The 144,179-nt window shown below is 37.4% G+C and overlaps 1 protein-coding gene across 1 annotated transcript in view; it reads right to left on the bottom strand.

Moving 5' to 3' along the window:
- The window catches only part of LOC124234316 (glutamate receptor ionotropic, kainate 1), a 358,033-nt gene extending 352,545 nt beyond the window's left edge, over window positions 1-5,488 (bottom strand). Inside the window, exon 1 of the mRNA XM_046651630.1 lies at window positions 5,371-5,488. Within this exon, the coding sequence (XP_046507586.1) occupies window positions 5,371-5,488 (118 nt within the window). The remainder of the gene's footprint in view (window positions 1-5,370) is intronic.
- Window positions 5,489-144,179: the final 138,691 nt, after the last annotated feature.

Here is a 144,179-nt window from a genome sequence, read left to right as displayed (position 1 = left end):
AAAACACACACACACACAATTAATTCTCTCAAGGTCAGTCAATTAGAAAAAGGCAGTTAGAAACGTAAATCCCTTTCTACTGGAATTCTCCATCATTCTTTCTTCTAGTCGAAATAACTTCTGGAAAATTTTAGGACATAGATGATACTTTCTATATTATACGAATAGTTATTAGTGAATCAACAAAAAAGGATTGAGAGGCTATGGGAATTCTCCACCAACACTACCATCTCCATCAACCCTCCCTTAAAACCATTCCTATTAAGTGCACAATCTAATTAAAAACTGTGTTTCCTAGGCGTTAGGTAGCAAAGCTTCCCCTGCAACTGGATCACCTTCCTTAAACTCTTCTTAAAGAGAAATTCTGGAAAGTCCAATGATAATACCAACTTTCCTCTTTGATAGTTATCTGAAATACATTCAAATATAAATCACAGTAACTTTAATTTATGTAGTTATCCCTGAGTAACTAAGAGCAACACATCATTTCTCTTACATTTGATTTCAGCTTTGTTTAAATACTCATGGAACTGCATACACAAGTCACACACAATACAGCATAATTAAATGCAAAAAGCTTGAAACTTGAGATTGGAATAGCTAGCTTCAACTTCCAGCATTTCTACTAACACTTGAACTTAGGCAAAGCCATGTCTTCTCAACGAAAACTGGAGATCACAAATCACATAGGAAAGGAAGCTGTACAGGTCAGGTCTACGTAGTCTAAACTTTATGCCTGTAAAATCAATACTAAAGAGAAAGGCACATTACGCAGATAAAATAATAAGGCAACAGATCTGCTTATTTGCAGAAATATGTCAATGTTAGCCAGACCTTCTTTTTTCATCATCCTATCCGATAGGTTCTCTCCCAGATTTTTCAAGGGCCAGTTGGAGTTCTCAAGTTAATGTTAGGACCAACATGCTCTTTCAGAGTAAATCTTCCTTAGGTCAAACAGATCTTCCAAAACAAAGGCAGCAGCTTCTGATTCAGGTTTGGCAGCATGAACCTACTCTCTCCTCTAAGGATTTGGGGGCTTGAACCTATTCCATGTTGACTATGTCATTAATATAACAAATTGATTCCAGAAGATTAACTGAAAACTCTTTATGAATAATATTTGGAATCAAAAAATAAAAAGTGTCTGCATTGAAGGCCTGTGAAAAACTTCAGTGGTAACACATATTGTAAATCAACAGAATATAAGCTGTAAGGGGGCAGATGTGCTTGTCCATTCTGTTCACTGTTGTACGTTGTGCACCTGGAAGTGTGTCTGGCTCAAGGTAGGGCAGTAAGCACTTACATATTTGTCGGGTGAAGAACAAATATTAAAATGATGAAAGAATTTAGTGACAAAAGAATAAAGTTGTGAGTTTTTGTACACCCAAGCAGAAATATAAACAAATATGTGGTAAACATTGCTTGGAATTTCGGGGATCCTTAGGGTATATATATTAAAAAATGATGCTACAGCCAACCTGATGATTGACATAAAATATGTTTGGATCTCTCTTAAGGAAATGAAAGCATTTGTACAATTATATTGTCATTTAACTTTTGACACTATTCATATAAATTTCCATAATATTTCTGTTTATATGCTATATTTAATTACATAATAGTAATATAGTATATTTATTTGGTGGTTTTTGTGAATTACAAAATTTAGTTTATTTGATCCTCCCTTGTGAAACAGGAAAGGCAGATATCATTACTGCTAGTTCACAAATGAGGGGATTTGAGCTCAGAAATATTAAATGTTTTATAAAAATAAACTAAATCAATTAGTACGCCTCTGTTCAGGAAGAAAATGTCAATAATTTTTTTTAAAAGTGAAAATAACAAAACAATTATAATGGGACTAATTTATCCTTGTACTGCCCAAAGCCCTTTCATATCTATTATGTCCTATTACCAAGGACATTGTGAGGTTGTAACAGTTTTAATTCAATTTTTCAGATGTAAATCAAAGGCCCGGTGAGACTGAATAACTCTCACTGAGGCACATATCTAGTAAGTCTTGGAGGTGGGACCCAAACTTGTGCTTTCTGACAACAAATCATGTGTTAGAAAGCTTGGCGGCCCACCTCTTAACTCTTAAGCTTATGCTTTTACCATCACCTCTATGACTGTGTATGTTGAGATGATGCATAAAAATACACTATGTGAATATATCCCTTTATTAGTATTATTCCCAGAAATATGATACATCTGTCCCGGAAATTGCATATGCACATGGAATTATTTTTCCTTTTTTTCCACTAATGGTGGTTGGCCACCATCTACTCAGGTTACCTAGACCCTTCAGTCTTAGGTGGAGGTTGGCTGGCCATGTGAGGAGGATGTCTGACTGTGAAGCTCAATTGTGTGTGTGTGTGCACACACACGCGTGTGTATGTGTGAGTGACTTTAACTGGTTGTTAACATATACTGGGGTATACAGAGAGGCAGGAATGACTCCAGAATCCCTTAGAGAATTCCCAGCAGCTGGCCATATTTCTCTTCTGTGTAGGCTACTAGGAAACCTCTGGAATGCAGAGTAATGTTTAGGGAACCTCCATCTTAGAGGACCCCCTTCATGTCTCTAAACTGTGTTGTAAGATTGTAAACTTTTCAACAGGCTTTCACAATATGTGCAAGAACCAAGCATGTGTGCATAGTCAAAGGCCTCTCCAATATTTAAGATGCATGAATTTCATCTTACATCTTACACTTTTGATTCACTTGGCCCAATAGCTGAAGTTTAAGCCAATACTCTGGCAAGAAAAGTAGACCCGCAATTTACTCATTCAAGCATTCAAGTGCCTTCTCTGTGTAAACACAGTGCAAAGTGCCTGGCATTTATGCTGTACTTTACTTCAGGATATTTTAAGTTACTGGAAAACATGCAAATTAATAATCGAGCCCCTTTTTGTTGGTTGGTTGGTTGGTTGGATGGCTGATAGTTTGTTGGAAAGAGAAAGGAGAGATAAGAGATGAAAAAGAATGCATTGTAATTCTTCTCTTTCCTTCCACACACGTACACACACAGACATTGGCTTAGTCCCCAACTCCTTTGATATTTTGTATTCAGTGTCGGACTTGACTGACATAAGAAACTCACTGTAGAGAGGCAGGTTTCCTCTGAGCTAAAGCTGGTTTCCATGGTGCTGAAATGTCCCTTTAAAAGTAAGCATGATCCTTAGGAACACATAGGGTGGTGCCCATGCCAACCACAGGTCCCTCAGAGCCAGAAGGAATAAGACATTTGTATGTCACATAAATAACACCAGGCCATGCAATTTTCCTTTATGCGTTTTGGCTCCTATTTAGAAAAAGGAAATCTCATTATCTTGTAGCATATATTTTAAGGTCAGTGAATCATGTTGGGTTGTTTTCACGTTGAAAACTACTTTTAAAAGAATGAATGTGATTGCTTGGAGCTTAGATAAATAGATCTGTGAAGAGATATGTCTTAAAACATTTTTTTTCCACCTCCTTCCTGAAATTGCTTTAGATTAGGGAGATGCAGAAGAGGAAAATGCTACCTTAAGTTTCTTGTACAAGGAAGGGGGCTATTAGCTGGCATAACCACTTCTGGTATGTCTAGATTTGTCTCTTAAAATGTGTAAGGTATAAGCAAAACACCAATTAAGGTAATAAGCATTGGAAATTGTGAGACACACTCACCACTTATTTTGTATTGTTCATGGGAATTTTGTTACTGGAGTGTGTAGAGTTGATTGCGTCCAAAAAAACCAGGATGTTAAGGTTAAAACATATCTAAGGTGAAATATATTTTAGGTACTAGTGGGTTTTTTTTCTTGTAAAAGGAATACTTCAGAATTCTTTTAATGAACAGTATATATTATTCAATAAAATGCACATTATCATTGTCTACAGTCTAAAAAATATGTCTGCAGTAAAAGTTAGTATTCGGGATCTTTTCTCCTTGAAAATTAGATCCCACATGCCTAGAGAAAATAGATTTCAAAGTGGTAAACTTCTATTTTTTTCAAAAACAATGAGCATGTTCAGTGACAAGAACTAGGTTCTGAATCTTTGCAAAGAGGTTTGCTCATTGCAGGTCAGAACTAGCAAAGTTAGTGGGAAATGCCAGCCTCTCAGGAGCATCACTGTGAGAGTGCCCTGCGCTGTTCCTCGTACTTTGTCAGTTCCTGGAAAGGGTGGGAGTTAGAAACCCTCAGAGCTCAGGACTCCACTCTTGCTGCCTAAAGTGGGGGCCTCCTGGAGAGGCTGGGAGACCAGTGTGGTGTCACAGCTTCACCTGTGGCTCTCTCTGACTCTGTCTCTAAGAAGCACAGTAGTTGGGGAAGGAGGAGGACAAACTGAGACTAAGGGGAAGGGGATAGAAATAGGTTTAGTTTGAAAGAGAGAACACTGAAGAAGGCAAAGAGCCTTTCCAACCCCCAAAACAGCCCAGAAGTCGCTCAGTAACTCCACAGACCAAGTCTTGGCGGTGGGTGCTGTACATTTAGGTACATGAGTCCACCCACTAGGAACTCCCCCCACCCCACCCCCGCCCCTTCTACTATCCTTGCCTTTTACTCTTTTCAGGCTGCTCCAGGATTCCTACATTTAGCCTTCCAGGCTCTTTTGATCCCCCCTGAGAGGGAAGTCCAGAGAGTCTCCCAGGGAGTTACCTTGACTGAGGACTGGATCAGGCTCAGTGGCAGGCAGGCTGGGCAGATTGGGCAGCAAGTGGGAAACTGAGGTGCCTGCTCACGGTACTGACGGACCGGTCCTCCCCACTTCTTGACCCTTACCTAGACATCAGATCCGGACTCTGCCTCACTCTATTAGAACCCTCCAGACTTCGGAGACTCCATGCGGAAGAGACCAACTTAGGTATGAAAACTTGGAGGCTCAGGGCTAGCAGGTTCTGGGAAATCCCCGTGGTCCCCGAATTCTACTCTTGAGACCTGGGTATGCCTGCGAGTACGCAGACCCCGGGTTTGCCAGGGGCCAGGGTTACGGATCTGGACTGCCCGACGCCCCCCGAGACGCCCGGGAGAGCGCATCTCCGCGCCCAAACCAACTGGCTGCCGCCGCGCGCGACCCCAGTCCCATAATAGGGTGCCAGCCCGGGCGAGCCTGGACCCCTGAATTCTTGCCCGCGTTCCAGGAGCTCGGATTAAAAAACCCGCCAACCGCACCTCGCGGGGAAGCCCGGCACACGCCAGGAGGGAAGCAGTGACGCGGCTTCCCCTTTCCCGGAGTCTCCGTGCGCGCTGACCTCCACCGCCCCTGGCTCCTGCCCCGGCGCCGGCGCGCGCTGCCTCGCCGGGACCCGGTGCGCCCGCGCTGGCCGCGGGGAGCGACCACTTCCCCCGAGCCGGCAGCCTGGTGTGCCCCCCAGAGCTCACTCACCGATCCTGAGTACTTGCGGGGCAGTCTGGGGTAGGATGTAGCAGAGGAAATAGAGGAGTGCCCAGCTGGTGTCCCTGGTCCAGAGCCCGGGCTGGGCAAGGAGTGTGCGGCGCTCCATCTTCCTAGCTTCTTAATTCATGCCGAGACCCAGCCGCTGCCGCACGCCGGCGAGATGCAGCCCACTCGGTCCGGGTCCCCGCCTCATCCTCGCTGGGATGCTCCGCGTCTGCACCCTGCGCGCTCCCCCACGGAGAGAGATCAAGGCAATGGGCGTGGGAACGCGGAGCTGGCTCGCTACGCTGGGCTTGCTCGGGGCTTCTCGCTTCTGCCGCTAGCCCATCATTGCTTCTCCTCCTCCTCCTCCATGGGCCGCAGACCGCGGAGGATCAGCGCGCTCCTGTTCCCGGAGCCAAGAGACCAGCTGAGGAAAGTTGCTGCCCCAATTTGCAGGAACGTCTCCCTCATTCGTCCTCTGGTCAGATGCGAAAGTAGGGGGTGGGTGGAGGGGGCAGCAAGAGAAGGAGGGGAAAAGGGGGAAAGAAGACAGAGGAGGAAGGAGAGACGCTACTGGGTGAGTTGGTGCAGGGGCTCTGAGCAAGCAGGATGAGCTCCTGCAGGTTAAGTGGGATCGTAGCTGCTCTCTTGCTTCCCTCAATCCTTGCTTTCCTCCTCCCCTCGCTGGCCCCACCCTTTATTTACTGCCCGCCCCAACGCCGCCGATCCAGAGACTCACAGGCACACACGCACGCACCTTCTCCCTTTCCCTCAACTTTGCACTGTGCTGCCAGAAAGTCGATTGCGTGTTGCATCCTCAAAACAGAGAATATCTGACCAATTGGTCAAAGCAGAGGCGGCCTCTGCTGTGGGCTGTGAGTGGCAGAGGGCCTCCTTGGTAATGTCGCCGCGAGCCTGTTGGGGGTCGTAGAGATGGCCAGCTACGACTCTTCCCATCACTTGATGGAGAATCGCCGTCTCGGACGCCAATTATTTCAGAGAATAGCAGAGCTCCTGTTTTAACTCCGATGAAGAAGAGGAGAAAGAGCAAGAGGAAGAGGAATGAGAAACCTTCGGTACTCGAAGATTAGAGCGGCTTCTTTCCTATTCAGACAGGAGATAATCTCTTGTAAACTGCTTGCATTTACAGGCGCAGAACTGCGAAGGAGGCAGCTTCCAGCGCCGCTCCTTTTCTTGATTTCTTTTGACTGTCACATTTGGACGCTGGAAGATAGGCTATTTTAGCAATGTAGGTTTGGAGACTATTTCTCTGTAGAAGGACAAGGACACTTCCCTGGGGAAATCATCAGCATTTGATCATTTTGGCTTAATTTCCTTTGAGCTTTGTGGGCAATGTTCTATATAAATGTTTGCTAGCTCTGCATTAACATTCATAGAGATTTTTCCCCCCAAGTATGGATTTTGAAGAACTGACCTAAACAGTCAATCCAGTTGAAAACGTGTCCACAGACATATGAACCTAGAATAAGGAAGATTTCCAAAAGAATCTAATGTATCTTAAGAGGCATTTATTCATGCGTTTGTTCATTTAACAAATATCCAGTGAGTATCTTATGTGTGGTACCAGATACTGTACTTTTTACTGAAGACCCTATAGTGGGAAAAATGCACCATACATCTTCCAAGGTAGGTGGTAACACCACTGCTGGAAGCTAGTTAGTTCTTTCCTCTAGTAGTGTGCCTCGTTCTGGATACTTTGTGATGAGAGTTGGCAAAACAAAACATATCCACAGATAAGACGAAGGGTTGATCTTAGTTTTGGAATGCATTTAATTTATGGATTGATGCAACCAAGAAGAATTAGGGGCAAAAGCTGATTATCTTCAGAAATTTGAAGAACTTTTGTGTTAAAGAAAGTAGTCTTAGGGGCTGGCCCTTAGCCTGTTGGTTAAGTTCAGCATGCTCTGATTTGGCGGTCTGGGTTTGGGTCCTGGGCACAGACCTACACTGCTTGTTGGCAGCCATTCTGTGGTGGTCACCTACATAGAAAATAGAGGAAGATTGGCACAGATGTTAGCTCAGAGTGAATCTTCCTCAGCAAAAAAATAACAAAACAAAAAAAGAGGAAAGTAGTCTTAGTGTTCAAATGAGAAGAAATAAGAAAAATAAGAATATTGGATGGAAGTTGTAGAAGAGTAAATTTCATCTCATTTTCAGGGAGAGCATGTCAAAGTTAGGAAAGTGTCAAACAATCATATGAGTTGCTTCAGAAAAGAGTCAAACTCTCCATTCATTCATTCATTCATTGGTTTATTGAATGCAAATTTGAGTGCCTACTTTGTGGGAAGCATTGTGCCAAGCCCTGGAGACACAGGGGAAATTGGGTTGCCACCATCATGAAACTCATAAGTATTAAAGAAATGTGATGAGTTTTACAAAATGGTACTTTGAGCGTGAAGAAAAGGAGGAATTTAACCACATTTAGGAGTTTGGGAAGGACTTGATGAGGGGAGGATGCTTCCAAACTCAAAGAATGGGTACTTTATAAATGATTGGTGAGTATTTCTTAAAGCAAGAATAAATACAAAGCTTGTTAGGGGATTTATTTTTAAACCTAAATGTTTGTCATAAGCATATTCAGTCGTCTGGTTTTTTTGCTCAGTAAATCCGAGTCCATTAAATAGTAAATATTGCATGGCTAGATCATGAGAACCCAAAGTCTATAATTAATTTTTGAACAAATTGCGTTTGAATCCTGGTTTACCTAATTCTAGGTCTGTAGCCTTGGTTAAACTACTTTATCTCCCTGTCGTAGAGAGTGCTGGGACTTGCCTGTATCCAGTTCTCTTCTTCCCAGGCTCATTAAAGCTTGTACCTTTTCAATTACACGTAATCCCGTGACTAATATTTGCCAACAAAATGTGAATGGAAGTGGTATGCACTGTTTCTAGGTGAAAAGAAAGACAGCAAAAAGATCTCACATGGCCTTCCTGGACTCTCTTCTTTTGCTAGAGGAAACTGAAAGCTTTGAGTTCTAGAGATCAAGATGGAAGCAGACTGGATCCCTGAGTTACCTTTTGGAAAGGAGTTGCTCTGTATAGTTGTCAGGCCAACAATAAACTGGTAACAAGTCAGTGACAAATCAATTCTGTGTTTTAATCCATTAAGATTTTGAGATCTATTTGTTACTGCAGCATAACCTACTCCACACTGACTGATACACTCTCTAAGACTTGATATCCTCATCTGTAAAATGAGAATCATAGTCATAGAACAGGGCCATTGGAGGATTATATGAGCAAATGCATAAAAGTATTTTCCAAGGCCCTTGTAACTCAGTATATATTAGGTCATTTGTGGTAATTACTTTTTTGGTTAAATGAGTCTATACATACATTTCTAGATTAAATATGCCTCAAATGGCAGAGATGAAAATATTTTGTCTGGTGGGAAATGAGCCAACAATATTGGTTCAATTAATTGTATAGTAATAACAATTGGTCCAATATTATTTAAGGAAATTTTAGTACTTTTTCTCTGTGTTACCTTTGATCTATGAGTAAACAGTTCTTTTTGGTTGTTAGAGATAATAGAAAGATTGCATTTCCTAAAGTAGGTTTCTTAAAGGATATGTGGCACACTTAAGTTACTTTTCTGTATTGTCTGCAAAATTCTGTAGAGCTTAAAACTGAAATTTATTTCCTTGTTAAAGTGCTTCCCTCCACTGCTCGTGTACACAGGCTCATGGTGTTGAGTTACTCATCAGTGATCAGCAGCTGCTGTTAATTTGTTTTGTGCTTTTTAGAAAGACTGTATTTTTGTATATGTATGCATCTAGTTATTTTTTTACCAAAGTGACTATGTTAATCACTCTTGATTGACATTTTCATAGTGCCTGCTTAAGAATAAAAATGTCCAATTGAATGCATGCTGTCTTTTCCCATTCCCCAAATCTTAAGCTTAAATTGATACACTGTGGTTAATAATAAGGCAATACAGTAACATGCAGCATTGTGCTTTCTGTAAGAGCTGGTGACATTATTTAGATACTAATCCATTTTAAATTACTTAATTTTCGGAAGATAACTACATAGAAGAAAAATAGCTTAGAATATCCTAATGTTATAACTATGGTTTCAAAATGTGATGAGTATACTCAGGTATACTTATATTATTACCCAGGACCCTGAAAGCAAAAGATCAAGTGGCTTTTAGAGACTCCTAGGAATGTGTAGCTGATTTAGGATCAAAATTCTCATTTGTTGGCTATTTTTTATCTATACATTTTTTCTCTAGGTGGTGTCATATATTTCTAAGATGTTACATACCTTTAAGCCAAGGACCCCTAAATTTTCTCTTTTGCTCATATGTTGCCTCTGAACTCCCAATCCCTGTAGCCAATCCTGATTACTATTTCTAGCGGACTCAACATGTCAAGCTCTTGATTCTGTGCTGTATCATTGCCTCCTCCCCACATCCTCTTCCAAAGTTTCTCATTTCAATATGCATACCACCTTCCGCCCAGCTATTAAAACTAGAAACTCAGGATGTCATCTTTGATTTCTCCCTTACTTTTTCCCCCACATTCACTTTATTTTCACACACTGTTGGTTTTACCTCCAAAACATGTCTTTAATCTACTTCTCTGCAGCGCCACTGATGTCATACTAGCCTGGAGTTTCTCAACCTCAAAACTTTTGACATTTTGGGCCAGAAAATTCTTTGTTGTGGAAGTTGTCCTGTGCCTTGTAGAATGTTTCACAACTTCCCTGGACTCTATCCACTAGATGTCAGTAATACCCTCCTCCTAAGTTGAAACAACCAAAAAATGTCTGCAGACATTGCCACATGTCCTTGGAAGTACAAAATTGGCCCTGGTTGAGGACCACTGCACTTGCCCAGGTCACCGTGGTCTTCCACCTAGTCTGTTACAATAGATTCTTCATTTTCCCCCTCCCCTCATTTGCCTCTTTCTATCCATTCTGTCCATCTGATCTAAATTAGCTCCTCCCATTAATTTCCCCCACCACACACTGCTTAGTTCCCTCATGGTCATTATTAACTCTCTAATTGTTTATTGACTTTATTATAAACTCAATGATGACACACTACTCTGTTTACCTGAAACCTCAGCACTTAGCACTTACTGGAAACCTGATAAACGCTCATTAAATGAATGAATGAATGAATGAAATCTCATAAACCATACAATCTACAATTCATAAGTGCATATTTATAAGATTGAGCTGAATAATGAACCAAATGTCTCTTCTGATTTCATTCAAAGCTCCTGCATGGATCAGTTTATATTTGGTGTTATACTCTGTACATTAATATCATGCAGTGTGTCTAGCAAAACTGGAGTATAACCTTACCTGTGTTTCTTCAAATTTCAATGAAATGCTATATGGAGCAGGGATTTCTCTTAACATGTCATTTTTTAACACTGTGGATATCATTACACACACCTTCACCATTTTGTTGTAATTTTCATACTAACCCTGGTTCATTTGCTAAATACTGCAGAAAACAATTGTAGTGAAACCTTTGAAAGAAAAAACAGTGTCTTACGTATTCATACCTTTACATCTTATGATAACAACCTAAAAGGGTAAAGAAATTCACTCATAAGAAAGGTCTGAAGCAAGCTGATATTTATCTACCTCCATACATAAGGGAGGCTCCTCTAAGAGTGAAGAAGATCCAGGCTGGGCACTCAGGCTGTCAGGAGACCTGACTCCCAACCTGGCTCATTACCCATCACAGCTCGCTGCTCCTAAAGTCACATGACCTCTTTAGGCCTCAACCGTAAAGTGAATTGACTGGGCTCATGTCTAACAGGCAGTGAGTACTAATGTTCTTCATTTCTCCTTTCAGCTCTAAGAGCCGTTTTTATAAAGGAAGGGCTCGCAACTCCTCTCTCTTCTCTTTCGGTTATAAATAAGATTTTCCTTAAAATAACAAGCATTTATTTTGTGCTTATTGTTTATGCCAGGCACCATTCTTAGTGCTGTTACATGTATTAACATACTTAATACCGATAGCAAGCTTAGGAGGTGAGTACTCATTGTATGCAAATGTCACTGATGAGGAAACTGAGGCACAGAGAGGTGCAGCAACATATCAGAAATTATACAACTAAGTGACAGGGCCAGAATTTGAACTTAGAATTTGAACTGACTCTAGAGCACCTACTTTTTCAAAAAAATTGAGGTGAAAGTTACATAACATAAAATTAAGCATTTTATTTTTTTAATTTTTTGTTTTTAGTTTTTTTGTTGAGGAAGATTGTCCCTGAGCTAACATCTGTGGCCAATTTTCCACTTTTTGCTTGAAGAAGATTGTCTCTGAGCTAACCTCTGTGCCAATCTTCCTCCATTTTGTATGTAGGACGCCACCACAGGATGGCTTGATGAGCAGTGCATAGGTCCACCCTGGACCTGCAAATCCAGGGCCACCAAAGCAGAACGCGTGAACTTAACCACTATGCCACTGGGCTGGCCCCTCAAATTAACCACTTTAAAAGGGATAATTCAGTGGCATTTAGTACCTTCACAATGTTGTGCAGCCACCATCTCTATCTAGTTCCAATGTGGCTGGAAAGTTGTGAGTGAGATGGAGTGTAAGCATGAAATCAGAGAGACTATGGATCTTTCAATCAGCGAAGGACTTGTCGGCTCTTGTGAAAACTCTGGCTTTTAAGCTGCTTGAGATAGGAAGTCACTGAAGGTTTTGAGTAGAAGAGTGACATGATCAGGCTTATGTTTTGTTCTGTTCTGTTTTGTTTCAGTCACTATACTTGGTATTAGAGACACAGTGAATAGACTTGGTTCTTGCCCTCATGGAGACTATAGTCAAGTAAATAGTTCTGCAAGTAAACATAGAATTACAAATTATGTTGATGATAATAACTCACTTAAAACTTTTGAAAGTATGATGTGTGCAGATACTAGTGCAGAGCTCAAGTAGACTATATACCTTGCGTTGAAGGGTGGTTGTGAGTTACTGAAGGAAGGAGGAGAATATTGCAGGCAGAGAGAAGACTCTGTTTTGGGAAGCTGCCAACCATATAAATGTTTGAAATAAGGCCTGAGTGGCTGATGTGAGCTGGAGAGAGAGTGACAGCAGATGAGATGGGAAATGTGAGCAGAGCCCAGATTCTCCCGGATCCTTACCAGCCTTCCTGAAAATGCGAATTTATTCTAAAGATGATGTGAAAGCTTTGAGCCTGGCTCCATCTTTCCTACCTAGACTCAGTGTCGTTATTCACCTACGCACTTATGTGCTTCATCAGGCGGAGCCCTCACCACCCAGGCCACAGCAATATCAACGTCTCCTTGTGTTTGCTTCTGGTGTTGCTCCTCATTCTACCTTTCCAGCCACATCACATGGAACTTTCTTTCTTCTCACTTAGATCCTGTCATACTTCCTCTTCTGGTCCTCCATCATAACGAACTCTTCATGTCTCAGGGCATTTCCCCCAAGCTGCTCTCAGCCCCTTGAATAGTCTTTTCTTCAAGTTCTTCCTGATGAAGGATTATTTGTGCCTCATATCTCATTACTCAAAGAGGCTTTCCTTGGGACGATGAAAAATATGTCCACCAATTGCACTCTTCCGTGGCACCGTATACTTCTTCTCAGCCCTTATCCCCAACTTTAACAATTTATTCATTTGCGTAGTGTTTCTCTCCCCTTTAAGAATGCAAGCACTGGGAAGGCAGGGTCTGTGCATACAGTGTCGAGGCTTTGGAACATTCAGAATTTTTCCCAGCTCCTTATAGATAGTCAGACCTCAATTCATATTTGTAGACTGATTGGATTTGAATGCTTGGAATGTCAAGAGGTTTATAGATGTGACAAAGAAATCTCAGTTCAGGAAGGGAAGTGCAAAATGGCGTATCTTGTGCACATAACTAGTGCATTCAAAGTTTAGGTCGTTTGCATAGTGTTTTAATAATCATTATTTTCAGCAATCTTATAAGCTCAAATTATTTCTGTTTCAGAATGATTAAATAAGTACACAGAAAGCTTAAAGAACCCATGTTAGAGAGCTAGCAGTTGCCTTTAAAAGGCTGCAATTGAAGCTCAGAACCGTTACAACTTTCTAATTTTTATTCAGCCCACCCTTCCTTGTGGATTTCCAATTTAAGTCTCCTGACAACAAAACACACTAAGCTTCTTCATATTTAAATCGTATAAATTAAACTAAGTTTCTAATTATTACATCTTAGTTTAATTTCTTTCCTCATAATCTCTTCCTAGAAGTGTCCTGTATTTTTTAAATTATTTTTTATTTATCAAAGAAATACATGCACATAATTTTAAAGTTAGATAGTACTAAATGAAAACATAGTGCGGCACATCCTTCAGGTCCTCTTTTCCAATCTCTTCCACCTGTTTTGTTCAGCATTTACACATCCCATATTTCTACATGATATACATAAATAGTTCTTGTCGGCTTCGTTAGTTTGAGGTATTATCTATCCTTCTGTCACGGTATATGAAATTTTCACTCTTTAATGCCACCACCCCATTGGCTTCCCTTTTTCATCTTCTTAATATACTAAGATTTTAGGTTCAATCACTATTTAGGGTGTATATTCAACTCTGTTGGTATGATGCACAGTTGAGCACTCTGGTACACTGTGATTTCATTTTCCTCTTACTTGTTTTTCCTGAAGTTCATTTTTATCTTGTCTTTTCATTGACTTGATTTCTTTGTATCTCCTACTTTCCATAGATTCCAATAGCCTCTCTATTCAATTTTCACAAATTTGCTTGCATCACTTTATTTTCCCTTAGAGACATCCTCCATGGATACCTCCATTTTCCTACTCTAGGTACTGGGCTCTCTTGGCCTCCAATGCAGCTGTCACTTTGGCACTTCCCTTCCCTGTCTATCTAGGTTATTCCTGTCTTTCCCCTGGGATGCATTGCCTGTTTTCTGGATCTCATGTGCCTGGAGTTAGCCAAATTTTCAGGTTTAAGGGCACAGTCCCAAGACTTCCCTTACTTCTGAAACCAACCGTAGGTTTGGCGGATTCCCAAAATCACTCTTAAGCTCAATTGTTTCCTAGAAAGACTCACAGAACTTACTAAAAGCTAGTATACTCATCGTTATGCTTTATTATAGGGAAAGGATACAGCTTAAAATTAGCCAAAGATGAGACACATAGGGTGGAGTCTTGGAGGGTTCCGAGTGCAAAGCTTCTGTTGTCCTCTCCCCATGGAGTTAGGAGGTGTTACCCTCCTAGAATCAACATGTGACAATATGCATGGAATATTGCCAACAAAAGAAGCTCACCTGAGCCCCAATGTCCAGAGTTTTTACTGGGGCTTCATTACATAGTCATGAGTGATTGATTGATTGCCCACATGATGGAATTTACTCTCCAGATCAATTGATGCCATGTGACCCAAATTCCCTACCCTAAATCGTATGGTTGGTCTTTCTGCCACGGCCAGCCTCTACTCTAAGAATATCAAGTATGACCAGTCTCCACCTTAAGTAAAGACATTCTTATCAGGTATGAAATAGACTACTTCCCCCAAAACCTAGGGCAAAGGGCAGATCTCTCTTTGAGCAAGGCCAAATTTACTACATACTTGTAGTCCCAGGGTTACTCCCTTGTTATGGGAGAACAAGTGCCCAAGAAGCTCTTTTATGTTTAAAAAAAAAAAGAGCAATAGAGTATCAGAACTGATGATAGTGACAGCCCTTTACATGGCTGTCTCTTGAATTGACACTGTTTTAATCAGGACTGGTGGCCATTGATATGTAGGTCACAGTTTCCCTGCTGGAGCACTACGTTCACCGTTATCTTGGGGATTCTCTTTTCCTTTTTCCTATATTTCACATGTAGTGTTTTTTTCTTTTTGTTTTAGTTTTGAATCCTATCACTTCCCCCTCCTCATTCTCTGCTTCCTTCCCCTCTTCCTCCTCCTCCACTTCCTCCTTCTTCCTGCCCTTTTCTCTATGTCTCTCTGTCTCTGTCTCTCTGTCTCTCTCTCTTCCTTTCTCTCAACAGATACTTAGGTAACTTTCTGAGCAAAAGTGCATAAAAGATCACTTTCTGAAATTCAGTGTATTCAGATATTGTAACTGCTGCATTAGTCTCTCTCTTTGTCAATTTGTATAACTTTCCGGGACATTTTCACAACTTTATTTTTCAATCCTTCTATGATTTTTCTTCATTTCTGCTATTATGTTTTTATTTTGTGAGTTATTTTCTCATGTGAATTTTTTTAGTAACTTTGTTTCATGGATGTAATATCTTTTTTTAAACTCTCCAAGTATATTATTGGGGGATATTTTCCCCTTAAATAGTGTCTCTTGCTTTCAAGATGCTTTCTCTGTGTTTTTCAGTCTCTCTGTGTTTCATGGTGGAAACTTTCTCGAATATTCTATAACCCTTTGTTGTCTATTCATATTTAAGGAAGGAGGACTAGGATGCCAATTGCAAGCTCTGAGTACAAGAGTCAGGGCTCGTAGGTTCTAAGTTTTGCTAAAGAATAACGTGGAGTGAGATCAGGGAACCTGTGATGTCAGTATATTTAAGAGTTTTCTCTTGGGCCAATTATATTCCCAAGAGAAGACTCTTCTGGTGCCCTTAAGAATAAAAGTCTGACTGCTAGTGGAGTGGGAGGCTCATGAAAGAAGCTAGAACAGAACAGCCAGCTAGCTTCAACTTCTGTTTGCATCTGAGTTATTTAATCCCTCAACTCAGACTATTATTTATGCCTTTAGCCCAGGCTGGAATCCTTTTGTCCAGAGAGCCTGTTTTACCCTCTCCAGAGAATATGCCCAGTTTTATGTGAAGGTCATGGGGACAGGAAGTTATCCAGTGGTGTGGATGCAACTGCTTCCTAGAGAGATTTCCAGCAACCCCTTTTCCATTTGCTTTCCACTTCCCCCAAGTCCCTGCAGTGCCCCAGGCTACCAGCTCTGAGCCAGGTGACTTTTCTACTCTGAACAGTAGGCTGGCTCTTGCCCTTTGGCTGTACTAGTTTGAGATTTAGCGTTCTCCAGTTGGCTGGGAATGTTTCCACTCCCCTATGATGTATTTTCTCCCGGTCTCTGTATTGTAGTTTTAGTGAAGTTTCTGAAGGAAACGTGTTCAATCCTTCACCTTTATCCAGAAGCACTTATTTTGTAACTTTTAGTATAAATTGCAGTAGCAGATGCTTCTGATGCCCCACCCATATGCTCTCAGCAGTTACCTCTGCATGTGAACGTGGCTTCCTGCAAACAGCTGGGACTCTTCCTGAGGACTTTTTTTTTTTTTCCTTTTCTCTTTTTTTTCTTTTGGCTGTGGAAGTTTGGCTTGTGTTCAGTACCAGAGAGTCAATGCCCTTGGAAGCAGTCTTTCAATTGAGAGAACTCTGAGATGTGTTCTAACATAATCTCCCAAAGTTCCCCCAAAGGGATTCCGTTCCAGTTGCCCGCAGTGATAATTTGCTGGGTAATGCAGCTTCTATCAGCTTCCTCTCCTCCCATGTCTCATACTCACACTTCTTCACTGGGCTTTCTTGGAATCACCTCCCAGATTAGCTTATAACAATCGAAGCTTTGTCTCTGCCTACTTCTGAGGGGACCCAGAAATATATTTCCCTAGGTATTTCTCAACCTTTTTATATATTTTACTTACCCTGTTATTTTTCAGCTGGCTCATAATTATTAGATAATTACAACTTCTGAGAGCTGAGTTATTAATCTTATTCTTACTGTTCTGGTCACAGGAACGTAGACTACAGTCACATGAATCATATTTGATGGTCTATTTCTTTATGGCACGTGAGTTCTTACTTCGGGAAGGTAATGTATCTCCTTATCTAGGAAGTCATGCATGTTGTAAGACCTCACTTGATTAAGGTGTCCTGAGTTTGTCCATGGCCAGTCAATTTCAGAAGCATCCCCAAGTCTGTGTACTAATTACCTTTGAATCATCTGTAGCATAACAGCAAAGTTAGAGCAGGATAACTTCAGTCATAAAAAGCCACTATATCCCAAATGAGTGAAAACAGAAATGCATTACTTCTGTGCAACTCAGATATTTGGGGCATATGAAGTGATCTCTAAAAGCTTGCTACACAATCAGGAAGGAACAGATAAGAGCCCAGTTAGATGAATATTTATCCCAGGCAAGGTAAACAAATTTTTTTCCTACCACATTACAAATTATTGAGCTGAAAATTCACACAGGAAACCATGTCAGTATACAACTGATTCTTTGTTTGTATTTTAAAATCCTCCAAGAGAAAGCCCTTTGTAAAGTAGTATTACAAAGTGCCTGTATTCTATACAATTACTTAGACAAGCAATGAAAATCTTAGAGTAATATTGATTTTTGTCATTGACTAGTTCTACAATAATCAATAAGAACATCTTTTTTCCTCACAGCAGTAGACATTATCAATGTTTTAACTCTCTCTATGTTTTTTCTCTCTCTCTCACAACCGTAATAGGCAATTTGAAGTATTAAAGTTCTTTGCTCGCCAGTGGCCAATTCATTGTATTCCACATCCCTCTTTTTATATTCTCAACATAAAACAACTTTTTCTGTTGTATCCTCTGCACAACTGCCACAGACATTTGGAACCATATGCTCCTGTCTGGTGCACACCATGAAAAAGTGGAGAATGTCAAAATATGGCTTACAGAGTCTCCTGCAACAGCCACAGAAAATTCTCCATGACATGTTGCCATACCCCAGACAGCAGTAGAGATGGAAATCTACCCAGGGTGTTGGGGAAGGAGCATTCTGAGTGTATATTGTGGCTTCATTTTCCTCTTTTGGAGTCACCTTGATAAAGCTATTTGCATCTCTGTCCGTGCCTACAGAACTGAGTCACTTCCACTTTATAGTCTTATATAGCTACTTCAGCGGTAAGAACCAAATGATTGAAATGAGATGTAAAACCAGATACTTGTGGCTTTACCCTTCTGCCCAGCCTTACCACAGTGACATAAAATCTGTGCTGTACCACCACAAGACTTAACCATCATTTAAAACAATTTTTAAAATAGATTACATTCTTGCTAGTTGGTATGAGAGGAAATTGAGTCACTAAGAGGCTTCCATATTTTTGTTCTAAGTTGTAAAGCAGAATTACTCTGCCCATAAATTACTTCATCAGCTACACTCTGTTGCTTCTCAAAGTACCGTTTTATTTATCAATGTATTCATCATTTACCAATGTTCATTCCATTCTGAACGATGCATGATGATTCCCTTTTCTGGGGAATTGAGAAGACGTATATGATTCAAAAGTGAACCAAAAATTTAAAGTCATAAGCTACTTAGCTAAATCACATGCATACAGTATTTGCAGACAAAATAGGATTACAAATAACAATTAATTTAGTGATTATATTTGTTCATGGAGTACAATCTTGGTTTCTCTTTTCTCTCTCTGTCTTACTCCTGAAACCACATCCTGCCCTACAATTTCGGATATTTCTGCCTGTCTTATTCATGTTTGATTTTCAAGTCATCCTCATTCTACTTATATGAATGATCTTGGTTGGCATTAGGATGATATAGCATGAAAATCCCTAAAGAGAAACTGCTGTTCTTTACTTACTATTATTTTCCATTTTTCCTCATCAAAAGATAAGAGAGAGAGGTGGTGGAGATCCAAACATTCAGTAAAAGACAAATATTATTTGGAACAATGTGTGAATTTAGGCCATAAAAATATAAAATGGAGGTTTCTTATTTAGTAGCAGCAATTTGTGGGCCCTGGAGTTGGCAATGATAAAACTGTCCAAAGTCACAAATACAGTATATGGTTAGTCATGGGTGGTATTATTTGGCTCAAAATAGACTTTTATTTTGCCTTTCTTTCTTTTAACCACATTCAGAATTAGAGCAAAGAGTGACGAGAACCAGCAGGAAGACAGAACAAAAAGCTAACAGAATCATAGAAGTGTTCAAACAACCAGCTAAATTCATTGCACATATTTCTCAACCACAGAAATATTTCAGGTGACTCTGTTTTTGACAAAACGTGGGAACCACAGGATCTACAACACTTACAAGCAAAACTCAACAAGTCTAATAATAGTTACAGAAGTGAAAGCCAATTTGGATAAAATAAGACATTGACTCAAGTCCTCTGAGAGAAGATTTTTGAAAACAAAGTTTACAAAAATCTCATTTTGCCTTTTGGGAAATCACAAACCTTTTTGCACCTTGACTCTTTCTCTGGGTTTCTTTATTACTGGGAGAATTTTCTGCAGCATTTCTTCTCCATCTGACATCATGGAATGTGATACTTTCTTTTTTTCTTTTTTTATCATACAGTGATTAAAAGGCTATTGCATGATCTGTCCGTTGACTGAGCATGTACTTTGTGGCCCACCTTCCCTCAGAAGGACATGGGTGACATGAATGGTGGGGCATAAGTGATTTCTCTGTTTCATAGGGTTTACTGTCTCAGTACCTATAACCTCTCTAGTAATATACCCAAAAGGCAGCAGGTAAAAGTAGACCTTAGTGCCTATGAGCCCATTCACTAGGAAAGGGAAAGTTAGCATGCTCTGTATGGAATTAATATAAACTATTCTCTATTGCTGCCTCTTGTGTGATACTGTGGTTAAAGTCCATCAAATGGTTCACGTCCACATGTGATCAGAATCTCTGCGCGTTGTTTCCGTGTTGACACTATTTTCAGAATGTGTAAGCTGGTTCTCTTTGCGTGGTAACAACAGCCCATTTATTGGACTTAACATTTAAATCATGTTTATGCCTATTATTTTTCCCAAGTCAATTTAATGTGCCCTTTGTTAATTTGAAAATCATAATAAAATAAGCAAACAATTTTTTTCAAGGGTCAGGTAAGAAGAGTGGCAGTGAGGGCTGTGGAGTACGAAGAAGAAAGCTGAATATGGCATGAGAAACCTTTGATCTGAGCCTGGGTATTGTTGGGCAAATAGCTTTTGTTGACCCAGTGGACCTCAGGCTCCTGCTCTGTTAAATGAAGGAGCTGGGATCAATGTTCTGTGAGATTCTTCTGCTTTTCCTTTTCTAGCTATAGTCTCCAGGTTCTTCTGCCTTGCCAGCTTACTTATTCTGCTCATTGGCTACTCAAAATCTGATGATCAAACTTTATTTTAGTAAGTAAAGTCACTGGTTGCAATGTGTAAAACAGCTTGGAAGGGAGTATGTAGTTGGAGGTGATACAAGTGACAGGTAAATGTAGCAAAACTTGAATAAATTGATGGGGGTATGATCTCATGGTGTGGGGATAGATAGAGGTGAATGGAGACAGATTAGAAGATGTATATGGCGGTAAGCTGCCTGGCAGTAGCTTTACTGATTTGGGTTTGGTGAGTGAGGAGAAAGGAGATGTCAAAGATAACACTCAGGCTTCTGGTTTAGGTAATCTGTTCAGCATCAGCACCCTTCACTGAGATGGGGAACACAGCAAGAGCACCAGCTTTGGGGAACAGAGATAAAAGTTTGATTTTGACGTGGTGATTTGAAATCTCTTTGGAGCATTGTCACTTGCCTGTTACTATACACTTGAGGGCTATGCCTTTCACCCAACATATATCTAAAGACTGTCTCACCACATGTCGTGACATCTGGAAAAAAGTTCAATCCAAAAATAATTTTGAAAAGCAATGTAGATTTTTATGAAAGTTTCATTGGAAAGACATGGAGAAGGAGTTACGTTGCATATCATATATTAAACTTTCTTAAAACTTATCTTTACCTATAGCTCTTTCTCTGAATATCCTCTCCCTATAACAGTTTCTGATCATTTTCTTTCTATTAAAAAATTATCTCTTTTCCTCTAATTATCATCCTCCAACATGCCAAAACTTTGCATCCTTCATTCACTTAGACGTGAAGTTGGGGAGCCCTTCTCGGTCTTGGTTAGTTTCAAAGCATCCTGTCACGCTTACATCTCAATTTTATTACTAAGCATATCATCTTCTTATTAATTATGTATCAGTCTCCTCTATTCCTCTATTTGATATTGAGCCCCTCAGAGACATGGTTAATGCTTTTCGTGTTTTTTAATGTAATGCCAAAACTTACATTAGACTTATATTAGGTAGGAAATACATATTTATTTAGTGAAAGAAAAAACAGAATTATATTTAGGCATTAGCTAATTCTTTTTCAAACCATACTTTTTTCATGAAACTTTCCGGAATTTCCCAGGTTGAGATAACGTCTCGCAAAAGGCTCCCTACCAAAAACAAATTAATTTTACCTCTGGTTTTTAACTTCCACTTATCACATACTACATCTTATTAAGGTAATTCCATACACATTATGTCTTTATTATGCTAATCAAAGTTTATTAGTCTTTGTATTACCAACATCCACCCTATAGTTTGACAATGTCAAATGTTGGAAAAGTATTTTTTCAAGTATGCTTGAGAAGGTGTAAATGAATGAACTCATGGCCTAATGTTTAGGTTTATGTGTACTGTTGATGATTTCTCTATCTTCTCTCTCTCTGTACAACACTTCTGATTCTTACTGTGCATCTTGTGCTGTGTTCACTCAGTTTTGTTTTTCCTTTAAAACAGGGACCGTTTCCTTTCCTAGTTTGTATCCTTTCATTCCATTTCCTACTATTGTTAATTGCTCAAATATATTTGTTGAATGAAACCATGCAATCACAGTCCTACAGGATACCCAGTCCCCCATCCTCAAGGGATAGAATGTCATCCTCAAATTTGAAAAATAGGCATCCCTAAGTAATTGAACAAAATTTGTGATACCTTAGCGCGGAAGAAGGAGTAAAAGCTATTGGAAAGGCCACTGATAGAGTCCACTTCCCTAGGATGTTGCATATTCTCAAGAACATGTTTAAGATTTCCTAACTGATTACAAGGAATTTTTAAAATATCAATACTTGGTTACACTAGCCTGCGTGTTTATTTTTTAGCAAAATATGCTTCTGAGGGTTTTCTCCATTGGATGAAGTGCTGTAGCAAGTATATATGTCTTATCTTATATACCACCTGCAAGGAATTTTAAGCGTTTTATTAATCTTTCAGTAAAGAAGAACTTTATCAACTTTAAAGTGCAAAACAGCTCTGGAAGGTTATATGGAAATGGTTTAACTGCACCAAAACAGGCCTTGTGCACAGAAAATGAGAAATTTCCCTTTAATTAGAATGACAGCAGGAATTTAGGAAGGCAGAATGTAATGTAATTAAAATTGGAAAATCATTATTTAACAAGAGTCATGCTACATTTCTTGAGGAAAACACAACGAGGATCTTTTAATTTCCGATGAGTCAATAATTTTATTTTTATATCTCTCCTGAGCCTGTTCTAATTAAAAGAGTATGGAAGATAAATTTGAGGAAGCAGTCGACACATTCCTCGTCTCAATTACAGTTTTTGCTTGGGAAGTACGTTCACAATATTAAGTTGAATTTCAAAAAAATGACACTTTAAAAACTAATATGAATGTGGGGAACCAAGAATATTGAATAAGCAATAGAGTGTCCAAGAAGAAGGCATAGTACTTAAAGGGTGAAAGATACAGCTGTACCAATTCATTCTACATTCACAGCTGTTTGCCTGCTTATTGGTATTTTTTATTAAACAGAAAAAGTTTTACCCTGAGCATATCCTGAGCCTACATGGTGTATTTAAACTCTCAATTGTGCATTGCTATCGCATGTCAGCTTGTGTAGATTTGATTCTCCTAATTAAGCATAAACTTAAGATTAAGGTGCTCAGTTTGTTAAGCAGAGAAAACGCACATGAAACAATTGTTCTACTCTGTGTCAGAAAGGAAAACAAATCCTGTAAAATAAACTGTTTGGCATCACATATTAAATGAGAAAAACCATGCGTGAGGAGAACTAATTTACTAGCGTTACCAGTGGAAAGAAGGGAGGTTTTAATTTGCTGTGGTAATTACACCTCAGAGATGGATTTAAGTGTTAGTTTCCACCACTAGTGATGGTGTGTGATGCAACATGGGGAGAGTTTTGGACCCGGAATTTACTCTACCTCTGCCAATTTCTCAATAATAATAATGATGGAAATTAATGTTTATTGAATTTAGTCTGTACTGGTTACCTTATATCTGTTATCTCTTTTAATCTTCACAACAGTCCTTTGAACTAGGTCCTATGATCATCATTCCCATTTTTCAGATGAGGATTTGGAAGCATGGAAACGTTAAGCAGGTTGCCCCAAATCACTTAGCCAATAAGACGTGGAGCCACGATTCAAACCAAGTCATCTAACTTATGAACCTGTGCTCTTTAGAATTTAATGTTATAGTGTCCAGGTTTGTGTCTGTATACTATTATTGATGATGATCTCTATATTTTCACTGTATGTATAACACTCTTCTCTTTCTATGATTGTTCATCGTGTGGTCATCCAGTTTTATTTTACTTGAGATCAAGGACCATTACTTTTCTTATTTTGTATCCTTTAATTATACTACCTACTTCCACATTTGTCTAATGCTAACAGACATTCTAATAAATGCTAATAAGTGGGTGGGGTCGAGCATCAAACCAGGTAATTTAACTCACATGATCCTGCATTCTTCGCCACTAGGATCCAACACCCAAGAGAAGTAAATTCTCTCTCTGCTTCAGTTTCCTCATCTATAAAATGGAGTACAAAAGGAGGTATATGGTCTTTAAGGACTCTGTCATCTCAGTAGCTTAGTCATTGTATGTGGTAGTTATTCTAGGCCAAGACAGAGCTGAGGCAATAGATTTCTGTATGGCTTTGAATAACAAACACTGATTGACCAGAACGCGCAATGGTTGGGGCTAGTTTTGATTTCCATTCCCACAGACCCCTACCCTGAGTATCTAATCCTGAGTCAAGGATTAGAATGGAAGTGGTTTGGGAGGTGACCTTGGGATGTCCCAGTAGGAAAGTGGACTGGTAAGAAGGAGAAATGGACTGGTGATGTGATGTGTTATCAAGCAAGTTGCTTAATCCCTTGGGGGGACACTGACAAAAGCATAGAACGTGACTAGGGAGTTCTATTACCCAAGAGGGAGACTGCTGGGACACTCATTAGTGAGGGCTGCCCCGGGGGCTTGTTTGATTGTACCTGTAGACAGAATGGGCTCAAGAGACCAGGGGAAATACCCAGGCATAGAAATGCAGATTCTGGCCATTGAAAGTCAGATCTGCCCACACTAAAGGAGTAAGAACTAGCTGATAGTCCTGGGATCTTTTCCACAAGGATAGCTACAAACTTTACTTTTAGGTTAACAGTTACCTTGAAACATTTGTTTGTTTGTTTGTTACTGGCAGAGTTAGTTTTGTTTTCTGGAACAGTACAATCTTTTATCTTGTCCTAGTAAATAGAGTGTAAAGAACACAATTGAATCTCTTTGATGATTAAGTCTCTTGCCACACTCAGTACCATTATTATGACCAAAGTTTGGGTGTTTTTATCCTACCTGAGAAAAAGGCTACACATAGCATCATGCCTCAGAGAAATACTTCATGATGAGATCTCTGCAAATACAGTGGAGGAATTTAGAAGACAAAATGATGGCTGTTATCTTTTCCTTGCTGGACTTAGAGGAATGGACCTATCATAACTGTAATTTTAATCCTTTTAGAGCAAAGATTTCCAACCCTATTTTCGTGACATCCCAGAGGACCCTTAGGAATATCATAAATTACTCAGGGAAAAAAGACACCACATAAAAACAACAGCTAACAAAATCCTGAATCAATACAAATTTAATTTGATTTTTAAAACGTACATATAGCATGAAACACTTTTTAGGAAGTAGTTCATCTAATGAAATAAAACCAAAATTATAGGTGGTATAATTTGCAAAGCTTGCTAGTAATGGCTTTATTGAGCCAAGAGAGAATGAAAAACATGGACATTAGAAGCAATATGAAGGGAATATATGTACTGACCAAAAGTGGTAATTTCTAGAACTGAAGAAGGAGTTCACTGAGTGAAGGGAGGCAGTAGAGAAATTATCGTACACACGAATGGACTTTTCTGTGATCTCCCAATTTATTTCTCTAGCAAATCAAATTCACTGTTGCTCTTGTACCTCTTCACTTCTTAATAAATTTATTTTGTTATGTGAGGTTTTCTCTCTCTCTCTCATTTCCTCCCTCCTCTCATTTCTCTCTTTCTCTCTTAACAAGCATGGAGCAAGAAGACAACTATTATTTCAGATGTTTCTTTCTCTTTCAATCTTAAATATTTTTTAGTGATTTCAGAAGAGACATCCTGGGGAAATCTATTGATATTGCTTTGTACTTCCTGCTTTGGTCCTTTCAACAAATTTATGAAATGATATCCAATTTATTTTTCTGCACTGTTTTTCAGGATCCTTTTAAATGGAAACTGATTTAATCTTAAACTTGGATATAAAATTTTGTTTTGAAATGCTTAAAGGGTACCAAAATACATCAATAAGGGATAGCATGACATCTATAAGGCCAATATTATTAGAACGGGAAGTTGTTTAAATGGTTTCGTAGGCCCTACATATGCTGTTAAGACACTTAAGCTCTTGATAGTAAACAAATATTTCAATTTATATCGACAATATCTCTTTGGAAGAGACTGTTACTGTCCACTGAATCCTTTCTGTCTTTCCTCTGTAGTAAAAGTGGTAACTAGTAATAAGCCTGGACAGAGAAAGACTATATTTCATAGTCTCTCTTGAAGCTAATTTAGTTATATGGGTCATATAATTAAATACTTGCCAGTGGAATGTGAGCAGAAGTGATGAGATCTAACTATAGTTCTGAATGTTAAGACGTATGTTCCTCTGTGTCGCTTTCTCTGCCCCTTGTAAAGAACGTAGCTTTGAACATTCACATGAGAAGAGTGCACCAGGAGGTAGAAAACCAAAAATATAAGAACTTGGGAGCTAAATGACTGCAGGGACCAGAGTCCTCTGCTCATCTACACTGCTTACTGTCGAAGTTATGTGAGCAAGAAATAAACTTATATTTCCTTTAACTCTATATTTTGGGGCCTCTTTGTTCTAGCAGCTTAGTCTCCACACTATCTAATGCATTCCTCAATAGGCAAGGATGTTTTATCCCCTAGAACCACACAAATTACCTCAAAGAAACTTTATTCTCCTCACCAGGCAAAGGAGGTTAATGAGAACAGAACTGATTAAGGAATGCTTCCAGTTTAGCATATTGGAGCAGCTCTTTATATTCAACTTTTGGCTACAGCCACTTAAGAAAACAGCTTAAAGGGTATTTACCCTACCAAATGAAAAATCTGCTTGATTTGAAAGTAACTTAAGATGAGCTCTAAATCTCAAAAGTGAAATGATTATAATAACATAATTTGTATGTTTATGGATTCACCTACAAACACTCTGGCTGTAGGGGTGGGAAATTAACATCCTACTATCGGCTATGAATCTGTTTAATGTCATGATGCTCATGTGATTTTAGAGTTATCAATCTAACATAATGTTGACAAAGATAAGACCCAAGATTTTTGATGATAAACATAATAATAATGTCAGATAAGGAAGAAAAGTATAGAGAGAGGTAAAAGAAGAAAAAATAGGAAACAATTTGTAGGATTACCTCTGCAGCAAAAGGAAAATAAAGAAATTAGAGGCAAACAATTGCTTACTTGATAAATGAGGATCCTAGCCACACAATTGCTTGAGGGTGGCAGAGGAGAAAACACCTGCTGGCTGTGTGTCCTTGGGCTGGTATGTCAGATCTCCAAGGAATACCTTCTGGAATGGCCATATTAATAAACTGTGAAACTTTGTCATACTCATTTTATTATTTTTTACAGTCACTGTGACAAATGACCTCAAACTGGGTGGTTTAAAACAAAGGAAATTTATTATCTCACAGTTCTGGAGGTCAAAAGTCAGAAATCAAGGTGCTGGCAGGTCGTGCTCCCTCCAAAGCTTCTAGAGGAGGATCCTTCCTTGCCTCTTCCAGCTTCTGGTAGTCCCAGGCATTCCTTGGTTTATGGCAGCATAACTCTAATCTTTGCCTCTATCTTCATATGACCATCTTCTTTTGATGTCTGTGTGTCTATGTATTTTCACATGTGCGTTCTCATCTTCTTGTGAGGTCTTCTTCCCTCTGTGTCTCCTCCCTGTGTGTCTCCTCTCTTCTTAAAAGGACACCAGTCATATTGTATTAAAGGTATACGCTACTCCAGTATGACATCATCTCAAATTAGCTAACTACATCTTCAAAGACCCTATTTCCAAATAAGGTCACATTCTGAGGTACTGGGGGTTTGGACATCAGCATATCTTTTTATCGGAAACAAAATTCAAACCATAATGGGGCCAGCCTGAAGGCAGAGTGGTTAAATTCACACACTCCTCTTCGGCGGCCTGGAGTTCATGGGTTCAGATCCTGGAAGTGGACCTATACATTGCTCATCAGGCTGTGCTATGGTAGCATCCTACATACAAAATAGAGGAAGATTGGCACAGATATTAGCTCCAGGAAAATCTTCCTCAAGCAAAAAGTGGAAGATTGGTAACAAATGTTAGCTCAGGGCCAATCTTCCTCACCAAAAAAAATAAAAAATAAAAAAAAAGAATTCAACCCATAACACTCATTATAGGGATTTATTTTCCCAAAAATGAAAAACAATACTAAGGTTACTTTGTTTTTAGTTCTTCCTTATAATAAATTAAATAACTAAAAAACCTGACTTTATACCACATTGAAAATAATGATTAAAATATGTAACAGAGTTCAACCTGTCTCATTTTTAAGATAAAAGCATAAAAATCAAAATTCTAAAACATTGTTTTCATAGTCAATTCAGTGAAAATTGTATCAGCAAGCTTTCTTCTTTTTCTAAAAATGGCATTGAAGTCTGAATGCCCCCCCCCAAAAAAAAAATGACTTGAACACTTTACAATCAAATTGTACTTGGCAAATAAAAGAACTTCAATATGCTTTTTAAAAAGATTGCATGTGTGTAATCATATCCATAATGTACAGACATTACAGCTGCCAAGGCCACAAATAAAAAGCCAATTGTAGTAGGTTAAAGAGCTTGTATTTCTTAATGACTCCTTAAATTGATTTCTAAATTAACCAGTTCAAAATATCTCACAAAATTCTTCCAACATTTATAAACCTCAAAGGCTAATAGCAGCTGATTATTTAATCTTTTTGGTCTTCATGTATTCTATTTGACCCTTCCTTTTTTTTTTAATAGTGCTTTGTTTCTTTACAGGTGCTTTGAAATAAAAAGATCTTCCATCTAGTTTTCTCTGTTTCCTAAAACAGCTTTATTTATATGGGAACCAGTGAAGATTTGGAAAAACCTTCCCTTTCGTGAAACTGGTGAGAATTTTGACAGTCTGGCTGCTGGCCTGAATTTTGTGGCACATCTGTAGTTATAAATATAGAGTTTCAATTGTGTAAATCAGCTTGGCAATGTCTTTTTAAAAGTTAAAAAGAACACTAGTTTGTCTCTTCTACACTCAGTAATATTCTTAGGAATTAGGTCTGTGCTACCAAAATCAAATTAAAAGTTACATTACACACGTTTTTTAAAAAGGGAGCTTTATAAAAGATTTGAATTTCTTCAAGTGAAAGAACAGGCTACCTAGTTAATTGTGTTAAACAAAACAAAGAAAAAAATTCTTGTCTCTATCTTGCTCACTTCTTTAATATTCTAAGACCAGAGCAGTAACATAAGCAATAGGGTCAACAGTAGAATCACAATTCCACTATAAGCAAGCTTATTCCTCTTTTCTTATTTTTCTCTTTACATCCTATGTCAGCAGTTACCAATGCATTATCTGCTTGAGAACAGTAATATGGCTTCATTTCCTACCAATTCTCTTTGAAATTTCTTATGGGGAGAAGTGTCTTCCAAAGCTGAATCACCAACATAGATCTTGGCATATTTTGGATGCCCATAAATGTTTGCTGTATAAATGAGAAGCCATGGAGAATAAGAGGAGAAGAAATATACCAGCCAATGAAGGAGTTTTCATTGCAGGGTACAAAGCAGACACTAGCATCCCCATAGGTCAAGCTTCCTGGTGTTGCCCTACTGATCTACACTTTACAGCAGTAGCTACATATTGACAAGATGCATCTGTCTCCAACAGGATTTCTCTTTCAAAAAATCTCACAGATTTTTTGAAATTGTTGAAGGCCATCCCAAAGGACATTCTTCTCATTTTCAAAATCCAGCTGCAAATCATCAGGTCCTAAGGAACCCAAATTAAAGTATAGCGCCCTCCTCTAGCAGGAGGCTTTGATAACTCTGTACTTTGGCTGGCTCTGAATCTGTAAATGTCAGTAAAATCCTCTTTTGTAATGTGGACCATGTGCACAGGGTCCTAGGCCTTCCGTTTTGTGGACCGTTGCTTTTTTCCCCCGCTTTGTAATCCTTGACTCCTGCCTAATTCATATTCTGTCCACTCTATTATGTTGCTGCATGAATGCCTTGCCTTCCACTAGCTGATGACTTTTCTGTTACTTGACCCTGCAGAAACACTTTACTGCCTTTTTGCTACAAAGCAGGACAGGATAATATATCTCAGTCAAAATATCTCATTTCTCTCTGCTGAATGTGCCTGAAAATTCATGTTTCCATCAACAGCTGCCGAAACACCCACTTGGAAAAGTAGTGAAAATGTCCTCACTGAGAAGACACTAGGAGCTATAACTGTGCCTCCCATTCGCATGGGTAGGTCACTGCAGAGTGCTTCCAGGCCAAGGGAAGTCGGGTTTCCCAAATATATCCTAGTGGGGTCATCTCTGACATACCCTCTAAGAAACTCCTTGGCTTGCCTCTGGATTGTTAAAATAACTGAATCAATCATTTGCTCCTGAGCAACTTCCATTACTGCAATTTGGACACATCATGCAGTAATGCAGTGCTTGCAACCGTAATAAAGTGCCTTTAAAGCTGAGAAATTAGATAGTCAATATAGGTATAAGTAATCTTTTGCACATATGGTGTTTCCCAAACCCTGATACCAAGAATCCTTAATTCATGCCAAGAAGCATATCAAAACAAAAAGGGGAAATGCTATTTGATCGTTTTTAATGAGCATATAATGTCTTTTCATCGTACCCCATGGTTTTTTACTTTGAGGTGGTAAATGCCTTTTTGATCTTATGTCACCCAGAAATTGTTTATTTTGATATTTTAAAGAAGTATTCAGGTAACTTTGCTAATTGTTCTTTTTCTCCTTTAAATTATAGAATTATTTAAAATGAGTTAATTGTTGCTCTTTCCTACTTGTGAAAAATTGTGATGCTCAGAACATTCACAATAAGCTTGAGATTATTTTTTGGATCACAGTATGGAATTATGCTTTCACAAATTCCCTGGAGGAAAATACTGAGCAGTACCTCATTGTTTAAAAAAATACTTTAGACCGGAATTCAATCATCTCTATTTGTAAAGTTATTTTTTCATGAAATAGAGCTACCTTTTAATGACATTAGTAGTAGCCACTGAAAAAGACATAATGCCATGAAATATTTTGAAAAAGCATCATTGGTTATATCCAACATTCAAGAATAGTGAAATCTTGGTGCTAAACCAAAATAGCTCAATATCCATATGATGTCTCTTAGTAGGTAAAAGATTTCTTTCCAAGGTCTGCGAATGCCTGAAAATCTTGGCTTCAAATGAACCTATAGAGATACAATTCTATGCCAAATTATTTTATTTTATCTTTTTGTGAGGAAGATTGGCCCTGAGCTAATATCTGTTGCCAATCCTCCTCTTTTTGCTTGAGGAAGATTATCGCTGAGCTAACATCTCTGTCAATCCTCCTCTGTTTTATGTGGGATGCTGCCAAAGCATAGGTTGTTGAGCGGTGCTAAGTCCGCACCCAGGATCCAAACCTGCAAATCCCCGGCCACTGAAGTGGAGTATGCAAACTTAACCACTACAGCACGGGGCCGGCCCTGATGTCAGATTATTTTAATGAATAGAGTTTACATTTTGATCTTCCATTATATCCCTTCTGTAACTTCCACAGAGAGCAATAGTCGGAAGATGAAATGTCTCTAATGTGTGAGCTCACTCCATTGGATGTTCTCCCCACGGTGCGTGAGGGTCTTAGCCAAAATCATTCTAGGGTCCTTAAATGAGTGTGCAGCCCAAAGAATGTCAGAGGAGGCCCAGTTCTCTGCAGCTTGAACTCCCCACTGCTGCCAGGCATGACATAATGGTTTTCCTCAGGCCGGCTTCCCTCCTTGAGGCTGACTACAGCCTGAAAGAGGGGTAATAATCATAAAAGTAGCACTTCAGGTAGTAGTCATTAAGCAACAGGCTTTGGGCTGAGTCCTTTACATAGATTATCCTTAATTCTCCCAACAATCTAATGAAGTAGATGTTATCCCATTTTAGGAATGAGGAAACTAGAGTTTGGAAAACTAAAGTCATGGCTCAAAATTATCTAGATAGTAAGTATAAAGCCATTACTTGATTCCATTCTTAAAACATCTCATGTTAGTCCTAGCTCAACTTTGGGGGAGAGGATGCTAAGGGCTTGCAACTTAAGGTGAAATACTTAGTTGTCTCAGCTCTGAGAAATGTGATCCTCTCTTCTTCCTTTATCCACCTCCAAGACCTTGTCTTGTCTTGTCCTCATCTTGACCTTCTGCAGAGGACCAAGTGGCATACAGAGAAACGTCCTTGATGTTTTCGCACTGCCTGCCTCTCGGGACGTGTTGATACTCTTGATCTTCTCCATTTGCTCCTTACTTTGTATCGGAACAACATAACAGCACATGCTTTATGGTGCTACAGTTTATTTTCTGAACCCGTATCACCTAAGCACTGTTTCCTTATTGCCCAAATGGACTTATTTCTAAGACCCACAACTCAGTCTTCCCCACCCCCATCATATTAATTAGCCAAACTATAAAGTTAAATATTATAATAACTTGTGAGAACAACTTTAATTGATTGCTAAGGTTAATTTTCACATGTAATCATAAAATGACAACTGAAAAAAGTAATAGAAATGTAGTAGTGACCGTACAAAAGAAAAATAATGATGACTGTCATTGTTCAGGGGCTCTTGATGCATTGTCTGTGTGATGGAACTCATTTTCTCTATTAACTCCCAGACAACCACCTTTTATCCATTTCACAATTTAACAAATAGTTATTGAGTCCTTTCTTCTTAGCAGAGGCTATTCTGGAAGCCAGGGATATATAAGTGAACAACAGAACAAGATCTTGGCTTCAGGAACTTAACATTTGGTTTGAGTATGGGGTGGAAACTGAGGACTGATGACTGTCCGTGAGTAAATGAGTAAGTAAACAAACAAGAAAAATATTGGATAATGACAAGTTCCATGTAGAAGGTTAAAATGAAGAGATGTTATAGAGAACGACTATTTCAGTTTGGCAGTTTGAAAAATCTCTTTCTGGAGCAGTCAGAGTCAAGCTGATTTCTGAATGACAAAAGAGAAGCCAGTTGTACAAACCTCACAGGCATCCCAATGACGTATGTGCAACTGGATTTTTATTAAGAATATTAGAGGTCTGAGTAGGCATCTTAAATGTCATGTAAAATATCTGTAAAAATGAAATTTCTTCGGGGAATTCCATGGAAGATGTCATCAAATCTACCTCCCTCTTGCTGTGATGAGCCAGAGTTGTTCTGTCAGACGGGGTGATGTTAACTATAGATTATTTATGTAGGATGCTGTATGTAGCTGAAATAATGTGGTAAAGAAATGCATTAAAAAAGAACGTGTGCCTATTTATGGTGCTTTTTAAACCATACCACTTAAGACTGTATATGTAGAAACGACCCTTATGTTTTATTTGGCAGCAATACCTGCTTCCAGATTTAGGTCTCTCTCTGTCTTCTTAGTCCTCCTGCATTTAGGCCATACCTGCCTCATTCAGAAATATGACGAAGGTCATGACTGCTCAGTATAGACAATAAATTATTTTACAAAAAACAAATTTTAATTGTCTTAGGCATATAATCAAAATACTGTTTGTGGCTTTTATTTAGATAGATGCCTTTTCTTATTAAGTTTGGTGATAATAATGTTTTACCACTTTTGTGGCAATCAAATCACAAAGAAAGTTCAAAATTTGTTGAATATTTTACAGTTAAAGAATCAAAACACTGTAAAATGCCCCCTGTTTTTTACATAAATATGTATCTAAAGCATTTGATGTCTATTTCCTTCTTAAGAGCTCCAAGGGAGGCAGACTCCAAAGTTTACAGGGAAGACACCTTTAAGATCTTCTCATCTGAAAGATTAGAAGTTGTGCTTTGTCAAACTTTAATCTCTTTTTATGTCCACTGCTGGAGTCTTCAGGGAATTAAAACACAAATAGTCAGCAAATAACTTATGAAATTCCAGGAATAATGAAAAGACTTGTTAGCTCTTACTTCTCTGGGTCAAAAAACATGTTTTTCCATTTCCTAAGAATATTTTTTATGGATGTATATAGACTGTATACATGTGTATTGCAAAACGATATGTCATGGCTTACATTATTACACATAGTATAAAGAACTTACAATAATAAAACAGACTGCTGACTTCCACTTCTGCCATGACTGAAGGACTGGTAGTTGACTTGCCCTCCTGCTGAAAAACAACTAGAAAACTGGACAAAATATATAAAACAATTGCTTTCAGATACTCATCAACAAGCAGCACAAGAATGTGGTCCCTGAGAAAAGAGTAACAAATTAGGTGAAACCTACCGTCACCCTGACTTTCTACCTGGAAGCATGTTTTGGTTCACAGAGCAAAGAGGAAAACCCAAACAAAACATGGATTCTGATACAAGAAGACAGAAATTAGTGTGTAGGTGCTGATGCTGCTGGGATCTGTCAGGCAGAGTAGCAGAGCGGAGGAAGTTGCATAGAAATAGCAATCCAGAAAGCTGCATAAGGATCTCTTTGAGTCTGTCACTGAATATTAATTCATATATGTGTAGAGTGAAACTTTATGATACCAGACTAAGGTTACAAATATTGCAATTTTTGCAAATATTGCAAAAATACCAAAGATTGCAAGTGGAATAAACCCCAGAGTTTACATAGGACTGAGTGATGTGTGAGTTCTTACCAGCCAGAATGGGGTGACCTTGATGAACACCAAGGTTATTTAGTAGAGGTCCTAGAAACATAAAACTTTGGTAGTAACACCTAGCCCCAGAGTAAAGAATACTTTAGGTCTACCCTAGCAAAGCTTAAAAACAAGTTTTAAAAAGATCAAGATGAACTTCAAGTAATTTAACTGAGCCAAAAGAAAATTCAACCTTCTTTGAAAGAAGAAAACAAAATCCAGACACTCAACAACTTAACGTATATAATGCTCAGAATTGAATAAAAATTTCCAGATTTATTAAGAAACAGAAAAATGTATCTCATAGCCAGGAGAAAAATTAGTCAATTGAAACACTTCTAGAAATGACAGAGATGATGAGACTATTAGAAATGACAGATGATGAAGTAAGAACAGGCAAACTGCCAGAATAATTTAAAGAAAGGCATGAACACAATGAAGAACAAAAAAATTGTTTTAAAAGTGAGGAGGAGGATCAAATTAAATTTCTAGAGGAGAAAGTTATAATATTGGAAATTAAAATTTTTCTGGATGGGATTAACAGCATATTAGAGAAGAAAGTGACCATAAGCAAAGTCAGTCAATATCAACCGTAACAATAAAAACTAGCAAAACTGAAGTACAGAGAGGAAAAAAGACTTAAAAAAGTTTAATAGAGCTTTAGCAGTGTGTTCTGTGGGATAATAACATGCAGAAAATAGGACTCCCATGGCTACAATTTAAAAAAATACTTAAAGAAATAATTACCATGAGTTTCCTTTTTTTTTTTTTTAACCTATAAACTCACAGAACCAAGATCAATGAACCCAAACAGGATAAAGACAAAGAAAACCACACCAAGCCATATCATACCAAATTTCTGAAAACCAGTAATAAAGAAAAAATTACAAAAGCCAGCCAAAGAAAAAAGACTCATGACCTACAGGGGACTACATTTAAGAATAACCACAGACATTTCATTTGAAAAACATAAAAGTAATATGGATGAAATTTCAAAAATAAGATTCTAAGCAAAAAAAGGCAGACACAAAGAAACGTTCTGCGTATTTCCATGTATATGAAATTCTAGAAAGGGCAAAAGTAAATTACAGCGACAGGAAACAGATTGATGTTTACCACTTGGGTGGGACACTTGAAAGTAAAGGTGAGTGAAGCAAATTTTTGAGGTAGTGTTGATGTGCTCTATCTTGGCTGTGATCATATGGTTGTACATATTTGTCAGAAAATATCAAAATGTACACTTGAAATGAGTAAATTTTATTATATTTAAATTATTCCTTAACAAATTGATTTCAAAAACAAAAGCAGAATAGAGGTCATGTTAAAAGGAACAGATGCTTGGCATGAGTAGATTTCAACAATCGGGCACTAAAATGCTTATAATTCTTTTGGAAACGAGGTTAGAAGAGGGCATTTTGGTTGACATTGCTTTGTTTGTTTAACAACAGAAATCATGGAAATTCATTTACTGAGCTACAGTTTTTCTCCCAAGAAACTAACCAAGGTAAAGAAGGTGGTGGTTATGTAAGAGACCTTCGACAACACAATGGCTAATGTTTTCAATCCTAGTTTTTGCAAAGACACAAATACTACACAAATAAATAATGCATGTACCAAACATCTTTATACAGAGTACAAAGCACTTTTGCAGCAGTTGACACAATCTGGCTTGGGGACACTTTGTGTTCTATTTATCTACTTTAATTCATTAATCAAGTTTACAGGATCTAGGAGAAGGCATGGTTCACACAACCATTAGACAAACTCTTGAATATCTCATTTCCTAAGTGAAACTTTGAGAAAATCTAGATCGTAATTTATTAATAACTGAATATTCTGAGAAGGGCTTTTAGTACAGATATTCTTAATTGTTGACTGAAGAGAAAGCCATGCACTTTAAGTACCAGACATATAGGAAGCAAAGTCGTGTTCCCGATGAACTTCAAAAACTGAACTTTTATTTTCACATGAACAGAAGGCCATCACCCTTTAAGTCACATCTGAGCAAATGTAGATGGAAAAAGTGATTAGGTATTGAGTCATTTTTTGTCCCTTAAATAAGAAAAAGAAGCTTTGGATTGTCTCAATGGTTTAAATCATAATTGGTTAATATCCCAGTGTTGTGTACCACGTGATTGGAACAGAAAACTGTATCTAATTTTTGATCCCGTAAGATCTCTGTGTGCTCCCAAACACTTCTGAAATTTGCCACGTCTTTTTAAAAATGGATTGAGGCTTAAGATATTGGCCAAAATGGAGTAATTCCACTAAAATCTATCTCTCCGATGGATACACTGAAAATAGGACAAAAGATACGGAAGTAGGTTATATAACCTAAAACAGATTCCTTAATAATGGGTTTTTTTGAGAATTTTTACAGAAAATATTCTAGCATAGCCAAGTTTGTTAACTTCATTTTCTGTCACAGTTTTTCTTCTGAACCAGCAGCTCAGTCCATTGCGTCTCTGATGGCACTCACGCTTCTAGCCTTCATCCTATGTCGAATTAGTGTGCATAAATATATTCAAAAAGTGCTAAATAAATTGATTTTAAAATGAGCACTTTAAGCATTCAAAACAACTTGAAAGCATTTTGCTGAAAAACAATTAACTAACGTATTTTGTACTTAAGTATTAGCTATTTTTTATATTCTGCAATGTTGGCATTGTCTAAATCTGTCAGTCTCCAGTAGAACATCAAGCTAAAATTTAACTCTTACTCATTTATGATTTTCTTTTTTAAAAAGGAAATTACTCCTTTGTCTCTTGAGTAGCTTATCAAAAGGAGCCTGTTGAATTGCCTCAGGACATTTCTTTAATCACTAGAGATAAATGCCAAGAACTCATTTCATCACCTGTTATGCAATTCCTTAATATTTACTCCTAAGGCTAATATTATTTTTGACATAATCCTATTGTTAATCAAATGTTCAATAGAAAGAGGTCACATTGCTTTGAGTTTCATTAGCTTCATGTTGCTGTGTCCTAGTATGGAATAGTGAAGGCTAGGTAGTTGGCCTCTCTGTAGGAAGCATCAAACTTTAACATAAGTTCCCCATCTGTTTTGTCAGAACATACCAAGGAAGGTCCAAGGAGGACCTTCCATCTTCCTCTCCCATTTTAATTAGTTCCTTTCTGCTCCAAAGGCCAAGGAATATTTCACACTCACATCTTGAGAGGCTCATCAAAGGAACTGGTGACATTGTAATAAATAGGCTTCAAAATATCAACAAGAGAAAGTGGCTTGTAGGCCAGTCCTGGTAGCCTAATGGCTAAGTTCGGTGCATGCTGCTTCAGTGGCCCCGGTTCGATTCTGGGCACAGACCTCCACCACTCTGTTAGCATCCATGCTGCGCTGGTGGCCCACATACTGAAAAACAGAGAAAGATTGGCACGTATGTTAGCTCGTGGTGAATCTTTCTCAGCAAAAAAATAAATAAAAAGTGGCTCGTAAAAAGCCAAATGTTAGCTGAGTTTTGCATATGGTTCTAACATTCTTTGCTTTGAATACGAGTAATGTGTGTTAGAGTGACTGTCTTTACAGGGATGTGAAGGCACCTTCTCTCACGGAAAGAACTTGTTCCAAGGCGAGCAGCTAATTAGTTTTCTTAACACCACCAAAGGAGCGAAGGAGAATGAACAGTAACTTCAGTTTCTTCCTCTGAAAGGGGTAACTTGCTTACTTGATGAGAATTGGAGATGAGTGGAGACTTTTACTTTGTCAGCGAAAATGAATTCATCCTGCCGGAGGAAAGTATTTGGATGGTATTCGGAATTGCTTTAAACAGATACAGGAAGGCTGAAGTGCTTATGAGGAACTTTTGTTAGGGAGCAGTTGGCAATTTTATATTGATTCCCCTCTCTACTTTATTTTTTTTTTTAACCCTCTGGAAATTTCATGCGTTTACTTTGCTTGGCAAGATTGTGTGGCTGAAGAAATATTCGTTTTCTTTGTGTGTACCTTGCTGGGGAGGTAGAGAAGGAGAAGTATGCGAGAGGAGAAACAAAATACATCAGATTATTATACTGCAAGCCCACTCAATAAAAATAGTCCCATCAAATGAATAAAACTCGCTTTCTTTAAATATACAAGGACATAACTATTTAACAAGGCTCTTCAAATGCAGAAGCTGAGGTAATTTAAGCAAAGTAGCACTGGTTGCATAATTAATGTGACTATTCTGGCCTCGAAAACAGTATTTTTATTATAAAGCTCTTTTTCTTTCCCGAGTTTTTGGGATTTTTCCCACATGCAGTACAGTGTTTCACATTGAACCCGGGGTGAATGGCTTCATCAGGATTGGAACCATTTTATCTGTAAGAGTGTTTATATTTTTAGACAACCCATAGGAATACCTAACGAGCGGCATAATGCATAGTAAGATAAAGCATATGATTCCCAGTTTAGCCCCTTATTTTCATCGGGGTCTGTAACCATATGGGCCATCAACTGAAGAATGAACACTTTTGTAGCAAACAGATTGCTGTATGTATTGGATACAACAGAATTTTAAACAATAGTCATAAGCTTTGTCCTTCAGCCAAGTAAGAACAAAAATGATTCGTTCTCTCATCGTGAATTTCTGTAATTACTTTGACCTCAGCAAATAACAACATCATTTTCCCTCAAATCATTTCCCTCTGTAATGAACTTGGGTCTCTCTTACTGTTCTTGTTGGGACGGAGTAGGCTAGGATGCGGGAATGACAAAGATCAAGCTGCCTTAAGCCCTCATTAGCAAAAGTAATGAAGTAGAGTGCAAGGTTAGACCTTAGCTGGAGAATCTGCATAAGCTTCCTCACTCTTTCTCCAACAGAGGCCTGAAGGTGATGCCATGTGCCATTTCACTGTCCTGGGGGGGAAGTGACACGTACTGGTCAGGGGGCTTGAAATAGCTTGGCCAACCAGCCAGTTTGCAAAGAAGACACTAGCAACACACAACTTCTTTCTGTCCCTTCAACATATAAGATAATTATGTTGCTAGAGGATCAGTGGGAGTTCTAGAGTTTCTATGTAGGAGAAGCTTAGATATGACAATCTGGTTTGAGAAGTGACTAATAAAAGCATTCCTTTGAAGCTACATACAATTTTTACTGAGTATACTGAAGTTAGTGCATCTTTTCTTTGCACCTCACAATCAGGAATTTATGTTAACTCAGTGCTCACACAATTCTAATTTACATCTTAGCTCTCATATTGCTAAATAATAAGCTATATGACAATCTGTGCTGTTAAATCCCTTTAAAATGTTTTAGTGCTCTTTGAAATCTCCCTGGAAGATAGTCAATTGCCATTACTTTTATTCAGCCAATAAGGAAACTGAGCCATGATGAAGCTAAATGTTTTGCCCAAAGAACCAATGCTCAGAAACTTACAACTGAGTCCGATAAATTGCATTAATGCATTTTGTGTGAGTGTGTGAGGAAGATTGGCCCTGAGCTAACGTTTCCAATCTTCCTCTTTTTGTTTGAGGAAGATTGTCACCGAGCTAACATCTCTGCCAATCTTCCTCTATTTTATGTGGGATGTAGCCACAACATGGCTTGATGAGCGGTGCCAGGTCCACACCCAGGATCCAAACCTGCAAACCCCGGGCTGCTGAAATGGAGCGTGTGAACTTAACCATTATGCCACCGGGCTGGCCCCACATTAATGCATTTTTGAGAGAAAAATATATGTTTCTTTCAAAGAGATTTTTAAAAGGAGTAAATGTTTATCATTTATTTATAGATATGAAAAAATTAAAATTATTTTGTAGAAACTATGCATCTTTATTACTCTCCCTAATATAAACAGCAACTCTTATTAGTATAAACGGCTATGAAGGGAACGTAACAAAGTCTAAAATATTTAAATGTTATTCAGCAAAATAATAAAATCTTGAAGGTGCAAGGAAAATTCATGTTTATCATGAGGACATGTATGTTGAGTAACAGATCTTATTAGGAAATTCTCATTAGGATTTCTTCAAGGTAAAGTTTCTTTCCATTTTTTTGGCACTTTAATTTCTTAAAAGGTGAAGGATTGATATTACATTTAGGGGAAAGGTCTGTGAGATGACTGGTTATCACTGAAATGCAGCATCAGAGTCCTTCCATCTGCTTTGTACACTTCAATTACTTTAATTTAAAGTAAGGAGGTGGAGGCAGGCGCCTAATGCTATCATTACTGAGATGTTAGTAGAAATCTCCTCATCAGTGCCATACATTAAAAGCAAACATCAGTGAGCTCACATCCATTAAAATAAGTTTCTCCTGCCTGTCATATTTTCTTACTTTCATTTCAGTAATAACCTTCTTTACCTTATAAAATAACAGCACTAGCCTGTGGAGCACTTGTGAACTTCGATTGGAACCAAAATGGCACTTATAAAATGCTTTGAAGAAGGATTTATTTCCTTTCGATTCTGAGTGGGAAGGGTAGCACATATCTGGTCCATATAATCGTGTCTCACACTTGAGGCTCACCATTGTAAACTTCAACAATCAGTGATGTTTTAAGGGGGTCAAGAAGAAACTCATCAATGTTATGTGATCATTTCACACAGTTTCAAAGTAGAGTTTCTCAATCTCAGCACTATTGCAATTTTGGAATGGATAACTCAGTGTTGTAGGGGGTTGTCCTGTGCATCATGGGATGTTTAGAAGCATCCCTGCCATCTATGCGCTAGAAACCAATAACATTTGTCCAGTTTTAACAGCCAAAAGTATCTCCAGACATTGCCAAATGTGTCCTGGGGCTCAAAATGAATCCTGGAATTGAGATTGCTAAGTGATGGTGGGTCCCTGAGGGTATGTTGCACCTCATCCACGCCCCCATGAGGCAGAACCTGGCACACATTGTGGAACCCTCAGATAAGGACAGACAATACCCCTGCCTTGCTTCTGGGAGAGGAACCTGGGAAGGCAGTGAACTTCTTAGAGAAGCCTGCCCCAATGTGGTTTGGAAGAATAGACCAGAAATTCCTGGACACTATCTGAGTCAAAGAGTTCGATCCAGCCTCAGGATCGCTACGCACTTCAGCATAGCATTGAAAAGAAAAGGGCCTTCTCCCAGGAGGTCTCAGAGTCTGCAAACAGATGCTGAGAATGGGCAGCCTTGTATCAGAGGGAGATGGGCATACCAGGGATCTATGAGGACCTGGAATATCTCTGTAGAGGCCAACAGCAATAAATAATGATGACATAGGACTAGTTTCCATTCATTCTGCCACTACAGAGCTGATACACTATATGTGACCCCTAACCATAGATTAAATCCAGTACCCTGAAATGAGTGAATATTAATTATCCTGAATTAGATGAGCTTATATTTTAACTAATCCACTGGAATGGGGACTCTAAAGTTAAATTGAGTTATACCAAAAAGTCACACTTTTGCATGTGACTTAAGATTCTTATCTGCTATTTGCTGATATAGTATGGGCAGGTGTTTCAACACCTCCTGGGCCACCAGCATAAAAATGTCTTCTTTCCCTGTGACCCTTTTCTCTAGCCACTCAAATGAGGCAACTTCTTTTTTGTATCTGTATGACTTCAAAAGAATTGTTTATTAATCCTTGAGCCCGTCTGGGTTTCAGAAGCCAAGATTTGGACTACCTCAATCTCCTGTACCTTCTTTATAACCTGAGATAATATATTTTAAAGGGAGAAAGGGACAAAGAAGTAGAAAGAAGACATATACAGGAAACAAAAACCACCTAAGACTAGAATATATATGTAATAGTATACCACTCTGTGTCTTTGTAAGGCTTTTAGCGGGACAGAAACTGGAAGGACAGGATCCAACATATAAAACCACCTAAAAATACTAAGCCTTATGGATGGGACCTAGCTAAGGCAGTGACTCCAATAGAGGTGGAGTCTTAGAATAGAGGTGACAGATTTAGCAAATAAAAAACAGGATGCCCAGTTAAACTTGAATTGCAGAAAAACAACACATAAATTTTTGGTGTAGCTATGTTCCAAGAAATATTTGAGACACTTAGAATCAGAAAAAAAATTTGCTCTTTACCTAAAATTCAGGTTTAAGTTAGTATTCTTTATTTTATCTGGCAACCATCAGCTCAGAGAGACTGAATCATTGGGAAATTTGGCCTTTTGCTTCATAAATTAGAGAGATCCTTTCACTTGACTGTCTACTCTCTCTCTCTCTCTCTTCTTCCCCTCCTTCAGCTTCTAAAGGCCTCGAATATCAGACCTAGGGACCTATCAATTCCTTCTGTGCTTGGCTTATTATGGCATGGACAGTCTCATAGATTTCTCTACATTCTAGACACTGAAGCAAGTGCAATAGTTCACTTGAGGATGCATAAAGATTTTACCTACTACTACTGCCATGGAAAGATAAATAGATAAAAAAGATTCTCTCCCTCTCTTCTCTTTCTCTGACTTTCTCTTTCTCCTTCCCTCTCCCTCCTCATAAAGCCTTTAGAAAAGACTGAGGCAGTGCAGGTTATAACGATGGATCATGGATATTCTGAATATATTTTCTTTATAGTTCAGTAGAAAAACTAGATTCGAGGTGCCTTCTCTGTCTGTTTGGTGATTTTAAAATAATTCCATAGAGCTGAGGGAAGGTGGAGGAGACACAGAAATCCAATCCGGATGAGCGGTGCTGCCTCTGAGCCTTTGGGGCGGTAGGGTGTGGGTAAGTGGACAAAACGGCTCTCAAGTGGGCAGAAGAGGGCCCGCCCCCTGCCCTCTGCCCCGCCCCACCTTCCGTCCACCAACTGGAGCAAAGAGGCCTGGCTAGGGCCTCTAGATGCAGATGGTTACAGGTGGAGGAAAGGCGGGGAGTAGGTAATATGGGCAAAGGGAATTTTAAGCCATGAAGACAAGGGGAGAAGAGGCGTCTGTCTCCACAATCCGCCGTTCCTCAATAGCATTCCTAGGAAGGAATACAAGTCACTAAAGCATTTGTAAGTTTGAAACGCTCAAAATTGATGAGGATCAAGGCTGCCCCAGGAAGAGAAGCCCAAGCTGACCTGCCCTACATACTGATCTATGTCATCCTCTGGGACGCATAGGATGTCCTGACTCAATCCGATCTGATTCTTATCTGAAGTTATAGGACCACTCAATAACCAGACCCTGCCTGCACTGATACCATTTTAATGATTTTTTCATAATCTTTCCTTTGTCTTGTAAAGAAATAACTCACATACCTATGCCTTATAAATTTAGCTATAACCCTCAACACGTTGCAGCTCTTACTGCCCATGGGTCCTGTCCCTATGCTATTCTCTAAAGAAAGGAGCACTATTCCCAGACCTTGAGAGTCCAAGAAATCTTTCTTTCGACTCCTTGACTCACTGAGCCCACATCAAAAATGAGCTTAACACCTAATTCTTGGCAGAGTTGGGAAATGACGTAGGAATTAAAACAAGAAATAATAAAAGATCGATATCCATTTACTTGGGGTTAGTGAGTACTACATTTTTCCAAAAATCCAGTCAGCACTCAAGGTACCTCATTATATAGATATGGAACAGACACTATAGTATTTTATTCCCACTCCTATATTCCACATTCTTTCTCTGCCCTCTCCTACACAGCCATTTGGATCTATTTTTACTCACCAGAAACACATCACACCTTAAACTGTTTTACTTTTCCCCTGAGTTCAAAGATATGTAAAATACTTTAAGGAAAAATCTTTTTAATTACTTCAATTAAAAACAAAACTCTACTATCACTAAAAACCAACTTTCCTGGCTCTGTGTAAGATGGCGTCCTAGGCAGTAGGGCTTCAAGGGACTTAGAAAGAATTTTCTAAAAAGAAGTGAAAGTGCAAAGAAAGAATATAGCCAGGAAGACTGGTACGCTTCCTCTCTGTCTTACAGGTTCAGTTTGCTAGTCAAGTTACAACCTTGGCTAGACTGCGTGACAATCATGTCATCAGCATTAATGCTAATGCTGAATTCTCCTTTACAGATTTTAAGTGAACAAAAACTTCACATGGGACAAAGATAGTGAAAGAAATTAAGTTAAAAAAAATTGGAAGCCACTTTCTTAAGTGACATAAAAGACAGCAGATTTGCAGAAAGTGTTTGATGCTTCAGCCCCTGTAGTCCCTTGTCTGAGTCCATGCCAAAACAAAGACGGCACTTGGAGAGCCTCAAGTTATCACTCTTTATGAAATATGGTGAATTGCTTGCTTTGCACTTATGTCAGGAGTGGACATAAAATTTGAAAACCATATATTAAAGGAGGCAGTTGGATTCTAGGGCAGAATACAAAATTTCAAGTTTAATTGGAAGATCAGAGAGAAGGAAAGCAACAAATAAGCTCAAAATGTACATTTACTGAGCCACATTGACAGTCTTATAGACATCATCAATTCATCCCAGGCTTTCATTAAGGTAACATAAAACATATTGATTAAATTAATGAGAAAAATTGAGCAGTTAAGCCAAACTTCTATGGAAGACCAAAGCATAAAAAATATACAAAGCTGAAATTTTTGTAGCGTGGATGTAATTTTTTTCCAGTATCCACAAAGGAGTATATGTAACCAGATGTCAGAAGAACCTATTGAAGTAAATAGAAATTCAATTAAGGAAGAAAAGAATCAAAGAGTCTCAGAGAAGCAGAAAAACAAGAATGCGTATAGTGGTGCTCAGTGAAGCCTTCTTTCTCATCAAGGCAATTGGTTTCCTGCTCCTTATAGTGCTTTACACACAAGTCCTCCTAAGAATACCTTGTCCACACCATGAATCACTGTGCATCAGGCCTTGTCCATCACTGCTTTATATGTGGGCACTTTCATCTTAAAATGACTAGAAGTGACTGGCATATTCTATCCCAAATTATTCTTAAGATATTTGTGAAGAACCCTCCTCACTTGCCAAACAATGCCACAAACTAGGATTGTAAATTAACCAATTGCCAGAATCTTGGAGGAATTTCAATTAACTCAACGGGTAATGGATCACTCAATTAATTAAGAATAATGGAAGTGAGTGTAAAACATAAGAGTGAACCACACCCATTCTAATCTCCCCCTTGACCTTTCCTTTGCGTTAGAAAATTGGACAGTATGCCATAATTATATAACTGCTGTGTTGTGAGTAAACCAGAGTATTTCTCCTGTCTTCTCACCAAAACCTCTTTCTTCATCTGTGGAGGCAGCATGTTCCAGGAATCGCCTGTGCCAGAAATAAGGATTAGATGTTAGGAGAGAAACGGTGACTATAACATAATAGAAGGTATCACTCTGAAAAGTAAAGTCTTGTTGGTGGCAGTGGGATAGAAAAAGTGATGTCAACAATGCATTCTGAAGATTGTAGTTTTGTAAATACTTATGTCAGAGACCATTTCAGCCAAATGGATTCATACTAGGTAAAAGCTTAGTAGACAGTGGAGGTATGAATACAGATTTATATTTAAATAGCGAGAATAGTGTCAATGGAGACCACACATTCTGCTTCTTGGCAAACATTGGTATAGATAAATCTCCTCTTTGCGTGATAATTAGTGAACACATAAACAAATTTGAAGCAAAATATTTGCAACTCTAAGTTGAAGCCTAAGAAACAATATAGCAGAATAACTGAAAACATTAGATATTTAAGGGAAGGACACATTTTGAGATCTTCAAAAAGATACACAGAAATAGGAGCTGGCATGAGTCTACAGGCTTGCTGTGCTCCAAGATCTGAAGCAGATAGCAGTGGTTGAGAACAAATCTCCTGTAGTTAGTGTTCCTTACAAGAATTCTCTGGAAGGGAGGGACAAGAGACAAGCCCGCTGCCAGAAGTCAGGCTCTGGAAAGTGCTCTTCTACCTCTGAGAGGAGGCTGAGAGAAAAGGAAGGTGTCTGTTGGCTGGACACACATTTTAATAGGATGCTTTGGGCTTAGGGAACTGGGATGACAAGAAACAATCTCCCTACAATGAACTCACTTGATTTACTACATCACCATAGAGCTGGAGGCAAACAGGAAGTCAAGGAGAACCCCAAAAAAGGGGAGAGAGCCCTACCTAAAACCTCTGGCTCAAAGTAATCTTTAAAGCCAAAGAAAATCTATTCTAGAAAATGGCGGCCAACAAAATGAAGAAACAAAACATGAATTCACTAGAGATGAAGTTGTTTTTCTGGGAACAATTTGATATAGACTTTCAAGTAAGTACATTTAGGATACTCAATGAAGGAAAAATCTGTGTTGTAAGTGAACAAAGATATGAGTGAAACAAATACATATCAACATAAAAACATCCATTTTAAATTGTCAATAAAATAAAGAAGACTTATTGAACAATTGAAAAAGCATAGAGAATAAATTTAGAGTTTCCAAGATGCACCAAGAGAAACTCCAGAAAAAGATAATAGAGGGAATTGTCAGGAGGCTAGACTTCAAAATTAAAAAAAATTTGTTTCATATTTTTGAAATGAAGAAACAGTAGAATCCTTAGATGTAATTGACACTATGAGTACAGAGCAGTACAAAAAAAAGTCTATTACCATGTTCATGGACAAGAAGATTTAAAATAATAAAAATAGCAAGTCTCCCCAAACATATCTTTAGATTTAATGTAATTCCAACCAAAATCCCAACCAGATATTTCACGTTCTAAACTTATATGTCTGCTGAATCTTACCATTATTAACTTGTTAACTTTGGGAACAATGTTTCCCAGTAGCCCCTTCCATGTACGGCTCCATGTTGGAATAGGCCAAAAGAGAAACTTGTGCAAAATTTGAGGGGCAAAAATAAACCTACAGCCATTACTTTCTGAAAGTCGTCATGGTTAGATCTGATGCCAGACAGACACAAAAGTACTTGTCCTTATTCTCCTGTGCTTGTGTCCAGCTCTTTTTTCTTATGGGTAGCTCTGGTGGCCAGATATGATGCCAGGTCCGTTGTCAGATACTTAGCATGGTTCCCAAGAGGAAAGAGCTTCTTGCAGAATTCTCTGCCAGCTTTCCCTTTTACAGGCCAATTTTGAAAGCTAGATGTGCTTGGCTTCTAGATAGATGGATTGGAAATTTCTCTCATTCTTCAGCTTCCCCTATTTCAGTTATCTATTGCTGCTTAACTAGCTATTCCAAAAGAACAATTTTATTTGGCTACAATTGTGTAGGTAAGGAATTCAGCAAGGGCTCAGCTCAACAACTCTACTCTCATTTTCATGGTGTGTCCATGGAGTTTCATGGAGTGTCCAGGGCTACAGGACCCGCTTTTGAGTCGGCATCAATCACATGTCCGGTGCCTTGGCCCCTTGGCTTCTCTCTTTATCCTTGTGACATCTCATTCTACAGGACTCTCCATGTGGCTTGGGCTTCTCAAGGCATGACTGTTTCATGATAGACACTTTTTACATAGCAGCTGAATTCTAAGGAGCAGGAAGCAGAAGCTACCAAGCTCTTTCAGTTCCTTCCACATTTTCTTTTACTGGCATTTCTCCTAATATGGCCTTTCATGTTTCATCCTGTCTTAGTGTCTGCTTCCAGAAGGCCCAAGACTAATACAGACTTTCTGCCAATAAATTTAACAACCTACATAAAATGGACAAACTCCCTGAAATACACAAGCAAAGCAGGTGCAAAACAGATAAATTGAATGGCTTTAAAGGAATGAAAGAAATCAAATTCATAGTTAAAAACTTTCAAAGAAAAATACAGACTCAGCTGGATTCACTGGTGAATTCTACCTAACAGTTAAATCAAAAATAATACTGATTCCACCCATAAGAGGAGGAAATAATTCCCAACTCATTTTATAAGGCCAGCATTACCGTGTTACCGAAAACCAACAAAAACAGACCAATTCCCAATGAACATATACATAAAAGTTCTGAACAAAATTTTAGTAAATTGAATCTAGAAATATATAAAAAGGATAGTACTTGTGATGGTTAATATTATGTGTCAGCTTAACTGGGCCATGAGGTGTCCAGATATTTCATCAGACATTATTCTGGGTGTTTCCATGAAGCTGATTTTGGATGAGATTGTCCTTTAAATTGGTCAGCTGTTTGTTGATCATCAAATTCATTGGTTCATTTTTGCTCCTTTTAACAAGAATACAGCAGACTTTCAATAATAAGGAAAAGATTTAAAATATTAAGCTTCAAACATTGACGCTTGTCAGTAGAGCTAAGTAATATGAAAGACGAAACATCCTCACTTACAATAATTTTAACATTGTTGAAATCAGTGGTCATTTTCTCAACTGAGATATTTAACCTGATAAAATGAATGAATCACGTCTTTGAGGTATTGTCTTCTTGATGCTTTTCCAGAATGTGATGCCCTGGACACTTGTGAATTTAATTACACAGCTCTACAATCCGTTCAATTTAGTTTTTGAGTTTGAACCACTTGCCTTTAAAACAACTTTTAGAGTATTACTCCATTTTATAATTGTAATTTATCTCCTAATTTGACTTCTTGGAGAGTCCACAGCTTTGGAGAAGCATAATAATGAGTAGAGACCATCAATGTCACCAAAAGCAGCATTAGGATCAGTATTAATGAATGATAATTCTGCAGTTGTTGACATCACTGTAAATATTTGCATGATAGGGAGAACTTCAAAATTAATATATAAAATCCTTTGGTCTAATTGTTCTGTGCCCCCCCGGGATGACTCAACTTATTTTTTCATTGGTTCTGATAATCAGTCAGACCTGACGTGTTTTAGTAGCTCGGATAAACGCCATAAGTTTCCTCTGTCCTGAAAGCATGGTCGTAGTTGTGACACACAGCATGGCAGTGAACATTGGTCATCCTTATAATAGACAGTTGCCCAATTTGTATTATTTCTTTGTATACTCGAATTATGCTATGTACTCCTAAGTGGTAGAATTGCTATTTGGATATCAGCAATATGTAGTGTTTTCTTTGTACTTTTGTCGTTCCATGTAACTGTAGTCGTCCTCTGTTAAATATATTTTTCATCACTGAACATAATCTATACCTTTAATTTCTCCTATTGGATGTAAAAGTTTATGATGTGCACAAAATGTGATATTGATAAAAGATTTCCTTTTTTACTAAGATAATTTGAAATCACTATTATACGTGTATCAGCCATTGCTTCAAGTGTTTTCATTTATGATTCATTTAAATATAGAAATTTCATATTACGTGGTTTCTGCACAAGAAATCTTATGCATTCAAGATTAAAAGAGCAACGTGCTCAACTGTCAAAAGTAAGGATTTGTTTATTATTCTTCTATGATTTTGATTTCGAAAAAGCTATCTGACATGTATACTGATAGCTTCGTTATTATCATTTTGTGTTCTTGTTTGAACACAGGCAATTTAAACTGTTTAAATTTCAGTAACATATTCTTCCATAAAGTAGTGCCTGTAGTCTATTTTTATATTTTAAGAAAACATAACAAACTCATTGCAACCTCTTGTCACTCTGAAGTTGTTCCCCTGCTACGTGTGAAATTGAGTTTAAGTGTTGTGAAATATTCAATTTAATATTGAATATTTATGAAACACACAAAATCCATATTTATGATGGGCATATTCATTCAGATCAAAGAGAAGCTTTACAAGAATTGATAACGAGGCGCAATGACCACATTTGTCAGGGTCTGAAAGGCCAGTGGTGAGGTTTCTATTTGTGTTTGAAGTTTAACTCTCCATCTAGTATCTCAGAAAACAGAAATTTCTTCTGGAAACTATTACACATTTTAACCTGATTTCTCCATATAATGTAGTTAGCCTCCAGCCTGCATCATGGTGGGGCAAATAGATGCCACAGAAACCACTCTCTTCTTCCAAAAACAAGAAGACCAGGCCACTACTTCTAGAAGCAGGATTTGATTTTTAAAATAAATACTGAAAATGTCTTAAGACTCTAAAGCAGTTCTGTGCTGGGCTGGTTCCTGTGGACTCGCAAGAGCGATTGTGCACATCTCTTTTCAAGGCCACATTCAGTGCCGCCATGTTGATGGCTTGAAATCAGTCGTGTTGGAATCAATGAACTTGGAAACATTACAAAGCAGGGCTTTTTAAAACATGAGCACAGCACTGCCCTGATCCAAATTTCTTAGGCTAATTTTCAAAGTTGGACCATTTGTGACAAATATAGAGAATTTACAAGTGATTGATTATACAAAGCAAGTACAACCAACTTTATAAAGAGAAATGATATGTGATTATAGAGAATTAACTCTTTGCTTTTAGAGATTGTATCACACACTTGCTCATGTGGGAGTTTGAGGAGTTGATTTTATATGTAGATTTGTATACTTCAGAATAGTTAAATGCCCCATAAAATGGTGATTTTGTGGTAGAATGGATTATAAAATAGGAGATTTCTGTAGTTAAAATTTAAAAGCTAAAGGAAGGAATATTAGCCAAAGAAATTCCTTACTAAAGCTCAGGGAGTTATAGAGAGGAGTGGTAATTTAATTAGGGTTTACTGAATTTATAAAAATACTCAATTCCATGAGTATATGTGTTTCTCTAATGAAAGTTTTTGAACACAGTCTTGTTCACAAGCAAAAAGTTTGCTTTCTACTGTCTGTCCTACATATTAGCCATTTTCTGTTGCCTTTTAAAAAGGCAAAACTGAGCCAGTGTAATGTTCTCCAACAAGCCAAAAACACCATTTGAAAACAGATATGTAATCATTATCTGACTACTCATAAACTGCGATCATGTCATGAAAACCTCACTTTATTTCTTACCCACTTTTAACACCATTTCCTTCCTCTGCCATTCCAGGGATTGACAAGCATTTTCTCCAAAGAGTCAGAAAGTAATATATTAAGCTATGCAAGTCCCATAACATCTCTGTCGCATGCACCTTCTCCAGTCCTGTTTTTCTTTTTTTGATATTTTTGGGGCTTTTTTTTTTTTACAACCTTTACAGTCTTAACTTGCTGGCAGGATTCGACCCATGGACCGTACTTTGGCTGCCTTTGTCTAATCTACTCCTTTGTGCTCTTTCTCTCTCACATGTATTTTCCCAACATTCTGCCACATCTCCCAGGAGTTTTGTTCATTAACCCTGCTCTCATTGTCCTAAAAACACATATTCTCCCCTCTTATAAACATTGTATACTCTCATAATTTTTTTTTTTGCCAAATCGTGTATTGCTTCTCTCTTTTGCTCTTAGTATTTCTTTCATTGCTTTTTTTTCAATTCTCTGCCACACCCTTTTTTAAATACTAGATATTTTAGGTACTAGATTTTAGATATTAGAAAGTAACCTAATTTCTGTTTCTTAGTGACTCATTCTCATTTATTTTGTGTATTTATTTTTTCTTTCTCTTTTTTTATCCTTTGTCTTTCTTAATGTACTCTTTATTTTTTTCCTCACTTCTTGTGGAAGTCTATCTTGTTTTCTCTTCCTTTATCCTGTTCTTGAGTTTTGATGACTCTTTCACATTCCATACAGTGTATTTGCTAACAGGGACACAACAACTTTTTCAAAAGCAGAGAGAGGGGCCAGCATGGTGGTATAGCGGTTAAGTTTGCACACTCAGCTTCAGTGGCTCTAGGGTTCACTGGTTGCAATCTTGGGCATGGATCTACACATCACTCATCAAGCCATGCTTTGGTGGCATGCCACATAGAAGAACTAGAAGGATATACAACTAGGATACACAACTATGTGCTGGGGCTTTGGGGAAAAAAAAAGAGAGGAAGATTGGCAACAGACATTAGCTCAGGGCCAATCTTCCTCACCACACACACACAAAAAAGCTCATACTTAAAAAAAAAAAAAGTGGAGAGAAGTTCCTGATGAAAACTTTACTTTCTGTCAATGCTTTATGCCTAACTTTTATCTTTTACACTTTTCCATTTGTAGAGAGAAAACACATCAACAACCCTATCTAAATGCTTCCCCCTTTGCCCTAAATAGCATTATTTTCTTTTTCTTATGAGCACCCATGAGAAATTTGATAAATGTTTAGCAAATTCTATAAAGAAATGCTAGGGATGGAAATCTGCTGTTCAAGCCTCAGATTTTTCTTTTGAAGATGTTTTCCTTGAAGTTCTTTATTTTATGGGGGTATTGCAATAAAAAGAAATAAAGGCCATCTAATCCAAAATAGAAAATAAAGATGATTATCTTTCTACATTAATTTAAAAGAGCAAAAAGACACAGCTGTAATTTTGAAAACCTGAATAATCAGTATACTTTTAGAATTCTCCAGATTATTCTGGATCTATTGATACAGATTAAAACAATATTATACAATATTCTCATAATTGTTCCAAAAGTTTATAAAATGATCAGAAATATTTTATTGATTTACGTATTTATTGTTTCCATTTTCTACTTATTTATTTTTATATATACCTTTACGATGTTTTCTTTAGCAAATGTTTCCTCCAATTTGAATGGAATTTTACAGAATAAATCAAACTGGCTTTGCTTCATAGACATTATCTTAAACTAATTTCAGCAAATTCAAGACCACTTTTTATGAGATGCTTTCAAGTAGGAATCGATTATCTTATCAGAGCGCCCTTTGAACTGATTTTAAACACTGTGAGAAGTAACCGTGTTGCCATTTCTTTCCTTTCCAAGTTTTTAAGGAGGTATTTCATCTGATACATTTTACAAAGTAATCAGAACATGAGAAAAGTCGAAGAATTGCCTGCTGTTCAAAACAGCACTTTATTGGTCTAGAGAAGAATTAGATTTTAAACTTGATAGAATTTTCAAACTTAGATGATTAATTTATATCTTCTAATAGACTTCCATTATTCTATCAGAGTAGTTGATGTGAAATCTTAAACACCTTTACTTGATAAATCTCCAAGTGGCACATATATTCTAAAATAAATTCTGATATAGGAGGCCCAAATTCCTTTCCCTTTAGTAACTAAATAAAAGTGCATATTTCAAGTTTTCTCAACTGGTTTTATGTAAGAGAACTTTTCTGGATATTAAAAAGACCATATGCTCTAAAATGGCTACTTGAAAGTAGATTAATAGATTATGTAATGCATAGGTCTAAACCACATTGCTTTTAATTATTTTAACTCGATCAATATTTCCTGTTTTAATATTTTAATATTTCCTCTAAGAATGAGATTTTGATTTATATTCACTTGTTTTCTCTTATAGTTAAAATGCTTTAAAATAAGCAGTATGGAATAGTTTTCTTAATTTAATTTGTTTCATTCTTTTCTTTTAAGCAACTTTATCCAAAGTAATTTCCTAAGTCCCTTCTGAATAAAATTGTCTACTTAATCTTATTTTGGAATTATAGAAAATTGCAGATGGAAGCAAATTAAGAAAAGAAGATTAAAAGATTAAACTGAGGAAGGATCTGGAAAGAGGGGAGGCTGAAGATATGATAGTGATAGTAATGCTGTATGATATTAACATCACGATTCAGGAATATGAGTTTTGAAGCTTACAGACTCTATGTTAGCATAGGATACTGTGTTCAGACCTCAACAGAAAGATGTAAACCATTGACCATTATAATGCGCCATTAAATGAAATGTATGCTGAGTAGTTTGCCATAAAGATACCAAAGCACTTCTAAGTGTTTTTCCCCACAAGTTTTACTGACACACAGCTTTAGTAATACTTAAGATTGATACTTTCGCAGGAATAAGAGTGGACCTGCTTATTGGTAATATCTCCAAGGTAAACTGCATTTAGTGCTATCTGACCATGTACTCTTTTCGTTCAGCATAATCATAAATGTGAGCAATGGAATATAATGTTAAATCACTCATACCCAGCACTAGCACTTAAAGGAGAGTGCCGTCAAAATGAGTGCCATCATTTTTTTTTTCATGCAGAAAATCAAATAGGTAGAAAGAGACAAATGCAGCAATCATTTTGTCCTACACAGACGTTAAAGAACTCACATTAATGTTATGGTAGGCTGCTCTCATACTCCCCATGTGTGCTGGATAAATCTGCGCTACTCTCATGAGTGCAGAATAAATACGTACGTTACCGCCAACCCATGAGATTTTAGTAACACTCAACTCTGATTATAGGTATTTAGGAAAAGAAATCCCTTATATTTATTTTTGCTGTCATTTATACTGAAAACTTAGTACAATTCTCAGAACACATTATTAGGACTTCTAGGATATTTCTCTACTTATAAGAAGAATACATACATGTCTACCATGTTATTTATTAATTAACAAGGAGGACAAAATATGGCTCAGTTGTTTAATCTATCTTTTTTTTTGAGAGGAAGATTGGCCCCAAGCTAACATCCAAAGCCAATATTCTTCTTTTTGTTTGAGGAAGATTGTCCCTGAGCTAACATCTGTGGCAGTCTTCCTGTGTTTTTCATGTGGGGTGATGCCACAGCATGGCTTGATGAGTGGTATGTAGATCCGTGCCTGGGATCCGAACCTGCAAACCCTAGGCTGTGGAAGCAGAGCATGCCAACTTAACCACTATGCCACCGGCTCCAACCTAATTTTTTGAATATCCATCACATTCCTCTCCTTTTCTATTGACAACCTCTGCAAGAGTAGTCTGTACCCATATCTGAATTGTTAACAATCAACTTATTTTAAAAATGTTTCTTTCTCAGTGCCTTCTATTCCTAAATTTTTATGCCCAGTCCAATACTTGAGGTGCTAAATTCCCATTCTTAAGATGGACAATTATGGACTTTCCCAATCTGACCAAAGGCAAGTATTCTTCCTTTTCTTCTGTGACATCTCTAAATGAATGAATATGCATCTCCAATCTGATGTTTATTGAATAGGCTTTGTCCAAATTCTGTGCCTTTATTCACGTCATTTCCCATGCCTGGAGATACTTCTATACATAATTGTGTTCCAATTCTACCCAACGTAAAGGGTCAGCTTGAGTCACAATTAACTCTACCGAAGTCTTTCCATGTCTACTCTTTTGTGTATAATATCTGAAATCTAAGCCATGTTATCAAATCACTTAGTAGATAGTTTAGCCTGCTTGCTTTGTGGAGTTTGTTAACTGTGTTTTCAGGTATCTTTGAAAATATTTATACAGGGGGTTGCAAATCAAATTGCTTGGGTGGTAAGGGCAATAAGTTAGTGACTCTGTCAGCCCAGTGTGAGTGCAGTATGTATACATTGCAACAGTGGGGGCAGCTGTTGGGACCTGCAGAACATGCCACCCCATCCAAGGGAGCAGTCTTTTCTCAGCTCCAGCCAACTGCTGCTCTATAGAAACGCAGGGCTCAGTGCTGCCAGATCTTCCTACTGAAAATAAGTAAATAAATGGAAATAATATTTAAAATAAATTGGAAAGATGAGTTTTTATGTAAAATCTCCTGAGTTTTAGATGTTGGCTCAAAAATTTTAGAAAACATAGTATGAACTTCCTTCAGCCATAGGTCACAAGTGTGGATGCAAACTCTTACTTACATCCCTACTGAATTTGTTTGTCCATGCATTAACAAATTCATATTAAATACTTTCTCTGTATTAGGCACCATGCTAATCACTAGAAATTGTGGTGAATAAGATAAAGCACTTTCTCTAAAAGTGTTACTATCAAATGAGTACATATCTTATAGCATTTTCCAGGCAGACATATCCTGATATGTATTTAGTATTTTGATTTGATTGAACAATAAAGCCTAGGGCTAATAATAAATATTTGCCATGCTACAATAAAATTAGGAGAAATCAGGGGTCAACCTAGTGGTGTAGTGGTGAAGTCCATGCACTCTGCTTTGGTAGCCAAGGGTTCATGGGTTTGGATCCCATGCACAGACCTAAGCACCACTCATCAAGCCATGCAATGGTGGTGTCCCTCAACCAAATAGAGGAAGATAGGCAGAGATGTTAGCTCAGGGCTAATCTTCCCCAGCGAAAAGTGGAAGATTGGCAATGGATGTTTGCTCAGGCCCAATCTTCCTCACCAAAAAAAGAAAAAAACAACAAAAAAAAAAACAAAAAAAGGAAAAAATAGCAAACTAAAAATTCTACATAAAGGATAAAGATAAATACAATAATAAACAGCCATCATCTTCTCTTCACACACATACACATATTTGCACATGTGGACATGGGTGAAATAGACCAGACAATACTATATTCAGACATCACTGAATGTTCTGTCATGCTCAACTGCAATTGAGAAATATATTGAGATATGAATACTGTGCTCCAAAGCAATATTCTGTAGGAACATTATTGTATTCTCTCAGGTAGGTACTAATTTCTTTTTTTCTTTTTTTGAGGAAGATTAGCCCTGAGCTAACATCTGCTACCAATCCTCCTCTTTTTGCTGAGCAAGACTGGCCCTGAGCTAACATTGTGCCTATCTTCCTCTGCTTTATACATGGGATGCCTACCACAGCATGGCTTGCCAAGCGGTGCCATGTCCGCACCTGGGTTCCGAACCAGTGAACCCCGGGCTGCCGAAGCAGAATGTGTGCACTTAACCACTGCACCACTGGGCCTGTGGGCCGGCCCCAGTTAACCACTAATTTAAAACAAACAGTATCTTTATGCTGTTCACGAATAGTCTGTGATCTTTTTCAAACTCTCAGATAAAGTGATAGCATTGAGATACTGAGTAGCTTCACTAAAGAGATTAAAAATGTGTAATAAAAATAACCAATAATTCTAATTCTGTGTTTTTTTAAAAAAATCAAAACCAGTCACCTACAGAATATGGAAGTGACCAAATTCTCCTGGGAGTTTTAAGTCTTTATTTTTGGGCCCGTCTTTTCTGAAAATAAGGGATGTATTTGTGAGACATTTGAAAATCTTTTGCTCCCACGAATCTATGCAATCTATTTTAAAATTGCTTTTCTCTGCTTGTCTGTCTATCTGTCTATCTATCTATTTACTCATCCTCATTTCAAAATGTCCTACGGGTCTATTGTGCAAAGTAGCCAAAAGAATTGGACAATAAAGAGAATGGAAAGGGATAAGAATGGGGGAAAAATCTTTGCTGTATACTGGAGAAAGTCCCTGTTCTTTTTCTTCTTCTTACTCTTCCTTCTTTTCTTTTGGCTCAAATATACCTAAATAAATTAAAAAAATGGTTGTATGGAAAAATATAATTTAGCCTTCAGATTTCTGTACTGGAAGCAAAATGGTTTATGAGTTTGATTGATACAGAATATTTCAGAAAGTAATCAGCAGCCAAGCTTTCTTTCATAGATCTCATAGATTTCATAGATCGTTATAAAATCAAAAATAAGATGCAACACATTATAAGGACTGTATTTATTACATGACAAATCAAGAGAAGGGAAAAGTGCTTTTCTCTGCTTTAGAATAGCTACATGCAGTTGGATTACAGCTAGAAGGTCAGCGTCTCCTCCCCAGTGGACGCAAATCAGTTCTGATATGAAGAGCTGGAAACAGACAAGATTAAACTCTGATTACTTCTTTGAGGATGAGATGTTTTTAAATCAGAGTTGGCAAATCCTGCCACAAGTGCATCTGTCAGGGATCAAGCTCTGTTGACATTAGAGGTTCATTCTAAAATCCAAAATCTGCTTCCTTAAGTATTGCTCTTTAAAGCAATCATGTGGACTTCCATTCACAGCAAGTGTGTGAGGTTTTGAAGGGTTTTAATGATCAATTTTCAAAAAGAAGAGTTCTTTGATGTCTAGAAATTTCTTGAAATAAAATCATTTAAAATTAATTGAAAGTGAAATTTACTAAAGGCAAATGTTCACACAAATCAATTTGTTCAGGTTTTATTCAAAAAGCCAAATCCACAATTTCTAAATGGAGTCTAAACTTTGAAAATGAGCCCTCCTATCCTTCTGTAGAACGAACAATGTAAGTCAGAAATATAAAAATAGGATGATGCAATTAGACTTAGAATTCCAAATAGCAATATTCATGGGATGTTCCTATTTGCTAAATTCTTCTAGCGTGTAACTTACAAATGCTCATCAAAAGTGAGATTTTGATATGCAGTCACAAGATTTTCAAAACCTCGAAATGAAAAAGGTCATCCACACAAGTAAAAGCTGAAAACGAATAGAGACTAGGAGGAGGAGGTGATCGAGAACTGAACAGGAAGCATTTAGAGAGGCCTGCAGTTGCTCTGCCATTGGAATTTTTGGGGTCTGTTGAAAGATTCAAGAATTGAGCTTTTTTGCTATAGAGATAAGAGATTGAAAAAGCAGATAAGAAACATAGAGAATAATCATAATAAAGATTTGCAGAAGCACGATTCGATATATGTCATTTAATATAATAACAGGGATTGTTTTTAAGCACTTGCTACATGCCAGACACTGTTCTAAGAGATCTACACATGTTGATGTCTTCAGTCTGCTAACAGCCCTGTGAAGGGAGAGCGAGGGTCAGGGAGGTGAAGTACTTGTCCAAGGTACTGAAAAAGTCTAGCTCTGGATTGAGTTATGAGCCATCAAACACTATTACATTTTGTGGAAACTCTCCTCTACAAAATGGCTTGTCAAAATCGGAAATAAGTTAAAGAGAACAGGCAGCTACCAACACCACTGAACCATCTTGTGGTTAGGACTTTTTGTGACTTATATGCAACATATGTACTATAATTTTATATTCAGGTAGTAGAGAATAGGTTTTATACATGTTAGTTTCCTTCTTCAACAGTAAGCATATCTTTTCTGACCTCTCTTTTGCCACGTTTCCACTCTGCTAGAATCTTGTATTTTCTATATATTGGAAAGATCTTTTCACCAGAAGATTTTCCTAGCAGAGCTCCAGGAGCAGAGATGGGATCCCTCTCCTTTAGAATGCTCTAAATGAGAGTAATGAAGGCCTCTGGAAACGAGCTTTCTTTCTCATAACAATTGTCAAAAAAGAGCTCTGTTGTTCAGGACCACCTATAAACAAGCTTACCCCTGCCCATGTGGTGTAGAGACAATCCCCTCATCTCTGCTGTGGTGTCTGTTAATCAAAATGTCCCTGTGCAAATCTGCCCATGACTGGCAAGATAGCTGTCAATAGACATCAAGAGTCTCAGGGTTCTTTATGGCTTGCAAAATACCCAAAATTAGTTATAATTTTAGTTCTTAATATTGAAAAGAAAAATAAAGAGAGAGGTGGGGGTGACAATTCAGTAGACACCAAATGTTCAGAGGGAGAAGCTTTTTTAGGTTGGAGTTTCCTACAAACTAAATTTCTTTCTGTTCAGAGGGTCCAGTGAAATATGGGCACTGAGAATTCATTTCTTTCTAGATTGAACTGTCAAATAAGACTTTAGCTTCCCCTTCAGAGAGAGTGGACACAAACAGAAGCCAATGTGAACTCTCTACCTATGCTGATGTCCTTATTGTTGAGTCAGTTTACTTTGAAAGAAAATAATTTACTCAAAAATGGCATTACCATGATGTAGTAACAAGAAATATTTAAGGGCTTATTAACCCTTGCTAATATTTAGCTCACAAAAACGTGAACTTAACTGAAAACCTGTCAATGCAATTAAAAGATAAAATATAACAAAATTAGACACTTAAAGTACAATTTTTCTGTTTTAAACTGACGTTTGAAAGTATCAGCTACTGTTTCTAAAAGTTTTGAGCTGTTTTGGAAAATATGAACCAGGAATTTTAAAATGACTTAATTGATTACTAAGAACTGACTTCGGGAAGAAGGGAAACACAACTCCAAAGCAGACAGCTTCAAGTTGTTCAATTCCTTAACACATCACAATTATAGTCTTCCTTTTATACAGGAATACAAGATCTTTTCCCATAATTTGTGGTCAGCAGAAGTGGAGATATTTGTGATATTCAAATGAGACCTTATGGGACTCAGATAAGGGAAACCTTCAAGCTGTTAGCAAAAAGGACAGCAGGAAAGTAAAATTTTAGTCTGCTAAAATTGTAACTGTTTGTCTAACTGACATCCTTCATGATATATAACTGTGTCTATTATAAAGTCTGCTTACTTCCTCTGCATCACCAACTCTCTCTCCCAGTAATTTCAAAATGAAAACAGTGTACACACCCTCTTATCTTCCATGGGCAAGAATACAAGAAATGCTAGGACCCTGTTTCCCACAGACGCCTTCGTGATCTCTCATTCATCCCTCCTGCGCCTCTAGATAGTATCACAGATGGAGCCAAAAGCCTCTGGAAAATATCAAACACTTATTGACAGACCATGCATTACTTATGCTAACCAGGAAAAAAAAAAAAGAAATGTGTATCGATGGCTATTGAATTAAACTGTATGCATTCTTAACTTCCATTTCACAAAGACTTATGGCTTACATTTCTTTTTGCTTGTTTTATGTTTCCTTCCAAATATGAGAGATGCAATTTCTGTGATCCTGGCTCCGTTGATGTACTGTGTTTGCCTTTGTTCAAATGGATACAGACTCTCTTCTATTGATATCAAATCCACCTGTTAAGCCTGAAATGCGGAGGACCAAATCTGAACTAAAGCTCCTGACCGTAGATATTTACCGTGCAAAATCCAAGTCTCAGATTTCCTCTTTATATCTTGTTTCTTTTTCTAAACCTTAATGATCCATAAAAATTTCAATAAATGTTAGTTAGTTTTTTACTTTTTCTCTCACTTAACTGAATTAAGGAGGAGTGTTCATTATCAAAATGATATGTAACAGGGGCCGGCCCCGTGGCAGAGTGGTTAAGTTCAGGCGCTTCCCTGCCGGTGGCCCAGTGTTTCGTCGGTTTGAATCCTGGGCACGGACATGGTACGGCTCATCAAGCCACACTGAGGTGGTGTCTCACATGCCACAACTAGAAGGACCCACACCTAAAAATACACAACTATGTACAGGGGGGCTTTGGGGAGAAAAAGGAAAAAAAATAAAATCTTTAAAAAAATATGTAACAAATTTTCATGTATTTCTATCCTATTGAATTAATGTTTCCAGGTGATATTTTTTGTATGAGATTGATTATATATATATTTTGTTTTATTTATGATTATTTTATTTATGATTATTATTTTATTTATGATTATCTTGGTTGATGTTTAATTAATTGTTTCCCCTTCTTCTTTCCCTAAGATTATTAGTTTTTTTTGGATATTCAGTCATCATTTCCTTCAGTACATAAGTATACATAATGAATTTTCTGGCAGTTTTAAGAATGCCCTTGATTCACCTGTGTGTGTTTTGGAATTTTGCTTTCTTTAAAGCATGAAACTACTGATGGAAATTCTAGTTCGCTTTAGGTAAGTAAACCCACATGTATACTTAAAAACACAAATTTTTTAAAAATACATTAATATATATTAATATATATTATAATTATATATTTATATAATTTATATAATATAATTATAATATTAATATATATAACATAATATTTTTTATAATAAATATTATCAAAGGAAAACTCAAAGACAAAAGTATTTAGAAAAAGAAAAATAATTAATCTAGAATTTAGAAGAACTGATTCCACATTTAAAAATAGAATTATATGTATAGGAAAACAAAAGCAAAAATATAAGATCACCAAGGTTACTCAATTTACAGTTAGTCTGTTCAAGTTGGAAAAATAGAATATTTTTCCTTCCATTTCAGATTAAGATGTAGAAGGACATGAAATACCTTTGATCCCATGGTGCCAACAAGAGAAATAAATGAATGAAATAAAAATTGTATTTTTCTGTGAAATTATAGAAGAAGAGGAGATGCAAAGACAGTTTGAGAGACTGAATTCCAGAGAATGGCAAACCTTTTATAGATGAGTAGAGAGCCATGGAAGCTTCTGTGCCCGGGTATAGTCATCAAGAGAAGTCAGCCTGTCATAAGCTGGAATACTTTACAGGGATGAGGAAAAACTGGTCAAGCTTTTGATGATAGAGTAGGTTGGAATAATATCTTTAGTTCTAGAAGAGTGCAGAATAAAAAATAAATCTCTCAGTCCTGGAATTTTTTGCCCCACTCCACACCACTGCAGAATTTTGTCAAGAAACAGTGGCAGAGGAGAGACTGCAAGCAAAGAATTCACAGCCTCATATATTCTTAGAGTTTTTGGATTTCAGGTCCCTAAAAGAATTGATTGAAAAATGCAACCAAAACCACCTTAAATGGTGACTGAAATCCTTCTCAGATCAAAAATACACAAAATCAGAGCTCAGTCTCTCAGTGGGAGCAATGAGAAGGACATAATCCAAATAAAACTGTGGCAGAGAGATAAAATTAACATAATTTAAACTGAAGCCGAGCACCATTTTTACTCATATCTATGAGAAACCTGACCTCACCTTCCCAATGTACAGAGGGAAGGGCTTTCATTCTTTGAGAAAACAATAAAACCAAACCAAACAAAACAAATCACATTCTCCTCTCCACTGTTCTTTTATACACAACATCTGGAATACAATAAAACTTGGGCATGTGAAGCAGCAGACAAATGCTACCCATAATCGAGAGTTAAAAGACTCAGAGGAAGCAAACCCACATATGACTCATATATTAGAAGCATCAGATAATAAATTTGCAACAACCAAATATGTTAAAGAATTAAGAAGAAAATAGACATATAACAAGAGAAGAGATGAGCGATTCCAAAAGGAAACTGAAGCTACAAAAAATTACTAAGTGGCAATTCTGGAATTGAAAAATGTGATAAATGAAATAAGTCTATTCATTGAAGAGCTTAACAGAAAATTGAAGACTATAGAAGAAAGAATTAGTGAATTTGAAGACAGATCAATATAAACGCTCTAAACACATTTAAGCTCTAAGCATAGAGAGACAAATAAAACTGAAAAAAAAATCAGTCTGTCTGTCACCTGTGATACTCTATCAAGGAGGTGAATGTATGTGTAATTGGAGTTCCAGAAAAATAGATCCAAAGGTAGAAAAAAATATAAAGAAATTATGCCCCCAAGTTTTCTAAATTTGGTAAAAAAAAAAATCAACTCATAGATCCAAGAAAGATATCAACCACCAATCAGGATAAATACAAAGAAAACTACAACTGGGAACATTGTAGTCAAACTGATGATACTAAAGATAAAGAGACTATCTTAAAAATAGCCTGAGAGAAGGAAAAACAAAATAAATACAGTAAAACAGTTACACGACTTATTGTTGATGTCTTATCCAAAATTACAGAAACTGGAAGATAATGGAATAAAATTTTTGAAGCAGAAGAAATAAAGAAAGAAAGAAAAGGAAGTTTTTATTCCAGAATTCTGTTCTACATCCAGAAAAAAATCCTCCAAAAATGACAGCATATCTATATCACAAAAAATGCTAATTGAAGTTCTTTAAGTAGGATGAACATTATACCTGATTTAAATTCCAGTCTACAGGATGGAATTGAGAAAATCAGAGATGTTAATTATGCAGGTAAACTTCTCTTAATTTCTTTAAAAGACAATTGACATTTAAAAATATTATAGTGTGGAGTCATATTATTAGTATAAGTAAAATATGTGAAGAAAATCACAAAGAATGGGAGGATGAAATTTACACAGTTCTACAGTTCTAAAATTATATGTGAAGAGGTATGGTACTAATTTAAGGCATACTAGAATGAAGTGAGCAGGTATTAAAGAACAAATTCCCACTTGGCTTTAATTACAGGATCTGTTTCCCATGTTATTTTTATATAATGTTTTACAATTGCAAAATATTCCCTTCCATTATGATTCTAACTAACAGAAAACCTAATTCAAACTGCATTCAATAATGCAAAAACCTATTAGTACATAGAATTGAGGTACTGGTACATAGACCTAGTATATTCAGAGGTATTAAAATCCCCAAAACAATAATTTTTCTTAAAAATATGTATAAGCAAAAGCTCAAGGAATGAAGAACCAATGGGATAAATTGAAAAATAGCAATCTGATAGATTTCAACCTACCATATCAATAATTACATTAAATGCAAATGGCCTAAACATACCCATTAAAAGGCAGAGATCATTGAACTGGATAAAAAAATGAGACCCAAGTTTGGATTCGACTCTGTGCTCCAGAACAAGTAGCTTAGTGGTATGTTTTTACTCTTAGTTCCTTATCTGTGATAAGGGAGTAGGCATAGCTTCCTCACAGCAAATGGTAAAGTGTTTGGTATATAACAGGTATCCAATAAATTTGTTAAATGAATGAAAGTAAATGTAAAAATGCAAACATTTATTAGGCAAAAATTAAAGTCAAATTGGTGAGCTTTTCTTTTCTTTCTTTTTTTTATTGCTTGCAAAGAGGCAGCTTTTAACACCAAGAGATGTAACCAGGGAGATTTTAATAGTGACAGATGGAAAATAACCAAATGAGAAAAAGGCTTTTCTGTAATGGCAGCAAGTCTTGATGCTGGACTTAGTGAAGAGGAGATTATTTTCCCAGCAAGAGCCAAAGAGGACAATGAAGCTCTCCTGCTGTGGCATTCATAGGCTCAGGGATATGTGGAGTGGAACTCTATTCAGGGAAAGCAACACTTCCAGTGCACACATTTGTGATTCAAGAGGAGATCACAGTGTCCCCAGAAGAAAGGAAGTCATCACAATGGACTTGACCTACAACTTTCAGTATTTATTTAGTCACCACTTGCTACTTGTATAGCCAGATTCCATAGCCAGGAGACAAAGAGCTAATCTGAAATGCTCGAAAATTTTGAATAGACTCTTTGCATAGTAACATGCTTTTTTAGAAAGAACATTATATCTATAATTATTAGCTTAGGAACATGTAAAAAAATAGCCTTCATTTTTAAATTACTAAACTGTTGGCAATTGATAGCAATAATTTTGCCTAGCTTTTTGTTTAAATATTTGGCCTCAATAGACTCTAAACTATAAGGAATTTTCTTCTTAAACAATTCTTGCAAAGTCTGGTAAAAACCAGAAGTTGGATAAGTGAGAACAAAATGTATTTTGATACCTCAGTTTTTTTCTCCCACTTCTTTTTTTGTGAACTCTGCATTTTTAGCGATATTGACATAAAAGATAAGTTATCACAGATGATGTTTAGTTATAATTTTGGAGTTTTTCTCCCTTCTTGTAAATTTTTTAGATAGTAAAATTGATATTCTGCTTCTAATGTATCTTCATGGGGTGTGAAAAATTTCCCAGAGAACTTTTAAGATTCATCATCTAAATAATGTCAAATAAATTTAATAAATTTAAAAATAAAAAGAACCTTTGAAGTTTATTTTGTTTACCATTATGAAGACAAGTGTAACAAGCAACTTTATAAGACTAGCATATGTTTATACATAGTCCCTGTTATTCTCTCCTGTATTATTATTTTGATTTTATATACATTTGTTAGCTCAAAAGTAATATATTATCCCTAAAAGTATTTCACTAACATATTTTCCTTTGTTTTTGTAATAATTATCACTTTATTTCTATATTTACCTATTTGAATGTTCATCATTCAATGTTATTTGCACAGTAATATTCTCAAAAATCATTTATTTTTCTCATGTAATAATAAATAATCATTATACTTTAACTCAATTTCTTAATATAAAAAGCAAATAATGAGATATTTCAGTCCAGGTTATCTAGAATGTTTGCTAAACTTGTATGGGAACCATCATATATTACTAGTAAATCTAAATAAAATGATTTGTACATTACTGATGCTTTTTTTCTGGTAAAGATTTGGTGATCACATATGTTATCATGGATCATTAATCATGGAAAAGTCAGTGCAGGTAGACCTGAAATGACATTGAAATGGGCATCCAGATCTTCAAACTTCTGAAGGCTGAGACTAAAATTGAAGCTGAAGAGGAGATTTTTGGTCAAATCTGTGCCAAAGTCCAGCTTCTGTGAATCTCTAATTTACAGTATATTAATAAGACACAACACTAGCAAAGGATGTACTTTGACTGAGTTGTGGTCAGAAACTTTCAATTTGACCTAGTAACTAAAACATGTGCTCTGATACCAGAATCTTTGCAAAATTAGTAACTACTAGGTCAAGACTAACTTGAAGCTAGTATACCTCTGAATATACTAGGTCTATGTACCAGTACCTCAATTCTATGTACCAATAGGTTTTTGCATTATTGAATGCAGTTTGAGTTAGATTTTCTGTTAGTTAGAATCATAATGGAAGGGAATATTTTGCAATTGTAAAACATTATATAAAATAACATGGGAAACAGATCCTGTAATTAAAGCCAAGTGGGAATTTGTTCTTTAATTGAGGTATTTCATTCATAAAGTTAAATGGACATACCTGCCTACAAGGGAAAGTAGCACCTTTTTCTTAGGAGTTGGGGAATGGTGGGAGTAAAGCCTAGATAATTGACTGATAAATTGATACCCCAAATGGCTTTTAAAAATAATTTAATGTCTAGGTAATAGCTTTTAAGATGTGAGCATGGTTAATGGAAACCATCAAGGAATGGTGAGACATCGCATAGCTAGCTAGTGTTAGAAACCACTATGACTCCCAGATCTGAAAGGCAAGAGGTAGTAATAGTTAATGGAACCTAGTGAAACCAGTAGGCAAAAAGAGGGTTGCCTGACAGGAGTTGTGGTCTTAGCTAGAGGAATGTAAACACTACCAAACTAAAGAAGAATCTACACAATAGGAATGCCGAGCTGTCCAGTGAAATGGCTGATTCTGGTTCAGCAATTCCAATCAGCATGACCAATGTGATGGACTAGAGTGATGTCCAATGGATAAGAGAGGCAATTGAGTTCTCTGCACACTAGACTATAACAAAAGACCGGAGAATTGTTGTGGCCTTGAGATAGGATGGTGAAGGTATATTGCTAGCCCTGCTAGAAGAAAGCAAACTTGTTCCAATGATCTTTTGTTAACAGAAAAATTGTTCACCAGCTCAATAGGTTCCTATCAGGTGCTAGAGAATGTGTCACTTGCTCCATTAACAAAACCACATCTGGAACAGCAGCTGCATTGGAATTACCTGATAAAATTTGCACTAATCCATTTTATTCTGAAAGATCTATTTGTCTTCTGCTCGGGCCAAATAGGCAAGTTGGATAGACAGGTGGTGGGAATCGTCATCCCTGAATCCTTCAAGTTCTCAATGGTGGCCTTAATCTTGTCACACCCTCCAGTAATGCAGTATTGCTTTCAGTTTACTATCTTGGCAGGTAGAACTGGTTCCAGTGGCTTCTACTTGGCCTTTCTAATCTTAGTAGTCCTTACTCAACAGGTCAAGAAATCAATGTCATCATTCTGCCAAGTGCTGAGTATGGCTATTCCAATTGTGCATTCCAGAACTGGGAAATTACTGTGGGTTGACTTTGGGGACCCATTTGGACTACTGACAGATGTAATTAAGCCCAAACTTCATTAATCAGCTCACTTCCATATATCTCTGACTTGATTAGTAGACTCCAATAATATTTTAGATCTCTAGGAGTTTGTTGCTTCAGAGCCAGTGCCCAGTAATCACCAAAAGCTTAGTTATTTTCTCTTCTGTGCACAGTCACTCTGATAAATGTCTGCAGTTCTCTTTAAGGAATACTAAGAGTAAGATTTGTAGAACAATATTTTATTATATAGCAGGGTCCTTCCCTAGGATGACCCAGTTGATCCTTTATTCAAGGGGCTCTGGAACTATGAACTGACTCAAGACTGGGAATTATTTGATGGTCTGTGACTCTTTATTGTGATGAGTTAAATCAGTCTTCTGTTCCTCAGACCTAGAGCTTTTCCATTTATTCAAATCAAGTAAGACTTCAGATAAACTGCCCCTCTATTTCCTCAGGGACACAATGACCAATTAACTAACATTAATATTCTCTGCAGGTCAAACCATTCTGATTACTGATTTTGCTCTGCTGCTCAATACAGTAGCCATGCCCACCTTGGCCCTGGCCATTGAGTGCCAACACTTGACCCCAACTACTCCAAGATCCATTATCCCTGTTGAATTTAGAAAACTCAGTTTGATGGAAGCAATTTCCTGGCTAGCAGAGAATAATTACTACAGAGCTCTTCAAGGAGGCCGGTGCTTCCTCACTAATGTATTTCTCAAAGCCTTGGTGAAGATAGTATCCTCTGAAATCTCGTGTAGAACATGATCAGAAGATGAGTGAGCAGATCTTACGACAATAAACCAACTTCAGCGTTTTAATATCCCTAAGCCTGTGAATATCATCCGATCCAGCAATTTCATTCCTAGGTATATACCCAAGAGAAATGAAAACATATGTTCACACAAACACTGGCACAAAAATGTTTATAGCAGCATTATTCATAATAGCCAATAAATTGAAAAAACCCAAATGTCCATCAACTGATGAATAAATAAATAAAATGTGCTATAGCCATACAATAGAATATTATTTAGGAACATAAAGAAATGAAGTACTGATTCATGCCACAATGTAGAGGAGCCTTGAAAAGATTATACTAAGAGAAAGAAGTCAGTCAAAAAGGAACACGTATTCTATGGTTCCGTTTATATGAAATTTCCAGAATAAGTAAATCTATAGAGACCGAGAGCAGCTTAGTGGCTGCCCAGTGCCGGAGGAGAAGGGGAGAGTGATGGAGGAATTGGAGGGATGATAGCTAAGGGGTGACAGCTTCTTTTTGGAGTCATGAAAGTATTCCAAAATTGGTTGTAGTGATGGTTGCACAACTCTGTGAACATAGTAAAAGTCACTGAGGTACACTTTAAGTGAGTGAATTGTCTGCTATTTAAACTATATCTCAATTTAGATGTTAAGCAAAACGGATTATGAGGATGGGTCTTAAGGAAAGATTTTCCCAGCAAGGAAACTACCTCATGGGAGGCTATTACAGCTTTTTCAGACAAGAGACTGACCTCATCAAATAGGGAAGAAAAGACTGCTCCCAGGGCCTGCCTTCTGACATAGTGGTTAAGTTTGTGTACTCCTCTTTGGCATCCCGGGGTTCGTGGGTTCCAATCCTGGGCATGGACCTACACACTGCTCATCAAGCCATGCTGTGGTGGCATCCACGAACAAAACAGAGGAAGATTGGTAACAGATGTTAGCTCAGGGTAAAGCTTCCTCAGGAACAAAAGAAGGAATTTCATTTAAAAGCAACCAATCAAATCTACAGTCATTACATGTTTAGTTCCCCTAAAATATTCTATGGCAGCAGCTACTGAGTCAAAAAAAACAGAGTTTTGCCTTCTCAAGACATTTGATCCTAGGTGACTACAGGTAACAATTTAACTATTGTTTGCCATCGCATGCCACAGACTACCAATTTACCGTTTACCACAGCCATAAAGTAATTAATGTCTTTGTATCTAGTTAGAAGACAAAACCAATTCAAGATTCCCATTTTTAAGGTTCCATCATCATGGAACCACTTCTGGAACCAATCACTATATCAGTTAGAATTCAAAAGGGATTCAGAGCCATTATTAGTCTTATGGGATAGGGATTTATTATATGGATTAGACCTGCCACAATTGAGAACAAAGCAGGTAAGTGAAAGTTCAGAAAGGGAATTTGCAGAATCGATAAAAGCCACCCGTCGTTCCTCCTGAAGCTCTGGATGTGGGACAAGTTGAAGGGGATGCTAAATGCCAAGAATGTACAGTGACAAAAGTGGAACTACAAAGGGAGAGCTCATGCAGAAGTCTATGGAAAGCTGTCACATCTGTGTGATTATTTGCCTTGGGGTCTGTAGCCAACAATTTCATGGTGGTCCCAGGGCTGCTGTTATTCCACTGGGACAAGAGTTGGGACAAATGTCTGAAAATGGAGCAGAGGAGAAAGAAGCAGAAGTTGGAAAATGCAGTTCCAAGATTATCCAAGTTGACTTTAATCCCATCCAGCACATTATCATTCTGAGTCATTGACCACAGCTATCTCCAGAGGAATGAAATAGGCAAGTAAATGAGAAGAGAGACACAGAAAAAAGCGGACTTCCTGGTTTTACTTTCACCAGTCACTCTAGGCCAGTTTCAAAATCCAGGACCTCTGCAGTCACTGATTCTTTTTACTAAGGCTTGAAAACTTGACACTATTTTCGGTTTTCTCCCATCTGTCTTAGATGAGGCCTAGAACTTGAGGGCCTCAACATATATACGTTGGCTATATGAATGAATTCATGAGTGAATAAACAAGGATTTGGTTTTCAAAGCCCTCTTACTGCTTTTTAACTTTATGCTCATGCTGTTTTTGAATCCTGTGCTGAAAATAGCTGCTTGCCCGAGAGGTAAGCAACGCAGGGAGCTTGTGGCCCATGCACAATGAAAGAAGAAAGGAATGGAGTCAAGCATTTCGTGACTAAGGTGGAGACTCAGCAGACCGTATCGATTAAAGATAGTGCTTTCATCCAAGTGGAAATATCACAAGCTTCCCATTAAAGGAAAACACATCCCTCTCCCGACCCATTGTGAAGAAGTGGCTACTGGGAGCCCTGGTTGTGTCTAGGGAAGGAGAAAATTAAGGAGTGGATGATCTGTAAATTAGCCCCATCTCTTTTTTTCTTTGTAAAGCACCTTGAGGAAAAACTTCTGTCCTAAAAACTATTTCCCTGTAGTCTGGGGCTAAAATGGATATAGTCTGAAATGCCCAAATATGGACTCAAGCTACCAAAACTCTCAGAATTGGGATAGGATCCAAGTTTGGGTAGATCTTAACACAGATAATATGAGGACTTTTTAAGAAAAATAATACAAAATTAAGAGTAAAACTAAATGCTTACTTAGCAAAATGAAATCAATGAATTGCAAATTTAAAAAGTTAGTAGCTATCAAAAATATAATAAATCTCCTCCCCCTCAAGAAAACACAATATGTTTTATTAATTAACTTCCTAACTCACCTAATACTTTTTTTGCGCATAATTTGACTGCTATACTTTCTTTTTCTTTTCTTTTCTTTTTTTTTAGCTGAGGAAGATTTGCCCTAAGCTAACATCTATGCCAATCTTCCTCTATTTTTTATGTGAGTCACCTCCATAGCATGGCTGCCAATGAGTGGTGTAGGTCCAGGTCCAGGAACTGAACCCAGGCCACCAAAGTGGAGCATGCTGAACTTAACCACTAGGCCACAAGGGCCAGCCCCTGATTGCTATACTGTTTGATTCCCTCTTCATATGACAATGATCTTGGCTATCATTTATATGGAGGGGATAGAAAGATAATTCTGTCTTTACTTTAGCATGATTGTTTGAAATTTGTTTTTATTACTGATAATTTAGAACGTTTTCTTTTATTTTCCTAATTTGTTATTGGAAGCATGATTTAAAGTTTTTGGATTTTTGTCACATTTGCAAAAGCTCTGTCAAATTTTCTTCTTATATGGGGTGTATTATTTCAGAACATTTCACATCTTCTTGTACATTGACTCATGTTTTGAATTGATGACATGCAGGAAACAGTCTTCATCAATTTCCTCATTACAGTGTCATTGACAATGTCAATATTTCATGTCAAATCAGCAGTCTTCATTAATTGGCTTATCAAACAATTCAAGAGATGCTCATTATTTCTGTTTAAAACTTTTCATTATTTTAATTAATTACTTCTTTGATAGGTCTGAACATTCTTTGATCAGTGTTTTCATTATATCAACATAATTCATATTAATTAAATCTCTCATCTTAGCTCTCTTTCTTTCATATTTGATTCATTTTATATGAATTTTTACCAATGTTTTTGTAAACAAATTTAAACAGGACAAAAGGAGGCACACTTCATATGCTTCCAAATCAGGATTTTATATTTCCGCACTTATTTTATCAACATATTTCAAAATAACTTTCCAAATATAAATAATATATTTGAGCTTTATCAACTTTTGAATAAATGTGTGCATCTTGCTTTTTTCAGGCTTCTTGCAACTTTTCAAAACATACTTTAGAGTCCTTTAAATTTTACAACAGCTTATTACATTTAGGCTCAAAAAAAAAAACCACTTCAAAAGCTGGCAAAGATTTAAAAATACTCTATTGACAAGACAGACCTGTAGAGAAAACATATAAAGGTTGCAAAATAGTGAGGTGGTAAAAACATGTCAGGCACTGTGGGAACAGGTCTTTCTCCAAAGATTGTGTCCTACAAACTTTAAAATGTTGTTCAATGGCTGCCAGGACTAGTTTCGTTTTGTGGAATAACATCCCAGATACATAGTCTTAAGTTGCTGAAAAAATTAAAATCGCTTATAGGGTTTTCTGTTATAATCGAAACACCCGATAATTATCAATAATCTGCATTGATAACCTCTGCTTTAGAATTTACCCAATACAGTGACATTTTATGGCTGGTTTAGTTATTTTATTTGCACTTCATTTTGTAGGAATTTCCAATTATTTTGATCAATTTTTTGGCAAATAAGTTGTGTTTTGACATTTTCCCCAGTGTTTGTGCAAAAATGAATCAATTTGGCAACTAATTTTAAGTTATCCATGATGTTTTCGTTATTTTAAGATTAAAACTTTTCATAGTAATCTCTGAAGGACATGCTTCTTTCTCTCAAAAATGTAGTCACTACAACTACTCAGTTGAAAGCGATTCTGTTCTTTCTTATGTGTTTAAGAAATTATCCTGGTGCATTTTCATTTGTTTACATGAAATCCAAGTAAACAGTCTGCTTAATCTTTGTGGAATAGTCTTGAGAGCTTTCAATGTATTCAGGCGGAAAAGCTGAGTTGTTAAGTGACATTGGCCTTGTTAAGAGTAGTTTACAAACAAAATAATATGTCAACCTCCAGTCCTAAATTTGGGGAGCCAGGATCATATATGAGTTTAACTATTTTTAATTTTCTTAATTCATTGAGTATCTATTAGGACCGTTATAAATTGTTTGACTCACGGTAAATATTATTGAGATCTATGTTTTGAAAAACATCTGACTTTCTGTAAATGATGTTGAATGAAATTATTCCTCATTACAACAAGCCATGCTAAAAGATCATCGTACTTAGTGAAGTCAATGAATCCATCAAAGTGAAGGAACTGTTGACCTCTTGTGTGCTCTGATGTCTGATGGCAATACAAACTGATTTATTTCATAATAATTTCATCTTTTTCCTACAGTTTGTTTTCTGTTTGGTAATGCCTTAATTCCCCTAATCTTCCTTACTTTTTCTTGCCATTTTCATTATCTCCATTTTCTGGACGACTGTAATTCTACACCTTGTTATTATGGTTTTGACCAAAGTTTTTACCTAATATGGAAGTATATTAAGGATCTTTCATATGTAGAATTTACTCCCAGTTTTCTTTCTTCCAGGTTATGTTTTTGGATTCTACTAGGATATTTTCTTCTTAATTTTGATAAAAAATCAATAATTCTGAAAAACTATAAGATTAATCTGAAATTAAAACATGCACAAGAGCAATTTAAGTGATTTAAATTGCCACCGCATGGTATTGGGGCACATAATTGTGTACTCACATTACTCTTATACAACTTATTCTGCTTATAATGATCATAGGTAAGAGTTTTCTCACTCTAACACATGTCTCTTTTGCCAGTTTTATTGTGTCAATAGCAAATTTGATACTGTTTCACCAGGAATCACCAGACTTTGTCAGGACAACATTCATCAGAAATTCTAAAACTGAATTGAAAACTCTGAGGATACATAAAACATGTGATTTTACTTACAGGCATATTTTTTATTGTTGTTGCAGTTTTAGTATTCTACAGGTTCGTGACACACAAACATGAAGATTCTGACAAATTTTAGTTTTGCCCTTCTGTCCAAAAAAGAAAAAGTTATGGTGCGTATATAATTTTACATGCTACCACATTTGTTGAGAATATTTCTGATTGGAGAGAACTTCTATTTTTGTTAGATACCAATGAGAAACAAATCCTACACCTTTAATTTTAGGTGTTTGATGTGGAAGAATTGTCCACAGACCGGCTTCTGGCTCTATACATTTCAAACCCTTGTTTCTCCTCACTACCCACATACTACCAGTTGTGTGTGTCACAGGACATATTAGTATCACAATACAACTTCTGGCTCTGATCTTCTTAAAGGGATGCTCAGAGAATCAGCACAGTGGGTGGCAGGAATATTTGTAGAAATCATTCCTGGTCTGGGTTCACTAGCAACAAGTTAACTATACATGTGTGTGAGTGCCAATCATAAAAATATATTCCACTAACCCAAACAAATATATTCTCAAATGAATGTCCCTCTGAAGACTAACTACAAAAACATTGATTGCTATTCTAATATCACCAAACACAAGGAGAAGCAAGACAGAGCAGAGTTGGAACAAATATTTAGCAAGCTTAGGGGATTGCAGATAACATATCCCACTTTTGCAAGTTATACAAAGACTTGCAACCAAGAGAGCACGTTGCTAGTGCTTCTCTCTGGGTCTGGCTGGTGTTAATGTGAGCAAAAGGCCCTGCGACTTAAGCTTCACTGGCTTCGTGGTGTATCCACCATTGCTCCAAATTCTTTCACCTTTTAATTTTCAACTTCCATCTGAGTAACAAGATAGATGATATCTCATGAACTCATGTGGACCAATTCTAGTCAGACAAATCAGAGGGCATTATGGTGACAACAGTTGGAAGGAATGCCAAAGAAGCTCTAGTCACAGAGGTTTCCAAGGCTTAAAGCAAAGTGACATTTCTTTCAAGATGACAATCTTCTGCTGCCCTTTCTGCTTTCTTTTCATCACATTACAGGTAAGAGTGTGGATCCTGGGTCCCTCCTACTCTTAGGAAAAGCCTGTTTTATGTGAGCAGATTTTATACCTCTTCACATTCAATGCAATGAAGTTGGGAGAGCAGATGAGAACAAAACAAAACAAATACAGAATTCTGGGAAAAGGACAAATACTCCTATTTTTTCTTATAAAAATTGAACCCATTATACCAGTTTACTTACTCTGTTTATGTATAATTCCCTTTGCCCATTTTTCTTGGACACCTGACTCCTTTGGGCTAAGGCGTGATTCCAAATACCAGCTCACAGAGGCCGAGTGACTGTTGCATAAACCAGGTAGTAAATCAAACCCACTTGCTACAATTGTACAGGGTGATAGAGCCTCATTGACCCAGCAGGACATTTCTACCAGTAATAACATTCCTTTGCACTAAGATGTAGTTCTTCTAGAATGTTCTCATTGAAACATTTCCAAATCAGAGGAGAGAGACTGTGTAAAAAAAAACCTCTGCACACACCCCATGCCCAGCAACAGAATGGACTGGGACTATTGCATAATGTAGACCCACTTCAAATAAGATTCTTTTGGTAAATTTAAACTTTACAGTGTATTGAATAATTTTTTTTTTTTAAAGATTTTATTTTTTCCTTTTTCTCCCCACAGCCCCCCGGTACATAGTTGTGTATTCTTCGTTGTGGGTTCTTCTAGTTGTGGCATGTGGGACGCTGCCTCATCGTGGTCTGAAGAGCAGTGCCATGTCCGCGCCCAGGATTCGAACCAACGAAACACTGGGCCGCCTGCAGCCGAGCGCGCGAACTTAACCACTCGGCCACGGGGCCAGCCCCGTGAATAATTTTTATATTAAAAATGTTTCCTCAGATATCTGTGTTTACTATGATTAGTATTATCTCTCCACCCCCAACTACACATGAGCCCCACAAGGGAAAGTGTATTCACCAGTGTTTTACTGAGGCACCGCATCCCAAGTCCCTAAACCAGTGCTTGGGTCAAAGCAGGCATTTTTGTTGAGGGAATGCAATATTCAAAAAAGACCATGCTCCAAAGAGATGTATTATGTTTACTCTGTGGATTGTCAGACCTATGGTTCCAACCCTCTGTATCTGTGCAAGCATAGGGCAGCTAAGTCCTGTCTGTAGGAGGCATCAATTAAAATATTTTTTCTGTTACTAGTGAGATAAGATTTTAATACAGATTAATCTAAGCTAGCTGTCAACTAGCAAGACCCTAAAGGCATATGACACAGAGAATCTATTAATATGGAGGTCAGGGATGAGAGAAGGAGGCATCTGTGTTACTGGGGCCCAAAGCAGGGATTGAGGTGTTAAAATAAATTATAGTGACTTTCCAATTGTTTGTTTGTTTGTTTAAACATTTCAGGCAGTGGTTCTGCTTCAGTGTGATTACAGCATTTCCTCAATGTATCATTTTATTTTGGAAGCATTTATTTGGGAACTTATCTTCTTGATTCCATCCATCTATTTGAAGCTGAAATTGGAAATTCTGTCTGCCATCTGAGCGAAGTTCCACAGTTGATTTGCCTTTTCTTTTTTTGGAAGCAAAGCCAATTGAGAAACCCCGTGCAGCAGACCTTGTCTTTTCTCCATGGTTTATTAACTATTTAGACTCCATCTGCAAAAGTTTACTCTGTGGTTTGTCCTTAACATTTTCAACGAGTCAATTAAAACCTTAAGTACCTTTTTCAAAGTAAAACCAAGTCACTTAATTTTAAAAATTTTAAATTTTGGTTATAAAGGAAATTCTAATTACAGCTTTTGCTAGTCTCTAGATTCAGGGATGCAGGACACAAAGGATCTTGTCCCTTAATTGAAGTTCAAATGCCATTGTGTTCTGACCTCAATATATGTAATAATTTCTGCTATATGTCTAAATGGTAAACAAGGCCAGCGCCTGGAATATTCTATACTAATAGTTTAATTTTACCTACACATAAGCATTGCATTTCAAGTCTTGTGTGTTTCCCATACATGCCTATTATGTTTCTTTATGTTTCAACTTGAGTATCTGTGTGCTGATTTAAGGTTAAACATACCATTAATTATAGAGAGGGCTAATTGGTCCAATTTAGAGAAATGCTGATAATCAAATTGGTGTACCTTCTTATTTTACAAATGACATTCTGGAATAGTTTCCAGCTTTTAATTATGGTGAGCTTGTATTTCAAAAAACTAATTAAGGTTCCTTATTGTTTCTTTTGTAACTAAAAATTTTACCCCAAGGCTACCTAGAAAGAAAAGACAAAGGGAGAGATCAGCAGATTTTTTTTTAAAGTTTTTTTCTTCTTCTTCTTTCTCTATTTACCCAAAAAGATATATGTTCAGGATGGAGAGTGCTTGGGCTGGGAGCAACACAAGACCACCCCTTGGGTTCTTGGCATTTCTAGAATGATTTAGTTATAGTTTGATAAATCCAGGTAGATTTCCTTGATAGAAGAGTGAAAAATAAGAATTAATATGTATTCATTTACTATTTCAAGAAATATTTATTGAGTGCCAACCAGAAGCCAGGCAACGTTCTGGGTACTAGCAGTAGTAATAATGCTTGAAAGAAGTCTTTGCCCTTCTGGGACCTGCAAAATAGTGGAGCAGATAGAAAACATATATGAGGGAAAATGCCCAGAAAACATGAACATGTAGAAAATGCACATGTGGATAAATGTGTAGAGAAAATACACATGCAGCTTATTCATTATTACATGACTTAAAAATTTTGAGGTGGAAGTAATTTGTTACTTGCTCAGAGATTTTGCCCTCTATGGAGGATGCGTGAAATCAGAAGAGCAGTCTACTACTATACAAAAATAGAAGGTGAGCCCAGAACCATCAGATACGTATAGAATATTAAATTTTCCAGTAGCCACATTCTAAAAAGAAAGAAGAAGCAGGTGGAATTAATTTTAAGATTATATTTTATTTAACCCAATATATACAAAATATCATTCCAAGTCAACATAATAAAAAATTTGTTAGATATTTTACATTCTATTTCAAAATCCAATATATATTTTACACTTACAGCACATCTCAATTCAGATTAGTTATATTTCAAGCACTCAACAGCTGCATGCGACTCCCCCCTCTTCTCTGCTGCACGGTGCAGCCTCCAGACTATTAGTTCTGGTTGTCAGAACCTATTTCATATCTGTCTTTATATTTTCTCTGTGCTATGGGCTGTTGTCTTGATAGCTATTTCCTGTTTATTAATCATTTATTCTACATTGATAGCATTTATTGAGCATTGATAGATAGAGTTTATTGAGCAACTAGTATTGCCAGGTGTGGTTCCAGACGCTGGGGATTTTGTAGTGAATGAAAACAACAGAATCCTGCCCTTATGGAGCTGACCTTCTAGACGGTGTTGCTGTCTGGGACAATCTCAAACCCCAAGTTATATTTAAGAGTGTTAGCCCTTCTCTGCTAGTTTATAGGGTTTTACGAGGTGAACCTATGAGGCATATTCTTATTTAAAAAACCAAAGCCTCATTTTACATTTAGTAATTTCCACGTATAAAAATTCAATAAATATATGTTTTCATTTCATATCTCTTTCAACCTTAAGTGTAGTTCTTATGGATTCTGTTGAGTGAAGAAGAGTGGAAGAGAGGTTGAAAGAGGTGAGACTTCTTGCCTCAAGCTCTCTGTCAGCCCTATAGTGAGTGGGATTTTTAATGTATTTTAATCTGTCTTCTCTTTATTAGAAAATTGATTGAGGAAACCGTGGGAAGAGTTTTTACTCTGGGAAGCTGATTTTAATTTCCTTCCCCACTCATAACCACCTTTGCTATCTTAAATAACCAAACAATCAAACAAGAAAAAAATGGTAGTTCCTCCAAAACCATTCAGCAACCCATTCACGGAGGGAAAACTAGCAGCAACACATTCACGGAGGGAAAACACAGATGTTCAACCTTTTTTTTTTTCAGTCTGTTTTCACTTATTTGAAAGTATTCCTTCTCTAATGAAAAATTTGCTAATATAACTTGAAGACTACTTACTAAACTGGGTTTGTTCTGTCTCCCAGCACTGAATCTCAGCCTCGGCTGAATGTGGGAATCACCTGATTGTTTTTCAAAAATTCTGACACTGTCTTAAAATATAGGTTTTATTATTATTTAGGTATGGCAAGGTCAACAGATCAGGATATGACTACCATTAATAAGATAGCTTGTTATAATCACAGATGCTAAGTGGAGAGGGCATGCCATGCCATAGGGGCCACATGGGGAAGCACCAGGTCAGTCAGGAGGCAGAAGGAGCAAGGGAAAATGTAGGCAAGAGCCTTCATTGTGGTTCCCACAGTAAGGAATGGGCAAGGCAGGCCAAGCTTGGCTCAGGACTGTCTAGTCTGAATAATTTCAGTGGACTCCGCGACATTGGCGCTGTCACTAGATATCTGGTACCTGGCCCTGGAGTGATTAGGGCAGGTGGATAGTGGCTACTATCCAGGGATTAGCTAGCCTTAGGAGGGGCAGTCCTTCTGATGTGGGCTTGGCGAGCCAAGGACTTGAAAGAAAGATTTCTTGGACTCTCAAGTTCTGGTAGTAGTGCTCTTTTATCCAGAGAATAGCATGGGGACAGGACCCACGGGCAGTGAAGAGCTGCAATGTGTTGAGGGTTAGGGCTAAATTTATAAGTCATGGGTACGTGACTTATTTTCTACTAGACAAAGGAAAGATGATGTAAAAAGTCATTAAAATGGGATTAGGGCAGGTGGGGTCTGGTTATTGTGTGTTCGTATAACTTTAGATATGAATCGGGTCATATAGATTGGCATGTAGGCCAGGACTCCTTGGGTTTCTTTCCCTGGGGCAGCCTTGATCCACATAATTTCCAGAATCAGCAAGGCCTCAAGAGATCAAACCATCAGAGTATAGAAAATAAAATGCATGAGTAATCGGAGGTCCAGGTTAAACTCCAGAACAATTAAATCAGTTTACCTGGGATGGGGTCCAGGCATCCATATTTTTAAAGCTATCCAAGTGATTTTTTTTTCTTTTGGTGAGGAAGATTGGCCCTGAGCTAACACCTATTGTCAATCTTCCTCTTTTTGCTTGAGAAAGATTGGCCCTGAGCTAATATCTGTGCCAGTCTTCCTCTATTCTGTACGTGGGATGCCGCCACAGCATGGCTTGACAAGCAGTGTGTAGTAGGTCTGTGCCCGGGATCTGAACCTGCGAACTCCCAACCACTGAAGCAGAGTGCATGAACTTAACCACTATGCCACCGGGCTGGCCCCTGCCCAGGTGATTTTAATGTGGAGAAAAGGCTGAACAGGACTGCTGCAGGCCTCCACCATTGTATTCAGCATTGACGGCTCTAGCTTTTCATAATTTCTTCCCTGGGCATTGAAACTAAGATCTTTCCTCTCTTGGTGTGAATGCCAACGTGTGTTGACATTCATTGAAGGATCACCTTCCCAATCCTTGAAAACTCTTTCAGTCACAATTAAATGTCACTTCAAAATAAAGGTGAGTGTTACTCTCATGACTGTGGATGTCAGTATTAGTTCACTTTGATGTAGCATTTTTAATTAGGACACAAACCTCTTTGGGAAGTTGAGGAGACAGCCCTAAAATTAGTTACAAAGTTCACTGACTTTCTGAAACCATTTGGAGCCTATCTACTCAAAGTGTGGCCAAGAGACCAGCAACATCAGCACTCCTTGGAATTTTGTTATAAATGCAGACTCCTGGGCCCTCACTCTATACCCACTGAATGAGATTCTGCAGTTCAGCAAGGTCCCCAGGTGATTAGTATGCACATTACAGTTAGAGAGGACCAGATTTCATGTCAATTCGAGAAAGGGTGTCACAAGCTTAATTGGACATATTCGGTGTCCGTATTAATTCAAGTGGCTCCTCAGTTTCCATGGATTTCTGCTCAAGTGAGCTAAAGCCTGTGGAACACACCTTGCAGACCTCCAATTCTGCTGAAGAATTTCTTTTCTGAAGCAACAAGTAAAAAGGATTTTTTTTTTCCTTAAAGAGCAACGAAGGTCAAAACACCCCAGAGTGAGCTTACCAGTGAGTAAGAGTTCTTTATAATAGTCTCTAGGTCTGTTCTAATTCATTCCTGCAGCCTCCTTTGATGAGATTGTTTCCTCCACTTTCTTTTTTTTCTTTCATCAAGATTTCTCAACCGAATGTGCTTCCCACCGAGAGGTTAGCAATTATATTTTTCTTTTCTTCAACATAGGCCTGAACTTTAGCAAGGCTTGTCCTGACCTTGCTTCTAGGTAGAGCTTCTCCCATTTATCGGCCCCTCCATTTTACAGCCAATATCTCCCTTTGATTTTTCTTGGCATTATTTACCTGAATTTGTGAAATTTACAAAAGAATTAGAAATGTAGTTGCAATTGTATATCCCAAATAATGAAATACAGGATCATTTCTACCATTTTGCCCAACATTATTCTGCTCCATTTCCTAGAAAGATATTTAGAAAGTCCTGGATTCTGGAAATATAGTCCTGGGAAAACTAGATTGCTGGTCATCTTACTCCAGACCTAGTGAATCTGAGACTCTGAGGGGGGACCCAGGAATCTAGGTTTCAACAAGCTCTCCAGGTGACTTTTAAATGCACTAAAATTTGAGAAACACTACTTTAGATTATCCTCTCAGTGCATAGAAGGCTAAGCATCTGTGGACAGCACAAACACCTAATTTCTCTCAGTGTTCTGTCCATTTTCTAGTCTTGGGTATCATGTCTATCTGACAAGACTAACTAAATTCCAGCCATCAGCATCTGCAGTGCAGTCTCAGACACTGCCCTCAGCTGCAGAACCTGTACCATGGTGCAGCCACCAGCCCCGACACCACATTTTAGATCCATTGTCTACACTGTTTAAGAAAATGAACATATTCACTGTGTGCCGGCAAGGCTGGGTACCAGGTCGCCTTTCTATTCTCTGTGACTGTCCTCATGGTTCTTGCAAAATCCATTAGAGAAAGAGCAGCATTGGTGGGACTTGGTGGCTTTCCTGCTCTCTCTTTGCATTGTTATTTATGAGCATTGCATGTGTGACTTCAGTCCTGTTTGTTCATCCCTTGTGGCGGGCTCTCCCCAGTGCTGTCTGGAGCCCATCCCTGGCAGTCTTCAGCAGATGTGGTGGGTTTTAGTCATGTTGCCAGTGCCATCCCCAAATAAAATTGTGAGTTGGACCAAGATTGACTTTGCCACCTACTGGTTTACCTTCTTTCCTTCTTGAGAGTCTTCTCACCCCAGTCTCCATGTGGCCATTTGTTCTCTGTTGTCTCTCTGAACTATTAAGGAATCTCTGCCAAGAAACGAACGAACTGATAGATAAGGTGTTCCCTCAGAATGCAAAGTGTGACTCTTCCTCTTCCAATTCAAATGGAGAACAACATGGAGATCTCCAGAAGAGTGACTGTCACCAGAGAATTAGCCAGTGTGGCAGGCATAGTCAGGGCAGAGGTCACCTACTCTGTATTCTTCTCAGGACAGCCTTGAGATAGTGTGGTATCTATGACCGCAGAAGCAGATGTCAAGGAGCTTGTACTCAGGGAGAAAACTCTGCTCAAACGGTCTCTGCTTCTCTTGGCTGACTGTGGTAGCCTGGATATTGGCCCCTAAAAATGTCCACATCGGGATCCCTGGAACTTGTGGATATTACCTTATATGGCAAACGAGACTGTGCATATGTGATTAAGTTAAGGATCTTGACATAGGGGGATTATCCTGGGTTATCCAGGTGGCCCCTAAATGCAAACACAAGTGTTTTATAAGAGGGATGCAGAGGAGGATTTGGCAGCAGAATAAGAAGGCAATGTGACACTGAAACAAGATGCTATGCTGTTGCCTTTGAGGATGGAAGAAGGGGCCAGAAGCCAAGGAATGCAAGGAATGTAGTTCTAAAAGGTGGAAAAGGCAAAGAACCAGATTCTCCTCTGGAGCCTTCAGAGGGAACAGCACCTTGATTGTGGTCCACTGAAACTGATATATATTTGTATTTATATAGTTATATATACATAACTATAAAAAACTAATTTATAAAGTTATATATATAAAAGATAAATTTGTGTTGTTTTAAGCCATTGAGTTTCTGGTAATTTGCTGCACCAGCAATAGGAAACTAATAAACTGATTACCTAATGTGGTGCTAAGATATCAAGAGAGAACTCCCCTGTGGTATTCCTTTCTTCCTCCAGAAGGCTTGGCCAGATCTCTTTCTCCTACAGCAACACTAGAGGTTGCAGCTGCCAAATGACCACGTGAAGACTCAGCTTGCCACGTCTGGGAAGCCAAAGCTTCCGTCTATCCAGCGGTGTCTTCAGCCTCTGACCTTTCATCTCTTAAGGACTAAGCAAATGGAAGGATGGACCCCACCACTAGCTTCAGCTCCCTGCTTCCTCTGTCAATCTCTCTGCTTCAGCTCTTGGCCACAAGATGTCAGCCTCACATACCCACGTTACTGGTAACTGCTTATTGGTGACAATTGGCTGCAGCCTTCACCCTGGGACTAATCTTGAACTCAGTACTAAGGTCTTGCTCTTCTTTAGGGCAATGGTTCTCATCCACTTTACCCAAAGGCTTGAAAACCCTGTCTTTCTATACCATGAGCCTGGTAGATTTGAAAGAAAAGGGGATTTGGAAAATCACACATCTACATTTGCATCTGGACTCTGCCACACACTAGGAGCAGGATATTGAACAAGTTTCACTTCTCTGAGTCACAGGTTTTCTTTCTTTCTTGTTTTTCATCTGTAAGAAAAGGATAATAATGTCTACATCCTTGGAGTAATGTAAGGCCACTAACAGAGGTAACGCACACTGTATTAGTCAGGATTCTCCAGGGAAACAGAACTAATAGGAGATATATATAAATTAATTTTAGGGAATTGCTTTACATGATTATGGAGATTGAGAATTCCCACAATCTGCCATGTGCAAGCTGGAGACCCAGGAAAGCCTGTGGTATAAATTACAGTTCAAGTACAGGAGAAGACCAATGTCCCAGCTCAAAAACAGTCAGACAGAAAGTAAATTCTCCCTTACTCCTCCTTGTTGTTCTATCAGGCCTCCAAGGGGTTGGATGATGCCCATCCACATTCGGCAGGGCAATCTGCTTTACTGGGCCTACCAATTCCGATGTTAACCGCATCCAGAAATGCCCTCTCAGACCTATGCAGAATAACGTTTGACCAAATATCTGGGTACCCTATGACCCAGGCAAATTGACACATAAAATTAACCATCACATACAAAGTATCTAGTACCCTGCAGAGGCTCAACAAATGCCACTTCTCTTTGTTAGCATCCTTACCTGAATTGGCTTAGTAACAGGGTGAGGGGGAAACAAAAGTAACAAGTGAAAACTCAGCTAGATTAAACTGCCTTAAAAGGCTAGACGTTGTGCTGTGTGCCAGATAAAATAAGTGAAAACCAAAACTATGACTTGGTGGATATGTGTCATTACATGTTTGTCAAAACCCATAGAATGTACAACACCAAGAGTGAACCCTAACGTAAACTATGGACTTTGGGTGATAATGATGTGTCAATGTAGGTTCATCAGTTGTAACAAGTTTACCGCCAGCGTGGGGGATAGTGATAATCAGGGAGGCTGTGCAGGTGTAGGGGGAGAGGTGGGTATGTGGGATCTCTCTTACTTTCTTCTCAGTTTTGCTGTGAACCTAAAACTACTCTAAAAAATAAAGTCTGTAAATAAAAAATCAACAATAACCGATAACTGTCAAATGAAAATATCAATCTTCTGAGTGGCAGAAATGGATTCAATATAGCGAGCATCTCTTACGGGCAGTGGGGTAAATAGCAGTTGCAGAGAAAACTGAAGGACACTTTGCCTGCTACTGCCTTCCGTTTTTCCGTACAAATGCTTGTTCCTTCACAATTTCTTAAAATATGCTATTTTTCTTTGTTTACTGAAAGCCACTAGCATACAACGACTAATCAGAATTCATAGAAGGATTCCTGACCAGGATAACTCTCAGCTTGGTCTATATCGCTTCAGCCCCTCACCTGGAATATTTGCTTTGCCCCAAGAACATTATAAAATCTGTTTAGTATGTTAAAAATCACAGTATGCTAAAAGCTCTCGTTCTTTAGAAAATTCACCCAGCGTTCTTTCTTATTAATATTCAACTGCAAGAAGATGATGTAAAAAATATATGCAGAGGGCATTATTTCCTCTCACTATAAGTGAAAAAAAGTTCTAAAGGAGAATTTTTGATAATATTGAGTTCTAGGATACCTCAATAACCTCGCTTAAAATAGACAGCTTTTCTTTAAAGAGCCAGATAGTAAATATCTTCTGTTTAGCGGGCTGTGCAGTCCGTCACATCTACTGAACTCTGCTGTGGTAGCATCATAGACAATACATAAACAAATGAGCATTCATGTGTGGCCGTAAACCTCCGTTCACAAAAACAGGTTTGTGGGCCAGATTTGGCCCATGGGCCATAGTTTGCGGAACTTTGATTTAAATCCTCGTACCTCCCGTTGCTGTGCTACACATTCTGCATCTTCCTCAAAGCAAACAAACCAATAGGTAAGAAAACACCCCATAATCCAAGCGTCTCCTTCATTTTGCAGGCCCTGGACACCAATGAATGCTCATTCAGAGCCTGTGGCTTCTTGGCATAGCGGTACATCTTTCAATCAAGGGAATTCAGAAAACATTCATTAAGTTCCAGCTGTGCCAAGAACTGTGCAAAATGTCTTTTTTATTCCCTGATTTTGTCCAGCATTTTCTATTTCCACCACTCACAGCCATTTCAGCGACAGCATTTCTCTTTCTGGATCTTCTTCAGACCCTCCCAGCAGATGCTGGCTCAATCTTTTTTTCTCGAGGCTTAAGATCTAAAGGCATAAATTTTAAAAGGTTTGCAGAATGCTTTATGTTCTCTGTAGATGGATGTAACTTTTATTTCTGTTATACATATGATGCTATACAAATAGCAGAATATAAAAGTCAAAAAAATACGGAAATGTGTGATGAGGACAGGAAACGTCATCTGCAGTTCTACCGTGCGATAGATCTTAGACTTTGAACTTTGTTAGTTGAAACTAGGAATAAGAAAATTGATACTACATCTCAGCTTTTAGAGGATTAACATCTATGACTATTTGAGAAGCTGATATATGGAAGCACGTTCCTAATTTTTTAGCCTCAGGTAGATCACAGATTGTGTTAGTGAAGCCAGGTAGTTGATATGAGGCCACGAGTTGCTCCTACCTGCTCGAAAGCAAAATGAGATGGGTCACCACTTTTTCTCCTTTCTGATCAGCAGCCACTCAGATCTTTTCATACACTGCTAGCCCACCCATTCCTACAACATCCCACTGGCATCCTTATCCTGTCCTTTTAAATTCAATTCTAAGACCAAGGCCATATGATGAATTTGTCAGACTGGTTAGACCAGAAAATATGAGAGATGTCAGAACAATTTATTTCACTTGGAAAAACAACACTTTAAAAATGAACAAAATTCAAGATCTATTATGTCCAGGAAAGCTTTTGGTGACTTTCCAAGATCTGGTGAATATAGAATAATTGACAAATGGAGCTTGTTTTTCCAGGGAGTGCAGCAGAATGGCTGATTTGATAAATCGCAGGCTGAAATGTATTTTAATAAACAGCTTCCTAATTCAATTCAGCATATTAATGTCTTATTGCTTACTCTGATTTGAGCTAAGAAATATCTAAATCTTTTTCAAGTGTTTCACAAAAATAATCTGGCTGTGTGTAAGTTACTCTATGCTTCATTAATTAACTCTCCTGTGGTCAAAAGGCAAATAGAAGTGACTTCTGGCAACTCTCTTACGTGGACCAGAAGGTGCCAATTATCTCGTGTTAACCAATTAAAAGATCAAAGACACAAGAACACAAGCATGAGGATACAAAATGAGGAACACTGGACAAAAATACCACTTAGTGAACTGATTGGTGAAATTGATGGATTTTACTCTCCTTTTCTTCTGATAGTAGATAAACATAACTCAGAATCTTTTACCTGTACCCCTCCACCCACTCTTAAATATGTTTTGGAAACAAAGTGTTAGCTGTTCTCCCTCTCTGTTTGTTACATGTGTATAACACTTGTACATCTGTCACCCTCTGATCCTTACACAATTGAGGAAGTCCACAGGACATGGAGGAAGGGATTCTACTATGGAAAAAAATTAAAGAAGAAGAAAAAGATCAACCTAGGTAGACTTCCCAGAATTTCTAGTACAAAGCTGGACAGAGAAAATTCACTTTTTTAAAGTAGTTATTGTTTTCTTTTTTTGCAAAGATAATATAATTTATAGGTAGTTTGATTTTCAATTTTCCAAACACTGCAGATAGCCCTAATTTTTGTTTTCTATGTGCTTTTCCTTCAACATCCTGAGATGTGGTTTCTTGGTTTATAAAATAGTTAGTCCTCGTTCTTTAGATGATAATAAGACTCAGTTTAGGGGAGTCAAAGCCCCTGCAACCAGAGATAGAACCCTTTCCTGGTGGGAGGAAAAGGAGAAGAGAAAGGCAGGTTAGGACCCTGTTATAAATGTTTCTTGGTTTCAAAGGATTCTTTCTCCTTTCCTCTTTCCCTCCCTTTTGCTTTTCTCCCTCTCTCTCTTTTTTTCCCTCCTCCATTGCTCTCTTACTCATTTTATTTGTTCCTTGATATTTCAGTACAGAAGCCATTGCATAGGAATGCTCGCAGTAAGCATCTGCATAGGAGGTTGCAGCAGTCTGCTGGGGTGTCTGGAGATTAGTATGTCAAGGAGGGCATCTTTGCAAAGTTGGGGTACAAGCTGTAGGTAATGGCAGTGGCCAATGAATGGCAAACAAACCTGTGTAGAAGGAAGATAGCACCTGAAGGAAGGTGAGGGCGAGGGTGGCTTTGGCGCAGAGTGGGGTGAGTATCCAAAGATGTTTGATGAGGGTGCGTGCACAGAAGGGTGGCAATCACTCAGCCAGGGTTTTTTGAGCCCATTGTGATAAGGAGGACATTTGAGAAGGGGGCATCAGCAGCACAAGCATAGTGGGGTGAAGAGGAGATCTATGTTGGGGGAAAGTAGCCATGGGTAGAAGCTCTGGCACAGGGCATCGAAGCCTGAGCAGTGTAAGGACAGTGTCCAGTTAGGGAGCTGGTGGTGGTCCATAGCAAAGTGTCAGTCTCAGCAAAGACTGGAGGGCATGACAGATCAGTGATAAAATGGTTGCATGCAATGGTGATGCATTCAATAAGTTGGTATTTTGAGATTAATGGGAGTCATTTTCTTACTATCAAGAGAAATGGATTTAAAAATATGAATAGAAAGTTAGAATAAACCCTTTGTAGCTAATTTGGAATTGGAGTTATCACTGTGAACTTATGATTTTCAATATACATAGAAATAATGATGCAAATATGTTCATTTTTCAATCGAGCTGTCTTTTTACTGTAGAGTTTTAAGAGTACTTTATATATACTAGATACAAGTCCTTCCTCAGTTATATCAGGTGCAAACATTTTCTCCCAATGCTGTGAGTTGTCTTCTCTGTCTTGATCATGTCCTTTGAAGTACAATGCTTCTAATTTTGACAAATGCCAATTTACCAGCATCACTTCTGGTTTTGTGTCATATCTAAGAAACCATTACCTAATACAAAGTTGCAAAGTTTTACTCCTATGTTTTCTTTCTGGAGTTTTATAGTCTTAACTCTTCTACTTATTTCTATGGCCTTGTTTGAGCTAATGTTTGTAAAGGTGTGAGGTAGGAATCCAAATTCATTCTTCTGTCAAAGAATTTTTTTTGACACTCCCACTAGGACTTTATTAATTATGGGATAATTGTTTACAGCAAGAGTGGAGGTGGGAGGGAAGACTCAGGCCCTAACCCCAGCATCAAAGACACACAAGAATAAATACATAAATTGTTGTAGGTGAGCAAGGGGGAGAAGTGGTACAGCAAACACTGACAGCACAGGGAGGGGCACAATCCCTCCACCTCTCAAGCTGTCTTTAGGCGGGTCATGCTTTTTCAGTACATGCTGTTAGTCTCTACCTTGTGATTGGAGTATTTAATCCATTCATGTTTAATGTTAATACTGATAGGACAGGATTTACATCTGTCATATTGCTATTTGATTTCTATACATTTTAAGTCATTTTACATTCCTCTATTCCTCCATTACTTCTTTCTTTGTGTTAAGAAATTATTTTCTAGAGCTCTTTTTAATTTCTTTTGTTTATCTTACTGTATTTTTTAGTTATTTTCTTAACGATTTCTCTGGGGAAAACAAACATACATTTACACTGTCTTTTATATTTACATATTAGTTACTTTTACCAGTGCAATTTATTTCTTCATTTTGGGAAGTTACTGTCTGGTATCCTTGCATTTCACCCTGAAGGACTCCTTATAATCCTTCTTATAGGTCTTCTAGCAAAAAATTCTCAGTTTTTGTTTTTCTTGGAATGTCTTAATTATTCCTGCGTTTTTGAGGGATAGCTTTGCTGGATCTGATTGACAAGTTTTTCTATCAACATTTTCAGTATGTCATTTCATTCAATGGTATATTAAAGGTTTCTAAGGATCTCTTCATTTTTTTTTCTTCCTGTGCCTCCCACTGGACAATTTCAATTGACCTATCTTTTGATTCTTTCTTCCGTCAGCTCAAATATGTTGTTGAACCCCTCTAATCAATTTTTCATTCAGTTATTTTACTTTACAACTCAAGAATTCCTTTTGGTTCGTTTTTATACTTCTCTCTCTTTATTGATATTCTATTTTTGATGGACATTATACTCATACTTTGTTTATATGTTCTTTTCTTGAGTTCTTTGAACATATATATATATATATATATATATATATAATATCTTACTTAAAGATTTTATTTCCAAATTCCAAAATCTGGACATCCTCAGGACAGTTTCCATTGACTGGTCTTTTTACGCATGTATAAATCATACTTTCCTGCTTCTTTGTGAGTATCATAATATTTTTTATTGAAAGCTGGACTTATTTTTCTTTTTGAGTGAGGAAGATTGCCCCTGAGCTAACATCTGTGCCAATCTTGCTCTATTTTTCATGAGGGATGCCACCACAGCATGGCTTGATGAGCAGTATGTAGGTCCACACCTGGGATGTGAACCAGGGAACTCTGGGCTGCTGAAGCAGAGCTCACGAACTTAACCACTATGCCACGGGACCAGCCCCAAAAGCTGGACACTTTTAATAATACAGGGTGGTAACTCTAAAAATTAGATTTCCCTCGCCATCCAAGGTTTGCTGTTGCATCTGCTACTTTGTTTAGTCACTTTCCTGGACTAATTATAAAAAGTCTGCATGCCTTATCACGTACAGCCACTAAGGATTCTGCTCAGCATGGTGGTCAGATATTCATTAGAGAGAGATTCTCTAAATGCCTTAAATCAGTGTGTTTTCCACTCTTTGCTGGGCACCCATTTGCTGAATGTGTGCTTGAATATGCTTTCAAATCATTGTCAGTTTTCAACTCTACCTTAATCTTCAGTTTCTATTTGCTTGAAGCCTCAAGGTTAGGCAGGGGTGAGAGATTAAGGTCTGCTCAGGTCTATCTTGGGCATATGCACAACTCTGCACATGTGCACGACCTTCTAGATTTCCAGGAATATGTAGAAACTTTTCAAAATTCCCTACTGGCATCTCATTCCCCCAGTTTCCCTTTTAAGTGTTTTGTACAGCTTCTCCTTTGCCCAACTGGCATCAGTGCATTAGGCAGCTGCAGTGTTAAGGATTTGCTGCTGGATTGTCTTTTTTTAAGAAAAAATAAATGCCCAAACCAAGAATCAGGAAAAAAAAGAAAATAAAATTAATGTTAATTTGAATTTCAAAATGTGAAGTTTATGAGCATTGGGATTCAAATTCTGATCTATATTAAACGTCTCTGTATGTTTACTTTAATAATGTCAATACACGATACCTGTTTGCACAAATACATTGTATTTTAACTTCCAGGATTTTTGCTATCAATTTTAGATAATCAGATCTCATATTTCAATAAAAATTCTGGTGCTACAAAAAAAAAAAAAGTCCTCAGACAGAGATTTTCTAACTGAACAAGCTCTGAGGTATGTCAAATAAAGACAAGCTGTGTGAATGGGACCTTTGCATGAAGCTTCCACATTGTATCAATTCTCTGTAGATGGGGTTCTTGGGGGAGCTTCAAGCCCATTCCATTCCCCTTCCGTCACTGCTAGGCTGCTGTTTTCCACAGCTACCATGACTGCGAGGCTTCTGATTTTCAATGGCAAGGAGGGTAGAAATAGAACAAATAAAAACCCACAAAGCTCGCTGGTGTTTATGACAGTTAACTATTTTCTTTGAATAAAGCTTCTCACATTGTTGCAAACATTTGGAGAATTTCAAAAGTTCCAAAATAGTTGATTTTGATAATTTTTGACAGTGTTCGTGTTGTTTTTATGTAGTGGATTTTTGGAGGTCCACCATTCTAAAAGTGTTTTCTCTGTACTTTCATGAGTTTTTTTCTGTTAGTTTTGAATTATTTCAAAATAAAGAAAAAGCATGAATTTAGTTATTTATACTTTATCTCACCTTTAGTTCCTTGCATTTTTCTCCTTAGCCACTTCACTTAGCTGCGTAAGTATAATTACTTCATTAGTTAAGGTTCAGTGGTGCTTGGAACTCATATATATTTGCACAGTGACAGCCTGGAAGCTTTAGTTTCTTATTTTTTCCTTTGTCCATTGAACTCACACCAGCCAACCTTACCTTTCTTCTCATACCCATCAATGGCATGATATTATTGGTAGTAAGATGAACACTCAATTGTCTTTTAAATTCACATTTTTGTCTTCATTAGCAGTTATGGTTTTTTTATGTAAGCTATGTTTCAGATATATGCCCTACAATCCACATTGCATGGAGAACTTTATTATTTTCCCATTTCAGTAGAAATGGCCATCACCACTAACTTACAAAAGAAGAGACTCCCCAGGCATATTTATTATTGGCAGAAGCTAATCAAGGGTAAACTAAGTTTTGAACAAATAGCCAAAGCCTTATGTGGCATCAGACTCTTGAAATAAAGTACACACAATGTGGAGTATAGTTTTTATTATAAACCAGATGCTATTTTGCACCTCATTCTTTAAATTGTCCAGTATAGAAGTCGTTAACTTTTTTATTTTTCAACAGTTGCCTAGAAGACTTGCTCTCCATATTCCTTGTTCTCCCTCTTTCTTCGGTCTCAGCCTTCTTAGTTTGTTTTTCTAGGTGGTACTTCTTTCTAGGAACACGGGAAGTCACTGACCAGTGTCAATCGCTGCAGTGCTGCTTTATTCCACGAGAGGGCGCTCGGATGGCTTTCTTTCTCTGGTATTCTACCTGCTCACTTGTTTACCATGTTGGACTGTAGAATAGATTTATCCCGAAGTCCTCTATGAAAACCAGGACGACATATGTATACATGCAAGTATGACTAAGTTCTTAGGAAATATGAGGACTTATATGTTATAGAAATAGGAAAATAAAAAGGAAGAGACTGAGATATCCCGATATTTTATCCATGACAGTATTATTTACTTCCTCTGGGAAAGCTCTGGATGGCTAAGAGATATAACTCCTGAAAAGAAGGTGAGGCACATGGAAAATCTTCTATGTTCTACATTGATCAATATCAGTGATATTTGATCATTTCCAGACTAGAGAGAGCAGGTAAAGCCTTTTTTTTTTAAATAAAGCTAAAAACATAAGTTCAAATAAGTGTCTGAGATGATTACAGATCAAGAGATTATAAAAAACAATTCTCGAGTTTTGTCAGAATAATAAGCAGAAATGTTAAGAAAATGTTTGCTTTGCTAGCATTAGAATGGAAGAAACATAAAGTAAATGAACTCAACGTTATTATTATTTTTTTAAATCACAGAATATTGCCGCCACTGGAAAGTATATGAGCAAACTTTCATCCATTCAAAGACAATTCAAGTTGTCTTTTTCTGTAAGGTGAGACTGGAGTGAGGAGAAGTGAGGTGGCAAGATGAGTAATGAGGGGATGAGGCATACACTATTCAGCCGTTCCAGAAACTTTGTGTGTTATTCTGACGTTATGGGAATTTTCCTGGTCTTCCTGGTAAGAGATCAAGCAACACTAGAAATGTCTTTAGAAAAGGAGATTGCCTGAGGTGGAGATAAGCAGGTTTAACTATTAGAAGAATGAGGAAATGTTGCAGAAGAGAAGGGGACAATGGGTACCAAAGCACAGAATTACTGCCATGGCTTTTATATTCGACTCAAAGAACCATATGCCATGATGGCAGTTACTTCTGAAGTTTGAATCAGTTCTGATGGCCATAGAATCAATAACTGTTTGATAACTCTATGACCACCAGGGGGCAGAAGGGACGCATCATAATCTCAACGTGATAATCATGCAAGGCAAATGAAATTTTTAGATTTTGTTTATTAGACATTATTTTGTTTTTTAAATTTTATTTCATGCTTTCATCTTGGTCCATAGCCATTGGATAGTAGTTTTCTAAAACAATTGTTTTAGTTACAGTGATGCTCCACGTAACATTTCAGTCAAGGACAGAGCACATATATGATGGTGGTCCCATAAGATTAGTACCATATAGCCTAGGTGTGTAGTAGGCTATACCATCTAAGTTTGTGTAAGTACACTCTGTGATGTTTGCACAATGACAAAATTGCCTAATGACACATTTCTCAGAATGCATCCCTGTTGTTGAGCAATTCATGGCTGTATTACCATCGATAGCTCTCAGATAACCAGCTATTATTTTAATAAAGAGAATTCTCTTTCCAAATAGAGCCAATTAGTGAAAGATGAAATTTATCCATGCCTGAGTGAGTGAGAAGTCACTATAATTTGATAGATTGCCTTTAGACATTTAATATTTGTTAATTTTTTTAAAAACCTCAATATCCCCTTTTGGGGCAATGGAACTGATACTTTTACTACTTAAATGTCTTTATATCAATTTCTAAGCAGGGAAAAGAAATGAGGAATGCAATTGCACAATGAGGAACACAAATGAGAATTCACAATCGAATGAATAATTTTGACATATTTTCTTTAGAATGTAGGAAAAAAATGATGAAAGAGTCCATATTTTCTTTACAGCACATTTTAATTACTTAGAGTCCTAAAAACCTGTTTCACATCTGTTATTTGTTAGTTATCTGTGCTTGCCATTTGAATTTTCTGAGCAGCATCTGGAGAGGTAGAAAAAACCAAAATGGTCTCCTTGGTTGCTGATCACCGTGCTATTACAGGTTGGCAAATTCTGTGCATTAAGCCAAACACAAAAGCCAGTTAGGAAGTCTGCAGATATTGTGTTTCCAGCTGTTTGAAACATAAATGGCACCCATCCCATCGAGGGTGTAGCACCACCCTGAATCACTTCATAGTGTGACCCTCGGTTTGTTTGACCAATATCTGGAACGAGAAAGCAATCAGAAGCATATTTTCAAATCTCTGTATATTTGGAGGCAATTTTTAATACATTAACTATTTCTGAAACTAATCAATGAGAGGGCAAAGTAACCTCAAGGACATCTGAGTCAGTGTGTGTGCATGTGTGTGTCCAAAATAATGAGAATTTAGTGAAAACACTACTCTTCCATGATTATATATATTTTTCTTTTTAATGCCTTATATTCTCCCCTCAAAAAAATGTACGGATTCCCCTCAAGGATAAGCAGGGATTTAATACTATCTCTATGCCTGCAAGGTCCAGGATAATGTAAGAAAAAGGAAATTGGCCTTTGAGGCTAAGTTTACTTGCCATTTGATGTCAGTGTTGCGCTATAAGCGCAAAATTAACGCGGCATGTGAGGGTAGTGGGAATAAGCTACTGGGAAATAAAGTTAATTTGAGTGTTAAAGGTTATCAGTTTTAGATAACTTATCACAATCTGAAATGACAAATCTTTGTGGAGATGGCACAGGTCTTTTGTAAGGAGTCAACCATCATCACCGTGTCCAACTATGTCATTCAAATTCAAAACACGACACCTGTCAAACACAAGCTGATTTTTCTTCTTTTCAAATAGAATAAACTACCTTAAGGTGCTAATCTTAGAGAGCTAAAGTATCTTCCATCATTTTGAATGAAAATATATGCATATTCTATTTCTAGAGGAATAAAGTGCAATTTAGCCATGCATAATCAACTAAACCCTGTCCTTCCATTTAATTTGTCAGTTGTTTATGTTTACAGGAAGCCATTCTCTTCAAGGACAAATTTAATAAGGACAGTTTAGGAGATTGCAAGAAAGTGGTGTGTGGAATGGAAAATGTGAGGTGATTTCAATTTAGATATGTACTTCACTGTCCGTGATTATGAAAGTTACCAGAAGGCAGCCCCTCTTACAAAACAAACATAGACATATGCTTCCCAGTACTCTAGGCATGGCTTTTCATTAAGAAGAATGCATACCACAGATTTGCTTATTGTATAGTGAAGGAGCTACCGTCTTCATCAACACAAAATTCACCACTGGAAAAAAAATTATTGCTATGGGCTTGAAAGAATGAGTACGTCCAGACTCGAAACATGAAGCAGCTTAGAAGATGCAGTGTTGACCAACTGTTCCAGTTTAATGAAGATGTAAACATATGTCAGAGCTTAAGGAATTTTGATCTTTAATGTAATAGTTGGTTTAGATCCGTTATATACACTTACATGAGAACTCCAGAAAGTCTTGGGAAACTTCAGAAATTAGACCATAGATACAGGCAAATCCTTCACTCTCTAAGACTCAAATACAGTCAATACCAAGGTACTAGCAATAATTATAAAGTGTAGGGAAGCAACCTTTCCGTAACATTTCCTTCTCTCCTTGCTGCAAATCAAATTATAGACATATCCATTCACTATTGAATTACTTTTATAAAGTGCTTTCTTCTTTGACACGCTGTTTAGAGTTTTTTAAGGTGACAGCCTAACTGTTTTGAAATATCGTCTTCATTGCTGCCTCATTCAGCTCTCTAAGCTCTCAAAATATGTCCTTCTCACCTACCTTTGCTCTGTTATACTAGAATGTTAGCCCCCGAAGGAGCAACAACAAATTCTTCCTCCAGAATAGCAGGTATTAAAAAGCTCAACCGTGAAGGAGTACAAACCCGTGTAGGCAAATCCACAACAATACGGTCCTGTATTTGAAGGAAGATCCTAAACTGTAAGGTCCCGTACTAATAGATAGATAGATAGATAGATAGATAAAAATAAAAACCTACAGAACCAAGATTTTTTTGTCAAGATTTGGCAACTTTCCTGAGGTGACCAACCAAGTACTTCTTAGAAGTCATAACTCAGAAGAATTGCATCGGCTGAGGGTAGTGGGCAAAAAATGAGAGAATAAAGTCAAAATCAGTGTTCTCAGACTTTCGTGTGCACAAATCGATGAGGACCTCATTAAAATGCAGGTTTGATTGAGTCGGTCTGGGGTGGGGGGCCCTGAGATTCTAATTTCTAACAAGCTCCCCGGTGCTGCTGGTGCCGTTGGTCCACAGACAACATTGAGATGTAAGGTAAAGAGTTCCAAAAGGGAGTCAGAGGACTGGAGAAGGCCTGGCTGTCCCATTATCACTGGGGGAAAAAGTAAAAATACAGATTTGTAGGCCCTGTGCTACAGGGTCCAAGTGAGGAGATCTTGAGAAATCTGTAGCTTTCAAGTATTTCCCAGGAGACTGATAGCGAGGTAGGATTAACGTCTGAATAAGATGAGATTTTTCAGCAATCAGCTAGCAAATGAGGTGGTAGCTGACCTGTCTATAATTATAATGGCATCAATTAACTCTTGAAAAACATGGGTGGGAGAGAATTTGGTTAATTCAGGTCTATCATCCTTCATGCCTTTGAGATCAAGCATGGTAGAACATGGCCTCAAGGGAGAACAGATTCTACGAACTCTCAGAAAGGGAAGCTGTCTTTGATAAGCTTAAACTCTTGTTCAAAAATAAAATAGCATGAATCAGACTCAACGTGTTCCAGGTACTTTATGTGCATGTTCTCATTAAGTCCTCACATCATCTTGAGAGGTAAGTAAGATTATCTTCATTTTACAGTCAAGGAAGTAAGGGGAAGGGATGTTAAGTCAATTGCATAAGGTCATAAAGCTAAGGAACAGAATTGGAATATGAACACAAGCTCCTCTAACAGCAATCTGATGCTCGTGACCTGAGGTCCATGCAAGCTTCAAGATATTGGTGAGCCAGGATGGGATGAAGTCTAATTCAGTATTTTTGAAACTTTGCAAATTGTCCGTGTTTGCTATTTTTGGCACTCTATGCTGTCATTCCCCTAATGGTAATGCTAAAATCCTTAGAAATTGCTCACATGCTGGTGTAAAAGCATACATTTGGGCATAAAATGATTTAACAGAAATATCCTCTGAGCTGCCTCAACTTATTCGTGGTGGTGGTGGTGACAGTAGAGGTGTTTCAGGGAAATCATGTGGTTGCTGAACGTCTTCACCCCTCCTCTCCCCGCTCTGTAAGTCATGCATCTCCACATTGCTGAAGCGTGATAAAAAAATCAATGTGGCAGACAGTGGTCACAATGATAATGCAGGACGTTCAAAAGCATGGCATTCTGACATCAACAAGTGAATCTGCAAGCATTTAGGAGAGTGCACTAGGAGAGCAATCCTCTAAGCAAATCAGTAAAGAAAGACTTGGTACATAGAGATGTTTGAATACTACTATGCATATTGATTAATTGTTTTTGCAAATTTCAGCATGAATTAAGGATGCCTTGGAATATGGAAATGGATCCCACTGCCTAGATGCTCGTCCAGTGAATGGCCCTCATGTTGCTTTGATGTGACATAAAATGAGAAAAAGAACCTTCATTCATTCAGTGAGGGCTACATGGAACAACAACCAAGCAAAAAGCAAAATCATCTTTTCCTTTTACCGTCCCAGGTCATGCTTCTCCTTCCAAACTTAATTCAAGGCTATAACTTAGCGGTGAGGAGTGGAGCCTTTGGAGCCAGAATGCCTGACTTTGAATCCCAGCTCTGCCACTCCCTAACTGTGTGACCGGGAACGAGTTACTTAGTCTCAGCGTCCTCATTTGTAAAATGCAAATAAGCAGTCAGTTGGATTAGGCTGTTGTGAGAATCAAATGAGTTAACATCTGTAAAGTGCTTTGAACAGTGCCTGGCTGAAGTAAGTGACTTTGATATGTTAGACACGAGAACAAACTATGTGAAGATGCTAGACACTGAGGTGTACATAAAGGTTGCCCCTGACCTGAGGGGTGTTTATAATTTTGAAAAATAACCTACATTCCCTCTCTAGCACCCATATCATGGTTTGACAACCTGAATAAATGCCATTTGCCTTTTGGGAATGAGTTTTGAGAATATAATAATAGTGAACACGTGCATTTTATAGCAAAGAGTTAAATATTCTGTTACCTCGTAAGACGCTATCTGCAGTGGCAGAAATGGGGTGGTGGGAGAAATGGGGGACAGACACAGAATTATGTTTTGATAAAGCTCCAAGTCCTATCAACTCATCAACAAAATAGTTTAACACAAGTGAGTGATTTGACATCCATATACCATTGGTCTTTGCTGTCTGAGCTAATGCAGTATTCCTGCCCACTTTATTTAGCACAGGAATTTTTTGTCCTGTAATGCATGACCTGCCCTGTAGGCTAGCACTATAGTTGTCTCCCCCAAGAACACCATAAAAGGAATGTAAGCCATGGTGACGTTGACCGTTTTCTCCTGGTCTTTGGAAAGTCTCAGTAGTCTTGTTGGAGAATAGGAATACAGAAAACTTCCCACTTCAGACTTGTTGTGGAGATTAATTACCTACTGCCTTTGCAAATGTCTTTGAAGATCAAGTGCTTTCCCAAATTAAATAGTCTCATTAGGCATCCTAAAAATATCCCCCTAAAACCCTCAGACCCACAACCACATGACCCTCAAATACATACAGACCAGACGGCATTCTTTCTCATCTCTGGGACGCGATTATCTCCAAGATACAATTCTTGCACTTGTGGGTATGAGCTGTGTAAACAGGGGAAATGGCTGCTTGAGAAACTTATTTGTAGTCATTCAGTATAAAGCTCTGTGACCTGGTGTTTGGCATAAAGTGGAGAATAACACTATAATCTAATCTTCAAAAAATTTTCAAACCTAGTTAGTAAGGTTAGATATCAAAAGTTTACATTTCACAATGGAAATGTTAAATCAGTGGCATTCACACAATTTTCTTCCTCAGAATTATTTAATAAATGAAATCTTAGGAGGAAGCCCAATATGTAAAAGGGATATTCTTGTGGTGGTTCAGATTGGAAAAGTAGGCTCAATTCCAAACTCCTCCAGGTAATCATGGCCTCAAAGGGATTGCTCTGTCTCTAGACCCAAAAGGTGAAGCTGTAGATGATCAAACTGTTTGTCTCAGGACCCCTTTATCCTCACAAAGATTGAGGACCCCAAAGAGATTTTGACTTATATCTATCAAAATTTAACATATTAGAAATTCAAACCGAGAAATGTTGAAAATATTCATTAAATATTTATTAAAATAACAAATTGAGGCCATCATTATATTAACATTATAACATATTTTATGAAAAATTGCTATATTTTCCAAAACAAAAGCAATTAGTTTAAAAAGTGGCATTGTTTTATGTTTTTCAAGTCTCGTTAGTGTCTGCCATAATTGAGGATAGCTAGATTCTTATATCTGTCCTGCATTCAATTTGTTGTATTATGTTATTTTGGTTGAAGAATAGGAAAACTTCAGCCTCTACAGTTTAGATTGTTGAACAAGAAGAGTTTTTAATAGTGTTTTCATGCAATTGTGGATATTCTTCTTGGACAGTACACCAAAATTTTACAATCAGTCATTTCTTAATAGTAGTGCTATGGAATTTGAAAACGTATTGATGAACTTTTTGGTCTTGGTTAAATTCAAATGTCTTGATCCATATTGCACTAAAATGGATCCTTAATCTGTGCATAGTTTTATAACAATATGCATTGGTCACTTAGAAAATATTGGTTCGGTGAGTTATGCATTTTTTCCAAATTTTGACACATTTCGTTTTATAATATCAAAAAGTCACATTCATTAATATTATCACTAACCTCATCAGACAAATCTTTAAGTATCAGGAAGCTGTCCAGCTTGTGGTAACAGATAAAAGGTTTCCCAAATTTCAATTCTTGCTTGGAAGCTCATATTCTATCTTCGGCAACAAATAGCATCAGTTGTTTTTGTTGAAGTCACAGACTCACTTTGTTCTTTTTTGAGATAATGTCTGCCAGTGCCCAAGTTTGAATAACCATAATTTGTCTGTCATATTCCATTCAAGAAATAATGGTGGTCTATGGAAATAGTGGATGATTCAGCTCATAACTCAGACAACTGCATAAGAACATTTCCTAAACATAACCTCCATACTTTGGACAGCAACGGAAGTGCTTTAAGTATACTTCCTATTTTGTCACACAAAATAATAAAAGACATACTCAAGAGTCAAAATTTAATGTTATTTTTTTTTCTTTTGGTGAGGAAGATTGGCCTTGAACTAACATCTGCTGCCTATCCTCCCCTTTTTGCTTGAGGAAGATTGTCTCTGAGCTAACATCCATGACAACCTTCCTCTATTTTGTATGTGGGACACCTCCACATCATGGCTTGATGAGCCATGTGTAGGTCCTCACCTGGGATCTGAACCTGAGAACCCTGGGCCACCGAAGCAGAGCATGCAAACGTAACCACTATGCCACTGGGCTGGCCCCTTAATGTTAATAATTTTTATTGCTTCTTCCAAGACATTCTTAAGTGAAACAAGCTTTGAACTTATTAACTTAATTGAGTTTTTTTAATGACTATGTGGCAGTGAAGAAGACAGTGACTGCTATTACAATTTGGTGCCAATGCTTGATTGGTGCTAAAACGCCAAATGGTTAACCACCATTACTTTTGCAATACTAGCGAAAGTATCAACAAAGCAAAAATGGCAAATTACACCACAGTATTATTTTTATGCTAGTTTTGACTTTGCCAATACTCTGGAAGAATTTTAGGGACAGTGGGGAGTCCATAGAGCACACATTGTGGGCTGTTGGTCTAAGCCAACTGTGAATGTGTCTTTCACAGGCCAGTGATTGGTGTAGGAGTCAAGTCTGGCCAGTGAGATTGAAGGACTTGGGGTTTTCTGGGAAAGGTCTCCTTGCTCATAGACACATTGGCGGAGGTAACCATCTTTTTCCTTTAGATTTTGTTACATGTGTGTGTGGCATCTTGCACTGTGTCAGCCATCTTCCAACAACGGGCTAAACTAGACTGAAATAAAGTCATCAAGGAGAGAATGGCGGAGCTTAAGATGCAGCAAGAACCTTGATCCTCCATGCTGTGTGAAGCCACTTAAATAACTAACCCCAGAGTCATGCCGTCTCTGAACTTCTTGTTTCGGAATTTAGTAAATTTCCTTTTTGATTTTCTTATTACTTGTAATTAAACCTATCTCAACTGGTACTGAGATATATTTTCTTATTTTCCATTTGGCTGAGGCCACATTGTGAATGAAAGAGAGCTAATCCACTAACTAGCAGGGGAAAAATGTCAGGATTTATGTAATTTTTTCCTCCAATATTATGTAAAACAAGAAACAAGTGATAGTTACAACATTTTGAAGTTTAAAAATGGAGCTTAGTTAAGCAGATGGTCACATTTACAACACCCAGCTGGCTAGAGTTTCCTTAAGAGAGCACCATGTTCTTTCTACTGAACAAATTAAATGTTACAAGAGCATCAGGGCAAAAAGAAAAATTCTCACCCTATAAAATTAGATTTCCCTGACCTAAGGCATGGTTATGTAAGTGCTTCCTTTGTGACCATACCAAATACTGTTTTTCTAGGAGGGGGTTAACTTATAAAGTAAATGCAATCACCTCATGTGGTACTTTCTTGTCACATATTAAAATTGAAAGGGGCCCAGTCCAACTGTGAAAGAAAGCGAGTATGTGAATGCTAAAATGTGTTTTCGGTGAAAATAACATTGGAGCAAAAATATTGTAGATCACAACTTCCAAACTGGGAGTCATTATTCAGTAATTTACTTCAAATATTTATCTAAAATATCTGAGAAGTAAAATCACATCCCAAATTATGAAACAGGCAAGTGATGACATTTAGAATCATCGTTTTAGGATTGATTCCATCCTTCAAAAAAAGGAAGAGCAATCAGCAAACCATGCCACTGAATTGATGAGCTCCTTCTCTTGTGTTTTTTAGAAGCCCAAAGTCCTGCACGGAAATGAGAGTAAAAATGATTTTAAAGTAGAATCAACTTTGTTATTAAAACACGGCTCATTAAATGTCATTACTAAATACCTAAAGACTTAATATCTGAATCACCCTTGAAGATACTTTGTAGCTATAGGATTCTAAAAAAAAATTTCCTTTTCTTTTATTGTCTCTATATGTTTTTAAATATAGTATATAGAATAGCCATTTTCCATGAGAATAATCAGAAAATTGTGGAATTACATTCAACTGTTAAAAAATAAAAAGACACTTTAAATTGAACATATTTTGAAGAAATTAATCATTACTATATTTAACATATATGCTAACTCTAAGAACTTACAAGTTTAATATGATATTTTCCATACTTCCTTTCCTTCTAATATAGAATTATACATTTTAGGGGCTTCTTTTTATCTGTAAAATGAGAGAATTGGTAAAATGAGAGAACCCAGTCCAGCTCAATAATGTTTTTTACTTCACTAGTAAGCTAGTTAAAAGATAATTCTCATTTCAACATTCAGTTCCTCCTACAAAAATCCAACAGAATAGTGTTCAGTAAGATAGAATTAGGTAATCAAAGCATCAGGACGGTGTCTACACCAGACATCTAATGAACAAAGCAACAGATAACTCTTTATATCAGCCTTAATTTTTTCCAGGTGGATCAACCACTGTGTTAATCAGGGTGTTTAGGAATGTGTGAAGCTCCAAGCTCACCTCTCAGTGTTCTTAAAAAGGAGAGAAGGAAATTAGTATTTATACAATTAAATATAGTTCATATTTATATAATTAACATTACTACAAAATTTACCATGCATAAGGAATTTGACAAAAGAATACCTAATTTACTCCCCAAAATAATTCTATGAGGCCAGCATAATTTCTGACAAAAAGATTCTTCGATGTAGGCCACAGTGAAGGACATTGAAGAGGAAAAGTCTGTTGCTTTAAGTATAAAAGAGTAAAATAACTTTAAAAATGGTCAGGACAGGGGGCTCAAGCCTTAGGAAGGCTCAGGACGGTCTCCTATGGCTTCCGGATCACCCCAAATGGCCCTGTTTTCTTCTGCTTTATATTATAAACTCATGTGTTTTATAAGATAAAATAGTATTCCTCTAATGTGGAAAAATGCTGAAACAAAACAAAACACAGCACCCTCCTTTACTCCCTAAAAAAAAGCCTCATTTATATTTGGAGCACAGCAGGACCTAAACACGACACTAATAACCTGGGAATAAGTTATTATTGCTTGTGGCTAGAACGTGTTCAAAGACCTTTTGGTTCTCTTTCTAATGAACAAACACAATCCCACTGATAATGTCGTGTGGCTTTTTTTGGTCTTGCATACAGGAAGAAAATGAACCAAGTACTATTCAAGCAATCTTTGCCTGAATTACTGTTGTGCTTAACTATCTCTTCAGACTGCAAAATAAGTGGGTCTGGAGCAAAGAAAGACATTCCGCTCGTATTAAGCCCTGGACTCTGAAGATTCTTATGTGCTTAGGTACAAGTCTCATCCTTCATTTCTGGGAGACAGTAGCTGCAGTGTTCTACTCAGGGCCCATGAAGCTCTCTAATGAGCTGGGCTCACCATGATTTGAAAACTCATTTCTTCTTACATCTAATTCCTGGTATTTTGTTATATCTATTTTCAAAATGTAGTCACTTTTCCAAAAAAAGTACAAAAGTAACTCGTGTCAAATTGTACAAAGTCTCATCTCATCTGAGGTCTTCCTTTTCACCTTGTCATCTTCCCCCCTCCTTTGGGCCAACGTTGTTCTCTAAATAATCCTGCCAATCACCACCTAATCTCTTCAACTACAGTTCATAATATTGGCACAGTTATCTTTCAGTCACGTCAATGCACATACATATTTCTCTACAGAAAGATGTTTAGCTTTCTCAGTTTTGCAATCAAACCAACTGACATGTGGCTTCTCTTTTATTCCAGCCTTGCCTGTTCATACAGGCCTTCTGCCTCCAACCTTCACAGGAGGCCTGCTCTTCCCATACTCTTTGTGGAACAAACCCTGTGTTCTCTCAGTTCTAAGTCTTTCACCCAGAAGGACTTTTTTACATGCCTACCTGTCCTTCAAAGACTAATTCAAATTTCACCTCTGCCAAGAAGAGGTGTCCTAAGAGGAAACAGATTTCTCTTTCCCATAATAATAAGGCCCTTTATTTATTTCGCTAATTTAGTATTTATCACAGTCTTCCTTGAGACTAACTTGTTTAAGAGTGTCTTCTCCTGTGACGAAGTACAAGAGGTCAGGAACCATGTATAATTTATCTGGGCAAACCCCCAAATGCCCAGCATAATCCTTTGCATATAGTATCCATAAACAAGTGTTTGTTGAAATGACCTGAAGTGAATTGAATACTTTTAAATTTTAACTAATCTTACATTCAAACTCAGGAACAAGGAAGATAATTTGAAAAGCTGAATATACTTTTGATTTCTTTTGCAATAATGTTAGATAATGCATTCTCAAAATCACTTGTCAAAGGATAGGGCTCAAAATAAATTTGGGGACCTAACTCTTTCACATCTCCATCTAGATTCCATTTACACTCTAATGAGAGAAGTGGAATTTTATTTTTCCTAGGCTGCTCATTCTTTAATATGTCAATATTCTAAGTGTAACCCATGAACCAGCTGCAATGAGATCACCTGGGAGCTTGTTAGAGATGCAGAATATTAGGCCAAATCATGATCTATTAGATCAGAATCTGTTTTTTACAGCGATCCCCAGGTGATTTTGTGCATATTAAGTTCGAGAAGCTCTGCTATCACACATTCTCTAAACCTACCCCCACGCACACACACACACACAAATTGTGGTTGCCTTTTAAGGAAATTTCTGGTTTCTAGCACCTGAAGAGAGTTTTATTTCAGTTTCGATTGGAACGACTTTGCTTGGGTGTGTATTGGAGGTTTCCTTCATGTTATTAAACCTTATCATTCATCTTCAGTGTTATGACCCCTTATTTCAATTTCAAGGCTCAGTACAAGGTTAAGTAAAACATCTTGTCTGTGAAACAAGAATAATCCAGATGTTTAATGTTATGTCGTAATTTGGGTTTTTCATCCTCTGAAGATTATTCTTTTCTAGGCTTCATGCCTATGATTTCATAACTTAGATCAAGGAAATGGTGAGGTTTTCTGGCATCTTGGTTATGGTAACCAACAGGCTAAACTTCTCAAATTTTATGTGATAGAGAATAAAGTATTCACTGAATGCTAACCCTGTATTAGGAATTCAGATAGAAATTTTTCTCATAATCAAGTAAATTTCACTATTTCCATTTTACAAGTGATGAAAACGAGGCCCAGATGAGTAGGCTGATTTGCTTAAGATCACTTTGAACTCATATAATTGACTTCAAAATTCATGATCTTTCTAGCACATTCATTCATCTAATGAATACCTATTCATTGAGCACTTGGTATTTCCTAGACATTGTGCTAGGATTATAGATTAGCAGTAAGTAAGGCAGACATAGACTTTGTCTTCATAGAGCCTACATTATACTAGGAGAGCTGGAAAAAAAATTAAAAAGCATTTGATGAGTTAGTTAATTCATTTATAATAAGTGCTTTGAAGGAGAGTTTCAGGATGTGGTGAAAGTGTACTACACTGGAAAATGAATTAGTTTGAGGAGCAGAGAAGACTTTTCTGAAATGTCTTCTGAGTTGAAATCTGAATGACAAGTTGTAACTGACCAAGGAAGATGGCCAAGTATGAGGGGAAAGGGTACTGTCTTAGAAAGATGAGCATGTGCAAGTCCCTGGGGCAGAAAAAAGCAGTAGTTTACCATCACACTAGAGAGAGGCAGTTTTAAATTCTGGAATTTGATTCTAAGTTTGTGTAAAAAAAATTCCAGTTTTGCTGCTTACATGCTTTGAGATTACTCTGATTCCTAGTTTTCTTGCAAATGGGGATAAAAACTATAATAATAATAATAATAACAACAGTTACAACAACAAGTCAGCAATAATAATATCTACTTCTATGTGCCTGGCACCTAACAGATACTCTATTAATATTCATTGAATAAATGGATGATTATTCTGATGATCAAATAAGACAATAAATGAGGAAAAACCATAATTATTATTTATCTATGCATTTATTTGTTATTTATTCAACAAGTATTTATTGAGTTCTTTTTGTGGTCCCAGTAACAGAAAGTTGAATAATAATATCTTTGTTCTATAAATGGTAGTTATTTTTATCATTACAGGTAGTGAAATTAATAAAGCATCCATAAATATTAATGAATCACTGATTTCTAACACATATGCTTTTTTTAAAACAAGGTTACCATTAGGATAAAAATTTTAGTAAACATATTTTGAAGTACATAGCCTTAGTATTTTCTTCCAATTTAAGTTTTAATGGTTATTAATCTTGGTTTTAAGTAACCTAGGCTTTCTCAACTGGATGAAAAGCTGCCTATACTGATGAATAATTTTGCTGTGTTCTGGAAGGCTGCCACTCAGATAGCCTCCTGATGAGAAAAGCAGCCAACTAGCCTCTTACCCCTGGACACCCTATTCTCTGTTACATGGCTTGACCTCTCAGGTAATAGTCAATTGGACCAGCAATGGATAAATGATTCAACCTCATCCAACAGGCTATGAACTGGCCTAGGGTGAAAGCCTCGTAGGGCACTCTGTATTGGATGGCAACTGCTCAAACCAAGTAAAGCCTCTGTTTTGGAATACAAACGCAGGAGTTGTAGAAAATGAATAGTTGGTCAACATGGGTGGGAAGGAAGGAAATGGAGACAGCGGTTGAGCCAAAACAGGTATAATAACATGAGGTAAGAAAAACATCAGCTTTTTAGGAGCAGCTTGCTATAGTTCTAATGAAGTCCTAGAGTTGATGTCTGATGACTAGAATGACAGATAATTCCAGAAATCTAGTTCTCAAATTATACTCCAATCTTAAAAAAAAACTTGGCTATTTAGCAGTTCTATTTTTTCCCAAAAAAACTTATGGGAAAAAATGATACTGAATTTTTCAATTCTCCACATAACTTTAAACAAATGTCAATTTATTAAACTAAAATAATCTGAAAAAAACTAAATAGTAAATTATGCCAGATTCAAGTTTTTAAATCAGGAGACCACATCACTACTCCTAATTTTTCAGAAAATGCCAGAAGGCGCTTCAGACAATTTGTTTCCGTAGAGATTTCTAGATTTCCCTCAATTCAACTACCATCTAAAAAATTTATGACTCTTACAAATTATCAGAGGGAAGTTATTGTTTTAACTTGCGGACATGCAATAGTAATTGGCATTCTATTCCATGCCATGTATGTGCAAACATGTATACAAGATTGTTCTTAATCAGCACCATGTTTACCTGACAGCTGAACTTACTGACTTGAACTCTATTCTTCCTTGGATAATGCTTAATGACCACGCATAAGTTGAGTACTTATTTGTAAATCACCAGCAACCACGGAAGATCTTCAGCAGAATCTTAAACTTGTTTCTACGTATTTCAAATAAAATATGTCCCACTTTCTTCCCAACATTAAAAACCAAATCAAAACAAAAAATACTATTAGACTACTGAGTTTTTAAACAGTAACCTATGGAGGTGTCTTCTCACTAGGCTAAATATTTTTACTTAAAATATGAAGTAAGAAAAGAAATGAGATTTTCATATTATAGTTCCCATACTAAGTATAGTCTTTCTGATAAAATAACTTCATGATGGATAACATAATTTTCTACAGTTGTATCATCTTTTATTTAGGTAAATCAAAATCAGTTAATTTACTTAGGTTAACGTTTCCTATAACATTGAGTGCTTGAAATATACAAATAAAAACAAGTAAATTTATTTGATATTTATTCATTTGGCTGTAAAATGAGAATATCTCCAAGGCACTGTAGTAGAAGGTCAATACTGAGGATCTTATGTCAACTCATTTTTGTCACATTTACAATAGTGAAGCAGAGTAGTAATTGAGAGGAAAAAAAATGCTTATAGTATGAATGACTTAATGCCCTGCTTTATGTGTCTGTCCATTAGAGTCATGCAAAAGTACGAAGATAGGCCACAGTAATTATCCTCCTACAATTCCACATCCATTCTGTCATATTCTCTTCTCAGTCCTTAAACCATGACCTCTAATCTATAAACGGATCTGAAGTAGTACAAGCTTGAAGTTTCACATTCAGAGTTAGAAAGTCCGAAAGAGCTTGGGGCATTAAAAGCTCTCATGTGAACAAGAGAAGGAGATACCACATCAGTTTTGAAAATTCTTGCTGAAAATAGTTGAGCCCGATTCTGATCTGGCCTCTACATCTAATGACTAATTTATGGCAATGCAGAGAACAAATGAACATGTTGAAATACATCATGGGAATGCAAACAGCAAAGGTTAGAGTCTGTGGATCCAGTATCATCAACAAATAAATTTGAAGAAAGAGAAGAGATTGAAAGAGACTTCCACGACAACGATAACGGCAACAAAGGCAACAATAGCAATAATAACACTAATAAATAAAGGAAAAATAAAAGCCAAACAGGACTGTTGTGTCTGACTTGGGCATATCACTTAGTGAAAGCAATAAAGAAAGAAGTAACAACCTTAAAAATCAGGATAGTAGTTGAATAAGGGGATGAGGAGGTCCTTGGGAATGACCTGCAATATTCTATGCCCTGAGATGAATGATTAAAAGTGCCATCAGCACATAGTAATTCATTAAGCTGCACAGTTGTTTTGCTCAATTTTCTTCATTTACATAGTATTTAACAACATAAAATTGTTTTATAAATATGTTTTTGTTCAAAGTAGCATTTTGCCTTAAAGAGTTCTGATTTGCTAATATATCTCAAAGAAGAAGTCCAGGGGTCAGCAGTTGCAGGATGGGAGAATTCTGTAACTTAGTAATACAGGATTTAGCCACAGCGGCTCTGCCATTTTCTGGAACTTCCCCTCTTGCTTGCAAGACGGCTCACCTAACACTGAAAAAGCACATACAAAGCCTGAGAGAAGGGGCTTTGGAGCAAATAAATATTCTTGATCAGCGTTTCTTTCACTTTCTGAAAGAATTAGTGTAAGATTTGTTATTTCTTCATTTAACGTTTGACAAAATTCAGTGAAACATGTGGACCTAGAGTTTTCTTTGTGGGAAGATCTTGATTTAAAATATTTCGTTTATTTAGTAAATATAGAGCTATTCAGATTTTTGTTTTATCTTTGTTTTTTGTTTTCGTCATTTTCATTTTCCAAGGAATTTATCCACTTATAGTAAGTACAGAATTTGTTGGTATAATGTTAACCATAATATTCTCTTCTCATCTTTTTAACACTGGTAGGATCTGTAAATATCCTGTTTTCAGCAAGGTAATTTCCATTATTTTTTTCATTTAAAAATATCAGTCTAGTTAGAGGTTTATCAATTTTGTAGGTCTTTACAAAGAACCAACTTTTGGCTTTGTTAACTTTCTCTAGCATTTGTTTTCCATTTAATTTATTCCTGCTCTTTATAATTTTTCTATCTTCTACTTACTTTGAACTTACTTTTCTTTTTAACTTCTTAAGATGCAACTTTAATTCATTAGTTTTAGATTTTTTTCTTTTCAAAACAATAAAACAGTATTTTTCTTAACATTATTTCTAAAATTTTTACTTGATTCTTTTATATACTTTCTCTTCCTCTGCTAAGATTTACTACCATCTTTTATACTGTAAACATATTTTACTTTATCCTATTGAGCTGTTCTTACTAGCTACTTTAAACATTCTTGTTTGCTAATTTAACATCTGGAGTACTTTGGATTTTACTGGTTCTTTGTATATTGTATACTTTTGGATCACATCGTGAATTTGTTACTTACATTGTAGAGGATATGGATCTTGTTGTACTACTCCAGAAAATGTTTTTATTTTTGTCATTGTTACTGTTGTTACTCTTTTGGTAGTCAATTTACTGGCTTGGGCTCCACCTACAAACTGAATTTTCAGCAACAGCTCAAATTTCAATTCAGTTACTTTTATTTTCTGCTCGGCTTCTCTCAGTATGAGCTGCACACGTATGGGTTAGGGATAAGCCAGAGATTTAAGCAGAGTTCATAGTGTCTCTACGCCTCTATTTTTTTCTAGATTTCCGCCTCACATGCTAGCAGCTGTGGTTTCCCTGAAGTCTATCCTTTGGTTCTTTAGGCCAGGAAGACTGTGAATTTTCCATCAGAGTTTTAGCTACCCTGGGAAGTACTAACTGTAGCTTGCCTGTAGGCTAAAAGGCTAAAATTGGAAGGTCAAACAATGACATTTCCTCCTTCTCCACCTCCATCCCCCTCCAGATTCTGCCTGTTCTGTTCACTCTTGTGACTTCAGGTAGCTGCTTTGGGTATTTCGTCTGGAGTTAATAGTTGCAACCTGTGGGAGGCCAGTGGAGAGCAGCTTAATTGGCAATGCTAGAAATGAAACTCATGCCTATTTTCAATAAAGTGGGACGTTCTAGTGGGCTATTTTTACTTGTAGTTGGCCAGAATTTGGCCACCTGTTCTCCTCTTAACCAATTATGATTCATCCTTGGGTTTAGAAGATGATCCTGACTTCCATAAACACATTCCTTTCTGTAAAATATTAGAGTTAACATCAGAAGGATTAAGGGAGGAATTACTCTTGGAGAAACAATTGATACTGTCTGAGAGTCATTTTCTCATAAATGCAGGGGTTTGTTTTTGTGGCTCTGTCTTGAATCAGAAAAAAGATAGCTTGAATCAGATCTTGGACGGATGACTTGAAGAAATCATTGCACAAGCAGACGAATAAGTCTAAATTAAATTCTTGTATCAGGTTTTATTTAGAATGGACACCAATGGTATCCCAAAAATTGGCAGAAAATCAGAGAAATGATTTTTGATGTTCAACTTAAATATTTTACAATGCTCAACTAAGCATGAGGCATTATATCTTGTTCTCACAGAAGAACGTTCCATTTTCACTTTATAGACGTGATAAACAATAAGGCTTCTTATTGATGGTCACATAAAAACCAAAAAACATGAGAGAAAGAACAATACCTTTTATGGCCAAGATTCTTTGAAAATAACAATAACAGATAGGATAAAAATTCTGCCCTAAAAGTGCCTATAATCCTTCAGGAAAGAAAAAAATAATCTCAAAACAAAGCTGACTAATATTGTAAAGAGGTATATGCAATGCAACCATTTGTTCACAGAAGAAGAAACAATTACTTCTGACAGAGAGTCTTGAAGGATATTTTTACTCTTAAAAAAAAGGACCTTAAAAAATGATTGTGATAAGTGAATTGGGAAAGGATATTACTGCATGAGGCAGCACCATCAACTAATCATGGAGACACTGATGTTCTGAATGTTAAAAGAACATCAACCAGTTCACTGTGGCAAGAGTGCCATAAAAGTCTTAATGAACTGCATTGATTGAAAAGTGAAACTGCATGATTATTTGGGGATCAGATCATGGAAAGCCTTCAATACAGGATTAAGGATTTGGCTATAGTAAACATTATCTCTGAAATGAAATACCTTGCAATCTAGCTGAAAAGGTACAAAAACACATAGTCATTCAATAATTTGAGACAACATATGAAAAGTACTATAGTTGTAATTCAGAATAGAGGAGTCATAGTTTACAGACAGAGAATGACATTTTTGACTGGGATAATCATGGAGGACTTTTATGAGGAGGTGGCAGTTGAAATCCATCTTGAGCAGAATGTTGAGAATGCTGAGTGGCCGTGGAGGATGAGCTTGGAAGGAAGATTGAGGGAAAGGCACAGAGGAAGAGAATTTTGTGTTCCTAAGTCCAAGTGAATTGGATGGGTAGACAAAAAGACCATGCAACTTGAATTTAGAAAGACCCTGATTACACCAGACATCATTGACAATAGTAAAGCTACTGTATTTCATCTAAAATTAGACATGACTAATAATTTGAACCATTATTTTATATCACATTAAGGGAGGAGCTGTCAGTTATAATATTTCACATTATTATTTATAAGATACCTCTTAATTTTAGAGATGCTGAAATATGAAAAAAATGTATAACAAGAAATGATAAATATCTTTAAAAAAGTCATGTTCTTTACATTTTACCGTAAAGATATCCAGGCTTTTTTTTTTTTATTATCTCTAAATAAGCAATTCATTTGAGAGTTACAAAGATGCCAACTTATGTAAAATTTAATGGCTTTCTAAGTAGTTACCCAAATAATTTTTGCCAAAAACTTAGCTGGAGTTGGATATTACACAACTTTATCAAACAGCAGGCAAGAACAAAATGTTAACATTGCTGTGTTCTTGGGAAATGATGAGGGAAAAGAAGCTATCAGTTCAACTTATATCATAGTATAAGAGGTATTTTTGTACTTCTGCTGAATTTCAACAATTCTATTCACTGGGAAGTCCCACTTCAATACATGACCAGGAAACTGACAGAAAGTCAGATTTTTCTTTTGTCAATTACTCTATTTCTCTCCATCCACTCAGCAAGTAACAACCTTGAGAGACTACAATTTTACACTGTGAGTGCAAATTTCCAATTAAAAATCACTCTCCCTATGACTCGGACATGTTTTTCTCTATTTTCCCTATAAATTAATGAACTTGTGGGCTTAACTTTTCCATAATGTCTCCAAGCGTCATATCACATGTCAATTTTGTCTGACAGTTTTGGGGAAAAAAGCAATTTGATTATTTTTCTATCAAATTAAAAAGGCAAAACCGTTATTATATTTCTGGAAACAACAGGGACTGCACATGTTGTAATGCAGCCTCAGAGAGTTGAACGGCTCTTAGGTAGTCATTATTTTGCTTTGTTTTGCGTTCTTGTACAAGTTCATTCTAGAGTGATCTAGTAGATTAGGTTTCGCTTTTCTCCTTTCGAAAATGGCAAACATGCTCTTTTCAAATAGGTACAAGGAACAAAGTGCAGCTAATGGAAAATTAACAGCTGACAAATTATAAATAGATTTGTTTATTAATTAGTTTCTGTCCAGGATATGCATACAGCCATGTGAATAAATATGCATATTAAAACGAAGAAGCTATAGGAGGCATTGCCATCCGGCACAGAAACTACTCGAGGAATTAAAAAATGCAGGCAAACTCCCAATTTGTTGTTGAAATGGCTGTTTGACACTGAATCAATTATAAAGGGAGATTGACTATCCGTCAGATAGTTGATCTACACGACATCAACTGAGCCATGCATGTACCTTTTCATTGAAATGTTTAAAGACTGAAAAAACCTTGTGCCACAGATATATGTCTCCTCTAATTCAAGGTTAAACTTGTAAAATACACCCTCATCAAAATATAACGTGACATTATTTACGCACTTTAAAAATTTCAGTCTTCTTTTTCTTGACAGATTATAAAAACTTTATGTATATGCTCCAAGATTTTAGAATCAAATATCTATGTCTGATTTAGTTAACTTGTAAGGAAAATTCCAAAGATCACATTTATATCGTCTGATACTATTCCAGTTGAAAATATTTTTGCTAATTTTTAAAATAACAAATGAAAGAGATATATTATGCCTGTTTGTAGCCCATATATAATCCCCAAAATTCTTTTGGGTCAATAGTGTCACACTTCCAGTCTATCAACCCTTTGGGTAAATAGTTAAATGCATTAACTTGATTTCCATGGATTTTTATTCCCCTTGTGGGTCACCATATAAAAATGTTAATGATGCATGAAGTAGCCAAATAATGAGTTAGGGAATATGCTAATTTGGATGTTTGGATGCATGCAATAAAAAAACCTCAACTCAAAGTGTTTTAAATGATGAAGAAAATCTATTACTGCACATTGGTAGGTCTCTCAAAAGAGGGCAGCTCCCGGGTGGGTGAATTTAGTGGCTCAATGACTTCCTCAAGGCTCCAAGTTTCTGTCCTTATACTCTGTCATAGTTCATGGATTGACTTTATTTTCAGGGCAGCTCTCCTTATAATTTCAACTGCACTGAAGACCTGACAAATTCCACAGGAGGAAGAGGAGTATTTTTTATCCAATGTTTCTTTTATGGAAGGTGAGGGGAGGCAGGACATCTTTCCCAGAGGCCTCCAGAGTTCTTCTCTAAGTCTCTATCAACCAGATTTGCTCCTGTGCTCATTTTTAAACTGAGTACTGACAAGCAAGAGGAAATTATCATGGCTGCCCAATGAAGTGCATGGTCATCTGGAAGATGTTGGTTTGCTAAGCAAAATGGGTGTTCTGTAAGTAAGAAAGAATGGGCTGAATATTTGTTGAGTGCGCACAACATTTAACAGGGAGCAGAAAAAGAAAATAGGGGATAAGCTTCAAACAGTACAACCTGACAATCTGATTTTAAAAGCTGCAGGTATTCATTCATATGCCTTGTGGTCCAGAGTCAGGCAGCCTCCTTACTGACTTGGCCATATTCCAAAGTTCTATTGGCCTTACTGTATGTCATTCTACACTGCTTTATTTTATTCTGTATTGCTTTAACTTATTATTTAATTTCTTTAATACATGTCTTATCTCACCAATTAGATCTTGAGACTCTTGAGCTCAAGGCATTATCTCCCCCGCCCATTCCCTTCTCTTTCCTGTCTCTCTCTCTTTCCCACCCCCCTTTCTTTATATTTCTTACTGGCCACTTGCCTATTTCAATACCTAAAATGATGGATATGAAGGGTCTGTACACATTTCTCAAAGGACGGGAGGAAATCCTTTCATACGAGCCTTTTTCATGTTTAGTGGCAGTGCCAAATTTTTCATAGGTTCTCAAATGCTTGTTGAAGACTGCATAGATGAAAGAGGCCAGAGACGCTGTGGATTACCAAGCTGGGTGGTGCCCATAGAACACAGCAATCAAAGAGCTGCTTATTTACTTCTCCAGTGAGCCCCAATTTTAATACTTTATGGTCTAAAAACTGTCATGAAAATGTATCTTTACCTAAACTAAAACACACTCTTTACTACAAAATATACAATTCTGGTGTTTTAGTTATCCCAGTTTATAATAATCTTCATAGAATACCTGTTCTTGTCATCATTTAGTCTCCCTGTCAAAAAACTTCTATTAAATATTAAGACAGAATAAGTAAGTCATCTGTGTGGTATAGCTGACAAGGGTTAAACTCTGTGGTCACTTAATCTGAAAAGCCAAGATGTTTCTTCTTAATTTATAGAAAGGAAGGAGCTTCGCTTATCCTGAAAGTATTAATGAGTAAACAAATAGAATAAAAAATATTGATGCCAGATTAAATGGGAGGTATGAAAAACTGAGTTTTTCTCTATAATGTAAGGGAAAGAATATACTTGGCCGGAGATAGAGGAAACAAGCATTTCTCAGGAAGTTACCTAGCAGCAGAGTACAATCCAGTAACAGATATGTGACTAGGGTTTGCTGTCAAATCACGTGACTTGAAACTGTGGAGCAGCATCTTCCTCGTTTGGCTGATGTCGCCATCTTCAAATACAAGGACAATGTCACTTCTTAGAGACAACGCTATTCCTCTGCTCCTCTCTCAGAATCTGCTCATCCTCAGGGCTTTTATATTAATATGTATATTGGCGATCCTTTCAAATGATATCAGGATGTAGAGATTGAGGGCAAGATAACTTGAGTTAACATTTCCATATAAATAGAATTGGTAAATGAACAGTACTGGCCGACTGTACCTTCAGCTTAGCTTCCTAAATCCTCCTAGTGGGACTCTTGAATTTAAAAATGAACAAAGCTATTTAAGCATTATGTTTCTCTAACTAGGTTCTCTCATCATCTCACTCCCCAGTTTGGACACAATGACCAGGATAGAAAAAACACTCAGAAAATTTAGCTGCTGTATCTTGGATATACAAGAAATCCAAGGTCAAGAAGTCTTAAGAGTCAATATTTAAGATGTATAATATGTGTCTCTTACATAAGAGGTAATGATTTCTGAATAAACGATTTTGTAGAACATCTTTTCTTCATATGGTTTATTGATACAGTCACTTTGTTCTTAAAAGAGAGCAATGGATTGCCTATAGGTTAATTGCAGAATTGGTGTTTTCCAAAGGCTAAAATTCCAGAAGATGTTAGATACCATTTTACACCTAGAAAGTCAAAAATATTTTTTAGATTTATGCCCTCTTGCATAAATCCTTTTACAAGCCGGATGCTCCTTCATCTGAGGTTGATATTCAAGACTACTTTACTATTGTTTATTAAGTCATGGGTCAACCCAAGTCAGAATATTAGTGGGAAAAGAATGTTTTTATTATGTTAATGACTACTCAAATAATTAGCAATCTAATAAGATATTTAAAAATTCACCTAAAATAGACATATTTGAGTGATTAATTTTAACTGAAAAATTTATACAAGTAGGGAGGAATTCTTACATAAACTAGCTCTGCCAAATTGTAATCATTTATTTAATTTTCTATAAAAGCAGAAAATAATTGATATAGCACTGAGCTCTATAAGGATGAATTGAATAGTGTACGGGAAAGTACTTAAATGTTACCTAATACACAGTTCATGCTCAAAAAATTATTCAAAAAATATTTTTCCAGTTATTCCTCTGTGATAGGCAAAATAATGGCCCCTACAGAGGTCCACAACCTAATTTCTGGAATTCGTGAATGTTACCTTATATGGCAGAAGGGTCTTTGCAGATATGATAAAGTTAAGGATCTTGTGATAGGGAGACTATCCTGGATTATCTGGATGGGCCCAATGTAGTCTCAAGGGTCTTTTTAAGAGGGATGCAGGAGAATCAGGGTCAGAAAAAAGTCAATAGGATGACAAAGCAGAGCCAGAGAGAAAAGATGCTCTGCCACTGGTTTTGAAGATGAAGTGAAGGGACCACGAGCCAAAGGTCTCAGGCGGCCTCTAGAAACTGGAAAAGGCAAGGAAACAGCTTCTCCCTTAGAAACTCCTTGCTGGCACCTCGATTTTAGCCCTGTAAGACCCAATTTTGGATTTATGACCTCCAAAACTATATGAAATAAATCTGTGTTACTTTAAGCCACTAAATTGTGATAATTTGTTACAGCAGCGACAGGAAACTAATATACTCCTTCCCGTCAAAATTCTAGAATTTCTCTGACAGTTCCATAAGTCTTCAGTGTTAGAGATCTTCTCGGCCTGTGAGTCCATAATCACAAGCTTTGTTGGAAAATGGAAAAAGCTTTGTTCCACTGATTTTTTTCAATTCAACAAAGAGAATATGAGGAAAGGAAGGAAGGGAGGGAGAAGGGAAGGAAGGAAATGAAGGAATGAAGCAAATAGAGTAAGAGCTATAATGAAAAGGTAACATAAGTTGATGAGACATCTTAGGGGAGAAAAGGCAAACTTTATGCTACTAATAAGAAAGATGAATTTCTGTACAAATAGCTACTTCAACGTCAAGTGTAATCAAGTCTTAAGTTATATAAATAACACCCAGCATTGCTTTAAGAAAAGAATGAGAGAACTAAAACGGTGCTATTGTTCTTCTGGGAAGAAAGAGGATGGCAACAATGATTCAGTCATTTCCAAGAGGGAACAGGCATTCTTCTAGAAAGGAGATGGAGGGCCTACAATTGTTTTCAAGAGGAACTCTACCAGTATCAAAAGTCATGGATTCTTATATTTTTGTTCTGGGAGGAATAATCCGTCTGAGTCTCAGGGTGGGGAGTTGAGGTAGATTTAGGAAATACTATCAGAAAGTCCTTCAAAAGACCAAAGGGCAACCGATGGCTCAAGGGTTTGTTGCTTCACCAGCCTTGAACAGGACGACTAGTCCTAAATCCTCTCCACCTGGAGGCAACCTTCAGCGCCTTCTCTGTCATGCGGAGACCAGACTTGCTGGAATCGAAGTGGGTTGCTGCCTACGTTCTATCCATTTCTCAAGAGACAATCAGGTCTGCCACCTCCTTGCTGATTGATTTCATTTAGTGGTTTTGTTTTCCCTTAAGAGCTAAGTCCCTAGGAAAAGAGGCAATTGACCATAAATGAGTTCCCTTAATTTTTACTCTTTTCTGATAGGCAGTTTCTCATAGGGAGACATTGGATACCCTGGGCCCTATGTAGAGACACAAACTAACAAAAGATAAACATATTTTAAGACCCTAGAAAAAGGAAAAAAGGAAGCTAGAATCACAGAAGACAAAACCTTTCTTCCTCATATGCAGATTAAGATAGAAGCATATTGATAAAACGAGCAAATTAAGATGGAATTTCTTTTTAATGCTAAAAGAGAAGGCAACTCTTTTTCTTTACTTTCCTTATGCTGAATTATGGCCCATTCCTACAAAGAATTATGCCTTACAGGACTCTGATCCCTAAATCAGTTTACCCTTACACTTTTAACTTGGGTTTTTGTGTTTTTTTTGAGGAAGATTAGCCCTGAGCTAACATCTGCTGCCAGTCCTCCTCTTTTGCTGAGGAAGACTGGCCCTGAGCTAACATCCATTCCTCTACTTTATCTGTGGGACGCCTGCCACAGCACAGCTTGACAGAGGTGCGTAGGTCCACGCCCAGGATCCGAACCTGCAAACCCTGGGCCGCCAAAGCGGAATGTGGGAACTTAACCGCTGCACCACTGGGCCAGCCCTTAACTTGTCTTTTTTTCTTTCAGTACATAACCACCAGGATGATAGCAGACACGCTTGGTTCCCCTTAAGAGATGCATCTTTGACACAGAACTGAGCTCTTGTCTGCCTGATTCCCAGGAATGATTTTGCACTGGCTCTTCATATACTTTTCATACTTTGGAAAACTTTCGGTGTGTTTAGCTACTGCTGTGGAACAAACCAACTACATTTCAGTGAGTTAATGTCAAAAGTGTGTATCTTTGCTCATGGGTCTCTAGGTCAGCAGGACAGTTCTTCTGGGCTCAGCTGGGCTCAGGCACGCATTCCTGTGGTCAGCTGTCAGTAGGGAAGAGTTGGTTCTGCAGATCGTGGCTGGATTCTCTCACATGGTTCAGAATCAGCTGGTTGCCGGCAGGTTGAGGATGGCCTCAGCAAGGATAACTGGGACCTCTTCCACATGATCTTCCGGTCCATCTGCTAAGCTGGGTTTGTTCACATGGCAGCGCAGAGTTCCGAGAGAGACAATGGAAGCACACGGGGCCACTGAAGTCTAGGGCGGTCTGGCACATCATTATTTTCACTGCATTCTATCGGCCAAAATAAGTCACAAGGTCAGCCTGACAGGCAAAATAGATTACACCACTTGAAGGGGAGAGCTTCTCAGAGCCTCTGAGGGAGGGGTAGAGCACTGAGAAGGCTTTTAAAATTAAATTAACGCACCTGCCCACGTGGAAAAGCTAGCCCACCCCTCTTGCTTTGACAAAGAGAATTGTCTGAAATCTAGACTCTGGCTTTGAGCCCTGGATTTGGTCCAATGCCTTTCACAATCCAGATGTAAAGCTTTGAAAACATGGTCCATCATTTAATTCTTGCTGTTCAGATCTTCTCCCAAATGTAGTAGTGGATCAGCTGGCCCCAAATAGAGAAAATAATAAATTTTAAAAATCTGTTATGTGGATTCTAATGCTTCCATTCATCAGAATACACCTTTCCTTCTGCAGTGTTTTTTACTTAAAATAGATTAGGAAACAAAAACTCACAAACCAAACCTCTGGTTCTTCTTCAAATTAGCCCAGAAGTTGAATTCTCGCTTGATTTCAACAAGCTTTCTACTAGTATTACTGATTACTATTATCGTTATTAGTTCTTTGGTCTGTGGTCTATTCTAGATGAGAAAGTTTCATTACCTCATGTATACTGGTAACTAAGTTGCTTCAATTAATAAAGCAAGGAAGTTTTGCAAGAAAAATTATGGATGGTTTCTTCCCCCTTCAGAGCCAAGAAAGGTTATTTAGCACCTAGAATCTCTACTCTCTGGAATTCAGCAATTTCTTCATGTTTCGGAATGAAATTACCATTTTTCTTTTTGAATCAGAGTGAATTTTCTCCTCCAAGACCTCAGGAGAACACAATTCATTTGATATTTCAGGATGTCTTCTCCAAGGACAACAGCCTGCCTCTGGCGGCCACCAGTTTCCTAGCCTCCACAGGCATTCTAACTCTCAGTGTAATTTTTCACATGAACAGTTTCTAAAGGAGTAAACAACTTTACATAACTCTTGCACATTCATTTCTCCAGAAATTTGCCATTTGTCTCTCAGGAGAAACTCTGCTGCTTTCACTGAGGCCCCATGTAGGCTGCAGAGCAAGGAATTGTTATGTAAAAATGAGAGAAGACTCTGTCCTAAGGGACGTGCAAATGGTTCATAAAACCTTTCTTTGTCCTCTCCCCTTTCCATGTTTACTTTAAATACTTTTAGTTAGTAAAGTCTTATTTTCAAATATTTATGCAAAAAAAACTGCTGGAAAAGACTGAGTTTAATTACAATGCATTCTTGTTAATAGTTTGTAAAGGGCCACTGGCCCTTCTGAGCTTTTCTTTCATGGTTGATTAATGGATACACTAGATGGAAAGATTCAGTTGACCAAAGGGGATATTTTCGATAAAGGCTTTTAATCTTACAAACCTCATTTCTGAATTTCCCTTAAGGGGTAAAGGGGCTCTGGCTCTTATATGAGGCAATAATCCTTTACCATGGTGGCTAAACAATAAAAAACAGGTAGGGCCGGCCTGGTGGCTTAGTGGCTAAATTCTTGTGCTCTGTTCAGCGACCTGGGGTTCGCCGGTTCGGATCCTGGGTGCGGACCTAAGCACTGCTTGTCAAGCCACGCTGTGGCAGGTGTCCCACATATAAAGTAGAGGAAGATGGGCACAAATGTTAGCTCAGGGCCAGTCTTCCTCAGCAAAAAGAAGAGGATTGGAAGCGGATGTTAGCTCAGGGCTAATCTTCCTCAAAAAAAAAAAAAAAGGTAAAAATAGAAACAAGAAACAACAACTGTAATATTCATGTTAGCGTTCCTTGCTCCTCCCCCATGACCTCATTCTCCAAAACCTTAATTTCTCAAGAGATAAAGCGCTGAAGTTAATCTAGCCAAAGGCACACAGATTCATCAGTGTAGCTTCTGCCTTGAATGCCTGCTTGCTTTTCTATCCCAGAGAAGCGAGTCTGAGCTCCACCTCTCTTTGTCGAGCCACCACCTAGAAGTCCTCCTAGCACGTTGCCTCCACTGGGCCTGACCTACCGCTCTGTTAAATCTCTTTCTCATCATAATTGCAGCTAAGCTTTTTGAGCTCTTACTGCATGCCAGGGAGAAGAGTTGAACTGGATCTCCGAGTGTGTGACTACTTGAAGGCTTTTGCTTTAGAGTGAGATGTTGAGAAACCAGTTCCAAGTGGAGGGCAACCACTCCCTCACAACTGCCTTATTTCTGCCAAACAGGTCTTTTGATTTCTTTCAGGAAGGGCTGCTTATTGTTAGGGTTATTTTTGTTACATCGCCGAAAGAGGTAAAAGCATTGCTATCTGCAGTTCCGCAAGTGGTGCTGGGAGGGGCAGGACATCAGCTCGATAGGGCACAGACTTTCTATTAATTCCCTCCTTACTCCTTGGTCCAGACCTTTCCAGGGCACAGCCAGGCAGGCTGACTGCCTCCTTCCTTACAGCTCCTTCTCAGGCATTCTAGGCTGAAACTCTCTACAATTTGCTTTGCCAGCGTTATCCATCTGCTTTTTTTTCAAGCAGAGTTTTGTTTAACTTTTTTCCTCTCCTGATGCCTCCAACAACCTCCCAGCCAACAGACACTCTCTTTGCAATTGTGCATTTATACTTTTTTATTTTATTTTCTGAAATTTTTAAAGGGATCCGAGACAGAGGGGACAGGGTTCCTAATTTAGCAAATAAAAATGCAGGACACTCAGTTACAACAATTTTTTTTTTTTTTTTTAGAATAAGCATGTCCCACGCAATACTGAAAATATACCTATATTGGAAAAAAAATTTGTCTATCTGAAATTAGAATCAACTAGATATCTTAGAGTTTATCTGGAAACCGTGAGAGAGGTGTCTCACCTACCTGCACATCCAGGCTGCTATCTTTAAAGAGAACCTTCTCCTAGGTTCATGATGCTTCCTTTCATCTCTCTAGCAGTCCAAACCACCAAGACTATATGAGTGCGTTCAAGGCAATTTTCAACTTCCTCATAATCTTTTCATTTCTGTGGTAGCTCTTCAGTTATATTCCTTATCACCTTGTTGGAATAAAATATAACATGTGGTTACTCTAAGTGACCTTTCTTCAGCCTTTTTCTGAAAGAGTAATAACCTCAAGGCTAGAATCCATGAGCCTATAAACCATATTTATTAATGTTTATACAGAATCCTTTTTGAAGTTCAGGTCAGGAGAAACAATACTTTCATATTTCGGGTAATTTTTCCACAAGAGTAAAACAAGGATATGGTTTCTTTTTCATTTAATTACTCTGCATCACTTTCATTATCTCGGGCATGATCCTTCACTAGAGCAGGCAGAAAGAGAGCATTGGTATATAGGTATGGGTATATAGTCATATATGCTGATGGCATATAGAGGTATATAGTTATATATGCAGATGGCAAGGCTTTATTGTCAAGAAATAGAATAGACTTAATTGACAACTAGCCATGCTGTTCAATTATTGCCAGGGAAAAATAAAAGTCAATCAAGTATTCTAAAAGCAATTTCATCATTTTGAGTAGATGCTCCACATCATTTATCCAACTTATATACCTAACTGCTTTAAACAACTAATTAACGCTTTCATTTATCTTTGAATTAACCATGCAAACCTTTTGATTCAGAGGGACAACTTAAATTTACATTGTTTACTATTTGACAGGCTCTGGTTGTTAATAGGTTATGTGTGTGTGTGTGTGTGTGTTTAATAATATGAGATAATTGCTTGGCTACAATGACTATGATTTTTCTGGAGTCAAGTTGTTGCCACAGGTACTGTGGTGCTGAAAGCTGGGGGGTCTTGATTGTTCATTGGTTTGTTTCTTAAAGTAGAGCCCAGATTAGTTATGGGTGACAATTTAGACCCTCTTCACAAGGCCTTTCTAGGATCCCTTCATGTGGAAGAAGGGTCACTTCTGTTTAAGCATCTGTCTGCATCAGATTTCTTACTGATTAGAAGATTTCCACATGGTATAGCTGCATTTCAGCTTCTCACAGGAGAATGGACCTAGAATTTATGATCACTTAACACTTTGCCAAAGCTTAGGCAAGGGAAACACTGTGAATGGACAAATATCAGGCAGATTTGCCAGCCCTCTATTCCTCTACACTCCAAACTCAATCTGCAATGTAAGCCAGAACAGTATCAGACTTGGAATTTAGCTGGGCCATTTTATATTATCCACCTTGAATTGGCATCCTAACCTCATCATACTATTTTCTTCTCATGCAAATAACTCCCAAAGAAATAAACGAATGCAAGTGATGGTGTATGTACCGCCAGGATGTTGTTGAGGGTGGTACATACTCCATTAGCCGATGCCATTTTTTTTTACAAAGACTCAGAGTTTTCTCTTGGATCCTAATATCAGGATTAACTGTGTTTCTCCTTGGAAATCTATTTCTTTCTATCTTCTTAGTACTGTCAATCTTATGACATGACATGTTAACATCTCTTCAATGTTTACTGGAAAGCTCAGAGCAAAATGTGCACATTTTGAGCAAAATTTAGCTCAGAGCTAAAATCATTTTTAGCCTTAGGTACAGCACTCAAGGCATATATATACATGTATATACATATATATATATATTTTTTTCACTAACCTCATCTCTGGTTTCATTTTATTTTTCTTTTTTGTTTTGACTTTCTCACTTGCTTTTGTATAAAGGCTTTATTTTCTTGGAATAGTTTAGGTTCACAGCAAAACTGAGAGGAAGGTACAGAGAGTTTACATATATCCCCCGCCCCCATACATGCACAGCCTTCTCCATTCTCAACATCCCCCACCAGATGATGAACCTTCATTAGGGTTTTCTCTTGGTGGTATACATTCTGTGGGTTTGGACAAATGCATAATGACATGTATGCATCATTATAGTATCGTACAGAGTATTTTCATTGCCCTAAAATTCCTGTGCTCCACCTTTTCATCCCTCCGGGCTTCCACTCTAACTGATCTTTTTACTTTTTACTGATCTTTTTACTGTCTCTGTGGTTTTGCCTTTTCCAGAACATCATAGAGTTGGAATCATACAGTATGGAGCCTTTCCAGATTGGCTTCTTTCACATAGTAATATGTATTTAAGGTTCCTCCATATCTTTCCACAGCTTGATAGCCCATTTCTTTCTGGTACTGAATAACCTTCCATTGTCTGGATGTATCACAGTTGCTTCCAAGTTTTGACAATTAGGAATAAAGCTGCTATAAACACTCATGAGCAGGTTTTTGTGTGGGCATGTTTTCAACACATTTGGGTAAATATCAAGGAGCATGACTGCTAGATCATATGGTAAGAGTGTATTTAGTTTTGTAAGAAAAGGCCAAACTGTCTTCCAAAGTGGCTGCACCGTTTTACATTCCCACCAGCAATCATGAGAACTCCTGTTGCTCCACATCCTCACCAGCATTTGTATTATTGTTTTCACCTATTTTTAATACCTCTCATTTTTTGGGGCACCAAGATTGAAGACATTATATGTAACATATTTTAAAAATATAGGCAATTGAAAGAAATTAAATCAATTAAAATTTTTAAATTTTTTAAAATTAAAAATATCGATAGCAGAAAAACCTTCAGCATTTTTATTGTGTATCTCTGTGTGTGTGTGCATTTGTGTATGTGTAAATTAAATTGTTCATATTTTTGTACATGATCATCTTGTACATATTTTTGCAAAATCTTTTTTTGATTTAAAAGTCAATAACATTTCTCATGTATGGCTACATGACATTGTGTTTTACGAATGTATTTTAATTTATTTAAATATTCTTTTATACTGTTGAACATTTGAGTAGTTTCCAGATTTTTGTCCTTAAAGGCAACTGTGTCAAACTCCCTTTGTAACAATTCTTTGCACATTTTATCCATCAATATACCCTTAGGTCAATAGTTCTTAATGTCACTGTGCCTCAAAGTTATTCTGCCTAATAATCCCTTTTCAGCTTTTGAGACCAAAATTTAATTTCTCCTTTTCTAGAGGGAATTTCTAGAGAAGCCTAAACCCCCAACCTAGAGAGAATTAATTATCTTTTCCATTATGTTCCCATAGACATTATATATATCCTTAAGTGATGTTAAACTCTTTTTTAATGTGTCTATTTCAATAACTATGTATTATACTATAAGTGGTTTTTACCCAGGAATGTGCATCAGAACACTATATTCATAGAGTAAAAAGATACATTCTGAGTTCTGTTTCGTCTAAGGATATAGAAAACCGCAAGAGAATATTGCTCTCAACCTGACAATGAAGAAACGCTAAATCACAACTGGGTTTTTTGAGCCCTTTGGAGAGCTGATGTCCCATGGTTACCAAATGAGCCAAATTTCAGAGGGTCCTGCCGTTCCAAGGGATTATGGACATGTAACCTGCCCCACTCCAAAAGCACAAGAGGAAAAGGTGGCTGGTATAGAAACTAGGAAGAAGAAATCAGCCAAAATTTTAATAAATTCCTGAAAGCTAAGTGTGGGCTAAGGTTTCCCTTCAGAGCAGTGGGGGTCCCAGGAACAAGGGCAGTTTGCATTCACTTCCAAGCTCTTTTCAAGGGCTTCCACCAAGTACTCAGGCTTGGGACAAGGAGAGAGAATTCCCTCAGTGGGACAGGCATAGAAAGAGGGGAAAGTGGCATCAAATGCTGTTCACTTCTCCAGACCCTTCTTTAACAGAAAAGGGCATGAAACGCTCCTGTCCCCAGGACTCAGACAAAGATCCGTTGCTTCTATGCAATGGGTAAAAGTACAAAGCTCTAGAAGGCAGCAAACCCTCATAGGACCTGGATCCCACAGGAATGCAGAGCAGAGTTCCGCTCCCTCTGGAGAGTGACAGGAAAGTTTCTCTCTTTTTTTGTTTTCTTTTTTTAAAGATTGGCATCTGAGCTAACATCTGTGCCAATCTTCTTCTTTTTTTCCCCTTCTTCTTCTCCCCAAAGCCCCCCAGTACATAGTTGTATATTCTAGTTGTAGGTCCTTCTGGTTGTGCCATGTGGGACGCCACCTCAGCGTGGCTTGACCAGCTGTGCCATGTCTGCACCCAGGATCCGAATCAGCGAAACACTGGACCGCTAAAGCAGAGAACACAAACTTAACCTGTATGATCTCATCTTAACTTGGCTATATCTGCTAAAGCCTTATTTCCAAATAAAATCTCATTCACAGGTACCTGGGTTTAGGATTTTCACTATCTTTTTGGAGGCATCATTCAACCCACACACATATTCAAGATTTTTTTTTGGTGAGGAAGATTCACTCTGAGCTAACATCCATTGTGAACCTTCCTCTTATTTGCTTGAGGAAGACTAGCCCTGAGCTAACATCTGTGCCAATCCTCCTCCATTTTGTATGTGGGATGCCTCCACAGCATGGCTGATGCATGGAGTAAGTCTGCACTGGGGATCCAAACTGGTGAACCTGGGCCACCAAAGCAGAGTGTGCAGAACTTTAACCACTCGACCATGGGCAGGCCCTCTCAAGATTTTAACTAAATGAGTGTGTAATCAATGTTTAGATAGTGGGGGAATTAATTTACTAAATCCCTAAATTTTGATCAATTTATTATGTAAGTATTAAACAAATAGTTAACAGAATGTAGTTCGTGTGCTGTTTGAAAAGCAGCATGTGTGTGTGGCTATTAGCTGTGCATATGGTGAAAGCTGAGCTGTAGTTATGTAAAGAATGTATTGGTGAATTGATCCTTGCTTCTGGGTTTATGAGCAGCTAGTGTGATGTATGAAAAATGACCTTACTGAGGAGTTTTTCTTTTCCTAGCCCTGTAGTTGTGGTGTGATACTATGGCCCAAGGTGCGGGTGTCTTCGCTTTAATGTCATCTCTTGTCCCAGAGGCAATTTTTGCTTTAGTTACCACAACTGACATTGGAATAGACTCAGTGATGTTTTATTCATGAAAGTAGATCTTATGACTATAGCTTCCAATACACCAGAGACAAAAATATTGCTAAGATTGCACCTAAACTAATCTGTAGTTATGGAACAAATTGACACATAAATTAAATTTTCACTGCTAATGCATGCTTAACTGTGTAATCATGCTCCAGTTTGGAAGTCGGCTAAAGTTTAGCTTAGATTTGCTCATCAAAGCTCACTGAAAATTGGAAAATATCAGAACTTCTATTCTTAACTAATATGTGCCACACCCACAGAAGCTTTTAAGGTTAAATCAACAACTAAGTACCTATTCTTCTACATTTTATTGGATTTGATTCATTGCTAGATACAGGCATAACTTGTTTTACTGTGCTTTGCCAATAACATGTTTTTTATAAGACCCTCCTCCAGCACAATGATTGAGACTCACTGAAGCCTCAGATGATGGTTAGCATTTTTTAGCAATAAAGTATTTTTATTTTTATTTTTGGTGAGGAAGGTTGGCCCTGAGCTAACATCTGTTGCCAATCTTCCTCTTTTTGCTTGAGGAAGATTGTCCCTGGGCTAACATCTGTACCAATCCTCCTCCATTTTGTATGTGGGATGCCACCACAGCATGGCTCGATGAGCAGTGTGTAGATCTGCACCAGGGATTGGAACCCACGAACCCTAGGCTGCTGAAGCAGAGCATGCGAACTTAACCATTATGCCACCAGGCCAGCTCCTAAAGTATTTTTTAATTAAAGTACGTATATTGTTTTTTCAGAAATAATGCTATTGCACACATATTAGATTAGAGTACAGTGGAAACATAACTTTTATATGCACTGGAAAACCAAAAAATTTCTGTTACTTGCTTTATTGCAATATTTACTTTATTGCAGTGTTCTGCAAGGGGACCCGCAATATCTGCTAGGCACTTTATATTTTTTTCTTGAGAATCCATTCATCGCACGGTGGACATGTCTCCTTCTCCTGCACTTTTTCTTCATTCTCTATTGAGAAGTCATCCTTGTGCTGAAAAACTTTCTGTTTTCCATATGATTGATCTTTTAGGTGGTGGGGGAGTCTTCGCTCAAACAGGGGTTAGAAAAATCACTCTCTTTCATCTTTGGTTTCATCTTCTGAAAGGAAGAAGAATTTAGCTATTTTACCAGCTGTTGTGAACTGTTCAAATTTCCTCTGGGGAGAAAGACCAGTTGCTTTCAAAGCTCTGAGGAGTATCAAAAATGCTCCTGGGTGCAAGAAAGTAAATAAAAAGCAATGCAGACCTTCAAAGACTGCTCCTGGGGGCCTAAGATAAAGTTTTAGCCACTGTGAGAATCACTGAAACAAAAACCTGTGGAAAACGCACACAAAATCGGGAAGAATATCTGTTAATTTAGCTTAAGTGTAGGGATCCCATTCATGGTCCTGATGAGGTAAAAGACTGAAAGAAAATATGTGTGCTTTCTTTCCAGAATTTGTGAGCTGGCAAGTTAGAAATAAGATTTGCTGATTCATGAACTAGATTTATTTATTATGGACTTGTCTATGCAAATACTCCATAGTAAATCTATAAATCAAAATTTGGGTGAGTTTATTATGTCATGTTTGAGGACTATAGCATGGAGCCTTTCTTCCCCAAGGAAGGAAAGGCACCAAAGAAGTGGGATGTACAAAGTGGTTATATACAGTCTTGGAACAAAGAGTTCACCACATATGATAGGAATGTCCCATTTACAATTGTCACAAGATGCTTAGCTGGCACAGCAGGCTGGTGGTCAACAGCTCAGTGGTCACAAGGGGAGCACAGTAGGGCAGTAATGAATCCTTAGTTTCCAGGAAGAGGTGCTTATCCTTAAAGAAATGCCAATATGGGAGAAAGTTACATCTCTCATCTTTAGGGGCGTTATTCTTGGCTTTGGGGCATAGTAAGTGTTTAAAGCAGATGTACACTGCATGCTCAACAGGCCATGTCAGGACCTTTTGGAAAAACAAGGTCAAGCCAAATTAGTTTTAACCCAAATGCCTTCCTCATATACTCCAATATATTCTATTGCTTGTCATTTATTCATCAGACTCTATATCAAACTTGCTCTTTACTCTCTGTTTATAGGTTCTTATTTTTACAACAGGCTCCCTCCTTATCTACTGAGTTCTGAACTTGCCACTTCAAATCTATCCTGCATGCTCACACAAAAAAATTAAAAATAAAGAAGTAGTGGAAGACCTGTTTTCGTGATAACAGTCTGTGGTACACAGGTCCCAAGATGGCCTCCAATCATCGCCTCCTTCTGGGAGTCACACCCCTGTGTAGTCCTTTCTCATATTGATCGGGTTTGTTCTGTGTGATTAATAGTATACAGTAGAAGTGATGGTATGTCAGTTAAGAGATTAGATTTTAAAAGACTGTTGTTTCCCTCTTGGGTGTACTCTCCTGCTGTCTCTCTCATTCTCTCTCTGTCTCTCTGTCCTTCTCTTTGTGTGTCTCTCTCTTTGCTTACTCTTGTGGAAGCCAGCCGCTATGTAATGAAGACACTCAAGTAGCCTATGGAGAGGCTTATGTGTCAAGTTGCCGAGGCCTCCCAGCAACCACATGAGTGAGCTTGGAAACACATCCTTCACCCAGGTCAGGCTTTGACAACTGACAGCTTGGCTGCAACCTGAGAGATCCTGAGCCAGAACCTTCAGCTAAGCCACTCCCAGATTCTCACCCACAGAAACTCTGAGATAACAAAAAGTTACTGTTTTAAGTGGCTAAGTTTGGAGTAATTTGTAACGTATAACTAATACAGATTACTTTTGAAAAACCCCAACTCTGTAATCACTTCTTTATTTCCAACTTTTTCAACATTAAAATTCTGCCTACTTTCATGCCCTTCCACATTATGCCTTACTCACTTTCTAATTTGCTTTATTATTCTCCCCACATGAAGACTAGTACTTTCCAGGCCAGAATACTTTCTTTTCAACTGCTACTGCCTTTATCTTCCTTAATTTTATCTACATTCCTCCTTCTGTGCAAAAGTACCTCTTCCTCTCATTTTACCTTACTACTTAAGGTCTGTTCTCTAAAATCAATATCCTCTTGGAATTCTCCCAGGACTAAACCAGGTCACTCTAACAACTTTCTTGTCTGACTCTATGACAGTTAAAAATTAGTAGTACAGGGGCCAGCCCAGTGGCATAACAGTTGAGTTTGTGCGCTCCACTTCGGTGGCCCAAGGTTCACAGGTTCGGATCCTGGGCACAGACCTACATACCACTCAACAAGCCACGCTGTGGAGGTGTCTAACATACAAAATAGAGGAAGATGGTTACAGATGTTAGCTCAGGGCCAATCTTTCTTACAAAATAAAGAAAAAATAGTAGTACATAATTAGTCTTAACATCAATAATTTATACAGCTTTTGAAAGATTGCTTTTAGTCTGGTCTACAACACTTGTAGCTTGACCGAGTGCATAACATAATAAGAGTAAGGAAAGAACAAGCCTTTGTTTTAATTAAAATTAAAGTAAAACTTTAATGAAATAGGGAATATATAAAGCCCCTAAGAAATTCCCTAAACTTTATTTTATCTAAAAGTTTTAATAATCTTTATCATAAAACATTTCACTAGAGTTTGCAAGAAATAATTACAAGCCTCCACATTAGTCTATGAGATCCTTCAATCTAGGAATTGTCTTACTCACCCTTGTGTTTTCTGAGTCTAACACAGTTGCTGGCATAGATAAGTTAACAACTTTACTGAAATGGAGGGATTTGATCTCTATTGTCATTTCCCTCCCTACCTGCTCATTAGTGAAGATGATAATCTATGAAGTGGCTAGAAGGAAACAAAGCAAATTAGCAGTGTATTCAGTCTACAAATTGGATAATCAATAACTAAAGAGTGGAGAGTAAAATATGCTCTTTATTAATATACCTGCTGTGGATCTTCAAGTGTTAATTGATTGATTTCATATATGGCCTGGAGTTATGGGACACATTCGTGTGCTTTGTTGTTAGTACTGCCAAGTTGATTCCGACTCCTAGTGACCCTGTGGACAGCAGAGTGGAACCCTGTCTGGTCTTTTTGTGCCATCCTCTCACCTCCCGGTGCTATTTCAGACAATGCTCTGCTGCTGTTCATAGGGTTTTCATGGCCAATTTTTTGGAAGTGGGTGGCCAGGTCCTTCTTCCTAATCTGCCTAGTCTGGAGGCTCCACTCAAACCTGTCTACCATGGGTGACTCTGCTGAGATTTGTAATATCAATGGCATAGCTTTCAGCATCCCAGCAACATGCAGCTGCCACGGTGCGACAAACTACAGACAGGTGGCGTGGTTCCCTGACTGGAAATGAACCCAGGCTGCAAGATGAGGGTGCCAAATCTTAACCACTAGACCACCAGGGCTGGCTATTTGTGTGCTCACCGTTTGACAAATAAAGAAAATGAGTTGTTAAGTTTCATAGTAATATTCACTAAGCATCCAAATCAGTATCTGAAAGAGTTGAAACAGACCTCTGTCTTCCCAGTGTGCCACTTCACTCTTACGCTCTTGCTTCTACTAGAAATTTGATTGGTGACATCCTTTTAGTTGCTTTTTAAATCCTTACTGTGACATTCAAGGCCTTTCAAATATGGATTCTTCCCTACCAGTCCATTTATCTCCCTGTGAAGCTGGAGCACCTCAGATTTAATTACATGCCTCACAAATAGGATTGCCAGATTAACAAACAAAAATACAGGAAACCCAGTTAAATTTAAATTTCACATGAACAATGAATAGTTTCTTTTTGGTATGAGTATGTCCCACACCATATATGAAATATATTTTTCTAAAATATACTATTTATTGTTTGTCCGAAGTATAAATTTAACTGAGCATCCTGTATTTCATCTGGCAACCCTACCAGTGCTCATGTTCTTGCCTTTGTCTTTCATGTTTCTCTCCATCTCTACATTGAAATCTTATCCATCACTCAAGGCCAAGCTCAAACGCCACCTCCTTGATCAGTAGTTCATGCAAGACATCATGATTGTCCTGGAACAAAAAAAGCCTTTCCTCTTTCTCTTCTTTCATGGAATTTTGGTATTTTGGAGAACTTAGAAATGAAAGAATATGATTTTCCTCTGAATCTCAACCTAAAGTCAACACACAGTAGGTCCATTTGGTTGACTGTGAAATATCAACCTAAACTATTGAGTACTAATGATAAAGAGTTTCCTATAATACTGTGACAAGGTAATCTGTATTGTATTACCTCGGTGAAATATTTGACTTGCTGGCAAATTCCTCACTAGCTCACCGTGGAATGGCAGCTTTCATCCTTAGCTACTGCTCACCAAGAGGTAGTTGCATTTTTTTCCTCCAACCTGTTTGTTGTAATCACATAAATTAATTAAACCTTGTAATCCAATGAAACTTGAAAGTGAGAGTTATTTCTCTGAAAACTAAAATATGTGTTTCAAAACTAAAATTTATGTTGCCTCCATTAAGGCACAATGCTAAAAAATATCATCAAATTGGACGTGGGATTAAAAGCAAAACTATAAAAGACTGAGAAAACAGGAACAACAACCAAAAAGTCATGAACAATTTTATATTCAGATTGCTTTAAATGCATTTAAATTCTTGATTCACTTTAAAGGAGCCATTTCTGGAAATTGTAGGTGACATGTTACTCACATAGTTTATGTGAGAAAAAAGGAAAAAGCTCCAATCATCATACCCATACTCAAAAAAAGTCCTGGCCATATAGCAAAGGATGGAGGAATGAATGGATCTTTCCAGGTTTGGGGTTAAAAAATGCAATGTTTGCAGTAAATGTGTATTCACTTATGCCATCATTTCAATTCAATATTTTAAATCACTCACAAACTACTAGGCCCTTTCAGGTCAAATAAGATGTACAAAAGTTAAAATACTTATTGGTATGTTAAATCTATTCAATAATATTAGCATAACTAAAGAAAAAGAAGGATATGAACAGAAAATTCTCATTCTCAAAAGCAGTTTGATGAAAGGAGGGCAGAAATATTGAACTCGGTAAAGGGACATTTAGCCTTGTAGAAAGATTAAATCCTAATTTATGCACATTGAGTGTTTCTTTTGGGTTCATCCCTCGACTGAAGGCCATATAGCCCTTGAACTCTTCCATGCTATTTTAGGTGATGACCTTTTCATCAATTTATCTAAGTTCCTTTACCTTGGATTATATTTGAAAAAACAGCTTTTTATTTTGATTTTTATTTGACTTGCTACCTAATGTATTTACTGAGATAGAATGGAGCTAAGCAAAAGATGGAGATTTTGAGATTCACTGTGGTCCAAAAGGTATCTCACACTGGAACAAACTTTCTAATGACTATCAGTTTTGTGCATGTGTGTATTAGTGAGAGAGTGTCGGTGACACTGGTTTTCATAACTCTTTGAGAGAAATCAGCCCCCGACTTCTTCAAAGATGGAAATCAAATCCTGCAACTTATCGTCCTATCTTAAATACTTTTATTTCCCAATAATTTCAGCACTGTTCCTCTTGACAATACAGACACAATCCCTGGCCAATCTCTGTAGTGTGGATGTCTTTTACAGTGATGCTCAGAGTACCTCTGATGTATAATTATCCATGTACACATTTTAGCTCTCCTACTGTTTTGTGAAGTGCTTGAGGGCAGAGATTTATGCCTTCTAAATCATTTTGTGAAGTGTCTGGCACATAGTAAGTTGCAGATTGAATGTATTTGGGTTAAATTGAGCTGATGAACTTCTTGGTGTCCCAAATCTAGTACTTAAGGCAGGAGATGTCCTATACTTGAGCATAAATGAACAGTCACAGCTTGGCTACTGAAGGAAACTTTAGGGGAAGACATTTCTCTTTGGCATGCTGTAAAGAGCATTTGCTCCCTCTCCCTGACATGCCATCCTGTTAAAATGAAGCACTTTTCCCTTTGGGCTCATGGACAGCAAAGCAGCATACTTAACTGTAAGACAGTGATGACTGCCCTTGAAGCATCTTGGCCCTGAAGGTTTCTCTTGTCTTTGCAGAAGAACATATGAGATTCAAAGATAGAAATCAAAGCAAACGCAAGAGGTAGAATGACTTTAGGGTTTGCCTTTTATCTGCCAATCAGCTATTTTTGTTCCTATTGGGGAAAGAACTTGTTGGCCAGGATTTATTTACTTAAACTTGGCATAAAGTTATAGCTGTTATTAATAAACAAGCAAGGAGATATATTAATAGTAGACTATGAATATATTCAAAGAACTTTGCCTAGTGTATCATTTAATTCAGGTACAAACCCTCCCTCTGTTCTGTATTCTTCTGTTCTGTCATTTGATGGTATGAGGCGTGCCACAATGAGAAAATTACCCTAACCTTTACACCGTTTTCCTCTGGGAACAGTATTTCAGATGGCTTCCCTTAAGTTCAAGAGCTTAAATCTATTTTTATATCCTCTCTCATATTTAATGTAATGTCTTCTTCTTGTCTTTCTTTTTTCCACTCCTTCGCTTCACATATTTTCTACCCCATATGCATTCTTGTATATCAATTTTAAAACATATCTTTTTATAAAAATAGTAAATCTTTTCCTTTCTTTCTGGTTTAACTATTGATTTAATATATTTTAATTGGTCCTAACGAATGCTTCATTTTTGTCTATAGCTAAGCCAGGCATCTTGGACTTGTCTCTGCTCCTTTTTAACAACTTTTGGGCTTTTCTTTTCCCTCATTATTTTTATGTCAATTACAGGTGAAATCTGAATGCTTCTCTTAATCATATGCTACATTAGTAAATTAATCTCGATTTTATGCAATATTTATTAAGTCTAAAGTTTCCAAGAAAAATAAGATCTGACATGTACATTGTCAAGTACATTTATTGAACCAATTTTTGCTTTCTGACATCTGGATAGAGCATAGATAAAATTTTAAAAATCTTTCATTGTATATTTCAGTGTTTCTATAACTATAGCATACGTGTAATTCATTTGGAAGAACCTGTTATAATTCATATTTCTGGGTCCCAAAACAAGGGATTCTGATTCAGTAGCTAGTTCTGAGGTAGAGTCAAGAAGCAGATGTTTTTCAATCAATATCTCATATCATTTTGATGGATACGTGCATTGACAAACACTAATCATACAGGACTGATGAGAAAAATTCTACCCTGAAAAGACTGACCCTTTCAATGAGTAGTGATCACAGTATTACACAACGTTGTCTTTGTTTCATATAAACTTTTTAGAGCACCCTCAAAATCTGGGGCAAAATTATTCACCTAATCATTTGACAAACATTTACTGAGTGTCTCTAACGTAATAGTTTTTGGGGATATAGCAATCAGACAAAGGAAGCAAAAATACCTGCCCTTATGGAGCTTTAGCAAAGTGACAGTCTATAGACAAAAAAAATTCTGAAATATATAATATATTACCTAGTGATAAATCTAAAGGAAAATAAAGCAGGGAAGAAGTAGACAGTAGGAGTTGAAGTTTTAGATCAGGAAGCCAGGAAATCCTCCCTGGGAAAGTAACTTAAGTGTTAACCCTAAAAGAAGTGTGTTACCTTTATAACCCTGGAGTGATGTTCAAAATATTTGATAAAAAAGAATGTGGCCCGGACTTGCCAAATGCTCTGACCTGGAAGAGATTGACTCCAACCTCATCCTCCAGTTCACCGTTATCCTTTCTCTGACCTTATCGTGCCTGGTCCAGAATTGCATTTCCTCATCACATGTGGTTTCTTTGGTTAAAAGGAAGACACTCATGAGGCTACCATCAGGTCGTTTAAGGAGTGAATGGGAAGCCAGGGCTACAGAACCAGGCTCAGAAACAGACCAAGAACCAGAGCATCAGAAACCATTTGGTTGTCTCATCAGAGCCTGCCTCTGGTAGACATAAACTTGATCATTATTTTCCACTTTGTGTGGCACTCATCTCTATATCCAAAGTCTCACAAGAGAAGATCTGACTATGCTCAGGTCACATGCACTTTCCTTGGCCACCCAGAGGTGCCACAAAGAAGCACTTAGCAGAAGAAACAGCTTCACCTTTTGTACAGGCAGGACCTCTAGATTCAGAGAGCCACCCAGAGTGTCCATGGTGTGGGACAGCTAATATCCACTACAGTCATGATTTTTCCCAGCTCTACAAGCTCCACATTAATGCCTACGAGCATCTGGTTTAATATCGTTAGATCCATTATTTCTATTAGTATGTTATATAAACTTTCCTGTGCTAAAAGACTGGTGAACATAATGAGTTATACATCAAATGACCACTTTTACAATGAATCCCACTGAGGGAAACAACTTACATTGTGAGATGCATTTTCTTCTTCAGGACTTCTTTAGCTGTTAAGCTGGGCTAGGATGCCACAGTTGGCCACATGTCAACTCCTATGATTGACATCTAGGGAACAGAAGCCATTGAGAGGGAAGGAGCAATAAAATTTGACTAGTTGCTTACTTTAAAATAAAATTTATTAAAAATAAATTAATAAGAATTTTCAAATTCTTTCAATTCAAATATACCTTATCTTTTTTTTTAATGGACTAGAAAATTTCATTTTCTTTTATATTGTGTAGTCTGTTTTTCATAACAGTTTTCTGATCTCAATGACCTCTCCTTTCTCTGCAGTCAGCTTTGTGCAAAGCCTTTCTGGCTCCCACAGGAGCTTTAACAGTAGTGGCATTTGCAGTAGGTAGTGACGGCATTTCTAAAAATTTCTCTGTGCTGGAAAAATAAGACATATGCGTTGACATTTCCAATTTGAGCACAATAGCTGTTCATTAATTCTGTATTGTAAATGCCATTTCTGGATTTGATTTTCTTTGATTTTCCCAGATTCATTCATTTCAATAATTCTCTGCTCTACAGAACCATCTTATCTTTATTTTTGGTGTGTTTATGCTGGTATCTTTCCACAGACCCATTTTTATGATTAAATATTATTTACTTTACATGGAGAAAAAATGAGCTGAGTTATTATACAATGAATCTGCTTCAATGTCATAGGCATGTATTTTAAATTGAAAATTTTTGTTTTTAATACATTTATTAGTAGGATTAGAATACAAAGGTAGTGAGCCTAGTCTGAAATGTAAATATTCTTGGAAAATGCAAATATATTTAGATTTACTAATGTTCATAATCAAAGAAGTCCCTTCATTCAAACAAATGATTAGATGTAAATATTGAAATAAAAAGATATACGTTATGAATTGTCTAGTGTTGTTTCCTTTTCTGAACATTAACAAGTCAGCCTATTTGAAATTGATGCCTGTAATCTCTGAGTGGGGATGGGAGATGTTGGGAATTTTTGGAGTACTAATGTGTTGACTTTTGGGATTCTGGGGGAAATTTTTTTTGTTCCTAAATATTTCTATCCCCAACATCTCCAGGAACCAAGAACTGTGAGATTCTGACTCTCATCTCAAGCAGTATGGACTTCAGAATCACCCTTTCATGATTTGTTACAGGCCAGGTACCTGAGCTCCATTCAGAACATAATGAATCATAATATCCAGGTCTAAGTTTCTACATTAAAATACATCTCAGGTGAATCTTATGTTCACCAAAGTTTGAGAACTATTTATTAATAATCCTCTTTTACCCATAGCTGATACCATTTAATCTCCAAATTCAGATACTTTCCTCTTCTTATATCTAACACATTCTGCAAGTAACCTTAAAAACAGTCAACATGCACTGAGAAAGGGATAATCTCTTCAATAAATGGTGCTGAGAAAACTGGACAGCCACATGCAAAAGAATGAAACTGAACCCCTATCTTACACCATCCACAAAAATTAACTCGAAATGGATTAAAGACTTAAATGTAAGAGCTGCAATAGTAAAACTTTCAGAGGAAAGCAGAGGGGAAAGGCCCCTGATACTGGTTTTGGCGGTGATTGTTTTGGATATGACTCCAAAAGCACAGACAACAAAAGCGAAAATAAATAAGTGGGACTACATCAAACTAAAAAGCTTCTGCACAGCAAAGGAAACAATCAATAAAATGAAAAAGCAACCTATGGGATGGGAAAAACTATTTCCAACTATACGTCTAATAAGGGTTAATATCCAAAATATATAAGGAACTCTATAGCAAAAAAAAATCCAATTAAAAAATAGGCAAAGGTGGGCCGGCCCTGTGGCACAGTGGTTAAGTTCTCACGTTCTGCCCTCTGCGGCCCAGGGTTCACAGGTTTGGATCCTGGGTGTGGACGTATGTATTGCTTGTCAAGCCATGCTATGGTAGGCATCCCACATATGAAGTAGAAGAAGATGGGCACGATGTTAGCTCAGGGCAGTCTTCCTCAGCAAAAAAAGGAGAATTGGCGGCAGATGTTAGCTCAGGGCTAATCTTCCACAAAAAAAAAAAAAAGACAAAAAATTTGAGTAGACATTTTCCAAAGAAGACATACAAATGACCAATAGGCACATTAAAATGTATTCAACAACACTAACCATGAGGGAAATGCAAGTGAAAACCACTATGAGCTATTATCTCATACCTGTTAGGATGGCTATTATGAGAGACAAGAGATAACAACTGTTGGCAAGGATATGAAGAAAGGAGAACTCTTGTGCACTGTTGGTGGGAATGTAAATTGGTGCAGCCATTAAGGAAAACAGTTTGGAGGCTTCTCAAAAATTACAAATAGAACTCCAATATGATCCAGCAATCCCACTTCTGGGTATGTATTTGAAGGAAAGAAAATCAGTATATTGAAGAGATATATACACTTTCATGTTTATTGCAACATTATTCACAATAGCCAAGATGTGGAAACAACTTACACGGCCATCAACAGATGAATGGATAAAGATAATGTGGTACAAATATTCAATGGACTATTGTTCAACCACAGCAAAGAAGGCAATCCTGCCATTTGCAACAACATGGATGAAATTGGAGTGTATTATGCTAAATGAAATAAGCCAGATAGAGAAAGACAAATATGTGGAATCTAAAAACATTAAGTAAATAAAGCTGATCTCATAGAAACAGAGAGTAGAGTGGCGGCTGCCAGAGGTTGAGGGCTGGGGAAACTGGGGAGATTTAGATCAAAGGGTACAAACTTTCAGTCATAAGATGAAGAAGTTCTGAGGATTTAGTGTACAGCATAGTAACTGTAGTTTATACGACAGTATTGTATACTTGAAATTTGCCGATAAAAGACCTTGAGCTATGTGTTCTCATGGCACACACACAAAAAAGGAGTTAGCTATGTGAGGTGATGGATGTATTAATTAACTTGGTGGTGGTAATCCTTTCACAACACGGATGTATATGAAATGATCATGTTGTACACTAAATATATACAGTCTTATTTGTGAATTATTTCTCAACAAAAATGGAAAAAATAAAATACATAGAAGATTCGAAGAAGACAAGTCAACACATTGAGTAGTGTAAGGTTCAATATCAAGTCATTCCTGCTATTTCCTTCTTATCCTTTTGTCTCTCCAGACCGTGTCCAGTCTGATAACCTGCCTAGTAACCTTGCGCCTACAAGGCTGACACTTTGAACTATTCAATTCCCAGAACTACATTTGGCCTTGAGACTTACCTCAGAGGTATCCTTCTATTTTTCATTTTCCACTCATGTTCAGATGAACTTCATTGGGATGAGATCTTTCAAGACTTGGCAAAGGTGCCATTTATTATAAGAAGTATACTCCAATCTCTCAGGCTGAGCTCCTCCTCTGGGCTCCCTCCTGTTCATACCACTAAATCAGCTTTGTTTACATTACATTGCACTGCCAGTTGGTGTTTGGGGTAGGTCCCTCATTAGACAATGAGGACCTCTATGGCAAGGGTCTTACTGTATAAATTCTTATATTCTCGGAGCCTGCGAATTACTCGACATCCAGTAAGCCCATCATAAATACTTGTTGCGTCGATACGAATTGAGGCAACCACAGTTTCTGTGCCAGAGAGTGGTTATGAAAGCAGAAAGTGGTTATGAAGGTCCAATTCAGCTGTGCTCTTTTGCCGTTTAATTCTAATCTTAGCTCTTTGATCATAACTTAACATATTGAGGACAAAAGAGATCCAGGGACATTTTGTTCTCTGACTAGATAATGTTTACCTTAATATTTCAAAGAATTGCAAGTTCCCATTTTCTTTTGACTTAATGAAAGTTCATGATTTAAAATAAACTAATTATTGTTGAAGGCTAGTTTTCAATTTGAGTAAAAGAAAATGCAATTTTTTAAAATGCTAAGCCTCCGGCATAACAATAATAATCATTTTCTTTTCACTGATTAAGTTAGAGAGCACTGACATCTTCTGCTACTGAGTGCTATTTTTTGCTTATATTTTGCTATTGAGTGAGCCCCAGGTGGGCACAATAGGTTTGATCAGAGTAATGTGTTAATGGCTTTGAAAACAAATATTTATTTGAGTTTTCTTGAACTCTTCTTGTGAGCTCATGTAAGTTCATTATTCTCAAAATTCTGGATTTGGCTTTAGCCTAGAAATGTTTTATGTAAATCACATAAGACAAGGTGAAGTTAATGCTGCTTATTTTCTTCTTTGAAATATATCTGTGCTTACCAGAGTGTCATCAAAATAAGATCTTACAAGATAGTAGAATTAAACTTCAGCCATGTAAAGAATTCAATTGCAAAATCACACTACTTTCTTCTGCTTCTGAAACTGCTTTACCAAATTATCTACTATCTTTCCATGTTGATAATTGTCAGCTAAAATTTTAAATTAAAAATTTTGAATTAGTGGGCTCTTGATATAATTTTGGTGGGAGTAAAATTAGTATAAACTTTTGGAGGAAAATTTGGAAAAATGTATCAAAAAATTTAAGTATACATATTTTTATAAATTCTTATCTATAGATTTATCCTAAAATGTGTTCAAAGATGGGTAAAATTTTAGATAAATATATTTATTGCAGATTTTTAAAAAGAATTGTTCAAAATCAAAAAAATTGAAAGTTCAACAGCTGAGTAAGATTACCACTCCGTGCAAGGATTGTGGTTTCTATTGGATCCTTTCTTTTCACACCTTTTCTATATTTTAAAAATGGTTATGATGAACATTTATTTCTTTAGCAATTAAAAACAAATAAAACAATTAAAAAATTTTTATTTGAAAAATGTAGTGAATTAACAGTTGACTTAAAACAGTTTCACTAAGTTATTAGTCATGGTTCTACTGGCTATGAAAAATGTCTATAAATCACCCTAATGGGTCTTGGGTCTTGATCAAGCAATTCATCCTTTCACAGTCAGTAGATCCAGGGACAGCATAAATCAAATTACAATGTTTTACTAGACTTTACACCCTATGCTAAACTCTAGGAATTATTCTTGTCAGAAATACTCAATCTTGCTAGAAGCTACATCCAAGCTTAGTTACCTCCAAGTGACCTTTCCGTTACATGACAGATCACACACACACATACACAAACACATTTTAATTTATGCATATTCATATCCTTGGAGAACAATGGCTGCCAGCTTCATCCATACTTATCATGAAAGGGTAATGTGTGACACACAGGGTAATGTGTGGTACATGTAACACATATATATTACAACATTCTGTAAAAGGGAATGATTTTCTTCCTCCTGGAAATACTGGATGCTGAGACTGAGTCAGCAGCATGACCATTATAAGTACCACAGGTCATGTACTATCTCTATATCTCTCTATGTCTATGTCTGTGCCTCGCCATCTACCCGTATCAGTTCTTCAAAGGGCTCCTTGATTGGGAACTTTATCACAATACCTGCTTAGAATCCAGAAACTATATTCTACCAGAATTACACATACAATCTGGATGTTTATTCATCTGCTCTCTTCAAAGTTAGCATCTTATAATATAAGGGTTAAGAATAATGTTTGTTTTCACTGAACCTAGTGAACTGTCCTCTGAGCAGTATCCCTGAGCTTGGGTGGTTCCTTCCCCACCTATGCAACACTGTTTACTGCTGCTCATTGGTCACTCCAGTTTATTCAAACAGTATTCCTTGGAATGATGTGTCCTCAAAAGGAGTGAGTAAGGAGATGGGCTAGAGTGAAACTCTTTCTCTTTACCTTGCGCTGGGTTTTGCAGATATATGCATGTTTCTTCATTTCCCTAATAAAGAGTTGAGTTAATTACAGAAGGGAAAGCTTAAGTGTTTTCAAGGATACGAATGTCCTCTGAGCGTCCTCTACACTAATATAGACATAGGATCTTTAGATCTAGCTTCTTTTACTCTCTAGTTCAAACTTTTCTCACCAGAATGCCTTTTAATTCAAGGCTGCCTGTTTCAATCTCTAACACCTCCCTCCCAAAATTGTTTTCCATTGGGAAGTACCTCTTAACTCAGACAAGTGATCCAAACTGTTGGCCCTGGAACCTATACTTTGAATGTTTTATTTGGCTGACACCATTCTTTTTTTTTAAAGAAGCCAGCGTTTTGCAGTAAAAAAGAATGTAAATAAAAAATCCAGATTTCTGACTCCTAGTAAATCCAGAATCTCTGACAATATCCCTAAGAATTGAGTAGGAGCTGAGTCCTGTAGACAGAGCAACTGCTTTACTTGTTTAATTACCTGGTCCCTATAGGTATCTGAGTTTGAAACTTCTACCCAAGACTCCTCTCTCTCCCCATCTCCATTAAAGTTGGAACCATCCAGTTTGTACTGTTTCCTAGGGATTCAGGGCTGGTAGCCACAGAGAGTTTTCATTTATGATGCAAGTCCAATGAAACATTGGACGAAAACTGGGAAGAGAGGAGGGCCAGTTTTCCCCTGGTGAATAAAATGATTAGAATACACACACATAGACCTTCTAAGAGCTAAAATTAAATTTTATGATAAATAGTACATTCGAAAGCCTAGATAATAAAAGGAGGCAGCAAGACCCATTATTTTTGTTTCTTTGCTTTGGCATCTCTTGAAATAATAAAGAAGCTGTATATCATTCCATCGGGCCCTCCTTAAAATTCCTGAGGTCTCCTCAGTCTCCCTCTAAGCCTTGGGGCTGGTATCATAAGAGGGTAATTCTTTAGTTTTTTCTATTCTTTTACAATATATGTAAAATTATATTTTACACAAAATAAAGAATATGAAGTAAGAATAAGAGGACAGGTTAGATATAAAGTCTTAGTTCTTCTCCTCATTGAATTGGTAGAAAAACTTGCATCAAGATTTCCCTTTTTCCCATCACATAGATGCTTTTGTAAGTGCCCTAGCCTGCTCTTTCCAGAGGCTTGTCTATGCTGGGATGTTAGGTTTTCATGCAATGTCTCACTAAACAATATTTGCTACATGTTCTCAGGCTGTGTTTATACCATCCTTCACACTTCCCTTTATCACTGAGACTTTTATGTTGTTGTTAAGGAGGTTTGTTTTCTCCAACAGCCTTGACAAAATGATAGCTTCCTGCTTTCATTATTCACCTGGGAGAGCCCCAGTTTTGCGTCTTACAAATCTAAGAGGGCAGCTCTATGTGTCTAGCACTCTTGTTTTTCTCTCTGTTTTCTGCCCTGATTGAGATGCATGCTTTACGCTCTCAAATGAAGAACAGTAAAGTCTTGGTTGGAAAGATACAAAGAGAAAATACCCAAGGGGGATAGTAGCTTCATCAAAGACCCTCAGACTAACCTCCTGATTAACCATCTCATCCTCACTGTCAGGCAGGTTACAAAAGGAATCCTTCCTCCTGCCTGTATGCTTTTAGAGTCATTATTTTTAAAAGTCCTCCATGGTAGTACGGGAATTATATTATCTTGACCTTAAATATTTTCTGAACCTGACCAAGGAAGACTATGCTTTTACAATGAATGCTTTGACCTTCTGCATGCCTTTACAAACCTGAAAGAAAATTTTCAGAGAAATAGAAAATGCAGAACTGAGGATTAGGGCTCTATTGATATGAAGACCAAGTAGTCAGAGGCAGAGACTTCACAGGATCCCACAAAGAGGACACTCTAATGATGTTAAGAGCTGAAATCTCCTTAAGATATCAAGGGCACAGGTACTAGAATTCAAACAGGGGATGGCAGAGGTCAGCAAATATATTTCTTGATTCAGGATGTGACTGTGGGAGCCCATTGGGTTACAGAGAGAAAGGGCTTGGAGTACTGAGAAGACAGTGCTACTGGCTCACAGCAATGCAAAAACC

This window comes from Equus quagga, unplaced genomic scaffold, assembly GCF_021613505.1.
Source record: "Equus quagga isolate Etosha38 unplaced genomic scaffold, UCLA_HA_Equagga_1.0 73442_RagTag, whole genome shotgun sequence".
Classification (NCBI taxonomy): domain Eukaryota; kingdom Metazoa; phylum Chordata; class Mammalia; order Perissodactyla; family Equidae; genus Equus; species Equus quagga.
The sequence above is the reverse complement of the archived record's forward strand: the minus strand, read 5'-3'. Positions and strand labels throughout refer to the sequence as shown.